Here is a 124527-nt window from a genome sequence, read left to right as displayed (position 1 = left end):
TTAACGTAAAGCAATAAAGGAGGAACCGAGGAACAAACCAACGGGAGGAAAACAGAAAACAAGAAAAATGAAACAGCACATATAAATCCAATGATATCAATACTAACATCGAATGTGGGTAGATTTAACAAGCTGATCGGAAGAAAGCGTGATCCAACCTGAACCCAGCTACAGCAGGTGCGCTTTAGACTCACGAATGGACTAAAGTGGAAAAACATATATTATGCAAAGAACAAGTTCGGGAAGCTGGAACGGCTGTATGAATGTCAGATAAAATAGATTTTAACACACAGAAAATGTCATTAAACAAAGAGGCATGTTTCATAACGATTACAGGGCCCATCCATCAGGAAAACATAAAATTTATAAATATATGTCCATCTAGACATGGAGGCCCAGAATATATGCCGCAGAAGCTGACGGGAGGAAGAGAGAGGCAATGCTGCAGCAATAGTGGGAGATGTCAGGAAGGGCCCCGCCTTCAATCATGAGTGTGGCAACCAGGCAGAAGACCAACCAAGAAACAGAAGACCTGAGCCCAGGGCGGCACACCACCGAGGCCCACCGGACGTCCTTAGGACACGCCACCCAGGCACGGCAGAACACACATTCCCCTCAGAGTCACCTGGGACACTGCCCAGGGAGAATGTTCCCCACTGTCCCAGAGGAGCCGCTGCTGAAGCTCAGGGCAGGCCGCGTGGAAGGCGAAGGGCGGGAGGCACCGTGCTGAGTCTTCGCCGGGATGCTGACCAGCCTTGGCCGTGCTGACACTGACTGGCTGAGGACTGCAGTTTTAGCCCAGTGGTGGGACACCTGGAGTGGGTGGTCCGGAGATGAAGAAGCCCCTGCACTGTCTCAGGGACGAGGGGAGGATTAAAGAGCGACTTCACAGGGAAAATCTCAAAGCAGAACCTCCAAACCGGAAATGCATGGACCTCTAAGGACACCCCTAAGAGAAAAGGGGACTCACAGGTGTGCAGGCCCATCTTTTTCAACTTCAGGCACAACTGGCAGGTGTAATGTCAATGGCTTTTTAAGAGAACCTCAGCTAAGTTTACTTAGAAGCAAACAAACTCTTCCTAATTCTGATTTTTGGGCTTCCCAGGTGGCGCTACTGGTAAAGAACCTGCCTGCCAGTGTAGGTAGACATAGGAGATGTGGGTTTGATTCCTGGCTTGGAAAGATCCCCTAGAGGAGGGCACAGCAACCCTCTCCAGTATTCTTGCCTGGAGAATCCTCATGGACAGAGGAGCCTGGCAGGTGGCAGTCCACAGGGTTGCAGAGTTGGACACAACTAAGGCATCTTAACATGCACGCAATTCTGATTTTTAACTTAACACCTTTCTCTACCCTCTGGCTCGATGCCCATGTAGCCAGGCATGTCTGCCGACACTTGGTTCAGTCTATGAGCCTCTTGCAGTCTGTTCAGAGGTGCTGCAAGAGGAATGCACACCTGCCCTTTAGAGAAGCCGCACGCTCAGAGTGGTTCCAAATGGGAGAACTTTGAAATGGCGCTGCCAGGGCTCGGATGTGGACCTGGCAAGAACAAAAGCACTTACATCAACTCACAGATGTCTGAGGTGAACAAAAGCATTTACATCAACTCACAGATGTCTGAGGTGATTTTCATGAGCAAGAAGTGGCACCTGGGTGTGCGAGAAGGGAACAGGAAGAAAGGGTGGACGGCAGCGCACCTGCCCGGGAGGCCCTGCCAGCTGGGGGTGCAGAAGCTGGAAAGTGGGACCAAGGGGTCCCCAGCCGGGCTTTCAGGGCAGGGACACAGCAGCCCCTTCAGGGCAGCTCCGGCCAGACCAGTGCCTCCCAGGTCCTCCGGAGCCGTCCCCAGGCCGAGGGCGCTGAGGGTGGCATCTCCATAGCAATTGTGCTTGAACGCAAAACCGGGAGCAACAGCGACTGCAAAGTCTCTAGAAAATATTGAGCATGGAGGATGAATACCCATGTGCGCACCAGGAGAAAGGATTTGGCACTAAAGGGACTTTGAAAATGGTAAGCTTCTTTGGGTGTATTTGCCCCAATAATCCACAGAAACAACAGTAATCTAAAAATAGTCTTGTTTTCTGTCCTAAGCTCCTTTTAACTTCGTTAGTCATCACCAATTCTTAAAATAAAACCCGTGTAACGTCTCTCCTAGTAGCAGCTATAAACACACCTCGAGAGGGACCGGAGGACGCAGAAAGGCGGAAGGGGCGCCGGGGGGCCTCGGGCGCGGGGACGAGGCCGGTGGCCCCGCGGTGGCCGCAGGGCCGGCCCGAGGCGGACACGGGGGCGCGCTGGCCGCGGAGCTGCGCCGCCGCCTCCGGGACTCCCTGCGCCCTGGCGCGCGGCCACCGTGGTCTGGGCAACGGCATTAAACAGAGGGAAACAGACGGGACACCGTCACCCGGGCGGGGGAATGAGGGGCGCGTTGAGAGCAGACAGGAAAAGAGCTTTTCTGGATGGAGTGAAAATTATTTATTGGAGGAAGAGGAGGAGGAGGCGGCGGCCAACGGCCCCCAGCTCGGCCCTCCGCACCGAGTGGCACTCCCGGCCCGAGGGGTCCCGCGGGCTCCGGGGCCGCAGGACAGCCCCACGCCCCTGAAAGCCCGAGAGGGGCGGGCGGAGGGGGCGAGAGTCAGCCTTCCTTTTGACACAACTCTCCAAACCTCCCTTCTCTCTGCGCCACGACTCGGCCTCTCCTCCCGGCCCGTTCCTCTAGTGGGGCGGGCACTCGCGCCGACAAACTCTCCAGGCAAAACCCATAGCCTGGGGGGCCGGGGACTCACCAGCTCATCTTTGCTGAGGGGGGCGGGGGCGGGGACGGGGGCGGGGGCAGGGGGGAGGGGGAAGGGGAAAGGGGGAGGGGAAGGGGGAGGGGCGGGGCGCCCCCTGGCGGCTGCCAGCTCCGGACGCACGTCCCGCCCCCCAGTCCCCGCCCCTCCAGTCTCCGCTTCCCTCCCCGCTTTCTCCCCCCGCCCCGCCCCGCCTCCCTCCGTCCCGCGTCCTCGCAACCCTCCCCCCTCGGCAAGCTCGAGGGGTTCCCCCTCTTGGGCCTCCAGCGTCCTCGCGGGGTCTCCCAGCCCCAGCCACTGCGTCCCCGCGGGGTCCCCCCCGCCCTTTGCCTGGGGCTCGAGGCGCCTGGTGGGTCGGCTCCCAGAACGGGCGCTGACCCACAGGTCGTGGCACCAGGAGTGGCCTGACCCCCTCCAGACCCCCAAGGGAGACACCCAGGGGAGACCCCCAGGGGAGGCCTGCGCCCAGTCGGGCCGACTCTACTGGGATGAACCGACAACCGCGGTGGTGACGTGGGCATGCCTCTGCCGGGCGCCTTCCTGTTGTTTAATGTCGCACCGAGGGCAGGGCAACCCCCCCCCCATTGGGTCAAGCGTGGCACCCCCCCTTTCCCCGAGTGCCGGGCGTGGAGTCCTTTGGGAGCACCCCCCCCCCCCCGCGAGCCGCAGGCCTCCTGGTCCCCGCGGCAGACACGTCTTCTGCTTTGGGTTTATTTTAACCCACATAGGGTGTCGTGCAATAGATTTATAATTCTTATACACCAGACATTTTAACTGCCCCAACACTCCGTCCCTTCCAGCCAAGGCCAACACGAAAATACGGTCCCGTTTTGGCCGCCAAGCTGCACCGAGAAAGCAGGAGGGCTTGAAAGAGGAAAGAGTGAAGTGAAGCAGCGGGTTGGAGAGGCCTCCCCCGCGAGGCGAGCGGACCAGCCCCTGTCGGCTGGAAACCCCAGTCGCGCCGGTAAACCGCCCTGGCCCTCGGGGCCGGCCGGGGGCGACGGCTGGGAGCCCGGGGAGGGGCTCGCGGTTCTCCACGGCCCCCCCCCCCCCCGCGCCGCCCCGCGCCAGCCAGCCGTGCAACAGGCAATCTGGGTCGCTCAGATATTTACAGGAGAAAAATGACAGTGACTCCACGTCCCGGGACTGCCGTGCAATCTGTTAGTAATTTAGCGGGATGGGAATTTCCTTTCTCGGGCCTGCCAGTGGAAGCGCTTTTCCAAATTTCCACAGCGGGGGAAGCCTGCGATTTTACATAATGACTTCAGCATGCAGGGCTCTCTCGGCACCCCCGTCGGCCCCCTCCCCGCCCCGCCCCGCCCCCCTCATTAAAGCTCAGTGCGGTTCTCTCAGGACACCCGCGTGGACCCAGGCGTCCGGGCCGGGCCGCGCGCCGGGTGCGCCCCAGCCTCTCCGCGTGCGCCCCTGTCCGCCCCCCTTGCGCCCCACGGGACGGGCGAGCGGCGGCCCGGCGCGGGGAGGGGCGGCCGCTCGGCGGCTGGTCCCCCGGGCCCAGCGCCGGCTCGGGCGGGCGGGGGCGTGATGTCACGGCAGGGAGGGGGCGCAGGAGCGGCCGGGCCGGCGGGGAGGCGGGGGAGGTATTTTCCAGCTTTAAAAAGGCAGGAGGCAGAGCGCGGCCCTGCGTCAGAGCGAGACTCAGAGACTCCGAACTCGCCGGCACAGTCACCGCGCCGGGGAGGGCGGCCGGGCGCGGGGACCGGGGCACGGGCGCACACCTCCGAGCCCCGGCCACCGCCACCCTGCTGGGCTCCCGGGGCCGCAGCCCGGCTCCGCCACGCGCGAACACACCCTCCCACCACATTTCTCTGGGGCGCGCGGGCTGAGCTGAGCCCGGGCCGGAGCGCGTCGGCCGGGGGAAAGGGGGCCTTTCGCGGGAGACCCGACCCCGGGCGGCAGCGCGAGGCGCCCACTTCTCCCGCTCCTCCTCCTGCTTGCCGCCGCCGCCGCCGCCGCCGCGTGGATGCCAAGTACCAGTTTTCCAGTCCCTTCCAAGTTTCCACTCGGCCCTCCGGTTGCAGTCGGCGGGAGCGGAGAAACTTTGGGGCCCTCGGCGCCCGCCGGCGGCACCATGAAGTCGGCAGAGGAAGGTAAGCGGGCGCAGCCGCAGTCCCCCACCGCGGCCCCCGAGGCGTGGGGGCGGCCCAGCACCCTGAGCCCCGCGCCGATCCCGCCTGCGCCCGCGGGGTCCCGGCCTGGGGAGGGGCGAGCAGGCCGCTCTGGTGTCCGCGCGCGGGGAGGGGCGTGGGCAGCCAGGCGCGCAGCGGGCGCGCTGCAAAGATTGGGAAGCGGTGTCCCCCTGGTGTTTCCCCAGAGCGGCCCTGATTTCGAACGCGCCTTCTTGCCAATAGGTGTCTCCTCTTCTCTAGCGCTGAGTTCGCGCACTTGGCCTTCGCTGGTGCAGCCGCTCGGCAGATCCCGCTGTAGAAACTCGGTTCATATGCAGGCGGCTTGGGGACCAGCGAGGTTAGGGCCGACAGAGCCACAAAAGAAGGACATTTTGGAGAGAAGCGAGGCTTCTTTAGGAAAGAGGGATGGCCCGGTTTCTTCCCCAGTGGGGCAGGGCCACCCTGTAGCCTCGAAGACCAGCCGTACAGTGAGGTGGGGATCTCTGCTCCCCTCTCCGAACTTAGCGGGGGCCGGATTCTCTCCAGGCACCGGGCCACGGGAACCGCTCCGTGAGGCGCCGCCACGCCGATGGCTCGACCCGCAGAACTAAAAGTGATGAAAGGCGCGGTGGGGCGCAGCCCCTAATTCAAACCAGTTTGCAATCTTGTGGATTTGAGAGTTCCAACCGTAGATGTTTCAGGACAGTTTGGGAAGGGCCTGCCGAGTTTCAGGCTACTTTTTCAAAGTTACAAGGATGGCATAAGCTTCTGCCCTGAAGCCGGGGATGGCGAGGCCGCGACTGACAGTCTGCTGGCGACCCTCCTGCGTGCAGCTTCGGGTCCACAGCCCCTCACACTCAGCCCTTAGAAACAGCCACCACCACCCCGAACTCCCCCACCACCCTCATTAGCCGGGAGCTAAGGGATGACCAGGGCCAGGGCTCTGGTGGAAGCCGGAGACACCTTTCCAAACGCCTTATCAGCGCTGAAGTACTTTGTCTAAATTATTTTAAGAAAACTGCCAAGGCTGCCAATGTGTAATGAGTACTCATATTTTATAAGGGCAGACATCCTTCTGGGAAGTGCTAGAAACTAAATGCTACTGCCTGCTGTACGATTCTGATAAATATGAGGGACCCGCTTGCATCACAGCTGCAATTTTCAAAGACTGCCTGCTCTGGAGAACTTCCTTATCGTCAGCAAACATGCGCTCAGGACCCTAAACTCAATGTAAGAACGTCACATGAGGGTCAGGGCCTCAATGTTTTATGTTATTTCTATGTGGTTTTAATCAAGGGAAGATATATATTAACATACACCTTATGTTTCTTACCATTTCATGCCAATTTAGAAAATGTTTAAATGTAAGCAGTAGATAATGCTTACAGGATGAGCTGTTACTGTCAGCAAAGTTTTAAAAGTTGTCGAGATTTTGATTTTACATCTTTGGACACTTTACATCAAAGTTTCCCCCACATTATTTCTTACCACTGCTTTTTAAATATGTGGGCCTTTCAAAGTTTAGATCTCTTTACTTGAGCAGTCGGTGGTCTGTCGTCAATAAAGGGTCTTTTTTTTTCTCTCTCTCTTACAAAAAGAAAAGACATCTATGAGGGGGTGATTATTTGTCCTGTTTCCTACGTTAAGAGAATACATTCTAAGGCGCCAGTGCTGAGACAGCTAGCCTGGCGCGGTGATGCCCTTCGACTAAACGAATATCGGTGCATGTATCAGGACTGCAGAATTAGGCCAACCAGAAAGCATGATCTAATCCTTCATACAGACAGGAGCGGGGTGTGAGGGGCAGAGCCCGTCTGCAGGTCCACGCCTGCCTTGCTCAGGGCTGGCGGAAGGATCTGGCCTTCCCCGCAGGCCGGACTGGGCTTTGGTTGCCCATCTGAGAATCTGAGGGAATCCCCAGCCTTCCCCTCCAGTTTAATGAGCATCTGGTCAAAGCTCATTAGGCCTGTTGTTCGGGAAGGCCCTGTGCTTGTTTTTCCGCGTGGGGAAGGCAGAGAAATGCGGGCCTTGTAGGTACGCCCACCACCCATTCAGAAGTTGCACCACACAGAATGCCTGGGGCGCTCCAGGACAGAACAAAGCCCGCCCTGTTCTCCCGCCGACTCGCTCCGCGTCGTCTCCTAATCCAGATTAGAAAGGCCCCGTGGCCGCATCGCTCGAAGGGCTGGAGGCCTGGGCCCCGAGCACACCCGCCGCCGCTGGGAGGAAGCGCCAAGCTAAACATTTCCATCAAGACAGGAGTGTCTGCTGAATTGGCAAATAGCTCCAAACCATTTACAAGTCGCAAGGCACTGGGGGTGCTGGTGAGGGGACCAGTTAGAAAAGGGCCCCCTCTCGGGCGACCTCGGTGAGGGGTCAGCTCCTCCTTGGGACAAAGCAGACCTAAATCCTGACCCTGGGGGACTCGGCCCACCGGGAAGGATAAACCCACTTTCTCCAGGACAGAACAGTCGAGAGAGACGTTTTGGTATAAACAGTGGGTAGAGGCTGTTAGTTTGTGTGTAAGTTTTTGGCGAGGGTGAGAAAGTGGCTGAACTTTTAAAAAAAAAAAAAACGAAAAGAGAGAAAAATGAAATGCTGTGGCTTCTGAACGGAAAACAGAACTTCCATTTGCCTGAAGGTCAGCAAAAAAAGCAAACTAAAACAAAACAGCCCTCCAACATACATCTCAAAGTTAGGACTATTATTAGAAACTAAATCAGGCCAAAGTGAGCTATAGTTTATCACGGGAGAAAACCAGCCGTTTGAAAAGGTCCTGAGAGAGAGGAGGTTTGGGGGGTGTCGGGTGACTCCCAGGTTCTCTGCTTCCGTAAAAAATTGGTCCCCAGAGGCCGAGGGCCTGCAGGGCAGAGGGGAGGACGCGACAGGCTGGATTAGCAGCCGAATCGCAGAAACGGACCATTGAGCACTGCCTCCTTCCCCCGTGGGCGATCCTCTGCCTCTCCGCGCCACCCCCCCTCACCCCGTCCCGCCTTCCTGATCACCTTTCTCGGGCTTTTCCAGATGTTGCTTTCACGGGGCGCCAAGACCCTGGGGAAGTCAGAACGGCTGGGAGAAAGTCCAGTTGGGCCGGGGGCGGGCTGGTCTCAGGCGGGCCTAGCTCTACACGGACTTTGTGCGCACACGCTGCTCTGCGCCCCGGTCTTGGGTGTCACCCCCCGCGGGCTCCCCCTCTTCTCGCTCGGCCTGGCGGAGCTCTGGGGTCATTCAGGGATGGTTGGCAGTCTACTCGTGGGCCCACAGGCGTTTGCACGCGTGTTTCAGGAATTTGAGGGACTAAAGTGAGCGGGGTTACAAAAAGGAAAGGTAGCCAGTTGGGCATCAACCTGCCGGTAGCAGGCCGCGCGGGAAGGCGGCAGCGCGGCCCGGGCGTCCCCACGACCTCCCACCTCCTGACTCTCGGGGAAGGGGTGGGAGGGGGGTGGATCTGAGCTGCACGGGCTGGAGCGCAGTGTCGTGCGTGTGGATTGGGAAGAAGCTGCTCCTCTGAAAGCCGGCCCTGCCATCCAGGGTGTTCTGAGCCGGCCGGGCCTGCGGGGCTTCGTCAGGACGAAGTGGGGGCTCCCTGTCCTAGGGGCGGGTGGCCGCCCGGAGGTCCCTTCGGCCGCTCAGCGGAGCCGCTGTGGTCAGGGCCGCGCGTCCCGGGCTCTGCGCCCCTCCCTTCAGCCCCCTCCCCGGTAGAGCCGCCGATGCCGCTCGCTGCGCCCGCCTCCCCGAGCGAGGCTGCGGGCGGGCGGGGGTCGACCGCCAGGTCCTGTCCGCACCCCCAGCTTCTGCCCACCCGGCTCCCGCCGCAGGGGTTCTCGGGCCGCCGGGCGGACGGAGGTGGCCGGAGACCCCGTGTGCCCCTCTCCGGCACCAGTGCACCCCCCGAGCGCAGACCCGGGAGGCACTCGGGGATCTCCCTCGCGCTGGGGGGCCGACCCCGAGAGCTTCCTAGGGGGCCCCGGGCGCGGGGGGCCGGGACGCCAGTGAAAGGCGTGCGCTCCGGATCGCGGGGAGAGTTTATTTAAAACTCGGAAGCCGGCGGCCGGCAAGCCGCTTGTTTATGTAAACCCGGAAACAGCGGGGGGAGGGGCGCGGCGGGGGAGGGCCGGGGGGAGGGGCGCGGGAGTCACGTTACCGAGGACGCGCGACCGAGCCCGGGCGCAGCCGAGTCCCGGCGGCGCGACCACAGGTGCCCGCGGCCCGCGCCCGGCCGCGGAACCCGGTCCGGGACCCCGACACTAGGCCCCGACCCCGGACCCCGACCCCGGACCCTAGCCTGACCCCGACCCGGGAGCCCGACCCCGCCTCGATCCCAGACCCCATGAGACCCCGAACCCTGAATCTGAGCCCGACCCTGACCTCGGACCCCTGACCTCGGACTCGGAACCCAAGCCCCGGCCCCCACCCTGGACCCCTGACCTCGAACCCCGACTCCAGCCCTGGCCCTCTGACCCCCGACCCCGACCCAACATGACGGGGCTGGAGGAAGACCAGGAGTTCGACTTTGACTTCCTCTTCGAGTTTAACCAGAGCGACGAGGGCGCCGTCGCGGCCCCCGCAGGTGGGTGCGCGGCCGGGCGCGGGGCGGGCGGCGGATCCGGGTCGGGAGGGGCCGGTCTGGAGGCGCGCCCGGCTCCCGCCCCTCTGCCCGGGGCGCCCCCCGGCCTCCGTCCCACCCTCCGCGGCGCCCGGGCAAAAAACAGGTCAAGCTGAGGGGCGAGCGGGTCGGCGGGGGAGCCCTCTGGGGTCGCAGGGTCGCCTTACCAACTGGGCTAGGCTCCGGGCACCGTCCCGCTGGAGGGGCCTCCTCTTTAGGGCGCGGTGGGTGCTGCTCCTGCCAGGGGACAGGGCGCGAGGCCCCCGCGGGGAGGGGGCCAGGAGCCCCTACGTCTGCCCTCCAGGCTCCTTGTGCCCTCAGCGCTAAAACCTCCCGCCCCACCAAGAAAAGTCCCAGGGGAAGCAGCCTTCAGGCCCAGCGACCACCGAGTTCGCCGGCCTTTTCTTTCTTTCATTTTCTCTTCTCTGTCAAAAATAAAGGTTCTACTTAAACAGGCAGCTGATGCAGGAACCCTCCAGCCCAGGGACGGGGTGTGTGCTCTCCAATAGGAATGAGACATTGAGCAGTCACCCAGTTTTGCAGGAAGACTGGGCCTGAGCTGGAGGCTGCCCCAAGTGGACGGAGCCCGGAGCCCCTCCCTGCAGCCTGGCCCCCAACCTGTCTCTTGTGTCCCCTGTCAGCCTCCTTTTTTGTTTGTCTTCAGGACACTCTCTCTGGCCCTGCCCACGTGGCGGGGAAGTGGTGAAGCTGAGCCCAGCAGCTTGGCACCGTTGGGTGCCCAGCTCTGCAATGACTGTATAATATTTTCCGTATCATTCACCACCCCTCTTTTAAAACTGCAGCGTCCTGCTCGTTTTTTAAAAAAACAAATGTTCCAACCAGGCCAGTGTGGCCTGAATCAGTCCTCCCTGGATGGCCTCCCTTTTCCTCTTCCTGGGCTGTGGGTCCCCAGGCCTTTGGGTGGGTGGCAGCCAAGGCAGGCGAGGGTGGGAGAGCGTGGCAGTTTTCTGAACAGATGTGGGGCTCGAGGTGGAGGAGCGGGCCCCGCAGGCCTTCTGGACGCGCTTGGGTTTGGCTGTCTGGACGCAGGTCTTGGCTAGGCTGTCTGGGCTGTTTCCACCAGCATGCATTCTCCCTGGGTATCCAGCCCCCTTTCCAGTCTCCTTAGCAGATGTATCTGATGAGAGGCCTGATGTGTGAACTGCGCCCCTGGCCGCTCCAGGGGGTGAAAGCCGGGTGGGGACAGAGTGCCACGCGCATCCTGTGCCCTCAGGCTGTGCCGCCCCAGAAGGCTAACCTGGTCAGCGCAGAGGCCTGTGCTTGGGAGTCCCCTGGAGTCAGGGGAAGGCCTCGCAGCCCCCTCGCTCTCTGCACATGTCTGCTCCCCTGACAGCAAGCTGAGCAACATTCTCAAGGTGCTCCTTCAGCATGTTGCCAAGTGGATACCCCTACCCACCCCAGCCTCCAGGGACCACAGTCCCAGGAAAGCCTCCTGCAGGAATGCCTCCGGGATACCGGCACCTGGGGCCCAGCATTCACCGGGCCTTGGTGGAGGGGCATCAGGCAGCTGGAGAGAGCTCTGGGCAGAGACGAGGTGGTGCCTTCACCTTGTCATGGCATTAGAAGAAAGCATCCCTTTTATCTATTTATGTGAGAGACACTCATACTTTTTATTACGACTGTTTCAGAGCAGGTTTAGGTTTACAGCAGAACTGAGAGGAAGGTATGGAGATTTCCTGTGTGCCCCCTGCACCCACAGGCACAGCCCCCCAACTATGGACATCTCCCCTAGATGGGACGCTTGTACAGTCGATGAGCCTACATGGACACATCATCACCCAAAGTCTGTAGTTTACATAATGTTCCCTCTGGGTGTTTAATCCTGTGGGTTTGGATGAATGTGTCACGACACGTGTCCACCATAGTGGGGTCATTCAGAGCGCTTTCGCTGCCCCGCCCGTTCATCCCGCCTCCCCGGCCCCCGACCACTGACCTGGTCACTGTGTCCCTAGTTTTCCCAGAGTGTCCTACAGTTGGGACGCTGGACGCAGAGGGTGCGGCCTTTTCAGATTGCCTCCTTTCACTCAGTGACACTCAACGTGGGTCTCCTCCAGGCCTCTTCCTGACTTGATGGCTCTAGTGCTGAATAATATCTCGTCTGGATTGGATCACAGTTTATCCATTCACTTAACCCAAGGACATCTTGGTTGCTTCTAAGTTTCAGAAGCTATCAATAAAGTACAGTCTTCTTGTTCTTATTAAATACTAACATTAAATTGTAATTATTAAGTTAGTGGTTACATTGTTATATTAAATTGTTCAGCTCTGAATGGGTGACAGAAATGACTTCACATTATTTCTGGGATGAACTTGGACAGAAATAAGTGAATGACTGACCAACTCTGAGGTTGATTGTGAAGTGAGGTGACAGAGCTTGGGAGGGGATTTATACTCAGCCCAAAATGGGCACTTTCTCAAAAGGACTCAGCCTTCCCTGACCAGAGGGCCCCTCACCCTCACCATTCTGCGTGAGAGTGGCATCTTCTCACCTGTCACCTGTCGCTCATGCCACCTCTTGCTCTAGAGTGAGTGACACCCCCGCGTTCGAGGAGGCCTGGGTGCTGGGGTTCCTTATGTGCAGCGAGCTTGGCAGGTGCCGATAGTCAGTCACCATTTGTTGGAAGAAAGCAAGCAGAGTTTTAAAAATAACCCGCCCTGGTCTGGGCAGGGTGTTGTTTGCCCAACAGGGGCTGCCCTGGCCCCACTGGGGAGGAGGCTGGCGGGGGGCTTCCCTCCTGGGGAGGCTTGCTGCTGCTGCTTCCCTCTGGGTCTCAGGAAATAGCTGCTCTGCTGCGGGCCGGGCGGGCGTGGCCCCGCTTCCCGCCCCGGGCTCCTGTTTTCTAAGTTATTTTGGCCGCCCAGCTGGGGCTGTCACCGTGGCAACGCAGGAGGAAATGGGCGGGGCCTCCTGGCGGCCTGGGGGCGGGTCCCTCGCCCGAGCCGGGTGGGGGCTCAGGGTTGTTGCGTGAAAGGGGACGTTTCCTGAGAAAAGGAAGACTTGGGGGTTTTTGTTCTCAGTGCCCTCTCAGTGCTGGTGGTGGCCTCGAGACCCCAGAGGCCCGCGTGTCCTGCTCGCTCGCAGCCCTCCGGGCCTCGGGCCCAGAACCCAGCGTGCCGGCCGACCCGGGGCCACGCAGGCCGAGCGCCGCACCTGCGCCTCCAGCCGGCGGGCCCGCGCCCTCGGCTCGCTCAGACCTCCAGAGACGCTCCGCTGGCGTCTTCGTCCAGAGGACGTGTTAGTCCTCCGTGGAGTTTGTCGGAGGAAGCGGCTGGGGCGAGTCGGCCCGGGGATGTCTTGGACCCTTAGACGAGGGGCCTGGAGGGGGAAGACCTGAGGCGCGAGGCTGGGCTTCGGAGCCGCGGGCCTCGGGAGGCTGAGACGGCCGGCTGCTCTGCCTCTGGAAACGTCTGCCTTGCAGGTGGCTGCCTGGCCCTCAAAGACGTGTCTGTCCGTCACCCGCGGGCCAGGCCGCCCCTGCTCAGTCAGCGGCTTTCCACAGAAAGGTCCTGGCGAGGAGTGGCTTTGTTTTGCTTTGTTTTGTCTCCACTGCCTTATAGCGAAGCTATAATCTAGCCTGTGGGGCCGCGCCTGCCACGGGGAGAGGAGGCCTGGCGAGGCGTCGGGAGGCCTGGCCTGGCTGCCAGGCTGCTTCCAGTTCTATTTCTAGCTTCGTGTCCTGCGGTTCAACCCCAGCAAATGCTGAAGGGGATGTTCCTTAAAATGAAAAACAAAAGTCGCGTGTCGCGTTCCCTCTCAGGGTCTGTGACCGACGGGGAGCGAGGTGCTGTGACGATGCAGCCACGGTGGGTGTCGGGGAGCGGCGTCCGGCGGTGCATCCGCGTCCCTGCCGCTCCCCGGGAAGGGCGAGGGGTCCTGACCTCACTGGCAGGGAGGGCCTGAGCAGTCAGGAGCCTGCCAGGACGCAGTTGGCCGTAGTGGAGGTACACCAGGCAACTTTTTTGTTTATCGTTCAGTGAAGTGTTAGTGGCTCAAACGTGTGTGTTCTTTGCGACCGGGAGGATAGTAGCTGGCCAGGCTCCTCCGTCCATGGGATTCTCCGGGCAAGAATACTGGCGTGGGTTGCTGTTCTCTCTCCATGGGATGTTTCCGACCCAGGGATCGAACCAGGGTCTCCGGCACTGCAGGCAGGGTACCGGTTGTTCAGATCTAGCACAACTGAGTGGTTCTGGAATCAGTGGTTTTTCAGAATGAGAGGAAACACTCCTGCCCTTGTTGGCCTGTTGGGCCTGCTGCGGGTGGAGCTCGCCGTGGGCACTGGACAGGCCGGGAGCTACGCTTCGTCCCCTGGCTCCACGCTGGCCTCCAGCTCTGTGTCCACCAAGAGGTCGGGGTCGGCCCTGGAGGTGAGGCCGTGTCTGTCTTCAGAGATGAGGCACGGTTTTATGAATGTCCATTACGTTAAGGCTTCTTGAATAGGCTCTTCCTGGTATTTGCCTAGACTTCTGCGCTGTGAGTTAATGACCCTCCTTGGTGGGCAGCCAGGCTCCAGAGGCAGTGGCAGAGTCGTGGGTGCCGAGCCCTTTGGTGCTCCCTGACGTGACGTGAATCAGCCTGGGCATCTCAGGATTTTAAGAAAGTCGCTGAAAATATTTCCATCCCATGTAAATATAATCCCTTTGAATAGTTAAAGAACTCAGATTTGAATACGGTTCAGGTGGGAAATAAGCCCAAATTGGGTGGGAATGGGGTGGGGGGAGCAGGGAGATGCCCTCAGGGTGGGCAGGCCCCGGGGGGCTGGCAGCAACCTGTGGGCGTTTGGTCCTGCAAGGGAGGTCTTCGTCTCAGGCTCCGGCTGAGCTCAGAACAAAGTTCAGGCACTTAGGAGTTTCGCCTCATAGTTTATTTAAGGAAAACTCGCGCATAGGGGGTCCTGTTTGTGTTCCAATAAAGGCTCATGCCTTTCTTTTCCTCGTTGAGCCGTGGTTCTCCACAGACCTGGGTTAAACAGTGGCCCCCCGGGAGGCTCTGGGGGTCTGACGCTTGCACCGGTCTTCCCATCGGGCCACAGGCCGTGGCGAGGCCTGTGGGCAGGTGGTGGTGGGGCCGGGGCTCGCTCTGCTAACTGCAGGATTTTTCTTCGAATTCTTGGAATTGCCTTCCTGCCAACAAATGGCAGTTCAGGGGTCGGATCAGCCGTAAGTCCTGAAATAAATGGCAGGTTTGCATCATACTGTTTGGCGGAGCGGGCAGCATGGGATCTGTTCCCTAGACCCCGTCAAGGCCCCGCAGGCTCTGGGAGCTGGAAGTGGCCTGCCAGCCCTCCGCGCCTGGTTTGCGTGCTGTGTGCGCTTCCTGTCAGCCTCCTGCTAGGGCTCCCCTCCTGGAGTTGGCAACTTGTCTTTAAAATGAAGTCCCCTCTTCGCTGAGTGCTGCAGTCTGGGAGCCACGGTGGCCCCAGAGCGAGGCATGCGGTGTGGGGCATGGTCTCGCCTCCCGAGGCAGCCAGGCCTAGGGGCCACGCCCACGGGGGGCCTGCGTGGTGTCCTGGCCACCCGGGTGGGGCCACGTCCAGGACAGACGTCATGGAGGCGCTGGAGTGCGCTCGCCTAGCAGCTGCTGCCCCTGGGGAGGGGCCCCCGAGGTGCTGGGCCAGGCTGGCCTGTCCCTCTGCTTCAGGGCAACGTGTGACCAGCACGCTGGCAGAGGGGCCCGTGTGTGGGCGGGGGGCAGGGGCCAGGGTGGGTGACCCCACTCCCCGAGATGGAGCCAGGTGCTGCGCCAGCGGTCGAGAGGACCCACCTGAGAGGAGGCCGGTCCTCACTGACCCCCGCGACGCCTTTGTGACTCACCCGTGGTCTGGGGACACACCGAACACGGCACAGCCACATGTTGAGAAATCCCTGCCATGTGCGCGGGTAACACAATTTGTTGATATTCCGCTCGCCGATCATGGTCCTCATCGCATCTCACTGTCCAGGTGGTACTGCTGGGCACTCCAGCCTGGCTGGCCGGCCTGCTTTTAGTTGGGCTGGTTGACGACTGACTTCTTGCCTGAAGCCTCACCAGCACTGGGAACAGTTGTTTGTTTTCTGAACGAGCAGCTCTGGTCCGAATGGTCTGGAGAGTTGGGCCATGGTGAAGGGGACCCTCCGAGTCAGAGGTCTGTGTACAAGGCTGGGACGTCCACGTGGTGTGCACCGCTCTGTGCCCAGAAGGGGTCCTTGGTCCTGCTGGGTGCGCCTGCCTTTGGGAAGCAGCACAGAGCCGTGCTTAGGCTCCCGTAGTAACGAGGATTCCGGCTGACGCCACTGTCTGGTCGGTCCTGCCCTGGGGGTCAGACCCTCAAAGGGGCCCCGGGGCCTCCTGTGGGAGGCGCCCCTGCCTGCTGCCACGGCCCCTCTGTGTCCAGGGCCTCCGCCAGCCCAGGTAGAGGTGGGTGTGTCCACACCTGTCCTGAGGGCTCCCTGCAGGGTGGGTGGGTCTTCCAGGGCCTCAGCGGCCTGACCTGTAGCCCCCGGGCCAGCTGCTTCTCAGAAGTCCCGACCGCCTCTTCTGGACATGCCTTTGCAGGGTTAACTTCCTGGAGATTTTTACAGAGATGGTAATCTGACTCTCACCGTGGTTTTTGTGTTGAAGTGTCGGTGAGACTGCGGGTGTTGGTGTGAGGAGGTTGAGGGCAGCTTTGCCTGGCAGCCCCAGGACAGTCCCTCCATCCCCCTTGGGAGCATGGGGGTGGGGACGGCAGGGCTGGTGGAGTGGGGGGTGTCTGCATTACCCCCCCCCGCCCCCGCCTCCTCCCCGCACCCTGGAGCTTCGATTCCCTCAGCTGCAGTTTCCCGCTCTCGTCCCGCTCAGCCTCGCTCCGGGGCCGTTTAGATTCCAGCAGCGACTCTGAGCATCTGGACGCCTTCTCCCCGAAAGATAGGCTGCCTGCGAGACCTGGGGGAAGGGCAGGCCTGCCCTGTTAGGGGGCAGCTGAGAACAGTGTTTTATGGGACGGTACTTCAGAGTGTAAAAGCCAGAGCTCCTCACTAGCAAGGGTGGTCGCAGGCTCCTTCTGAAATAAGCGAGAATGGAGCTAGATCTCCTCTGATGTGGGAAGCTGGACCCGTTGTCGTTGGTAAATCCGTGGTGTTTGAACCTGCAGTTCGAGGCCCCTGAGCTCTGGGGTCTGTCCAGGTAGGTTCAGAAGCCTGGAGGCTGGATGAAGCGTCTCCGGGCTGGTGCGCTGGGCCGGGGAGGTGGTGTAGGGTTTCCTCAAGTGGCTCCATTATTCAGAGACCTTGGGAGACTCGGCTCCAGGCTGCGGTCACGAGGAACCAGCAGTTTTGAACCGTCTGTTCAAATCGGAAATCCAGGCGTGTGGTTTGCTGCTAAAAATGACTAATTACGCTAGTAATGATTTCTTACACGTATTTTACTGAGGGTATAATTAACATGTAAAGAGCTAAATTATGGCTGTACATCAATACCCTCTGCTTCGCTTTTCTGCTGAAAGGATTCTTGGGCCCCAAGTCACTGTCAGAGGTTGGGTGAGAGGCCCGGAAGACTGTGCTCACCTCATGCTTTCTTTGTCTCTGGTGATCAGTCTGTTACAACGTCCTTAAACGTCCCGGTCCCAGGATCTGACACCCTGGGTCTAAACCCTGTCCATCTGTTCATTGAACAAATCAGCACCGTTTGGACTGGAAACAGGAGTGGACCACAGGGCGCACTGGGGTGGCTCTGACACCCCCACCCTGAAACCCGTGGTTCCCTCTGGTGGAAGACATGATGGATGATCAACGTTACGGGGGGGGAAATAAAGTGGGAGAGGGTGACATGCGTGCCGGGCTGGGGGGTTGGGATTGGGATAGGGTGGTTGGGGGAGGCAGTGTTTGAGTAGAAGCAGAAAAAAGGGGCCCCGCGTGCGGCTCTTCAGGAAGGACGTGTGGGCAGACGGAAGCCCCAGTGGACGCGTGACTGAGCGTAAGGCCACAGCTGGAGTGGAGGGAGGAGGGCCAGAGGGGCGGGGGCCCTGAGGGCGAGGCCAGGGCGGGCGAGCAGTGGGGTCATCTCAGTGGCCTGCGGGGTCGGGAGGGGGGCCCTGTCCCAGTGCCCTGCGAGGTCGGGGTTGCAGGTAGGGGGGCCCGTCTCAGTGGCCTGAGGGGTCGGGGTCAGAGGTGGGGGGCCCCACACCCCTGGTCCAGGCCCTCACCATCTCCCTCTTCCTTCACAGAGCACTACGGCTACGCCACGCCCGGCCTGGGTGCAGGCCTGCCCCTCTCTGCGGCACATCCCTCGCTGCCTGCTCCATGCCACGACCTGCAGAGCTCGGCCGCGGGCGTCTCCACTGTGGGGTACGGCGGGGCAGTGGACAGCGGGCCCTCCGGCTACTTCCTGTCATCGGGCGGCATCCGGCCCAATGGGGCACCGGCCTTGGAGAGCCCGCGCATCGAGATCACCTCCTACCTGGGGCTGCACCACAGCAGCAGCCAGTTCCTGCACGAGGTGGACGTGGAGGACGTCCTCCCCAAGCGGTCCCCGTCCACGGCCACGCTGAACCTGCCCAGCCTGGAGGCCTACCGTGACCCCTCCTGCCTGAGCCCCGCCAGCAGCCTGTCCTCCCGAAGCTGCAACTCTGAGGCCTCGTCCTACGAGTCCAGCTTCTCGTACCCGTACGCGTCCCCGCAGACATCCCCCTGGCAGTCCCCCTGCGTGTCTCCCAAGACCACAGACCCCGAGGAGGGCTTCCCCCGCGGCCTGGGGGCCTGCGGCCTGCTCGGGTCCCCGCGGCACTCGCCCTCCACCTCCCCCCGCACCAGCGTCACCGAGGAGAGCTGGCTGGGGGCCCGCACGTCCAGGCCCTCATCCCCCTGCAACAAGCGCAAATACGGGCTCAACGGCCGGCAGCTGTCCTGCTCCCCGCACCCCTCGCCCACGCCGTCCCCGCAGGGCTCGCCGCGGGTCAGCGTCACCGACGACACCTGGCTGGGCAACACCACGCAGTACACCAGCTCGGCCATCGTGGCCGCCATCAACGCCCTGAGCACCGACAGCAGCCTGGACCTGGGCGACGGCGTCCCGGTCAAGGCCCGCAAGACCACGCTGGACCACTCGCCCGCGGTGGCGCTCAAGGTGGAGCCGGCGGGCGAGGACCTGGGGACCACGCCGCCCACGCCCGACTTCCAGCCGGAGGAGTTCGCGGCCTTCCAGCACATCCGCAAGGGCGCCTTCTGCGACCAGTACCTGTCGGTGCCGCAGCACCCGTACCCGTGGGCCCGGCCACGGTCCCCCACGTCCTACACCAGGTGAGCGACGGGCGGGCGGGGCCGCAGCCTCCTGGCATCCCTCTGCCTTCTCTAGCCTGTGTCTGTGTCCGAATCTCCCTTCCTCCGGACTTGGTCACGTTGGCTGAGGGCCAGAGATCTCGTCTTCACACGTTCTGTCCTTCCTAAAGGCCGGTGCCCAGACGAGGCTGTGTTCTCCGGTGCTGGAGGGACTTTCGGGCACATTCTCTGCCGTCTTGGGGCTTACGAACACGTGGGCTGGGTTTTTGTTTTGCTCCCTGTAAAGCCAGGCGCGGCTCCTGTCTGTGTTTTCGCCTCCCCTGCTCACACCTAATTGCTGTCACTGCACAGTCGGCGCAGATGGGGCCCTGCTCACAATTCCCCAGAGCAGCCTGCCCGCCTGCACCAGCCCCGCCAGCTTGGGAGCTACTCGGTGCCCCTCCCCGGAGACCGCCGCCTGGCGGGAGCCCCAGCTCCTCCAAGCTGCAAGCTGCCTCTTGGGCTGTTGATTTTTCTTTTTAACGGTGTTGGGGCTGCTGCTGCTGCTCCATTGGGTCCCCTCACCCAGCCTGGGGTTTTTATTTTTAACTAAACAGCTTTCCCAGCAGGTGGACCACTAATGACCCCTAGCAGAGTGCTTTCTGCCCCAGGACTCCAGTCAGGTGTCGGCCACGCGCACAGGCCCTCCCTGGAGGCCCATGCTCTACCACGGGCTGTGGCTGCCTCCCAGGAAGAGGCTCCTGCCTGTGGTTTCAGTGTTCGAGGCTTGTTGCTGCTCCTGTTTGCTTCTGGAGGCAGGGCTGCGCGTTGGCCTCGTGGCTTCCAGCCGTCCTGTCCAGACCTTGAGGAGAGTGAATCGGTGTTACTTGTTACAGAGCTTTCTGTGTTCTCTTCAGAACCCCCCCTTTCTCTAAACTAAAGCTGTAGTGAGAGCTGTAAGTGGGCAGTATAGTTCTCGGTGCCAAACCTGTACAGAAGCCTGTGGCAAAAAAGCAGTGTGAGGGGTGAGTTTCTAAAGCTGAACGCTTCCTTTCCGCCAGCATGGGTAGCAGTCGAGAGCCAGGGGGCAAGGGGCCACGACGGGTCTTGACCAGCTTCAGAGTGCGTCCACATAAAGTTCAAAAACCTGGCGTTTCCAAAGTTACTGTCAAAACATGTATCTTGGAACGTTCATTCATGAATGTGGGGGTTTAAAAAAATCCATTTGGAGGCATTTTAAGAATTTTTATTCACGCTCTCTTTATAATTATTATTTAAATAAAAAAAGAATACGTCAAAGCACTCTTCTCCAGTTTAGAACAAGGCTTCAGTGAACTCGCATGGTGACGTTGGTGTGAAGGCCCTAAGGGCTTGCATGGAGACCCTGAGCCCGTATCTCCAGGAGCCGCTGGGACCCAGCCCCACTGACAGGGTGGCTGAAACCGTGGATGTTCCTCGAGGTCTGGGGCTTGGAGCCCACGGTCCAGGCGTTTGGCCCCTCCTGCGGTCATTGGACGGGGCCGCTTCAGGGACTCGCCCCAACTTAACGGCCCCTATAAAGACTGAGCCTGCAGGCACGGGGGTCTGCTGCCGTCCTGGGGTTAGGACTCCACCTTGGAGCCTCTGGAGGAGCAGCTCAGCCGGTGACCCCAGGTGGACGGGGCGGCTTTCTCGAGCCCTGGGGGTGGAGTGCCCGTCGGAATGCGAGTGGTTCTGGGGGTTGTCGGTGATGGAAAGCACCAGTGCTGCCCCATCTCTGCTCAGGGGTCTTGGTGACAGCTCCGCGGGCTGAGTGCCCCACTCTGTCACCCAGTCCAGGCCCCCTTGGGTGGGGTCCCCCAGCGCTCCTGTGAGCTCACGCCAACAAGCCCCACACTTCCTCCCGGACTTGAAGTCAGCTTTTCCCACTGTTTTGGTTCCACATCAAAATATGTTTCCTGGTCCCTGGCAGTGTTTTCCGTGTGATCCTGTCCACGGGTGCCAGGGGCCAGCTGGAGAAGGGAGAGGTCAGGCCGTTGCCCTGAGGGGCGGTGACCACACTTCCTGCCCTCGGACACTGCCGCGCGTGCCCGGGGGACCAGTGCAGGGAGAGGGCTGGCACCAGGTGTCCGCAGGTCTTGGGCTGCACGGCCGGGCACCCAGTGCTGACAGGCTCCGAGGTCTGGGATGGACAGTTTATCAGGACAGATCCATCGCCACCCCCGTGGGAGCAGGCAGCCCCTCTGGGCACGTCCACATCTATCCTGCCTGCGAGGGGAACTTTTTAACGAGATGTGTGCGGTGTGGGCCTCTTCCCGAGGCATGTGGGGTCCATGGGATCACTGCCCCCAGCACACGCGGCCCTCTGTTCTGCGTGGAACCTCCTGACAGTCTCATGGGGTCAAAGATATTCCTGGTTCCTGCCACAGAAGGGGTTGTGTTTGTGAAATCAACAGCGTTGTTGGACAGAAGTTTGTAGCTTTTAAAGAAGAGTTTTGATGTAGAGCCTCGGAGAATCGTGCTCTTCTCCTGAAGCTTGAGAGACGCAGGGGGGTCACAGGTGACCCGCCTGAAGGCTGTCTGCCTGATGGCTTTAGCCAGGCCGCAGGGCCCTCTCCAGGGAAGACTCCCCACTCCTGGCACTGGATGAGAATAAGCGGGGCCGCCCGCAGCACTGACAGCGGCGCTGCCCCTGGCCGTGCCGGAGAGGGCAGAGATGGCCGTGGATTGACTCCTGCTGGCGGCTTCCAGGGGCTGCTGTCCCGGAGGTGCTCAAGCATAAGCCGGTGTTGGTTAAAGCAAATGCACTGGAGCTCCTGCCCCGGCAAGGGTGTCCTCCTTACCCAGGGCCCGCTGCGTGCATTCAGGGAGCTCGTCCTCCCTTTGGAATGGGCTCGCGGAGAGTCCTGACTTCCTACATCTCCGTGCTGTCTCTGTGCCTGGCAGAATCTCTCGATGTGCCTTCAAGGGGCAGGATTACATGAGGAAAGGACTGGAAGGAGCTGGTCTGGGGAGGCAGAGCGTTTTGAGACACGCCGTTTCTGACAGCAGCAGCGTCGAATTAAATCACTGCAGACGAAACTTTGCTTTGTGATCTGAGCATTACTGACTTATTTCTTTGTTAGCAACGTCCCGAGGCTTGGGGCCTCTTAGTTCCTGGACCAACCCCGCACCCCTGGCTGTGGAAGTGCAGTCATAACCACTGGGTCCAGGAGAGCCCCCAGTGCGGGGTCAACTTCCTGAGGGGCGCGGGCATGTGATAACCCCACTGCTTGTTGTGGGTTCAGCGACCCAAGGGGCTGCGCCTCCCAGTCAGTGTGTTTCAGACACAGTTTCTTCTAGGTTTGGGTACAGTTGATGACTTTAATGATATCCGTGACCTTTGTGCTGTGCCCAGGTCTTAGCTCCCAACCTGATGAAGCTACAGCTGATTGACTGCATCTTTAAGTTAAATGAATATTTCAGAGTTTACCCTAATTTGGAATAAGATTAAATAAAGCTGTATGCTGGTAACAAATCTAATCACACATCATTCTGCCGGAATGACTGCTCTGGCCCCAGCTGTCTGCACTCAGGCAGTTTGCATTGGGTCAGCCCACTCAAGGTCTTGGACGCATCGCTTCTGGGTTATTTTCCCTTTTCTGACCTGGCTGAGGAGCTCGTCATCTGGAGGTCACAAAAGGAAGCTCAGCGGGGACACCCCTCGCAGTCCTGTGGTTAAGACTTGGTACGTCCACTGCAGGGGCCGCAGGTTCAATCCCTGGTCCAGGAACTAAGATCCCACATGAGGCAGGGACCAAAAAAAATTTACACCCTTCCAATAAAAGGAAGCCGCTGACAGTAAGCTTTAGGAAGAAGCCAGTGAGTGGAGTGGTCTCCATACGTCCCCCCAGCGCTTACAGGACTGGGGGCCCAGTGCCCGCGCCACTGTTCAGGCCCCGCTGGTAGCAGGTAGGGCTGGACTCAGGGCATGATTGGCAGCCCCCTGGCTGGACCCCCTGGGAGCCCCTGCTCCCAGGAGTCGTGATGCGTTTGCTTGCTAGGTGGGGGGCTGTGGCAGTGTCGAGGGCTGGGATCTCTCTACAAAGCCCATGTCCTGCTCCCAGGGTGTTGGTGGCTGCTCTGGGAGGTGGGAGGCCGGCAGACCGAGGCCTCAGGAGGCAAGAGGCTGACCGTGGCCTCAGCTGTGCAAAGGCGTCTGCAGGTGAACTCGGTGGCCAGAGTCGGGCCTGAGCTGCGAGTTTCTGCAGGTCACGCTTGCTCGCTGCAGGAGAGATGGTCTCAGAGGCCCAGCCCCTGGCGCCCCATGGAGCAGGCTCTCCTGGCTCCTCAGAGTCCACCGTGGACCCTGGACACAGCGCCCTAAGCGCTGACTTCCGGTGGGAAGGCGTAGCCTGGAGGGTTCAGCCGAGATCTGCAGGTTTGCGGCAGAGGCTTCTCTCTGTCTTTTGGTCTTTCCTCGAGATGCAGGTGGAGGATGCGGGCCTGATTGGTCTTTTTTTTCAAAGATTCATTTATTTGTGTTGGGCCGTGGGGGCCTTCTCTAGCTGTGGCGAGCGGCGTCTCCTGTCTCTGGGCTCTCGGGCTTCTCGTTGCACCGGCTTCTCTTGTTGCAGAGCAAGGCTCCAGGCGCAGTAGTTGCAGTGTGCGGGCTTAGCTGCTCCGTGGCACGTGGGATCTTCTTGGACCAGGGATCGAACCTATGTGTCCTGCGTTTCACGGTGAATTCTGTACCACTGGACCGCCAGGGAAGCCGATTGCTTTATTTGATGTTATCCTGTGAATGTCTGGTAGTATTAGCTGTGCAAAGGAGAACAAGGATCTCAAGGACTTTTGCATTCCTGGAGAGGATCAGTTTGAGTCTTTGTGGCTTTATACACTGATTTTCGGGAGAAGGCAATGGCACCCCACTCCAGTCCTCTTGCCTGGAAAATCCCATGGACGGAGGAGCCCAGTGGGCTGTAGTCCATGGGGTCACTAGGAGTCGGACATGACTGAGCAACTTCACTTTCACTTTTCGCTTTCATGCACTGGAGAAGGAAATGGCAACCCACTCCAGTGTTCTTGCCTGGAGAATCCCAGGGGCAGGGGAGCCTGGTGGGCTGCCGTCTCTGGGGTCGCACAGAGTCGGACATGACTGAAGCGACTTAGCAGCAGCAGCACACTGATTTTTCAAGTCGAGCCTTAAGATCCGTGCTGGTTGATTTTGTGGATAATCCAAGTGCTCAAAGAGTTTTGCTTTTGAGACTGGACAGCTCCTGGCCTGTTCTTGTTCTGACCCAGCTGGCCGTGGCATGCGTGTGGGGCTGGGCTGCACTCGGGGGTCTCCAGTCTTGAGTTTCCCAAACTGGTAGGAGCCTGACCAGGAGGAAGTGTCCAGTGACAGCATGCACCAGTGACCACAGACAAAACAGAACTCTTTCTGTCCAGACGTTTTCCTCTGAAGAGAGGGCGGGGCACTCGTTGGGGCCCCAGGCACCTGCAGTGCACCTGGGTTAGGCGGCCAGGGAGACATGGGGCTCATCCCGCAGAGGGTGAAACTTAGTCACATTTAAGATGAGGCCTTCTGTGGACATTAATGGGCCTTCATTGACAACTGTTTCTTGGGTTCATGGGCAAAAATGTATGTGTCGTGATAGGGTTTGCTTTTTGAATAAATGCTTCTAAAATAACCTTCTGGAAGCTGGGGCTTCACGCCCAGCCTCGAGCTGGTTTTTGGTGAAGAAAGTAACTGCCCAGAGGCTTTGCGTCCAGGTCAGTTAGCGGGCTGGGCTGGGCACCCCACCCCGCCACGGGCACACGAAACGCTGGTTAGTGCTGCGCCTTGCCCCAGTGCACTCAGCCACGGTGCGCCTGTCACTCCGGCCACACCACTTCCATGGCCTGTCCAGGTGGACGGCCCTGCTCAGGCTGTGCGAAGGTTTAAGCAGCCGTTCACGGGGCAGCCAGAAGCATCGGGATGCGAGCCTGTGGGGCAGGGCCTGAGAGGCCTACGTGAGCTAGGCCTGGATTTTTTGGGGGTGGGCGAGGGTGCGATGCAGAATAAGGATGACGGGGTTTTCCAGAAAGCTGGAAGAAAGTGCCTGCAACTCAGAATTGTCCACACCCTGGTTGGTGGAGCCCCTGAAAGCAACAGAGTTTTGTGAAACTCCTGAATCCGAGGTGGTGGCCTCACTGTTCATGCTCTGAAAGTTCCAGGTCTGTGACTGGACTCAGGTTTCTGAGCAGGCCTGGGCCTTGCAGACAGAGCCCCTGAGGGTGTGAGAGGACAAGTAGGTGGCCTCCGCCCGCCAGCACCCCCCAGAGGCTCGACCCCATCTGAGCCCCCCTCCCAAGGGCACAGGGACACGTCGGGGACTCTGGGGACTGAGCTGGCACTCAGAAGGGGTCCAGGCAGTGTAACCTGGGCAGAGCCTCCTGGGGGAGCCTGGGCCTTAGGACAGGTGTCTGGCCACAGTCTCAGGGTTGGGGTGCTCTGTGTGTGGCACCCTGAGGACAGGCAGGGGATACGTGGGTCATTGGCCCCCTTGTACGTTACTGCCCAGCTCTGCCTCTCGCCTCCCATCCACCCACCGATACCCTGGTAAAAGCACTTCTCCAGCCTCCTCCAGGCCGCCAGCCCCCTCGGCTGGTCCTGTCCCTAAGTCCTCTCAGTGCAGAGAGGGCTGTCCCGAGTCGGGGGTGACAGCCCACAGTGTCCTGAGACCTGGGTGAGAGCTCCTGTCTGAACAGCCCCTGTTGCATCCCTTCCAGGCCCATCAGAAGAGCCCGGCCAGCTTTAGACTCGGGCCTTCCCGTGGTTGACCCCCAGCCCCTCCCTGAGGGCGGTTCCCTGGGCCCCAAGAACCAGCGAGGGTCACCACGGAGAGATCAGCCATGCCCGGCAGCCCTCCAGGAAGGTGACCTCTCAGTGGGAGCAGCTTTCTTGCCTGGACTCTGCCTGTGGGCGGAGGGTGGGTTGGGCCTCCGGCGAGGTGTGTGGTCCCGGCCCAGCCTCGGCTCAGAGCGCTCTGGGAGCCCAAAGACTCTGCTTCATTAAATAGCTGGGAACTGAGCCCGTGACCTTTTTTAAAATTAAAGGGAAAAAGTCAAATCAAAGTGAGTAAGTCAAGCAGCCCTTCCCTTGGCTGCGACCCTGGGAAAGCGAGTTTCTTTCAAGCTTGGGGTGATGGCCTTCCCCTCTAGGTCTGGTCCCCTTCGGGTAGATTTGAGCCCTGCCCAAGTTCAGAGTTTGTATCTTCAGGTCTTTTAGAAACAGCTGAATTCTAAAACCTTTGCAGTTTTCTTCTAAGTGATAGGTCCATATGGGCTTTAGCTCTCAAAAATTCAACATTGAAAGGACTCTACGTAAACCGTCTGCTTGGAAGAGCAGCACCCCCCCTCGCCCGACCCCAGGTGTCTACACGGAAGGAGAACTTCACGGCACAGGGCTCCCTGAGGCTCATCTGTGGCCCCTGGCCTGGGGCGTGTGGGCAGCCGTTCGGTGGGAGCTGTTCTTAGTCGTGAGTGGACATGGCCTTTCTGTGGGAGAAGGCTCTGGGGGCCCAGGCTCAGGTGAAGCCAGACGAGGGAATAGTCGCCGAGCTCACAGGCTGAGAGCAGGAAGGTGGAAAAGCGGGTGGCTTGGGGGGATTACAGCTAATAGTGTTCCCTGTGGCATATTTTTTAATGTCGGTAAACCAAAAGGAACTTGAGTGCCTGCCGGGTCCGGCCTGGAAGATCACTGTGGAAACTCAAGTGTGTGTTTGTTAGATATGCTCTTTCAGTTTGTGTCACAGAAAAACAGCCTTGTGCAGCATCGGAGACTAGTCACGGTGCCCACGCCCACCTGCCTGCGCCCACCCACACCTGTTCCCAGACCTTGTGTGGCCTTTCCAGTGACACTCAGTGTGCGTCTGCCAGAGACCGGGGCTCAGGTTTAGACGCGAGCTGTGGCACCAGCAGACATCACACTAGACACTAACGTGGGATTTAAATAATCCCCTGGTGTCACCCGTGGTTTCCCCGAGGCTGTCGGAGTCCGGCTCCGCGCCTCCCGGTCTGCTCAGGCGTATGAACCATTGTTTCCCCCGAGCTCAGCTGGAGGGGCTTGGCAGGTCCCAGTCCTGGGCCTGGAGTCCCTCGTTGCCTGTAGGCAGACGCATATGAGATGTCAGGGGACGCTTGGAAGCCTGGACACTGTGGTGGATGTTGCCACTGGGGGTGCAGGTGTTTATGTGTATGTCACCACCTCTGGAGTGCCCGTTAGTGTTGCAAGAAGGTGCTACCTCGAGTGCCCTTCCCTATGAGGCTTGGCCCAGGTTACAGCCAGCAGGCCCCATGCAGGGGGCCAGACCCCCAGGAGGCATCAGGAGCCCCTGTGATGGAGGCTGTGGTTCTGTGCCAGGGGCGTGACCAGCAGGCCGCCAGGGTCTCACGCTGGATGTTCACCTCTCCGGTATCGATGGTGGTGGTGGTTTGGTCACTCAATCCTGTCTGACTCTTGTGACCCCATGGACTGTAGCCCGCCAGGCTCCTCTGCCCATGGGATTCTCCAGGCAAGAATACCGGAGTGGGTTGCCATGCCCTCCTCCAGGGGATCTTCCTGAACCAGGGATGGAACCTGGGTCTCCTGCAACACAGGTGGAATCTTTACCATCTGAGCCACCTGGGAAGCCCTTTTTATACTTGTATAAAAAGGCAAAAAGATATAAAAGGGATATATCAACAAAATAAAACAGATGTGATACCCTGGCTTTTCTTGAAGAGGATAAGGTGGTTGGATGGCATCACTGATTCAGTGGACATGAACTTGGGCAGAATCTGGGAGACAGTGAGGGACAGGGAGGCCTGGCGTGCTGCAGTCCATGGGGTCTCAGTCAAGACACAACTTGGCAACTGAACAAAACATCATCTCTTTTATACGGAAGTACTTAGAGACGCACAGCCAGTGGTGGAGGTAGTTTCTCTGGTTGACTGTAAGACACATGCGTCTGTGTGTGTGGAGAATGTGAGACAGCTCCTGTTTGCACGGGTCAGCTGGGCGTCAGATGTGGATTTAAGCGTTTCTTCGTTGCACCGAGTGTAATCTTTTAAGAAATCAGATCAGGCTGGAGGTGAGTTTGACGTCATCCGTTGTGCTCAGCAGGTGGGGCTGAGGCACGAGACAAGCTCTAGGCGTGCGGGGTCCCGTGGGGGCTCCACTCCAGGTCGGGGGTACCCAAGGAAGGTGCTGCAGCGGCAGGGCCGCGAGGCGTTAGGGTGGCGCAGCGGGCGCGTCTCGGAATGTTTCTTCCAGGCTGAGGCCTTTTCCCTGAATCAGAGGTACATTTACATTTTTGTGGAGCTGCCAGATTCATGCTGAAAATTTCCAGCCTCAAACAATAATTTTAATTGTCTGTGTGTGACCATATTTACTTTGTGAGCCATTCCGACTTTAAACTGCGTGCAGCCGTGTTGCTGGCCCTGTCAGTGACTCAGGAGCAAGTCACTCCCCGAGTCTGTCTTCGGCCGTGCTCGAGCGCCGAGCGGCTCTGAGGCCTGGCCTTCTGTGGACGGTGAGGAGTGGACCCTTCAGTCCTCCTCCACGTCTCTGTCTGTCGCTCAGTCTGTTTCTGTTCTGGTTTCCTGGGAGTCAAATGAACCCGCCTTCTACTTGTTTTCCTCTGTTTCTCTTCTGTTTACAGCAGAGGACAGCCTTTTCACCTAGACGGACAGTATGTATAAGGGAACAGATCAGTACGCTGGATGTTCTGAACGGAGACATGGCCGCCTCCCGTGGGCCTGGTACCACTGCCCCGGGGGACCGGAGGTTCTGTGGCCCGATCTCTCCCCACTCCTTTCGCAAACCTGCCTGCTGCTCCCTTGGATCTCGGGTCTTGCTTGTTGTGGATCGTGGACGCGGGGCTGGGCGAGGTTGCTGTAAACCCATTGCCTTATCAGGAGCCCCCCCCCCCCCCCCCGCCTCCATGTGTCAGGTCTGCTCACAGCTGGTTTGTGGGCAGAGGAAATGGGAACCAGCCTGCCCACTTCTCAGGTCAGGCTGATAGAGCTGTGATTTTTAAAAGATCTATCTTATTGGGGAGGTTAAATAATTTTTAGGCCTTTCATGAAGGAAGGAAAATATTTAGGGTCAAGTGTGGAAGAGGTTTCCATTGCATTCAGGAACCTCGTTGTGAAGAGCTGAGAGGATGTAGGTGTCCGTCACAACTAGCTGGCCATCAGCTCTGCAGTTTTAACTGCTGCTCGTGTGAGGACAGTGACCTCACCGACGGGAGTTTCAGACCCAGCCGGAAGGACACGCCGCCCGTCTGTCTCAGGCCGGGTCTGTGGGCGCGGGAAGCCGTCCATGCCTCTAACACTCCGTGTGTCCGTTTCAGCCCGTCCCTGCCGGCTCTGGACTGGCAGCTGCCGTCACACTCAGGACCCTACGAGCTGAGGATCGAGGTGCAGCCCAAGTCCCACCACCGTGCCCACTACGAGACGGAGGGCAGCCGCGGGGCTGTGAAGGCGTCAGCCGGGGGCCATCCCAGCGTGCAGGTACCGCTCCGCTCCGACCAAGCCTGGCCCTGCTCAGGGAGGTGCCAGTTCAGCCCAGAGGCTGCTCTGTGGCGACCGCCAACAGCTCTTTCTGTGTTCTTAAAAAACTCTTCACCTCCCAGCCAGTTTAGCTGAATATTCTATACCCAGTCGAGGCCCAGTCTGCTTGGTACAGGTAGGCAGATCGAGGGTGCACAGCCTGCAGCCCCTGTATGGCTGTAATGCTGGGGAGGAGGCTTCCCTTCAGCGAGGGGCAGGGCGCAGGGCGATACCCCGGAGACCGTGGGGTGACCACTGTAGTCCTGGGGGCGTTGGGAGGGCTTCCTGGATAGTGGTGTTGGGGTGACCAGCCTGGACCTGGGGGAGCTAGGAGGACCCGCTGGATGGTGTTGCTGGCAAGTGTTTTTTCACCAAGGAGGGCAAATGGCTCTAGCTTTTGCTTGTGACTCCTGGTGGGGGCTACAGTGACCCGGGCACAGCCAGGCAGCTGCTTTGTCCAGAGGGACGCTGCCCCATACCCCCGTGGGTCCCTGAGCGTGCCTGACTCAGAAAGGACGGGCGGGAGAAGCCAAGGAGAGACAGCGTGCCCAAGGAGGTGCCCTGTGGCCAGTGGGCAGCGTGGGCTGGGGCTGCCACCTAGACTAGGCTCTTAACAGACTTGACCCTGGTGCTCTGTTACTTCAAGGTGTCCTGGAGTAGGAAAATCTTAAAGAGAATAAAAATAGCTTTGAAATAAGAGTGCTCCACTTCCCAGGACCTTTCTATAACAATCTGTAAGAATGAATGTCCGGGGCTGGTTGAGCCACGGAGAAGCTTCTGCTCAGAATCCCCCTCACTCTTTTGTCCAGCTCTGTGGCCCTTCGTCCCTGATTCCTGCCCTGGGCACTGCACAGCCAGACCACATGCCGGGCACCTTGCACCCTGCGTGAGGACAGGCGGAGGCCTTCCGCCCTGGGGAGAGTCAGAGCCCAGTCTGAGGGCCCTCCGCCTGCCCCCAGCCTCACGAGAACAGAGCCCCTCTGCCCGACCCCTGCTCGGAACCGTCCCCCAGCCCCCAGGTGTCCCTTCCCTGCCCACGTTCCCACCTCCCAGGGCTGTTCCCCGGACGTGGCCACGGTCCCTGTTCCCGAGCAGCCGTCAGGAGAGCCTTGGCCGAGGTCACCTCGGGCCACATTCAGATTCGTCCCAAGCTAGGTCTGTCTGGACAGGTTCCGCTCTGGTTTGGAGTTTTCAGAGGCTGATTCTAAAGACTCTGCTTTCCTCTCTGAAGCCTGGGACCCTTGGAGGCAGTGGCTCCCAAAGTGTGGTCCCCGACCTGCCGGGTCGTCCTCACTGTGCCCCTTCAAGATGCGAGTTCTCTGGCCTGCCCACCCCCCTGGGCCCAGAGCTGGGCCCTGGGTCTGACGTTGGGGCGCTGGCTGGGACCCACCACCTGTCAGCTGGGAAGGAAGGAGCAGGCACCTGCCACAGGATGTCAGGGCCAGGGCAGCATGGGGGAGGAGGCTTGGAGTGGGGTGGGCTCTGGGCACTGCTCCCCTGCACACACCCTGGGGGGCCAGCTTGCATGGCTGCAGGCCAGCGTGCTGAGCTGGTGCTCAGGCCTCACCGCCTTGCCACCGTTCTCCAGCCCCGGAGATAAACCTGAGCTCCCAGGTGAGCTGTCCTTGTGGACGGCAGCATTCAGTCACACGTGTGACACCACCCGCCGGGCCCTGTGCTGTGACCTGTGACAGTCCTACCGGACACACATTGGCCATCTTGTCCCCAAGAGCGGCAGGCCTCGAAGTCCCCCACTCCTGTCTATGCCCCCACCGTGACCTGAGCTCCCAGCCCTGTCATTTAGGGAATGGTGCAGGCCGGAAGGGGAGGCAGCAGGCCCTCCTTGTTTGTATTCTACTCCATTTAGAGAAATAACAATAAAGCTGGTGAGGGCAGGAGGGTGCAGGGACAAGTGGCCGTCCACCAACGCAGCAATCAGGGCCTGGAGTCTGCGGGACGACGTTGGGGCGATGTTCGCAGCCACGCGCTCGTTGCCAATCAGTACTCGCTTGGTTGGTGGCTTGACTTAGAAGCACAGCAGGGGCCCCATCAGTGCCCAGGCTGTGGCCCTTCAGGTCTTCCCGGGTGGAGACAGGTCGGCGGTGCCTGCACTTAGCCCAGTGGCTTAAACATGGTGTTTACGGCCCCTCCTGCTATGGCTTCCACTGGAAGAAAGTGCACTGCCGAATGGAAAAGACGCTACATTACAGAGGCGAGGAAATAGCTGTTAAGTACAGAGAAATGAAAATAAAGCAGCAGAGAAATAACAGCCAAATGCCCCCTCCCTTGTATGTTCTGTCGGCCAGGGGTGCTGTCCTGTAGGGCAGGGAGCCTCGTGCGGACTGGGCGCTGCAGAGATGCTAGGTGCTTGGCCGTGGCCCCGAGCGAGGGTGTCCGCGTCCTCGGTCTGCTGGCCACGGTCCTGGGGATGTGCCCCCCCACCCCCGGCCAGGGCCCCAGGCTCGCATCCCCACCAGGCAAGTGTCTGAGGCACGAGATGCTATTACCCTCTCAGTGTAGAACAGAGAGAGAGAGCTGAGATGTTCTGGAGGAATTCTGGAACTTGAAACAGTGTTTGAAGTATCTTAAGCATGAAAGTGTTAGTCGCTCAGTCATGCCTGACTCTTTGTGACCCCATGGACTGTAGCCCACCAGCCTCCTCCATCCATGGGATTCTCCAGGCAAGAGTACTGGAGTGGGTAACCATTACCTTCTCCAGGGGATCTTCCCGACCCAGGGATCCAACCCGGGTCTCCTGCATTTAAGGTGAATTCTTTACTGTCTGAGCCACCAGGGAAGCCCCACCCAAGCATGAATACCCCAAAATGACTCGAGTTCAGTGTGGGCGGAATGGGGGTGGCTGGTTCTGGGTGTAAGCGGTGAGGCCCCCCCACACTGTGCAGCCGAGAGAGAGGAAAGCTGGCCCCCAGAAATGTCAGCCTCAGCCGGTGTCTCCCGCGAGGGCGGGTCTTCTGATCTCGAGGCAAAGAGGAGCTGCGTGCAGGGCTGAGGCAGCAGGTAGGAAGAGGGGCTTTTAGGGTTTGTTTTCTTTTTCAGTTAGTGGACCACAAATTGGGTAAAAATAGAATTTGCAGATAATAATAAAACAAATGAAAATAGAAAACTCTCTCCGTTGCTGTGAAAGCCGGGTAACCACAAAGTCTTATTCTGCGCTGAGTTATTTTAGCACATCCTCCGACACAGCGGCTCCTCCCACCAGGGCGTCGCAGCCTTGGCCAGGCCGATCCACACGTCGGGGAACCGGCTGCTCCCCTGGGCCCTTTTGCGGTCAGCTGGTCAGAGGGAAGCCAGGCTTCTTTCCCAGAGCATCCAGGCTGTCAGTCAGAGCTACTGTCACGTGGAGCGGGGGGGGAGGCCAGCGCACGTATGGGCTGGACAGGGGCTTTCCTGCCCGCCTAGGACACCTAGCTCATCGGGTCTGAGTCTGCGTCCCCATGCTTGTTGTGAAGTCAGAGGCCGGGACCATGTGCAGGACGCAGGCCCCTCTGTGCCCAGACGTGGGGCGAGCTGCCCCCCGGGGACCCTCCCCTGAATCTAGATGACAGCAAAACACAGAACCTTCTTTCTAGGCAGAATCAGATTGTAATCTTAGATTAGGAAAGGACTTCGTGTTTAGGGGCCCTTGCCCCCCATTTTCATTTGGGGACACGGATGCATGTGGGGCTCGGCCAGCATCGCTTGGAGACTGGGGGGAGTGTTTCAGACTGTCCACCGCCCCAACTCTCCAGAGGACCCCCAGCCCTGGTGGGCGTGTCCGGCTGCTCTGGCAGCCCCTTTGGGTGCTGGCCCCTCAGGCAGGACACCTGGCCACCAGCTGGGAGGCCCCTTTGGGTGCTGGCTCCTCTTCCCCGGGGGCTGGAGCTGGGTGGGCTCCAGCCAGCCTTAGCGAGGCCCGCCGGCAGGCTCGGTATGACGACGCGGCCAGGGAGACAGGGCCCCGGGTCTGGGCGGCCTTTGTTGTGATGGGAACAGCGAGCAAGGGGCTGTGGACTTCCCTGAACTTTATACAGTCTTGCCTTTTTTTCTGTCAACAGTTTAGACACACACACGCACAGAGTGCTCCCTACCTCCAGCCTCTCGGCCGACGTCCAGGCCAGGGCGTCCGTCTTGCCCGCCCTCTGCACTGCTTCCCTGACACCCCGGCCCAGTCCTGAGAGCAGGTGGCCCTGCCGGAAAGGTCCCCAGTTCCAGCTGCCCCACGGGGCAGAGGACCTGGGGAGAGACCTGGGGCGTCACCACTGACCTCTGACCCAGGGGTCAGAGGATGACGCTTCGTTTACCCAGTTACGAAAATAGCCCAAGGGATAGCATCTAGCCCCGCAGACGGCCAGGCCTCAGTGAATAATTAATAGGTCGTGGAAACGTGAGACTCGGTGGGGCCTGTCTATTCCTGAACAGCACTTCAGTTGTGACTTGTGTCCTTGTCCCTGGGAATGACCCGTGTAGCGCCTGTGTGGCCAGGTGAGCAGACGGGAGGCTCAGGCCCAGACGGCGGGGGCTGGGAGGCTGGGCTGCCCGGGGGGAGGGTCCTGGCCCCGCCTCATGCCCCGAGCGGCCCTCATGCTCCTTAGAGTGGCCGGCTCCTGGGCTCAAGTTTGCCCCTGAAGACCGTGACAGCTGACACCAAGGAAGGAGCCCGCCAGGCACAGTCATTTTTTCCCAGATCATTAAAGTCAGCGTGTCATGTGGTCATCACTGTTCATCTCACGTGGCATCCCTCCCCGCCACCACCCCCTGCCCCAGGTACTAAAGCACCAGTATTTCAAGAAATGAGCTTCCCGGGAGTGTCTCAGTACTGTAGCTAGACAGCAATGCTTCCTTCATCTGATGTTCTGGCGTGTTTTGCTTTATTCTGAGCTTCACATCGTTGTTTCCTTACTTGATTGGTTCTAAGTAGGCGTCTCTCTCTGCTCTGGAGATAGGGTCATTTAACCTGAAACCAGAGTTTTCACAAAGCGAGAGGCACAGACACCAGTGGAAGAAATCCCGTTTGACAGCAAACCTCCTCGGGCCCACCGGGGAACAGCGGGTCGGACCACCCGGTGCAGCAGCCCTACTCCCCTCCGCCCTGGGGGCCCAGACGCCACTCGGACACGGGTCTGACCCAGCCTCCCCACAGCGAAACCCACCGAGCTGCCCTTGCAGTGAATCAGTCTTTCACGGGGCCGCGGGGCAGGGGCACCTCCCTCCACTCTTCCTGCAGCTCCCAGGCAGGTGGCGTTTCCCTCCTGGCCTCCTTTCTCGGCCACACGCACAGACCTGAACGGGCTCCCTCTTCGCAGATAACAGTGACGCCCCGGGGCCCCTAGGCCGGCCCCCGCACCAGGTCCTCCCAGCACTACCCCTTCTCCTGCTGTGCTGTGCGCACGGTCCTGTCTTTCTGGGGGGCTCCGGGTAGGAAGGCGCTCGCCCCTGAGTGCTGCCCCCACCCAGCGTGCAGCCGGGAAGTCGGGAGCACCCCGTCCACACACTCTGGGCGGGGCAGCATAGTCTTTGGTGAGCTGGGCCCTCCGTCTCCTCTCCTTCGAGAGCCACTGGGCTCTGGGCTGCGGGACAGCCGTCTACTCTGTGTCGGCTCAGGTGGCCAGCCCTGCCCTGTGTAGGCCAGGCCTCACCCAGCAGGACCCGCGGCCCTGCCCTGGCTGCTGTGCGGTAGCCACCCCTCCACGGTACCCGGTGGCAGGGCTGGGGCTGGCCTGGCGGCAGGCCGATGATAGGCGTGCGGGCGTCTGGCAGGCTGTGCCCTTGGCCTCTGGGCGCCTCCGTCGGCCCTCTTGCCTGGCCCAACCCACGGCGCCTCTGGGTCACTGGTGGCAGACCCACAGTCCAGGCTCGGCCTCCAGAGTCACACCTCTGCTCACCCGAACCCCTGGGGAGTGGCCACTGCCCCCACCCATCGCGTGGTGTTTATGGTGAGTTCAGAGAGGTTGTCCTGAGGGTCGAGGGCTCGGGCCGCAGCCTCGGCCCTGCCTGCCCAAGCTCTGGTCTGCAGGGAGCTAACCTCCTGCCGGAGGCCCTCCTTCCTCCCAGGCCGTGGAGGACACGAGATGCCCTGGGGGGAAGCCCTCTTGCGGGTTTGGAGGCCGAAGGCTCACACAGCAGTCTCTCAACTAAATCCAGAACTGGGAAGATTTCGGTTAAAAAAAAGTAGAACCAGCTTGTGAACTGGAGTTTTTCTTCCTGCAGAGCTCCTTTGGGTATTGCGTGAAGATGCAAATTTTACATCTGGGTTAAACGCATAATTTCCCTTTAAATTGCCTGCTTGACTGTGTACAAGGATCCCTGCTCGGTGTATGTTCGTACCAACTGGAAACTTGGTTGAAAGTAATTTCACTCAGTTAACTAGTCCTTTGTTTGACGACCCTGCTGCCACTGTGTGTGCTGTGGGAATTTCAGCGTCCGGTAAACTTGGCCTCAATCATTCCTCACCTGTCATCCTGCCGTGTAAGTGCTGAGCTGAGCGCAGTAGCTAAAAACAAACATCTCTGTGTGTAGAAAACTCATTAGCTCCCGTACCTTGCAAATGGAATAATACATCCAGTTTAGTTTAGGTTGAAGCAAAGAGAGATCATTGCTATGACAGGTAATTTTATAAATATTATTTTGACAGATACTATAAGGTGGCCAGGGGCAGAAAACTCATGCAGTGGAACATGTGAAGTATTTAAATGACTTCTCTTAAAATGAACTTCATGTTTTAAATAATAGATGTTTACCTCCCAGGTTAAGCCTTAAATATTCCCATTTTCACTGAAATGGCATGTTTTTAAAAAGGCAGCGTTGTACCCACAATGCACTGCCTGCCGGCAGAGCCAGGCCCCAGAGTGAGTCCTGTGGGATTCGAAGTTGTCGTTGTCAGACCATCTGACCCCGGCCAGACCACGTGCCGCCCTGGGGGCCCCTCCTGACGCAAGGAACAGGCCGTGGCCACGCGTGAGCAAGTCTTGGTCAAGTATATTCTTGTATTAAATGTCACAGAATATAATACTGAGAGGCAGGATTCATCTCTTCCTCAGTCTCAGATTTTATTTTCACGTTTCCTGTTGTGAAAACCTAGGTCGAGTCCAGCACAGGTTCCTCAGGAAGCTCGTTAGTTTGGCAGAAGACTGGACTTGGGCTCCCCAGCAAGGAAGAGAGCAGCTAGGCGGGCCGGGGGGTCGGTGCTGGTTCCCAGAACCCTCCCCGACTCAGCACTGTGCTCAGATGCTCATGGATCCACCTAGGAGAGTGCGTGTCCACCCTGGTGGGCAGAGCGTGCGGTTCCTGCAGAATTAACCTTGTCAGCAGGACCCACCGTCAGGAGTGGGCAGCCCCAGCAGGTTCTCTGTGTTGATGGCCTCAGAGAGGCCATCATGTCAGCCCCATGTCAGCCTCCGTCCACACAGCAGGCGGGAGGACAGCGAGTGGACGTTAGGTCTCTCTCAGCAAACTCAGGCTCTTGCCAGCTCTCTGCTTGCTGTGGGCACTCGGAAATCAGCCGCAGGCCTGAGACCAGCTCACTGCCTCTGCTCACCGCCCGTCGGGCATGCACCTGGTCCCTACGGGTCAGACCCTGTGGGTCGGGGTGAACACAAGATTGTTCCAACAGGAAAGACCCACTTTGAAGACGAGCACACCCATGGGTGCCTGGGGCCGTGTCACAGACAAAGACGGTTAAAACAGGGAGCCTGACGCCTGAAACTGCTGCTACTGCCAGGAAATAAGATCTTTAAGCAACTCCAGGGTCCCAGAGAGAGTCTGGAGAGCACGTGTGCACGTCAGCCTGTGAGCATTCACGTGCGGCATGGGCACCTGTGCACGCCCGACCTGTGTGCACGCCTGACCTGCATCCTCCTCGTCTCCGCAAGATCTCACAGTGATGCTCGGATGCCCTGGGAGCCATTCTGCAGCCCGTGACATTTAACAAACATGGGCTGTTAAATGTTACTTGGGTGCTACAGACCGTTCCCCAGAGACGTCCGCAGACGCCAGTGCCCGGCGCTGGAGTCTCAGCTGCCGGACGCTCACCTGAAGCTGTAAACTCATTCACTGGGGCTGCAATCCAGCCACAGTCAGAGCTGGGCTCGGCGGCCTGTGGTCTCGTGTTATCTGTTGTAACGCCGGGCAGACCGTGTCTGCTGGGAGACAGGGCTGGATGGACGGAGTCATGAGGCTACGCGAGCCGCGCCCTGATGAGGTACCGTGCGGATCCCTCTCTCGCCCGGCTCTTGGCCTGATGCCCAGCTCATCCTCCCACGTCGGGGGTGGGCAGCCCCGGCGCTCTGCTTGATGAGTGTGCGTGACTCTCACGAGCGGCCTGTCATTGTTTGGATTCTCTTCTGAGGCCTCAGAATTTACAAGTGACTTCATCTCTTAATTAAGTGAAGTCAGTGCAGTAGCTGGGTCTTTGTCAGCGCGTCTTGATGGACGGTTTGCTGCTGGTTTTAAACACTGGAAGCAGCGCGCGCTTGCTTCCCTGGGCTGAAGAGAGACTCATTTCTCACTGTGGGGTCAGAGGAGAGCTGGGGAGGCGGCAGCTGAGGGCGGGATCGAGGTGGACGCTGCTAACTGGGTGTCGCGGAAAGAAGTGGAAACCAGCCAGGGAAGCGAGCAGTGGGATCTCTGCAAGGAGGAGTGAGACACGGGGCAGAGAAAGTGCCGGAGCCCGGCGCCAGACCTGCCAGTTAAGTTCCGGCTCGTTAGTCTCTGGACCCTCAGCTTCCATTCTGACATCCCAGCTTGGAAAAAGTGAGCCCTAGAAACAGCAAGCAGGGTCTTGGACATGGAGGTCAGCTGTGGCTGGACCTGGAGGTGTCCCGTTTGTGTGGGTCACTGATCCCGTCCTCCTGTGTGTCTGAGAACTGTCTGCATTTAGTCTGCCTCAAAAGAGTCCCAAGTCCCAAGCCGGCACTGCCTGAAAGTTCTTGGTCGTCCAGCCTGGCCTCCTGCTCTGTGGCTGTGAAGTGACTGTCCAGACTTCCCACAGGACAGAGGCGGAACCTGGATGGCGGGGTGGGGACTAATCCCCCTGAAGCCTCATCTAAGCAAGGGCTTTGGGGCTCATGTATCGGCCGGACCTGAGAACAACCCCACTGCAGGGCCAGTTCTCCCGTGTTTCCACCCGGGGAGCAGGGTCGGGCAGAGGGTGGGTGGCTGTGCCCTCACCCACAGGGACGCAGGGACCGACAGCCTTCTCGGCTGCACTGGTCTGGCTCATTTAGCTGCCTGGTGTCCGAACTGCTAACGTGAATCTGAGGAGCAGCGATGACAACCCGCAAAGGGGAGAGCAGCCCACTGTGCCCCCTGAGCCTGTCTGTGTCGGCAGCTGCCCTCCTGGGGTCCTGTGTCGGGACCCTGGCAGGTCCCGGCTTCTGTGGGAGGGGGATCAGCACGGGGGCTGGCTCTGCGCTGGCTGCTTGCTTTGGGTTTGCCTCTTGAGGACGGCCTGCCATAAACAGGATGGAAGGCAAATCCAGTGCCGTTCCGAGAGGGACTCTCACTGAGGGGTACAGGGGGAAGCGAGGCGGGAACCCCACCCGAGGTCCACCAGGGGCAGCCGGTGAAGGTCCCGGGAGCGGCGCTTACCCCCAGAGTGCAGAGTCAGCCTGCCGTGTATCTGGGGCCCGAGGCTGACGGGTTTTGTGCCCATACAAGACCATGTGCCCAGCACACAATTGAAATGGCCATGTACAGCCCCCACGCACACCCCTCCCATGTGGGGTGTGAAGCTGGCAGAAGACGGGCCATGGCCTGGGGCACATGGGACAGGCCCCAGGGCCCCACGCACCCACGGCCTGCCGGGCGGATGTCAGTTGTGTCTGGTTTGGAGCATCCTGTTCCTGGTTAGAACAGGACTGAGTGAGAGAAAGTGGGTCGAGTCCTGCTGGGTGCATGTCTGAGTTGATCAGGGGCAGGCTTGTGTGGAGGGGCTTGGCCTCATGAGACGCTTGTGTCCACACGCGTGGGCAGAGGAGTGTCTGTGGGCGAGGCCATGGCCCGGAGACCCCGGCTCCCCTCCCCACCTGCCCCTCCTGAGGCCCCTGTTGCCGTCCTGAGGCGCAAGCAGGCGCGTGCAGGTGTGTGTGGTCCTCGTGTGTGCTCGTGTCCCAGCACGGGCAGCCGGGTGTTCCACGCTGACTCACGAGGCGTCCAGCCCGGTGGGGGGTGGGGGCCGGCCCCAGGCCGCGGGTTTCCCCTGCGCCCGCGTCTGTGGGGAGCGAGGCGGGTGCGATGTGGGTGCTCACGGCCCCCTCTTCTGCCCATAGCTGCATGGCTACGTGGAGAGCGAGCCGCTGACCCTGCAGCTCTTCATTGGCACGGCGGACGACCGGCTGCTGAGGCCACACGCGTTCTACCAGGTGCATCGGATCACGGGCAAGACCGTGTCCACCGCCAGCCACGAGGCCGTCATCTGCAGCACCAAGGTCCTGGAGATCCCGCTGCTGCCGGAGAACAGCATGCGCGCCACGTAAGCTGGGGACTGGGCCGGCCCTCAGAGGGAGGGGGAGTCCTCCTCACGCCTCCACTTTGCTTAACACTTGAGGAAACTTTACAAACATTTACGACGGCAGACTTGTTTCCTTCTAGGGTTTTCAGGTTGCCACTCAGTTCATAGCTGCGTGTGCCCCCTCCGTGTGCACACGTGGCACATACTTTTTTCTTTTTCTTTTTTTTAAACTTTTCATTTTGTATTGGGGTATAGCCGATTAACAATGTTGTGATAGTCTCAGGTGAACGGCAAAGGGACTCAGCCATGCACATATGTGAAGTCATTCTCACCTAACTCCCCCACCCCCGCATGGCACCCTTTTCTTTCTGAAAGCTCTGTGAAAGCCAGAGGCGTGGTCAAAATGCTGCTAATGTTGAGGCACTATGGAGACCAGTGCGTCTGGGCTGTGTTTTCAGTGAGGGTTTCTGCTGATGTGACCAGCTGGAATGTGCAGGTCAGGCCTGGCTCTTTGGCGTAGAGGTGACTTGATTAGCAAGCTACAGAGTCATCTTCTCGGGTCCAAGTGGGGTCCCTGTTTGTGGCCTCATTAACCGAGTGACCACAGTGTGCCCTTCCCTTCACTCCCGAGCTGCAAACGCGGCAGAGAAAGGGGACAGCGTTGTCCCTCTGGACTCACCTTCTCCTGGGGGCCTCTGTGGGCGCAGGATGGAGCCTCAACACCCTGTGTGTCTAGATAAACACATAAGGCAGCAGTTCATTAACACGGGGTTCTCTGGGGGTGTCCGTGGGGGCAGCCTCAAAGCTGACTTTGCAGGGAGACAGCAGGTGGGAAGGCCCTGCGCCCAGGTGGGTTTGGGGCGTCCTCAGGGGAGAAGGAGCCCAGGGCCATGGTTGGGGAGGGAGGGTATGGGAAGCAACAGTGTGGGCTTGTGTGGGGTGTTGATCAGTTATTTGTAAGTAGCTCCTAAACCCTCTACGTTGTAAACAAAGGGAAAGCCTTCTCTCTGTGTTGGCTTTTCAGGGATTTGAGGGGATTCATTCTAAGTTTCCCAAGGACCAGGAGCGGGGCTGACAGCTGGGAGACCCTGCTGGCCCCTCCAGCAGCTGCAGCTCTGACTCCAGTGGCTGCGTTTACTCCATGAAATACCCTTCAGCCCGGGGCAGCACGGTCACCACGGGCCAGGCTTCCCACCTCTCTGGGCCCGGCTGTGGTCCTGACTTCAGGCCTCATGCCGCCTTGTCTGTGAGCTTCTGACAGAGGGAAGGGCTGGTTTCCATCTGACAAGCTGCCTGTGGATTGTTGTGCTGGAGGCTGGTGCTGGATGGAATCATAAAGTTAAATGAAACTAGAGGAAATCACATGCTGCTGCTGCTGCTGCTAAGTCGCTTCAGTCGTGTCCGACCCTGTGCAACCCCATAGACGGCAGCCCACCAGGCTTCCCTGTCCCTGGGATTCTCCAGACAGGAACACTGGAGTGGGTGCATGAAAGTGAACAGTGAAAATGAAGTCGCTCAGTCGTGTCCAACTCTAGCGACCCTATGGACTACAGCCTACCAGGCTCCTCCGTCCACGGGATTTTCCAGGCAAAAGTACTGGAATGGGGCGCCATTGCCTTCTCTGGAAATCACACGAGGCCCTAGCAAATCCAGGATCCTGAGCTGAGGGAAGACACTCCCAGAATCTTGGGGAAGGAGGTTTTCAGAGCCCGCCCTGGGTGCCTTCTTCTGGGGCATCCACACCTGCCCACTGCGGCGGGCCCTGAGCGAGTGGGGCTCTGCCTGCTTGAGACCCGGGTGCGTGAGGGGCTGGCTTGTCCTGCTCCTTTGCCGTCCCACACTTGATGGGTGGACGTGGGGCCGTCCTGACAGGTGAGTGGATGTCGGGCAGGGCTGGGGACTGAGGCAGGCACGCTTGTCTCACAGCATCGACTGTGCCGGGATCCTGAAGCTCAGGAACTCCGACATCGAGCTGCGCAAGGGGGAGACGGACATCGGGAGAAAGAACACGCGGGTGCGGCTGGTCTTCCGCGTCCACATCCCGCAGCCCAACGGCCGGACGCTGTCGCTGCAGGTGGCCTCCAACCCCATCGAGTGCTGTGAGTGCCCCGTCCCCTGCCGCCCCGTGTCCAGGCCGAGGGCCAGTCCCGCCGGACCCTTCCCTTCCCACAGCCCACAGCATTCCACCCCGCCCCAGGGGGTGTGCTATGTGGTGACCCCCATCCTCACGGCTCGCCTGCCCACCGCCTCGGGGAGCATCCTGGCTTGTTCCTTTGTCTCTGACCTGAACATCAGTCAGGTATCTTTGACAGCCCCTCCCTCACGGCCCCCCGTGGCCCCTCCCTCACGGCCCCCCTCTGCCCCGAGGCCCCTCCCTCACAGCCCCTCTCTGCCGCATGGTCCACTCTCGCTGGACCCTCCTGTCCAGTCTCCAGATGGCCATCCCCAGGCCGTGGGCTCTGCTGCAGGTGGCTCCAGCTTTCTGACCTATGGTCTCTCCCCGTGAGAAGGAGCAGGCCCCTCATCTCAGGTCTTCTGGTCACTGGGGAGGGCCGTGTGAGGACCCTGGTCACTGGGGGCCGCAGAGTGTATCTTCACTGTTGCTGCTACACAGACCTCTGCCCCATTTCCCAAGCTTGGCCGCCTGTGCCCTCAGCCCTTGAGAGCCCACCACATTCAACTTTAGCCTGGGGTGCCTTGCTTTGTGGGCCCCCCGCCTGGTTAGACCTGGGGATCGCCCTGTTGCTGCTGGTGGGCAGGCTGTGTCCCCCCTAACCTATAGGACTCCCCACGGCTTCCCCAGGCCCTTCAGGGGTGATCACTGGAGCAGAACGCGTTCACTTCCACAGAGTCACACACAGACACGCCCGTGTGTACACACTCACGCACGTACGCACACACATCTCCACGTGGACCAGCCAGAGGCGTGCTGCCTTCCCTTTGCCAACGGGTCGTGGGTGGACCGGCTGCCCAGGAGGGGCTGCGGGGCTGTGGGTGGACCAGCCCTCCCAGGAGGGGTCTCACTGGCTCACTTCTCGCCCCACCCCCCACAGCCCAGCGCTCGGCCCAGGAGCTGCCCCTCGTGGAGAAGCAGAGTGCGGCCAGCGGCCCCGTCCTCGGAGGGAAGAGGATGGTCCTCTCCGGCCACAACTTTCTTCAGGACTCCAAGGTCATTTTTGTGGAGAAAGCACCAGGTATTTCCTCTTAAAACCAGCATCGAGTGCTTGCTGTTTGGGTGCTGGCAGAGGTTGGCTGGCGGGAGAGGGTGCCATGCACGGTCCCAGGGCCTCCCCACATGGCTTCGAGGGGCTGTGGGTGTGGGGTCTGCTTCTGCCCGGCTAGCAGGTGCCTCTTCAGGGGCTCCAACCAGCTCTTGCTGGTCTTTGCCTTTCTTCGAACCGCAGACCATCCTAGGCAGGTATCCAGTTGTGCAGTGGGCACGGAAGCCACAGGGGACCCCACTGGGCCCAGAGACCTTTCTGTGCCATTCGCTCCGGTGGCACAGCGCCCCGCAGTGCAGAAAGAGACACTGGTTGCTTTCAATGACGGTGGACCCTGGGGCCACAGCCACCCATGTGTGTGTGTGTGTGCATGTGTGTGTGAGTGTGTGTGTGTGAGTGTGTGCGCGTGTGTGCGTGTGTGTGCGCGTGCGCGTGTGCGTGCGTGTGTGTGTGCGTGCGCGTGTGTGCGCGTGTGTGCACATGCGCATGAACCTGTCTGTGCATGCAGGTGTGTGCTTGCACGTGGACCTGTGTGTGTGCACGTGGACCTGTGTCTGTATGCTCCTCTGCAGGTCTGAAGGGAAAGGATCTCTACTCTCTGGTGTCTGGGGAACCAGGTGACCAGCCTGTCATTGAGCTGCGGGATGGATGCAGGGGGTTAGGGGTAGGGGTGGGAGTAGGGCTGGGGGAAAGCACGGCTCCTGCCCCAGGGCTGCCCAGCCCTGCCCAGCCCACGTGGTCGTAAGGGTGAGCATGTGGCCTCGCCTCTCTCACACCCTGGGGTGTGTGTGTAGAGCACGTTCCTTGTGGGGGGCTGGCCTGAGGGGATGCCGCTGCCCACAGGCTGGAAGGGAGTGTCTGCAGGCCGGGTTCTGGGGCCAGTTGCCCAGCTGCTCCTCTGAGCCCCAGTCCAGCTCTTGAGCCCAGGACAGGGCCCCTGCTGCTCACTGCACACCGCGGAGGCTCTCAGCCTCCGTAATGGGGCTGACTTTGTACAGTCTGCAGGAAACTTAAGTGCTTCAGTCAAAACGGACCTGAGAGTCTTTCCCATTGGCCTCGTTCTGCCTGCACTATTGTGCCTGTGATTGGAAATTGTTTTACAGGAGGGAGAAGACCCGCCTGAGTACAGTGGTGGGGGAAGAATTCACACTACCAGAATGCCCCTCCTTGGAGGAGGTGAATTTTGAAATAATTTCAGCGTTTGTGTTCTAAATGTGGGCGTGGGCACCCCCTCCCAGCCTGTGGGCGGCAAGGGTCCTCACCGCACTCGGAGATGTATGTGGTGGGAGCCGGCCGGCGCCCCAGGCTGTTTCCTCCAGGGCTGTTTCCAGTCAGCCCTGACCTCAACCTGGGTGCCGTGATGGGGCCGTGATGGGGCCGTGAGGCGTCTCCCAATCTCCTCAGCTTGTCGTGGACGGGGGCGGGCTCCTCGGTCACGGTGGCCTGGTCACAGGTCTGCACGGTGACCGTCGCCTGCGGCTGGAAGCCGAGTTCCCGGGCGTCTGGCTGTTCGCTGGGCTCCCCGGCTCCCCGGCCCCCAGCGGGCTCAGTGCTGCTGCCGCTCACTGCCACGCTGGCCTGCCCCCAGCCTGCTGTCTCCTGCAGCATTCCACGTCTGGTGGGCAGAGGGCAGGAAACCAGGAAGTGGGTGGAGACCAGACGCCCCGCACACGCATGGTGCGTCATGACGAGGGCAGTGTGAACACGCAGCGCAGCCGTGTGCCGTGCCGCGCTGTGTCTGTGTCTAAGCACAGTTGCCGGCACGCTTGCACACGTGTCCACGCCAGTCCCGTGTGTCCAGCGTGCATTCCTGGCCTAGCACACATGCTTCCTGATGGGCCTCAACAGTTACTGGGCTTTTCCTGGTTGATTTTGGGGCAAGAAACCTCTAAAGTCAATTTAGAGTGAAAGCCTGGTCATCCTCTAGGCTCCTGAGGAGGTGCCATGTGCTGGAAAATTCTGTCTTTAGTCCTTACTTGGAGGCAGCAAGGCTGGCATGCGAGCGGTGAGGCTGGTCCAGGAGCTGCTGGCCGTGGGCAGGAGCAGGACTGTGGCTGGCCTGTCGCACGTCAGACGCTGGGTGAGGTGGGTGTCTAGTCACCATGTCGCCTCAGCTGCTCTGAGCAGTGCTTGGAGTTTCTTAAGTGTCTCAAGAGTCCTCCTGGCCAGGGCTGGCTGTCACCTGTGCCCGCCTTGTGTGGCCAAGCAGGGTCGCGGAGGAGGGTGGCCCTCAGGACGTGGGAGCGAGGCTTCTCCCGTGGTCAGAGGACCCCTCAAAAAGAGCCATGAAGCAGCTGCGCTCGCCTCGGAGATGTTCGTGTTCTCAGCTGCATTCGTGGCGGGACTCTCCAGGACCACCCTGTAATTCTGCTCAGGGTCCAGTGTCCAGTAAGAAGCCACAGGGCCTTCCCTTCAAGGACAGCTGTGGCCTCTGAGCCAGATGCCACCTCCAGTGGGCGTCCCTGCGCGTGGGGCCTGGGACAGACTCACTGGGAGGCCTGGCAGGAGCCGGACGCTGAGATGCCCCCCACCCCTCTCTCTCCTGCTGGAGGTCAGGGGACTCTGTTACGGCTTGTGCGTGAGGGATGTACTTGTACACACGTGTGCAGATACTAAAAACATATAAAAACATTTGAATATGAGAACACGGAGAGAGTGCCCACGTGGAGGGGGATCAGGAGAGACTAGGGATTTGGAGCTTGCACCGCGTGTCACCAGGTTCTCGATTGTGATGCTTAAAGTCAGCGATGTGCAGCCCAGCCTTTCCACGCGGCTCCTAGAAACTGCGTGAAGCTCAGCAGAACTCACCAGAGCCGGCGGCTTCGGCAGGCTACATGGTTTGCTGCAGCTTGTGTGTGGCTGAACACAGGCGTGGCCCCCAGGGCATCCTTAGTGGACTCTGTACCTCCTCAAGGCCCAGACTCGAGGGGGACCCCTTGGCACTGAGGCTCAAACAGGTCCCGTCTGCCCAGACTCAGGGCTAAACCACCCAGGGTGTAGACTTGGAGGATCATTGGGTTCATCATGACTGCCAGCCACATGACCAGACCACCTCCCTGTCAGACCTGTTCAGACCTATTACTGAGGTCCCAAACCCCATGTGGTCACAGACCCAGAAGAGAACATCACGTCCTCAGTCCTAAGTCTTTGCAACAGAAGCAGGGCTTGTTTCCTGCAGGGAAGGCCTGCCACTGCCCAGGACTGACCATTGGGAAACAGCGCTGACCCTCAGTGAGTGGAAAAGAGCAGCAGCCAGGCCCCTCTGGTCCTTAGGAGGCTTTTTCTCACTTTGGGCTTCGGAGCCAAGTGGTCCTCCCACGACCCTGAACTGAATGTTTTCAGCCGTCTTGGGGGGTTGTGTTTCCCCAGTGCCTTCAATGGGGCCCTGCTGGGGTTGGGGGCCATGGCATCCTATTCCCGGCTCTGCCACCCAGCAAGGTCCTCCAGGAATGTCCCGTGAGGGCATCAGAACATCACCCTCTGAAGGCCAGAGGGTGCCCATCCTACTTGTCACTCGCTGTGGTCGGCTGTTGGTGTCACGCATGATGCGCAGTGGGTCTGTGTGGGCTCACGTGAGCGCACGCGTGTTCCTCCCCTGGGTGAGGGAGTGACCTTGCTTCACTCTGGAGGCACGTCTGCTTGTCCCTGCGGGCATTAGAGGCAGCACCCCCACCCTGGCCCTGCGGAGGGCTGGAAACCAGCGAGTTTGAGGCAGGGGCTGCGTCCAGCAGGCCTGCTCTGTCCCCACCCTGTGGAGCAGGCAGCAGGCCGTGCGGCGGGGCTGCCCCTCCCAGGCCTAGCTCCTCCGCCGGGTGTGGCGGGGAAGCCTTTCCGATGACTCAGGCTGCAGGGAATTCCCTAATGACTCGGAATAGTTTTACTCCTGGGCTTGCACACAATTTCCTACTGAGGAGGCCAGCGAGCTCCTGATAAGGCTGGAGCACAAAGGCCCGTTCAGGCCCGTGGCCTCCCTTCCCGTAGGGGCTGCGGCTGCGTTCCACACCCGGTGGCCTCCCAGCAGCTTTGCAGAAACAAGGACGCCAGAGGCTGGGGGCACGAGCCCCAGGCTGGGGCAGTGGAAGGAGTCAGCAGTCAGCGGGGTGGGGGCACTGGGGAGTGTCCCGCGCGGGGGTCCCACAGGGCAGGCACCGGCCACCCTGGCTGCTGCTCCGGCCTCCTCCTGGAGCAGGATTGCGTGTGCACTTCTGACCACAGATCAGACTGGGCCAGAGCCCCCAGGCCATGGTGAGGGGCGTGGGAACCGTGGGCCTGTGAGCCGGACCTCAGTGGCCCATCTGCCTCTGCCCTTTGCTCTGTGCTCGTCTCTCTGTGCGCCAGGGATCTGTGCTTTCAGACGCTGTGACAGGGCTGTGAGCCTGTGCGGGTGGCCAGGCTGGTCAGCTTGTGCATCTGCTTGCTCGGTGGGACCGCTGGACCCCAGGCCAGCACTGGACGGGATGGTGTCGCACAGCCCACGAGGGCCTGGAGGGGAAGGCCCCTCCCGCCGTGCTTGTCCTCGGTGCGCACGCCCACCGCCCACTCCACACCCGTGTTTCCCGTGATGGCTGTCCCACCGGTGGACCTACAGCCCATTCCCAGGAGGCTGGTCTGGTCTATGGACCCTCCTGGAGGGTGGGCGTTGGACGCTGGGTGAAGGGCTCTGTCAACCTCTATGGACCAGAAGTAAAGCAGTTGCAAGGCTTTGCCACAGCTGTTCAGGTTTTAACATTTCATGGCTGTTTTGGGGCAACGATGGGTTTTGTCATAAGAAAAATTGTTGTTTTTAAAAGGCACCAAGGACGTGGGAGGCTTGGTTACAGGAAGAGTCATTTTGGTTTCCTCAAACCGGTGGGGGTGGGTGGGGCCCAGTGGCGCATCCACAGCAGGTGTGGGCCATACCGAGGGAGCTGTGTCCACGGTGCTTTCCACGTGTCCCGGGGACCCTCTGCCGTTTATCGCCCAAGTTGGGGGTCGCTCCTTCCCTGAGCCCTGCCCTCACGGGAGCTGTCTGCTGCTTGCGGAATGCCGGCGCTTTTAAGGGTGGGGGTGTTCTTTCCGTCTCCTGTTGGTTTTTCCTAGAGGAGAGACGGATGCGGGTCCCCAGCTCCAGCAGTGTTTGAGGCCCTAGTGGGTCATCTGCTGAATGCTCCGCGGGGGCACTCGGTGTCCCGAGGGGCTGGTGTGGCCTGGCACGTCCAGGCCTCTTTGTGACTCACATTTCCTCTCTGCTCCGCCCTCCGCCCCTGCCCAGCCAGCACTGTGAGGGACAAAAAGGCGATGCTGTCTAACTTATTTATAATTTAGTATTTGTAACACATACATTTCTTCTTGGAAAACAGTGAGAAAGCAAAAATTAGGCCCAGAACTATTACTAGATGTAACGTTTTATTTGGCAGGCAACTTTATAAAAAAGTGCAAAGAGGTCCGTGTAAGAGATTGGCATCTGTTACTTCCAAATAACGACTAGGCCTTGCAGGCAAAGCATGCCTGCCAGAGGGGCTTCCTAGCACCGGGAACGCGGCTCTGTCACCCCAGCCAGCAGGTCCTAGGCCTCGCCTCCCTCCAGGGCCTGGCCCAGGGACAATAAGTCCTTTCTTTCACAGGCACTAGAGCCTTTTCATTTTTTCAAACATGCAAACGGCCACGGGGTAAGGTTAAAAATACCTTGTGTTTTGCATTTCTGTGTCCTGATGTGGCAAGGAGTAGTCTCAGAGAGGATTTTCTTATTCAGCCCCCAGTTCCCCTAAGCAGGGCAGGACCCGTGGCTCTAGGGCCACATTTATTAGAATAACCCTGCTCCCAAGACCCATGAGGGCTCTTCATGCCCAGGTAATGAGGCCCCAGCTTTCACTGTGTGCACTGCACTCAGGCTCACATCCCAGACGATGGCCTTCCTACCTGGGTTGCCTGCGTTCTTCCTGGGTTACCTCCAAGGGTCCCCTTGGAGCATAGACCCTTTCTACGGCTGGCGCTAGGGATGCTCAAGGCCCTAGCTAGGGACGCTCAAGAGCTCCCTCCTGCAGAGTGAGGGTCTCCAGCCCCCAGCTCCAGACCTACAGTCAGGTCTGTTTGAGCTCCTCCCCTGGGAGCCTGGCATCCACTCTCTGGTTGATCAGTCACGCAGGGACCCACTCCCGTCAGCTGCTGCTGAGCCGGCCAGGCAAGGGTGGGTCCTCTCATTGCAGGACTCCCATCTGCCTGCGTCCAGTTGTGATTTGGAGGCCGCCCCTTTGAGACAGAATAACAGACTTCCCGAATCCTTTCTTGCAGATGGTCACCACATCTGGGAGATGGAGGCAAAAACTGAAGGAGACCTGTGCAAGCCGGTGAGTATGGGCCAGACGGGTAGTGGTGGGGGCAGGGGGAGTGGACGGACGGCCTAGGGGGGCCACGTGCTCTCTGGAGAGGCTCTTGACTACAGAGGGGCTCCTGGCCCAAGGCACATTGCTTCTGATTTGTTGCAATGAACCACGGATGAGCACACAGAGAGAGAGAGAGAGAGCAAGGAGTGGAAATGGTTGTGAAGTGCTTCCTGACTCAAGTGCTCTCGGCATGCGCAGCGCAGGGAGCAGACAACGCGGACGTGGGGTGACCGCAGAGAGCCAGGCAGCTCCTGGGCTACAGGCCCCCACCAGGTAGACCAGGTGCACACACATGCCCAGAGCCTGTGGTCTCCACTCGCCATTGTCACCAGGGAGCCCAGACTCGCTGCCCTCCGAGAGGACCCCCCCTCTCCAGAGCCTGAGCCCCACCCCTCACTGCCTGGCCATTCGGGCCCAGGGTTTCCGCCAGCGTCCTTGGCTCCTCACGCCCTGTCCTCCCACCAGGACATAAGCTCAAGGTCAGATCTGAGTGCTGCCCCACCTGCTTGTCGTGCTGGCCAGCAGCCAGGGGATCTGCAGACCCGCAGTCCACTGTGCACACTCATCGTCTGCAGGGCCCAAGGCCTGCCGGTGCCCATCTGTACACTTGGCTTCCGTGGTGTTTGTGGCTGCTTACACTCAAGGAAGAACCAGGAGTGAGGCCTGAGAGAGAACCAGGAGGGGGGCCTGAGAGAGAACCAGGAGGGGGCCCTGAGAGAGAACCAGGAGTGAGGCCTGAGAGAGAACCAGGAGTGAGGCCTGAGGGAGAACCACGAGGGGGCCTGAGGGAGAACCAGGAGTGAGGCCTGAGAGAGAACCAGGAGGGGGACCTGAGAGAGAACCAGGAGTGAGGCCTGAGGGAGAACCAGGAGTGAGGCCTGAGGGAGAACCAGGAGTGAGGCCTGAGGGAGAACCAGGAGTGAGGCCTGAGGGAGAACCAGGGTGGGGGGCCTGAGAGAGAACCAGGGGGGCCTGAGAGAGAACCAGGAGTGAGGCCTGAGGGAGAACCAGGGTGGGGGGCCTGAGGGAGAACCAGGGTAGGGGGCCTGAGGGAGAAACAGAAGGGGGCCTGAGAGAGAACCAGGAGGGGGCCTGAGAGAGAACCAGGAGGGACCCTGAGGGAGAACCAGGAGGGGGCCTGAGAGAGAACCAGGAGGGGCCCTGAGGGAGAACCAGGAGTGAGGCCTGAGGGAGAACCAGGGGGGCCTGAGAGAGAAACAGGGGCCTGAGGAAGAAACAGGGTCCTGAGGGAGAAACAGGGCGTCCTGAGGGAGAAACGGGGTCCTGAGGGAGAAGCAGGAGGGGGCCTGAGGGAGAACCAGGGGGGCCTGAGGGAGAACCAGGAGGGGACCTGAGGGAGAACCAGGAGTGAGGCCTGAGAGAGAAACGGGGTCCTGAGGGAGAAGCAGGAAGGGGTCTGAGGGAGAACCAAGAGGGGGCCTGAGGGAGAAACAGGGTGTCCTAAGGGAGAAGCAGGAGGGGGCCTGAGGGAGAAGCAGTAGTGAGGCCTGAGAGAGAACCAGGGGGCCTGAGGGAGAACCAGGAGGCGGCCTGAGGGAGAACCAGGAGGGGGCCTGAGGGAGAACCAGGAGGCGGCCTGAGGGAGAACCAGGAGGGGGCCCGAGGGAGAACCAAGGAGGGGGAGCGAAGGACAACCAAGGGGGGTCCTGAGGGAGAACCAGGAGGCGGCCTGAGGGAGAACCAGGAGGGGGCCCGAGGGAGAACCAAGGAGGGGGAGCGAAGGACAACCAAGGGGGGTCCTGAGGGAGAACCAGGAGGCGGCCTGAGGGAGAACCAGGAGGGGGCCCGAGGGAGAACCAAGGAGGGGGAGCGAAGGACAACCAAGGGGGGTCCTGAGGGAGAACCAGGAGGTGGCCTGAGGGAGAAGCAGGAGGGGGCTTGAGGGAGAAGCAGGAGGGGGCCCGAGGGAGAACCAAGGAGGGGGAGCGAAGGACAACCAAGGGGGGTCCTGAGGGAGAACCAGGAGGCGGCCTGAGGGAGAAGCAGGAGGGGGCCTGAGGGAGAACCAGGGGAGGATCTGAGGAAGACTGGTGCCTTCTTGCTGTGTTTCTGTCTGAAGGCGGCAAAGGCTTCTCCTTCCTCTGCATGAGCGCTGACCGGTGCGCCTTTCGGGCTGCGTCTTTATTTTGTAAGAATGTCCAGCAGAGCGGCCCTGTGCTCTCACCCACACTCCCAGTCCCTGCCTTCTGGTTGAGGTGTGGAGACCTTGTGTCTGAAGCATTTATTGACGGGTTGAATTACTGTCCACCTCCTTTGTCTTCTCAGAGCAGGAGGAACCTTCAGGTAACAATGCACAGGCCGGCAGGTGATTTTTTTTCTTTTAAAAATCCTTTACTTTTAAAAATTTAAACTTATTTATATTAAATGAAAAAGATGAGTTTTTTTAATGATAAAAGGAACAATTTACAAAGAAAATAGATATTATAAACCGTTAGACACCTAACAGCAAAGAAACAAAGATACATAAAGCAAAAATCAGAAGAAATATAAGGGAAAAGAAAAAATATATAATTGCCATAAGACATATCAACATTTCTCTGAGAATGTTTTATCAAGTGCAGAAGAAATAATAATATGAACATCTTGAATGAGGTAATAATTTAAATGTAATAAATTTATATTTAATTATTTTATATTACTCTTACATCCTACGGTGATTTTTTGAAGTTCAAAGTTCCTCCACTCTCTCTCTCCCTCGTCCCACTGGCCCCTCTTGATGGTGGCATGTGGACAGTCCATTCCTGAGAACACAGGCAGTGGGAGTCATTGTTCAAAGTCTCATTCACGATAAGGACTGAATTTTCTCCGTTGGCCGCGAGATTTGCAGACGTGATTGCGGTACCCTCTGCCCTGTGTCTGGAATCCCCTCCCTCCACACAGGTGGCTTCATCAGGAAGAAGCACGTTGTTGTTCAGCTGCTAAGTTGTGTCCAACTCTTTGCAACTCTATGGACTGCAGCATACCAGGCTTCCCTGTCCTTCACCAACTCCCAGAGCTTGCTCAAACTCAGGTCCATTGAGTCGATGATGCCGTCCAGCCATCTCATTCTCTGTCGCCTCCTCCTCTTTCTGCCTTCAATCTTTCGCAGCATCAGGGTCTTTTCCAGTGAGTCAGCTTTTTGCGTCAGGTGGCCAAAGTACTGGAGCTTCAGCATCAGCCCTTCCAATGAACACCCAGGACTGATCTCCTTTAGGATGGACTTGTTGGATCTCCTTGCTGTCCAAGGGACTCTCAAGAGTCTTCCCCAGCACCATAATTTGAAAACATCATTTCTTCGGCACTGAGCCTTCTTTATGGTCCAGCTCTCACATCCATAACTACCGCAAGCATCTTTACCTGTGACTTTAGCTTCTTCTTCCAAGCACTGATCCATTTACAGAAACCTTTCCAAATGGTTTCAAGGTAAACCTTTCCTCCCAGGCCCAGGGAGGACACCTGTGTCCCACTGTCACCACCCCCCAGGGTGTCCAGGCCTCTAACCTCACACGCTGCCTCACGGCTCCTCCTGGTTCCCTTGGGGAAGTGCTGCTGGCTTAGGAACTCCATTTCTGGACAAGGACTCCAGGCCCCACAGTTACAGAGGTGGGCCTCAGGTTTGCTGTGACCAACACCAGCCACTGGCGGTCACCCCGAAACAGAGGCCCTTGGCTCCAGGTTCCAGCCCCCCTGTAGGCCCAAGTCCTCTGCCCCCAGGCTACCCACCCCTTCTCCCTGGGCAGGAAGGAGAGGCCAGCAGAAACTGTGCATTTTTGGCATTGAAATAATTCCGCCAAGTTTGCATGTTCAGATTTTCCGTTGTTGGGTTTCCTTTTCCACTGTGAACAGTGCATATTTTAAAGAAAACTTAACCATTATCAGTCGTGTGTTCTGAGAGAAAAGCATGTGAACAGCAGTGTGCTTCAGGTTTATGGTTTCACCTTTCTTATCTCTTAAATGAAGTTTACTTTCATATATTTCTTCTAATTATGAAAGAGTGCCATATTCATTGTGGAAACTTGGAAGATATTAACAAAGTTTAAAAAGGAAAACGCCTAGTGAAATTTCAGTGGGATGTGGCCACCATTAACATGTGGGCGTATTTCCTTCCACCCTTTTCCTGTCATGGGCGTGTATCTACACGCACACACACATACATACACATTATACATTTCAACAAGGCTGGGTGGCACTGCGTGTGTGGTTTATGTGTGATCTTAAGCAGTGTATACAGTTGGTATGTATCTACACACACACACACACACTATACATTTCAACAAGGTCGGGTGGCACTGTGTGTGTGGTTTATGTACAACCATGAGAAGTGTAGACGGTGGGTGTGTATCTACACACACACACGTGCATACACATCCATTTCAACAAGGTCGGGTGGCACTGCGTGTGTGATTTATATATGACCATGAGAAGTGTAGATGGTGGGTTTTCTCAAAATAAGTGGCATGAATGTGCTGAGTGCCGTTTGGACCTCTCGCCCTGGTGCTGGAGAGACAGGTTTCCCTTCTGACCTCTACCCTCACTGCACATTTAGTGGTTCATCATGATTTAATAACCTGTCCAGCATATCAGTCTGTGCCCATATCTAAACACAGTCCTCCAGTCACCTGGCCCCCCGACGTGGAACCTGCTCAAGGTTCCTTGCCCCACCGGGCATGTCCCGGTGCGTCCCTGCAGCCACTCCTGCGTCCCAGCTCTGGTTCTGGTCTCATACTCGAGCAAGCCCTCTGCCTTTCTGTCTCTTGTCCTCGTTTCTGCTGTTGACTCCGGTGTCTGCCGTTACTGAGCACCAGCTGTGTTCCCGGTGCCAGCATTACCTGCAGTCCCCTCCTCAGACCACTGCCCCGAGGTGTGTCTTCCTCGCCCTCTCCCCTGTGCCAGTGATGGAGCGAATACTTGGAGATGTCAGAGCCCGGGCTGAAGTGCAGGCCTGTCCAGCCCGAGCCAGGCGCCCGGACACAGGCTGCGGGGCTGGGGCGCAGACGTGGCAGAGGTGCGGCCCCAGCAGGGCTCTGACTGAGCACACGTGCCCTTGCCGGGTCACCCACCCTTGACTCCACTGACTCCGTCTTGTTCCAAATGGGATGAAGTTATTAAAACAGTAGAAATGCACTTTCTGGCCCACATGTGGTCCCAGGAGACGGAGCCCAGAGCAGGCTGCAGGCCTGGTCCTGCCCGCCCCCCTCCACCAGATGCCCTTAGCAGCAGACTGTGCCTCATGTTTTCACCTGTAAAGGGAAGAGTTGCCCTGAAGTTCTCCTCACTTTTCTGTTTAAACATTCTTAAGATTTCATTATTAACCGGATTCAATCAATTTTGCTGTTAATTGGCTACAACTCTTAAAAGTGATGCCACGGATTTTTCTTACACATTTTCCTCTTGTTAACTGAAATCGTATGATAAAAATCATTGAAGAAACCTTTTAGGATGTGAAATCTTGCCCTACCCCACTCCCAAAATCAGGGCCTCTCTTTGGTGCTGAGGCTGGGCCCTCGTGTGGAAGGCCGGGCACCTGAGCACGCAGACCCTCCCTGCTTCCTTCCCCCACAACACACACTGGCCCTGCCCCAGTGACTCCTCTGCGTATCTGTACTTGAAAGGGGACAGTTTGGTGCAGATGTTGCTGATGTTTCATTTAAAACCTGGAAGAGTAACAACAGCCTCCGTAAACCCCTGGTCCATTGTGCCTGCCTGTCTACCTTCCCATCCCCATCCATTCTCGGGGTCATGGCTTGGGCTTTGGGCCATTGGCGTAGAGTGTCTCCAGGGGGCACTTGCCCTGGGTCTCTGCTGCCAGTTACCTGGACAGGTGCTCCTGGCTCCACTGCAAGTCGGTGCCTGGGGGCTTATTAGTTTCCTGCAGGTCATGCTTGGGTTTGGGGAAAGAGAGGTGTGGGGTCCTGCCCAGTGGCTGGTCCCCTCTTGGTACCTGTGCTCACGACTTCTCTCCTGACTCAGTCGACAGCGTCTTGGATGAAGCCCATGCCTCCTCCCCGCACGCCCCCCTCAGCCCCCTCTGGGCTCTGGCCACGCAGGAGCCATGGGCCTCTGGCGCTCGGCCGGCCTCTCCAGGGAGAGACCTGCGCATCTCACTCTCGGCGGGGTGAGGGGAGGTGGTATGGGTGGGTGTGTCCCTGGCTTGTGAGTCGCTCACCGCCCTCGCCCACCTCTTTCTCTCCAGAACTCGCTGGTGGTGGAGATCCCACCTTTCCGCAACCAGAGGATAACCAGCCCTGTGCAGGTCAACTTCTATGTCTGCAACGGGAAGAGGAAGCGGAGCCAGTACCAGCACTTCACCTACCTGCCCGCCAACGGTAACGCTCTCTTTCTAACCATAAATGCCGCCAACGAACCCACGGGGTGCTTTTCCTAAAAGAAAATCAGGGACCCTGACGTTTCAGTCGCTTCAAACCGTGTGGTCGCACTGTGGGCCCGGCCGTCGTGTCCTGTTAGCAAGATCTCATCGCCGGTTCCTTCCACACAGAAGTGGAGCTTTTGGTGTGCTTTCCTTCATACTCTGGGGGTGGGGCTGCATTTGGGAGTGACTGCTGATCCTTTGGAGGCTGCTTGCCGATGTGAAACCGCCAAGGGGGCGAGAAGGTGCAGCTGTTTTGTTCTCAGAAGCTGATGAGGTGGCCTCGGCATGAGTTTAAATTCTCGAGATGCTTAAGGTGGAAATGCAAATAGTTGTCATGATTTTGCAGGTGCTTGAGAAATAAACCTGAGGCCTGAGGCTGGTGACTGGTGTGGTCATTCACTAACATGATGGTTCTGTCCCCAAGCTGACGTCCCACATAAAACTCTCGGCTGGAAAATTGCCTCTCCCCTCGACCGGGAGGCTCTCGCCCCCAAACACCCTTCGTTGTTGTTGTTCAGCCGCTCAGTCATGTCCGACTCTTTGCGACCGCATGGACTGCAGCATGCCAGGCCTCCCTGTTCTCCGCTGTCACCCGCAGTTTGCTCAAGTTCATGTCCATTGAGTCGGTGATGCTATTTCACCAAACACCCTTTGCTTGAGCAAAAACACCTTGTTCACATGGTCCATTCACACACTTTAAGGGTGGTTTCTCGTTCTAAAAAGGCCTGTTTGCGCCTGTTCCACGTTCCAGGCTATTTTCTTAAGGAGAGCAGCACTGTTGCTTCTCCTCTGAACTCGTAGGCAGTTGTTTCCCAGCAGAGCTCAGCCCTGCAGCCTGGTGCCCCGGCGCCCACCACCTCCTCCAGGCAGGCAGGTCTGTGTCCAGAGAGGACCGAGTCCTGATTCCGTTGTGTGATGTAAGTGCAGCTGTTATCCTGTGGCTTTTGTTCTGAAGACTTGAGAGATCCCTGTTATCTAAGAGGTAAATCACATACTTAGAACTAACTGCAAAAGCAGCTATGTCCTTATGAAGATGTTTTTGGAGGCTTCAGTTTTCTCTAAATGTGAAACCCTCTGTGTCACAATAGACTAGGTGACAGAAAGCCCTGGAAAACCTGTGGCCATCAGACAGTAGAATTAACTGTTTTCCAGGAAAACAGTAGCCCAGGCTCTCCAGGTTTGAATAACGTGGTTGTGCTGTAAAGTCGCCGCGTCACGAGCGTGCACGTGGACAGAGCCGCAGTAGTGCGTGCTGCCGTGGGCCCGCGCACGAGGAGAATGTCTGCCCTCCTGCCCTGGGCCCATCTGCACCTCTGTGGTCGGTGCTGGGTGCACCTCTCAAGGCCTGCCTGCTGTTGGACACAGTACTGCAGCCCTGGTGGCAGAAATATTCAGTGTTGACTTGAAAATGTAGCAGTCAGGTACTAATTAAAATTCAAGTGTGGTTGACTAAAAACCGAATGTTACGAAGAAAAAAATCGCCTTCTGAAGCAGTTTAGAAACTAGTTCGAACGTCGTTTCCTATGTTTCACTCCAGATTCACCTCCCCCTAACACAGATGCCCCAGTGTTCGGGGGGCCTTTCAGATGGGGGTACTGAGGCCCCCAAAGAGACGTTGCTGAGGTCGTGGGCCGGGCTGTCTTGGGGCCCTCATCTCCCCTTCCTGCAGCTGTCTTTCAGTCCTGCAGGCCCCTCCACCAGCAGTGACCTGCCCCAGCTCCACACCCTATCGCCCCTGTGTCTGCCCAGAATGCCCCTTCCAGCTGGTGACCCTGCTCCACCCGCAAATCCTCTGTCCATCTCTCTGTCCGTCCAGAGCATGGCTGTGTGGCCTGGTTTCCCTTCACATCTCTCCTGGACATTTGCTTCATCCCCAGAGGCCAAGGGGGCCATGCCACCTGCTCCTGGAGCCCAGCCCTGCCCACCTTCCTGAGTGGTCTCTGTGCCCCAAGGGGCTGTGATCACAGACACTCCACTGGACTACAGGTTCCCTGTGAGCAGCCCCTAGGCAGCCCTGACCCCTTACCAAATCACAGGGGCCATCCCTATATGTGTGGGTGTTTTTCTTTTCGAAAAAATAAATGCATGAATGAAAAAACAGAATTCAAGTTTCCGGTTTTGGGTTTCATGTTCTTGCCACTGTCACCGCCTCCTTCAGCTTCAGGCTGAGTCTTCACAGCAGTGGTGGTGCTGGGGCGGTGGGCGGGCAGAGCCCCACATCCCCAACCCCGCCCCACATCTTGTCTCAACCCTGCCCTCACCCCCGGAAGCCTCGACCACAGGGAAACCCACCGCAGCCCCCCGTCCCCTGCCGTCCACCACATCACGTTAGCATCAGCTGTTCAGCCTGGAAGGGAGTCCTGGCTGCTGGCCTACATGGGGCCCAGGCAGTTTGGGTCCCTTCCCTGGTGGCTCAGACGGTAAAGAGTCCACCTGCAATGCTGGAGACCTGGGTTCAATCCCTGGGTCAGAAAGATCCCTGGAGGAGGACATGGCAACCACTCCAGTATTCTGGCCTGGAGGGCTACAGTCCATGGGGTCGCAAAGAGTCAGACACGCCTGAGTGACTTTCACTTTCATTTTCTTTCCCTCGTGGGGAGAAGTCTCCAGCTGCGGTGGGACACCCAGGGCGAGCCGAGCTGGCAGGGTCGGGCTCCTCGCAGTGTCTCTGGGTGAAGGTCGAGGGCAGAGCAGAGGAGAGCAGACATCCAGGCGCTTGTGCTGCAGACACACCGCATGTGGCCGGGGCATTTCCCTCGGTGTCTGGTTGGTCACCGTCCGGGTTTAACTCACAGTCTTCTGAAAGGAAGCGTGCAGTCTCTGGGGTAGCTGAGCTGAGGGCCCTGGTCCTGTCGTGGGACTGAGACCCTCCGGGGAGCAGTGACGGTCCTTAAGTTCCCACATACCAGCTGTGTTAAAGATGCAAAGCAGCCTGCCTGTGGGGAGCAGCCCCTGAGTCTGGGGGACGGCGGTCTCCACTTTAGCTGTGTCCCTGGAGCTCGCGTTCTTGGCAGTGCCCGGTGCCCCTGGGACAGGCAGCCTGCACGCAGGGAAGAAGCCCAGCTAATGACCGCAGGGTCACAGAGGGAAGTCTGCATGCTGCTGAGTTGAGAGTCCAGCAGAGCCTGGGGTCTGGAGAGCCTGTCTCTGGTCTGAGATGCTTCTAGCTGTTCCCCAGACTGCCAGCTGTGGCGCCTGGCCCCCTGCCTACCTGTTGCTCAGGCCTCAAGGGTCCCAGAGCTTTGCCGGGATCATGAGAAAGCCCTCGGGACACTCAGGCGCCCACGTGGCCTCCGCCAACAGAGAAGCCGTCTCCAGGGGTCTGAGGCCGAGGGTCGCACACTTGCTGGGTCCAGGTCAGCCGGGTGGCCGGGGCTGGTGGCCGGAGTCACAGGCAGGCAGCTGTCCCGCCCGGGCCGTTAGCCCTGTGACCTTGCCTCACAGCCAGCTCTGGGCTGACCTTTCTGCTGGGCGCCTGGCTCTTCTTTCCGAGTTCGTGGCGCTCACATTCCATCCCGAGTCTTGACCTCCCAGAAGCCAGTGTGCACACCCGGCAGTGACTGAGGAAGGCGCCCGGCTCCCGAGCTTCAGGGGCCGCCCCCAGGCCGCCCTCTGACCACTCCTCTGAGCCAGGCCTCACGGGTGCCCACTCTTTAGCGTCCCCTCACGTCGCAGATCCGAATGGGCCCCCACGCCCCCTCCCCACCCCATGTCACAGCTGCATCTTTGTGGCCTTGACCGCAGGGAGCCACGCCTCTGATCCTGAGATACACGTGCGTGTGTGTGCGCACAGCCTGTGTCCCTTGCTTGGAGCAGCCGTGTCCAGAGCCCACTGAAGCTGGGGCTTCAGTCTGTCCCCACCCTTCACCCCGAGCCCCCGGGCTGAGCTTTTTCACCTCGTCTCCCGGTGGGAACGGGGGGCCGAGGAGAGGGTTGCAGATGGACTTCCGTCCGCACCAGGGTCCGGCTGGCCTCGCCTCATCTCAGAGGACCCGTCGGCCCCCTGGCTGGGCAGGTGCTAGTGTTCCCCCAACGTGGGCGGAGGGCTAGGGGTGTCCTTCCTGGGCCTACAGCCCCTAAACTTCTCCCCAAAGGCTGAGTGGGGCCGGGTGCAGGCGGGAGGGCGGTGGGGGGAGAGCCGCTGTGGTTGGTGGCCTGGCCAGTGTCCCTGGGTGTTCTGGAACCTTGCAAGTCAGCTCAGCTGTGTGGCCGGGGGGCCGGGCAGGGTGGGGGCTCATGCGGGCACCTGGCTAGGCTTCTCCTGCTGTTATGAAACCCCAGCTTTGTGGGCTCCCTCACAGCTCCAGCCGGGCACGAGGGAGCCGTGTTTCCAGCTCTTTCCATGTTAAACCTGCCACACAGGGGAGCTGGGAGCTGGTCGCCCGTGTGTCCAGGGCCCTGCTGCCAGCCCCGGAGGGACAAGTTGGGGGAGGGGGCTTGGACACTCTTTGCTGTGGGTCTCAGCTCCTTGCTGTGGGTCTGGCCTGCCTGCCGCTGGCTTTGGTGTCTGAACCTGGTGGTGGAGAGTCCAGGCATTGGAGGGGACTGGAGACTGTTTATCTCTGAAGGCCTCCATGGGGTCAGCCCCGTCGGCTGTCTTGACCAGCGACTGCTTCAGGCTGCTGCCTGGCCTCGACTCTGCAGGGAGTGGTCTGAGCTTGGAAGAGAAGAATGGTGGGGGCGGGTGAATTGGGGGCCTGAACTGGTGGGAAAGAGCGTGGGCGCCCTTTCCGTGGGGGTCTGAGCCAGGAGCCCAGCACAGACACACCAGGCCTCCCCTGCAGAGACCGTCACTCACAGCGGAACGAGGAGGGTGGAGGGTGGACACCGAGGGCTACTGAAACCCAGGGCAGTCTCAGTCAGGCGTGAGGCCAGGCCCCCAGGCACAACCTCGCAGAGCGACTTGGCGACTCCTGGTCCCCACGAGGCACTCATACAGAGGTCACCCCAGGCCGGCCCCTGGGCCCCCAACGAGTCACAGCCCTGGACGTGCAGCTGCCTGGACCAAACGCGCAGGAGGGTGAGCCACGGTCCTTCTGATGCAGCTTTCGCGGCACCGGGTGAAACCCGAAAGCAGCCCACTTGTTGGTTCATTTGGTCTGTTCTGCCCGCCATCCATCATCAGCCTAACCAGGGGAGTTGGATTCCCAGGCGGGGCCGACCCAGCGGTGCCATTGCCATGGACGGCCAGGCCGCCTCGCCAGCTCACACCCCACGTCTGCCTTAGAGCCATGAAGCCGGTCCATCGCAGTGTGCCCGAGCCTGCAGTCGCGCCATCTCTCGGGGTCCCCTTGACGCTCCTGTAGAGCTGCTGGGCGGCACCCCCAGGATGCCTGGGGGGTCCCGGAGAGGATGGGCCTCCTGCCCCATTGGGCTTGGCCGGAGCTCCCACAGCACAGACCTGAGGTCTCAGTGCCTGCCACAGTCATGAGGTTCCCTCCCCGAGCCGGGAGCTTGTCCTCTGGGACCCAGGACCTGATGCAAGTCCGTAGAGAGGCCGGAGCTTGTCCGCAGAGGAGGAGACGTCACTCTTGCTGGCGTGCGCTTGAGACCCCTCATCCTCTGGTCCGGCTGCCCGCCCCCAGGACTTGCATAGAGGTGCCCGCTCACTGGGGCTGGCAGCTCAGGCAGCTCCCATGCCCACGATTCCTGCCTCAGAAACCATGCCCTGAAGTTATGTTGTGGGTGTCTGTGTTCATGGCTCGAATGTCACGTAACAAACAGAAGACAGTTTGGGCTTTGCTCTCTGAGGACAGCCTCTCCGGTGCCGGCGGGGCCAGGCGGGCTCACAGAGTCCTCGTGGGGCGCTGTCCTCAGGTGGCTCTAAAGGCGCCGGGCGGCGTCTCCACAGAGGTCCCAGCCCGCCTGGGAGGCTGAGGTCAGCTCAGGTGCTGGGGGTGCCGGGGAGGGGACCTGGCCCATCTGGCTCGCAGATGCCCCCCCATTGTGTCCCCTCCATGTCCCCGTGCCCCCCTCAGTGTCCCCCCATGTGTCCCCTGTGCCCCCTCACTGTGTCCATGTCCCCCTCCGTGTCCCATGTGTCCCCCTCCGTGTCCCCCATGCCCCCCTCAGTGTCCATGTCCCCCTCAGTGTCCCATGTGTCCCCCTCCGTGTCCCCCGTGCCCCCCTCAGTGTCCATGTCCCCTTCAGTGTCCCCCCATGTCCCCCTCACTGTGTCCCATGTCCCCCCGTGTCCCCCTCCCTGTGTCCCCCTGTGTCCCATGTCCCCCCATGTGTCCCCCTCCCTGTGTCCCCCCATGTCCCGTGTCCCCCTCACTGTGTCCATGTCCCCCTCAGTGTCCCATGTGTCCCCCTCCGTGTCCCCCGTGCCCCTCAGTGTCCCCCCATGTGTCCCCTGTGTCCCCTCACTGTGTCCATGTCCCCCTCAGTGTCCCATGTGTCCCCCTCCGTGTCCCCCGTGCCCCTCAGTGTCCCCCCATGTGTCCCCTGTGTCCCCTCACTGTGTCCATGTCCCCCTCAGTGTCCCATGTGTCCCCCTCCGTGTCCCCCGTGCCACTCAGTGTCCCCCCATGTGTCCCCTGTGTCCCCTCACTGTGTCCATGTCCCCCTCAGTGTCCCATGTGTCCCCCTCCGTGTCCCCCGTGCCCCCCTCAGTGTCCATGTCCCCTTCAGTGTCCCCCCATGTCCCCCTCACTGTGTCCCATGTCCCCCCGTGTCCCCCTCCCTGTGTCCCCGTGTCCCATGTCCCCCCATGTGTCCCCCTCCCTGTGTCCCCCCATGTCCCGTGTCCCCCTCACTGTGTCCATGTCCCCCTCAGTGTCCCATGTGTCCCCTCCGTGTCCCCTGTGCCCCCTCAGTGTCCATGTCCCCCTCAGTGTCCCATGTGTCCCCCTCCGTGTCCCCCGTGTCCCCTCCGTGTCCCCTGTGCCCCCTCAGTGTCCATGTCCCCTTCAGTGTCCCCCCGTGTCCCCTCCGTGTCCCCCATGCCCCCCTCAGTGTCCCCTCCCTGTGTCCCCTGTGCCCCCTCAATGTCCATGTCCCCTTCAGTGTCCCCCCCATGTCCCCCTCACTGTGTCCCATGTCCCCCCCATGTGTCCCCCTCTGTGTCCCCCCATGTCCCGTGTCCCCCTCACTGTGCCCCTTCATGCCCCCGTCTCCCCCTCCCTGTGTCCCCTCACTGTGTCCCCTGTGCCCCCTCAGTGTCCATGTCCCCTTCAGTGTCCCCCCGTGTCCCCCGTGTGTCCCCCTCCCTGTGTCCCCCGTCTCCCCCTCCCTGTGTCCCCTCACTGTGCCCCTCCATGTCCCCCGCATCCCCCATGTCAATGGACAGTGAGAGCCTCTCTCTGTACCACGGCCCGAGGTGTCGGCCCTCTCCCCTCCATGACCCGCCTCCTCCCTGCTGTCTGCCTCCAGATGCCAGCACCCGTGTGGGGCAGGTCCGTTGGCAGCAGCCCCTTGGGTTGTGGGCTCAGCCCAACCCTGGCTCCTCCTGCGGCAGCGGAAACCGTGCTCATCGGGCCCTCGGTCCCCTCCTGACTGGACGTCACCTGACTGGGGGCCGTGGGGCAGCCCCGAGGCCACACAGCCTGTAGGTGCTTCCAGGGCCCAAGTCCCCCCACCCACATGCGGTGTGGACGCAGGCCCTTGTCCCGGGTGTGGCCATGTCCGTCCATCCGTCAGGAGAGTGCCTCTTCTCGGCGTCTGTCACTGTTTCTTGTCCAGTCGTCTCCATCTGTATGCCGTGCCAGGTGTCCTGAGGAGAGCGGGCAGGTGTGCCAGGACCCCGTGTCTGCTGCACGCTGCCTGGAAGTGCCCCCGGCCGGGCTGACTCGCTGGGGTCTCCCTCAGTCACCGTCCTGGCACCGTGTGGAGCCCCCAGGGTGGGCGGGCGGTCGTCTCCTTAAGAGCACGAGTTTCTTCCCAAAGGGAGCCGTCAAGATGGCCTCGTGCTGTGCTGGGGCTTAAGGGTGGGGGTGAGCGCGGGATGCAGACACGGGAAGACGTCTGAGTGAGGAGGCCCCGCTCGGCCGGGTCACCGAGGAGCCGGAGCTGTGCCGGGGGCTGCAGGCGGGGGGACGCAACCTGGGTCACGTCCACCCTCTGTGGTGGGGACTCGGGGTCCGCAAGGGCTCACGAGCTGACGCCAGTGCCCGCGGCCGCACAGGCGCCCTCCTGCTCCCGCCCTCCGCCAGCCCCGGGGGTGCGGGTGCTGCGAGGCAGGCAGACCAGCCCCGGCGTTTCCCCACAGCACCTCCAGAGCAGGCGAGGCGGGCGGGGGGCTGGTTAAAGCGCTGGAGGGACACCTGAGGAAGGAGGTGAGCCTGCCTTGGCACCAAGCTGAGGACCCGGCGTGGGAGAGGAGCCCCGAGGGCAATGGCTTAACTTGCAGGACGTGCCGCCCCGAGGCCCCGGGCCCTGCACGTGGGCTCCGACGCAGAGCGTAACTGGCGCCGTCCGGGCCGCGCGTGCGCAGGAGCGGCCGCGGGCCTGTCGGGTGACTTCAGCGCCGGGGCTGCCGGGTCGGAAGGCCCCGCCCCAGCGCGCCCCCTGCCGCTTCCTATGGTCCTGGCTGGAAGCCGTCCCCGCTCGGCAGCGCGGTCCGTGGAGTCGCGGCCTGGAGCTCGGACCACCCCAGGCGGGCGGCCGGCTCCTGGAGAGGCCACCTCGCCCGCGCGGGAGCCGCCTCACACCGGGCTTCTCAGCGGGCAGCAGGCGAGCGCATCGCGGGGTCTGTGACCCGTGGGACTGGCGTCTCTGTCAAGGCCCCCGGGCCGCTCTCCCCGCCGCCTCGCTGGGATGTGGGGCTCAGGGCTGGAGCCCCAGTCAGGGGGCACGCAGGGCTCAGACCCAGTCGAGGCGTCTCCTGAAGTGGCTTCCACGTGGGGCCCCAGGCTAGGGGGACGGTGCTTACTGCAGAAGCCCCAGGCTGTGGCCGCCGCTGACCACGGGTGTGCAGATTGGAGGGGAGGGGTCGCATCTGAAAGTGGTTCTGCGCACAGCCTCAGACGTGGGGCCCACAGGCACACCGAACCTTGGGGACCCAGCCTGGACTCAGAACAGCCTTGGGCCCAGCGCGCGCCCTCCCCTGCAGGGCAACGTCCATGTGGGGAAGTAGCGCACCCACGGGGCTGCTGGAAACCCGCAGGAAGGGAGACACAGAGTCAAGGAGACCCGCCCCCATGGGCCGCGGGAGACCCGCAAGAAGGGGGACACGGAGTCAAGGAGACCTGCCCCCACGGGCCGCGGGAGACCTGCAAGAAGGGGGACACGGAGTCACGGGAGACCCGCAAGAAGAGGGACAAGGAGTCAAGGAGACCTGCCCCCACGGGCGGCGGGAGACATGCAAGAAGGGGGACACGGAGTCACGGGAGACCCGCAAGAAGAGGGACAAGGAGTCAAAGAGACCCGCCCCCACGGGCCACGGGAGACCCACAAGAAGGGGGACACAGAGTCAAGGAGACCCGCCCCCACGGGCCGCGGGAGACCCGCAAGAAGGGGGACACGGAGTCAAGGAGACCTGCCCCCACGGGCCGCGGGAGACCTGCAAGAAGGGGGACACGGAGTCACGGGAGACCCGCAAGAAGAGGGACAAGGAGTCAAGGAGACCTGCCCCCACGGGCCGCGGGAGACCTGCAAGAAGGGGGACACGGAGTCACGGGAGACCCGCAAGAAGAGGGACAAGGAGTCAAAGAGACCCGCCCCCACGGGCCACGGGAGACCCACAAGAAGGGGGACACAGAGTCAAGGAGACCCGCCCCCACGGGCCGCGGGAGACCCGCAAGAAGGGGGACATGGAGTCTCAGGAGACCCGCCCCCACAGGCCACGGGAGACCCGCAGGAAGGGAGACACAGAGTCAGACCCTCCCCCACGGGCGTGGGAGACCCGCAAGAAAGGGGACATGGAGTCACGGGAGACCCGCAAGAAGAGGGACAAGGAGTCAAGGAGACCCGCCCCCACGGGCCCTGGGAGACCCGCAAGAAGGGGGACACGGAGTCGAGACCCGCCCCCACGGGCCACGGGAGACCCGCAAGAAGGGGGACACGGAGTCAAGGAGACCCGCCCCCACGGGCCCTGGGAGACCTGCAAGAAGGGGGACACGGAGTCAAGGAGACCCGCCCCCACGGGCCGCGGGAGACCCGCAAGAAGGGGGACATGGAGTCACGGGAGACCCGCAAGAAGGGGGACACGGAGTCAAGGAGACCCGCCCCCACGGGCCCTGGGAGACCCGCAAGAAGGGGGACACGGAGTCAAGGAGACCCGCCCCCACGGGCCGCGGGAGACCCGCAAGAAGGGGGACATGGAGTCACGGGAGACCCGCAAGAAGGGGGACACGGAGTCGAGACCCGCCCCCACGGGCCGCGGGAGACCCGCAAGAAGGGGGACATGGAGTCACGGGAGACCCGCAAGAAAGGGGACATGGAGTCACGGGAGACCCGCAAGAAGAGGGACAAGGAGTCAAGGAGACCCGCCCCCACGGGCCCTGGGAGACCCGCAAGAAGGGGGACACGGAGTCGAGACCCGCCCCCACGGGCCGCGGGAGACCCGCAAGAAGGGGGACACGGAGTCAAGGAGACCCGCCCCCACGGGCCGTGGGAGATCCGAAGGAGGGAGACATGGAGTCACAGGAAACGCACCCACAGGCCGCAGGAGATCCTCAAGAAGAGGGACAAGGAGTTGGGAGACCCACCCCCACGGGCCGTGGGAGACCCGCAAGAAGAGGGACATTGAGTCTTGGGAGACCCACACCCACGGGCCGCGGGAGGCCCACATGAAGGGGGACTTAGAGTCACGGAAAACCCGCACGCATAGAACCGCAGGAGACACATACCCATGGGAGACCCACAGGGCTACTGCAGGAACCAGGACCTGCGGGTGTTTCCCGACATGTGATCCACCCAGGACAGCTGGTCCTTCTTCGCATCCGCCGGCAGCCTGTGAGGCGTCCCTGAATCCTTCCCCGTGGCATCTGGAGCCCCTCAAAGCCCTGACCAGCTATGCGCTCGAGAGAGAAGTCTCTCGCCCAGTAAAGGACCACCAGTGCCGCTTGGGCACTGCGGGAGTTGGCCTGGCTGATGGAGACTGACCAGCACCGGGAGTGAGGATGCCTGCTGTGCCCACACCTGCCATGCTGGACACATCCTGTCCAAGGATGCCAGGGACACCCCAGCTTTCCACCCGACGTGACTTTGGGGACATGAGTGATGACCCTGGCTCTGCCTACAGGAGGCCGCACGGTGGCCATCACCCGCTCTGCTCCTCCCCAGCCTTCCAGCTGCAGCACTGCCTGGGGACCTGGTGCCTCCCTGCCCACAGAGGCAGGAAGAACAGGAACAGGGCTGGGGAGGGGGCACAGGGAGGGCAAGACCGAAGGGAATGACTCCGCTGGGCATCCTGGCTACAAGCCAGGACCTGGCGATGCTGAGCAGGGCCACGTGCCCTCACGCCAGTGTCCCCAGGTCCCAGCTACGCAGCCACGGTGCTGCCCAGGCGCCCTGTGGACAGGCTTTGGGAAAGCCAGTCCTAGTCCTCCAGGCTGCTGTGGGTTGCAAGCACCAGCCATAACAGAGAACAGATGTGCACCCTCACTGGCTCGAGACCGTGTTACATCGAAGCTGCGTCTGAGAGAGGAGCTTTATTTACTTAAGGCGGAGGCTGGGTGCGCAGAGGCCCGCGGGCTGGGAGGAAGAGGGGCGTTCCCTCTGCGCCGCCCACCCCAACGCCAGGAGGCCGGCCTCACACAAACGAAGAGGCGAAGACGTGATCAGGAGGGTCTGGTGACAGCGCTTTGTCCTTCCTCCGTCTGCACATGGCAGCGCCGGGCGTCTGTTGTGAAATCAACGGTGCTCTCGCCAGTCGCTCTCCAGGGAACGCAACCATCAGGGTGTCCCTTGTGAGCATGTGCATACGAGGCAGCCAAGGAGAAATGAGACACAGGGAGTGAGCCGGCAGGCGGGGTGGGCACGGTGGAGCCCGGCCCACCGCAGACCCCAGGGCGCGGGGTCAGCGCCCTCAGGGCCTGGTCAGGCCCACAGCCTGGAGGGGAGGAAGGGACCGTCCAGCGCCTGTGGTGCCACTTCCAGCCCAGCCTTCCGCACCCTGGGGGTACCCAGAGGCACTGCGCAGGACCCTGTGACCGCAGTCGTGCATTTTCCCCTGGGAACGAACCCGTGCGCGGGAAGGAGGACTGGCATTCTTGCTGGTGTAAAAGGGTTTCCTTGTCTAACGACTGAAGTCTTCTCTCCTGCAGCAAATGGACACTCGCCTTTTCTGTTGGATTTTTACTGATCTCTGAGCGCCATCTTACTCTCTGCTCAAGTTCACCCCATGTCAGACACTTATCAGATAGTATGTCGGTAGCAGCAGAAACGCAGTAGTACATCCAAGTTAAAATTTTCACTTTGATTGCTACAAATCCACAGGCCCTTGGGTCCAGGCTTCTGCTACAGCTCGCAGATGGGTTTTTATAGCACATTAGTGCCGCAGGAGAGTCCAAGGAAAACAGTGCTCTCGGCCTGAGAACCAGCTGCAGCTCTCCCGAGCCGATGACTCACGCTCTCGTTTTAATTGGGTGGGAGAACCAGGCAGGAGACACACAGGGACTCAGTCAAAGCGCTGTTTGTTTTCGGAGGGTATCCTAGCCACAAGCCCGCCCCGGTGCTCCCATCTGCAGCTCATGTTTATTTAATTTTTTTTTCCTCCTCGCAGTTCCAATCATAAAAACGGAGCCCAGCGATGATTACGAGCCTGCCCTCACCTGTGGACCAATGAGCCAGGGCTTGAGCCCGCTCCCCAAGCCTTGCTACGGCCAGCCGCTCGCCCTGCCGCCCGACCCGGGTGCCTGCCTCATGCCCGGCTTCCCATCCCGTCCGCAGGGCAGTGCCAGCCCCGAGCTCCACGACCTCTCCTGTGCCCCTTATGGCTCGGCCACGGCTGGCCCGGGCCACAGCCCCCTCGGACTTCCGCGGCCAGTCGGCGGGGTCCTCACCAGCCAGGAGGCGCCGAGACCCTCGGGCGTGCCTCCTGGGCCCCCCCAGCCGCCGCCCCCCACTCTGCTGCAGCCACAGGTGAGTCCGACGTCGAGCGGTAGCTGCTCCCCGGGGCGCCGGCCAGCGCTCTGTCCCCACAGCCCCTCCTCTCCGCTGCCGCCCGGGACCCGAGAGCCGACCCACCTGCAGCCCTGTGGCCCAGCGCACCCCTGCGGGACGGGCCACCAGCAGCACCAGCCACTCGAGGTTCCGAGCAGCGAGCCTGCCGCCGCCCGGCCCCTGCCGCCGCCCGAGGTGCGTGAGGACAGTAATCGTAGTCTGGCCCCCATTTCCGTAACGGTCAAGCGAGAGCCTCAGGAGCTGGACCCGCTCGACCTGGATGACGGTAAGTGCCCGCCGCAGCAGGAGCACGCCCAGCCCTGGGCCGAGGGGCCCCGGCCCAGAGCGTGCTCACTGCCCCAGGAGTGTGCCCGGCCTGTGTCACTCCAGAAAGTCCCAGCGGTCAGCAGTGCCACCGTCAGCCAGTGGGGGACGCCATCCCCGCCGAGTGGGTGCCTATGCTGTGCATCCTGGGGGCACGTGGTCCCTGTGGCAGTGCCAGGCGTGGTGACCACGGTCCCTGGAACAGGCCCCCACCAGCTGAGATGTCCCATGAGGACAAGAGGCCTCCTGGGACTCGGCTGTGGGCCCAGCTTGTTGCTTAGCGTCTGAAGTGCCTCTCTAGTTGTGTGAACCGTCATTAAGTGGTCAAATAGCTAAAAGTGAGTGGCTTTCACCCTGTTCAGCTTGTGAAACCATGTGTTCTGTGCGTGTTTGCCGTTGCGTCCAGCCCTTTGCAACCCTCGACTGTAACCCTCCTGGCTCCTCTGTCCATGGGATTCTCCAGCAAGAACACTGGAGTGGGTTGCCCAGATCCGAGGGTTCTTCCTGATACAGGGATCAGGCCCGTGTGTCTCCTGCACCGGCCGGCGGGCTCTTCACCACTGTGCCACCTGGGAGCCCAGTGATCAGATCAGGGGGCGGCGCAGCACTCCAGCGCACCCACCCAGCACAGCACCTGCTCCGCTGGGATGAGTTTGGGTGGATGTAAAGCGTGCTTTTGGGATGCCTGCAGTTAGGTTGATGATGCAGACTTTCTGATATGAGGTCTTCCTATGAAATGATGGCAGATGGCACCTGATCGAGAGATTTCTTTTCTTGCTTTGGGACAAAAGGCCAGGGCCCCAGGTGTTGTCACAGGTGACTTGGTGCTTGTGTGGGCCCCGCGTGGCGCATCTGTGTGGGCGTCTGGCCTCTGTCAGCCAGCAGCCCATCTCCCCGGTGTGCGTCACTCCCTGAGCAGGGTATGACCCAGTGCCTACCTGCCGCCCAGCTCCCCAGCTGCAGGACTCAGGGAGCCCAGGAACCGCAGGACAGTCCTCGGCACAGCCCCACACCCCCACCCCGTCAGCCACCTTGGCCTTTCTGCCTCCGCTGTTGCGGCTCCTGGCCTTCTCCCTGAAATCAGAGCCAGACACGTGGGTGTCTTCCTTCCATGACTGCCGTCTCCCCCACACCTGTGTTCTGCGCCAGGGACCCTCCAGGGAGAGTCGCTGGGCGTGCGGTCCCAGGCGTGGGCACAGGGCCCCCAGCACCCACCCTCACCTTCGGTGCCCATTCACACCTGAAGTGTGGGTACAGCCGGACTCGGGACACATGGGCCTTCCTGTGGGGACACCTGGTCACAGCCCCCAGCCCAGTGACCAGGAGGGCCCTGGGCGTGGCAGGTCCCCGTTCGCTCTGGTGGACCCCGGGCCTGGGCGGTCTCCCTCCGATCGGGTGGCCTGGCGCCCTTCCAGTGCCCCTCCTGCTCCTTCCTCAGGCGAGCTCACCAGCTCGTGAGTGTTCTTGTTCCTAAATGCTCGCTTCTCAGGAGGCGCCCCCTTTGCAGGTTGTGCTTGTGGGCTCCTGGAGAGGCCATCTCTGCTCACCATGGTCCAAGCCCAGAACCTACTCGCTCACCGGAGCTACCATGTGAGTGCGAGTCAGCCCCCTGTCAGTGACCGTCTGGTGCAGAATAAAGGCATCGTGAGCTTGGGGACCTGAGTCCCCAGCCTGGATACCAAGGGGGTTGGGGCGGATCTCACTGGTCCTTTCTGACTGGGTGGGGAGGGTACGCAGGTGTCATGGGGCAACTGGGGGCCTCGAGAGGTTTCTGTAATGCTTGGATGACTTAAGAGGGCACCAGTAATCTAATCCCTCACCGGCCTCGCCTTTACACGTCATATGTGGTCGAGGTGTCTGAAAATTAATTTGTGAAGAGAGTTGGTGTCCAGGGGTATGCGCACTGCGGCCCCAAGGCCTGATCCAGGGGTGTGTGGTGCAGTCCTGAGCCCTGCGGGGAGAGAGAATCCATCGGCTGGGGCCGATCCCTGATTTAGAAACAGGCCCCTGTGAAAGGTCTGGAGGAGATGGGGGGATCGTTGGAATTCACTCCAGGCCATGTGAGTCTCTACTTGTGTCTGGGTTTGAATTTGCAGCCCAGCTCAGGAAGGTGTAGACAGAGAAGATGGAAACAAGAGTGAAAAACTAAATCAGAAAATTAGAAGCCACTGGTTTCAAGTGGCCTTGACATTACCAAGCAGACACTCCATCCTTGCCGTTTGAGCCCAGGAAGAGGCGAGGTACAGACCAGGGAACCAGGACTGGGCGGAGGGTGCAGGGGAGTCTCCTCCCCACAGGACAGGGGGCTAGCTCTGGTGGCACTGGGGGGCCTGCCCTGCCCTCTCCTGGGCTTTGTCCTGCAAGCCCTGGCTCCACCCCCAGGGCGGGAGGGCCCGGCATTTGCTGCGGCTCTCGTGGGGAACTCAGCCTCACACAGGCTCAGGAACAGAGCTACTGCGAGTCTGACCCCATGGTGACAGTTCAGGGCACTTCTGCCGGGCTGGCCCCATGGTGATGGTTAGGGTGACTCCTGCCAGGCTGTGTGCCCTCCCCACTGGGCTCTCAGAGGTGCTGTGTTGGCCAGTAGGAGTCGGGGGGGGGCTCCTCGGGCTTGCTTATGATGCTCGTGGTGCCAGGCCTGTGAACAATAAGAGCTCATTTCATGTGTGTTCTGGTGTTTTCTTTGAAGTTTTTGTTTTCCAGAAATGTAGAGTGAAAAGGGCAATAGGAGGATAGTATGTCCAGTTCCAGGGAGCCAGGGCGTTGGGAGCACATAAGTGAGTCTTTCAGAGACAGGAAAGGTGCCGCGCCTTAAGCAGGACGCCCCTGCTCCCTGCACAGTGAAGCCCTACGCACAGCAGGCCAGTGCTCGTGCCAAATCTCCGTTTGCTTCAAGGACACGCCTCAAGTGGACCCCATTTCTTTGTTTTTCAGACGTTTCTGCTGTTGTATCAGTAGTATCTGGCCCATAAGTAACTTTGGTTATAATTCATTCTTTGGTTCAACAACATTCATGGAATTTAAACTTTCATTTTGGATTTCTCAATCATGGCAGTATCACTAGATACCTTTTTTTAGAAAAATTAGCTTTGTGGTCTTCTCTTATTTTAAATGTGGATTGAATGTGTCCTAAAAGCTACAACGTTTCCTTGGTGATTTCCATGACCTGGGCCTTGCTGGGCTGAGCCACACAACTGCCCAGCAGCTCCTCCTCTGGGTGTATACATGGCAGTTCACACACACGTGCACAGAGGTCTGTGTGTCCTGTACTCACTCCCCGGGTGTGCACATTGTGGCTCACACTCACACGCACAGCAGTCTCTGTCTTGGCTCCACACGTGGGCAGTTCACACACGTGCACAGCGGTCTCTGTCTTGGCTCCACACGTGGGCAGTTCACACACGTGCAAGTGGTCTCTGTGTCTTGGCCTCGCTCCTTGGGTGTACGCATGGTGGTTCCCACACGTGTGCACAGCAGTCTGTGCCTGAGCTCGCTCCTCAGACGTGCGTGTGGGTGTCCTGGACTTGCTCCCATTGATGCAGATCTGCTGGCAGTATTGTGAACGTCTCTGAAGCTCCAGGGCCTGTCCCGTCTTTTCATGGGGGCCCCTGTGTTGCTGACTTGAGGACCTGCTTTGTGAGCCAGCAACTGTCTCGGGGTGTCGCTTGTTTGCTGCTGCCGACCCCGCCCATGTGTCCCCCCAGCCCACTCCACGGCCTCAGCCACAATCGGCCCTTTCAGGCCCCTCCAGGGGTCTCAGGTTTCCAGAAGTCTCGATGTCATTAAAACAACAAGCAGGTGGAGCAGGCGGCCAGGCTGTGTCTGCCTGAGTCTGCCTGCGCCCCCACCCCCCCCGCACCCCCCTTCCTTCCTGAGCTGGGGCTGCTCTGGGACCGAACGCAGACTTTCCTCATGGAAAGTTTTACTAACCTGGCCCGGGGCCCAGCTCTGAGGCCTCCCCGTTCCTAGTGATGATTGAAAGAGTCTGGATCAAACACGCTGGGTCGTTAGACGGTGGGCTCTACCCGCTGGGCGGAGGTTGCACTCGGCCATGCACGGGTCCTGAGGGTCAGTCCTTATGGCACGGCATCCGGAGGTGGCTGGGGTGGGGACTACTGTCAGTCTGGTGACCCGCAGGCCTCATCTCTCAGGACAGGAGTCCCAGGAGCAGAGCCCCCACTCACACCTCCCAGAGCCGAGAGTCTGGAAGGGCGCAGAGCCCTTTCCACACTCGGCCCTGGGAGCCTCATGGGGACGTGAGTCTGTCTGCACAGGGACCCCACGCCAGGCTGCCAGGGACGCCATGCCTCCAAGTGTCAGACGGTGTGAGACTCTGGAGTAAATACCCTCCTCCCTGTCTAGATGGGCCTGAGTGACAGGCAGTGATGGCAGGAGCCCTGGACGCTGCCACCCCACCCTGGGCGGCGGTCAGGCCTTGTGCGTCTGTGGTCCTGGCCGGCGTGTGCGTTGCTGCTGCGCCCGCACTGCCGGGATCTGCCCCTCGAGAAAGGGGGGAGGCAGGGGCCGCTCTGAGTGTCCGCTGAGTAAGGGCCTTTATAAATAGGCGCTGTGCCTGGCCCCTGGGACACAGCCTGCTGGGCCGTGATGGCGAGCGTCTCCTGGCCTCCTGCAGCTCGGGTGACCCCACGGCTTCAGCGTCCGCCACTTGGGGCACCCCTTGGATGCTGGATGCCGCCATGAGCAGCACGCGCAGGCCGCCCGACTCTCATCCAGGGTTCTTCCGCCCAGTTGCTTTCTGGGCACTTGAGGGGCATCTGGTGGTTTGCTTTCAGCTAATGTTAACCTTCTGCCTTAATCCTAGGTTTTAGCTTACTTCCTTCTCTAAGTGGAGAATTGTTTGACGTTACTAATTTGAGGGAAAGAAAGAGGAATCTGATGTGGGGGGAGGAAGCGGAGGGAAGAGCTTGGAAGGTTTCATGGAGCCAGAGCCACTTAGCTCTGCTTGGGCCAGAGGCTGGTGCTGGCCTGCCGTGCTGGGGCCCCGTGGGCGTGTCGCGGTTCACGGTCCCTGTAGGCTGGCCCCGAGGGGCAGAGTGTTGGCGAGTGAGTGCGTCAGGACCAGAACACGGTCTTCCTGGTAGATATGCCTGTGCGGAGAGGTGGGCGCCTTCCCAGGGGGCTTAGTCAGTGCCACCCCCGTTCCAGGCCTGCTCTCCACGGCTTTGCTGTCCGATGCCACACGTTTCAAAGCTCTTCCGCACTGAGGAACGAGCAGGCCTGGTAGCTCCTCTCAGACACTCGAGCCCACGCCTGGCCCACGGCTGTGCTCTGTCCCCAGAGCGTGACACCAGGGGAAGGGTACTCAGAAGCCCCGCTGCTGACGGGCCGTCAGGCCTGGGGTCTCTGAGGAGTGCTGACTGGGGCGGAGGGCCCTGTCTAAATCTGCTGGATGCCTGTCTTTTCGAGAGCAGTGGGCATGTGGCTGCCCTGCCCTAGAGGGCCAGGCAGAGGGCCAGCAGTGTGTGGCACTTCTGAGCGACCTTTCTGATACAGGAGTGTCCCTTCCATGTGGATTCCTGAAGGACAGTGACTGCCTGGCATAGCCGTCCACCGGGTCCAGGCGAGAAGAACCCGGGTGGTTGGTGTTCGAGAAACTGTGTTCCCATCAAAGCTGTGTGTGTCCTACCTGACACACTATCACCAGCACACAGAAAACCCGGACAACAAGAATAGTGCCAGCACACGGGCTGGGCTCCTTCCAGAGTGACTGTACATGGTGTCTCTGTTGACTAATTCAGCCTCACAGCAGCCCTGAGCGGGCAGAACCGCCGATTCAGCCCATGCTGTCAGAGAGGGAGGCTGAAGCTCGGAGAGAGGTGTCACTGGAGCTGCTTGGAGCGCGGCGGGGACAAAGCTGGGGCTCGCCGTGACCCGCCCGCCAGCCCCGATGTCAGCGCTGGCTCTGGGCCCCCGAGGTCGAGCTGTGTCATTGAGATGCAGTGAGCAAAGACTCCTGCTCAGGAGTCTAGCTTTCATGTGTGGACTCGCCTCGAAAGCCAAAGAGAAGTGTGGAGTGCGCTATGTGTTTCCTTCAGCAGAGAATCCCTTTTACTAGTGGAGGCACTTTTGATGGCCCGGGGAGAACTAGGGGAGAGGCAGGGCTTCCAGAGTGATGCAGAGATATCAGTCCCCAAAAGCAGCGAAAACACCGACACAACTTTCAGATCGATTATTCCAGAACCTGACACCTACCCAGAGGCAGAGCAAACTGGGAAGCATTTATTCAGGGCAAAGTGGACCCTGGGAGACGATCTGTGGTGCCGTACCTCTGGGCTGTTCCCCTCCCCCCGCCCCGCGGCGTGTAGCCACATAACCTGGTTCAGTCCGTGATCGGGGGCCCATGATCGTGCAAGCCGTGTGGCGTGGCCAAGAAAACAGACGAGCAGCATGCAAGATGGGTGTATTCACAAAAGCAGTGTCTGACAAAGGACTTAGACTTGGCACATGTGAAAGCTGCATGTCTCAGTAATAAGACGGCCTAGTCAAAAACTGGGTAAGAGATTTACGTAGACATTTCTCCAAAGAAGATACGTGAATGGCTAATAAATACATGAAAAGATACTCAACATTGTTAGTCTTGGGGAATGCCAGGACGACGCCTTTTCACACCCATGAGAGATGCTGTGAAAAATCAGAGACAGTAGCAACTTATGGAGAGCATGTGGAGAAACAGAACTCTGGCAGGTTACCGGTGGGGATATAAGGAGTGCAGTCGCTTAGGCCGTGCCTTTGCCAGAAGACCCGACAGTCCCACGCTCAGACGTCAACCCAGAGAAATGAACACGTATGTACACATAAAGCCTTGCACACAAATGCACTTAGCGGCGTTGTGTGTGATATCCAAACATGTGAAACAGCCTGAACGTCCATGGGACAGATTTTAAACAGTGTGCTATATCCATACCCACAAGGAGGAATGCAGTACCAATTCGCGGTAGGACATGGTTGAACCTTGAAAACACGTGGAGTGAAAAAGCCAGACACAAAGGACCACATTTTATGTGGGCCCGTTTATATGAAGGTGTCCAGAGAGGCAGCCTGGCCTGGGGATGTTTCTAGGCCTGGCCTCTTGCGCGGTTTCATTGGTCTTACATATGGTTTTGCGAAAACACTCGATGCCAAAGGAGAGAAGTGCTTTGGAAGCGAAGGCATGTGTGTGTCGTGTGTTTGCTCCTGTTTGTGGAGCATACAGAGCCCTTTTTCAGGTGCGATGGGAGAAAACTCACAAATTCTATATTCATATGACACAAAATAATGCTGATAGCAGAGTTTCTCTTGGGGAATAAAAATATGTGTCCTTCTCCATCACTTACTGTTGAGCTAAATAAAGGATTCTCTTTAAAGCGTGAGCCATGTGGGTCCTCACGTTGGCTGGGCACAAAGCCTAAAACCCCTTTACCCTTTTCAGTCTGAATTTTGACACCAGGTTCTTCCTTCCTTACAGATTACAAAGTGGACACTTCCACACAGTTAAGAATAAAGACGATCCATCCCCCGACTCAAACATCCGCCCTTATCAGGCCCAGGGGACCCCGACTAATCACAGCCTGGTCCTGAGACAATGGGCCGTGCTGGCCTCCGGAGGACGTGGACAGTTATCGCCCAGAACCTGGGGCTGGCTCTCTTCTGCTCTGAAGCAGAGCACACAGTGCTGGATGTGTCCTCAGTGGAGCAGGGGGCCTTATCAGCCCCAGCCCACCCTCCCTTCCCAGGGAAGGCTTCCCCACTCGCCATATCAGGCCGCACAGCTGCCGCTCTCCAGATACGGCCTGGGAGCGCCCTGGGCGGCATGGGGAGACCGCGGTGATGCCCCGGCTCCGGCTGCTGGGTCTGGTAGGAGGAAGCAGGGAGGTGTGGCCGGGTAGGCCTGGAGTCCAGACGTGAACCAGGCCCCGCCGGCTCCCTCTGCTGCCCCCGGAGCTCCAGGGACAGCCCGTCTCAGGCATCCCCATCCTCTCTCCATGTGCCGAGCTGGGTTGGTTTGCAGGCCGCTCCGTGTCTCTGCCGAGACTCTCCGTGTCTCTCGGATGTTTCAGCCGAGACTGGGCAGGGCCCCAGCAGCGGCCTTGGGAGATAACTTCTCACCTGTGAGTGTGAGTGAGGTCGGAGCATTCTGTACAGACAGGAAACTCACAGACCAAAATCGGTGAATGAGAATGTCACTGGGGTGGGGACACCCGGGGGGGCACCCAAGAGGTGGGGACACTGGGGGAACACGCAGGGGGGACCCCCTGGGGCCTGACACCCAGTAGGGTGGGGTCACCTGGGGGTGGGGACACGGGGACACCCAGGATGGACCCCCTGGGGGGGTGACACCAGCATGGTGGGGACACCCAGAGGGGGATACCCGGAATTGGGGTACCTGGGGGGACACCCGAGGAGGACACCCAGGGTGTGGGGACAGCCGGTGGGGAGACACTTGGAAGGGGGAGGTACATGGGGGGACACCGTGGGGGGGGCGACACTCCTTCCTCTCAAGGGTTTTCTCTGGGATCGTCTTTAGGATGGCGCCCAGACAAGGCAGCAGCACCAAGGTGACCTGACTGCATTTGATGAGAGAAACCACACTTTGGGCATTTCCTCATAACTGCTGTCCCCAGACTGAGACTGGCCGGGAGGGGGCAGACCGTGTCACGTGTCGGGGCCCCGTCCTGGCTGCGGGAGAGCCTGCTGTCTGCTGCTCTTGGCCGGGCTCCTGGCTTTCACAGCGTCAGACGCAGAATCGCCTTTCTGTGCACTTTCCTTTTTTTTTGTCCACAGTAGCTATTGCCAGCAAGCTGTAAACTACTGTATATCACTCAGGCTTAAGATCCTAAACTTTAAAACAAATTAAACTCTTGTTGACATTGTAATAAAAATCAGAATGGAACGGGCGGCTCAGTAGAAGTGAAGTTCAATTATTTTTGTGGATTTAAGATTGTTTTCTGGGATTCGCAGGCTCATAGGGCAGCAAGCGATTTCCTCTTGGCAGACGGTCGGTCAGAGGAAAAGCAGTGGTGGCTGCAGAGGTGGCCGCCGCGGGCCGTCACCTGAGTGTTTGCTCTGGCGGCGCAGGGCCGTCCGCAGCCATGCTGGAAACGCAGCGTCCCAGCCGTGTTGGAGGGGAGATGTGCAGGCAGCTTTAAGGCATTTTAGTTTAAGAAAGGAGCTGAAATCATGTCTGTTGGAGACTGCCTGTCACCTCGGTGTTCTGCTGGATGGAAGACGGCCCTGGAAGCACAGGCCATCGTCCTCCAGCTCCCGTCCACTGTCCAGGCAGCAAAGCGCAGCACCCTCTGCCCCGCCTGGCAGCCCCCAGGCCTGTCACCCCCATACACACCTGTCACCCACCACCAGACCCATCACCCCACACACACCCGTCACCCACCACCACTCCCGTCACCCACACACACCCGTCACCCCACACACACCCGTCACCCACCACCACTCCCGTCACCCCACACACACCCGTCACCTACCACCACTCCCGTCACCCCACACACACCCGTCACCCACCACCACTCCCGTCACCCCACACACACCCGTCACCCACCACCACTCCCGTCACCCCACACACCCGTCACCCACACACACCCGTCACCCACCACCACTCCCGTCACCCCACACACACCCGTCACCCACCACCACTCCCGTCACCCCACACACACCCGTCACCCACCACCACTCCCGTCACCCCACACCCACCCGTCACCCCACCACCACTCCCGTCACCCCCCACCACTCCCGTCACCCACCACCACTCCCGTCACCCCACACACACCCGTCACCCACCACCACTCCCGTCACCCCACACACACCCGTCACCCACACACACCCGTCACCCACCACCACTCCCGTCACCCCCCACCACTCCCGTCACCCCACCACCACTCCCGTCACCCACCACCACTCCCGTCACCCACCACCACTCCCGTCACCCCCCACCACTCCCGTCACCCACCACCACTCCCGTCACCCACCACCACTCCCGTCACCCCACACACACCCGTCACCCCACCACCACTCCCGTCACCCCACACACACCCGTCACCCAGCACCACTCCCGTCACCCCACACACACCCGTCACCCCACCACCACTCCCGTCACCCCCCACCACTCCCGTCACCCACCACCACTCCCGTCACCCCACACACACCCATCACCCACCACCACTCCCGTCACCCCACACACACCCGTCACCCACCACCACTCCCGTCACCCCACACCCACCCGTCACCCCACCACCACTCCCGTCACCCCCCACCACTCCTGTCACCCACCACCACTCCCGTCACCCCCCACCACTCCCGTCACCCACCACCACTCCCGTCACCCCACACACACCCGTCACCCACCACCACTCCCGTCACCCCACACACACCCGTCACCCACACACACCCGTCACCCACCACCACTCCCGTCACCCACCACCACTCCCGTCACCCACCACCACTCCCGTCACCCCACACACACCCGTCACCCCACCACCACTCCCGTCACCCCACACACACCCGTCACCCCACACACACCCGTCACCCCACACACACCCGTCACCCACACACACCCGTCACCCACACACACCCGTCACCCCACATACACCCGTCACCCCACACACACCCGTCACCCACCACCACTCCCGTCACCCCACACACACCCCTCACCCTCACACACACCTGTCACACCCACACACACGTCACCCACCCACACACGCATCACACCCACACACACCTGTCAATTCCACATACCTGTCACACACCCGTCACCCCCACACATACCTGTCACCCACACACACACCCGTCACTTCCACATACCTGTCACCCACACCCACACCCCTCACCCTCACACATACCCATCACTTCCACACACACACCCGTCGCTTCCACATACGTGTCACCAACACACACACCCGTCACTTGCACACACACCCATCACTTCCACATACCTGTCACCGCCATACACCCATCACCCACCACCACACCCATCACCCACCCATACACCCGTCACCCCACACGCACACCCATCACCCCACACACACACTGGTCACCCTCACACAAACCATCAACACCCCCACACCCGTCACATCCCACATGCCTGTCACCCCTACACATTCCCGTCACACCCCACCACGCCCATCATCCCCCACACCTGCACCTGTAACCCCCAAGCTATGACACCTCCTTCGCCCACCAAGGTGGAGAGCGTCATTCGCGTGAGGCCCGCACCAGCTCTCTGCCCTTCTGCCCTGTGCCTGGCTCCCCACCACGATGCTGCAGAGCCGCGAGCTGCAGAGGAGCGTGCAGATGGAAACTCGGTGGCAGGCTGACCCGACGAGCCAGGTGCGCTCCTGCAAGTGGGCTGTGACCTGGGCTCTCCAGCAGCCTCTCACAGCATCACGCCCCTGCCCTCGCCGGCCTTGCTCTCTTCCACACCGCGTCCTGTTTCTCTCTGCGCAAGCCCAGGTTGGCTGTGAAGTCGTGATTTGCGAGCCATAAGCATGCTGATGTCCTCTGGCCACCATTGGTCGGCTCAAGGTGTCCAGTCACCACCATCACTGTCTTCAGAGCCGGCGCTGGGGTCACCTAGGCTGCCTGGGGTGGTGAGGTCCTCAGTGGGTTCCTGCCTGCCCCCCACCCCAGACCCGGCAACACAGAGGGCAGGAAGGGGGCCGTGGGCTGCGAGCCTCACTCTGCAGATGGCGCCCAGCACTTCCTGACTGGTGGAGTAAGGAGGAGACTTAGAAACTCAGGACCCTTGGAGGAGGTTGCCTCACGGAGCCCTCCCTGTCCCTGGCTGCTTAGAGGACCCGTGGATTCAGAAACATGCCCTTGGATCCCAGCAGTTTGTAGCCCTGCTCACCACAAGGCTTTGCAGAAACTTGTGGGATTCCTGACCCAGGGCTTGCTGAATCTATAGAGTATTTGGATAAGATCACGCTCTTGGGCAGTGAGCTTGTCTGACGATTTGTGGACCAGGGGCCGTAACCAGCAGGAAGGTGCTGAGCTCGGAGCCCCACTCCTGGCTCAAGAACTCCTGTCACTTCATCTCAGGTCTCTTCACGCCTTGTGATGGAAATAGGCCCCTGATTTATCCTGAAGCTCAGTCTGAATCCCACATGAAGGGCCAGCACAGCTCGGGTATAGAGACGACCCATCCAGAAGCCACTGGAAGGCCTCAGTGATCGTCAGTGTGAGCTGACGCTAACTGTGAACAAATATCCTACCTAGCTTGTTCTCCACATGCTGGTTCTTTGGTTTTGTTTTTTTTGTTTTTGAAGAGCTGTATCAAGGCTTCTTCAGAAATCAGATTTAGATGGAACATCTCTGGTGGGAGAGTGGATTAAGAGTCTGCCTGCCAGTGCAGGGGCACAGGTTGGACGCCTGAGCCAGGAAGGTTTCACAGGTCTCCGGCAGCTGCAGCACGCGTGCTGTGACTGCGGGAGCCCGTGCGCCTAGGGCTCGCGCTCCGGGACGAGAAGCACCACCGTTAGAGTGCGCCACAGCCCAGACACCACAGTGAAGAGCAGCCCCCATCTCTGCGACTAGAGAAAGCCTGCCTGCAGCAACAAGACCCAGCGTGGCCAAAAATTAATTAATTAATGTTTAAAAGTGTTCTTCTGAAAGAAAAATCTAATTTAGATAAACAGAGAAGGAATTAATGCTAAGTTTCCAAGCTCTGCCCCAGAAGGAAGATCCTGTGAAGTTACTGTGGCCATGACTTCGCAGCTGGAGAACAAGAGCTCTGAGGCCTGCGGGGCCCCGACTCCGCCTTGGTGAGGCTCCTGAAAGAGAGTAATCCAACTTTCAAAGAGGACAGAAATCAGCCGGTGTCTGCAGACTGCTGGCTCTGCTTGGGCATTGCAGGGTAGTCAAGGCACCTGACCGGATCAGACACCTCACGCCAGGGAAGTTAGAGTGCAGTCAGGGAGAGCAGGTTAAACAGTGTTTAAAACATAAGTAGCAATTCTGGGAGACAGAGCCGCGCTCTAGACGGCCACCTAGCAGCTGCCCGTGAGTCACAGAGGCCGGTAAATCCGGGTTTAGGTTTGGGACACTTAGAGGCCATTTCAGTAGAAGCAGAGATGGAGCAAAGCCTCAGGGGCTGTTGCTTCTCTGCCTCAAGTGGCATCTCTGGGTCACACAGGAAGTGCAGTGTCGTCAGCGTGGGGGACACATTTCCAGCCTTGGTTCCACGTCTGTCAAATGCAGGCAAGGTCAGCTGATGGAACCTCCTCCCGAAACCAGCCTGTGAGGCCCTCCGCGGGGAGGGTCCCTGGCCCCCCGTGCTGCCAGTCCTCAGTCTGGGCGACCTTTCCAGGTGCCGGAAGGGGATCCCTGCCTGCTTCCCCAAGGGGTATGGGACCTGGCCACGCCCCTCCGCGGGCTGCGACCTGAGACCTGAGACAGGGTCCGCGGGGCCGGGGTCGTGCGGCGAGGCCGCTCGTTTTTGTGGCCACCAGGGGCATGGCGTCATTACAGAGTCAATTAGAGTGCGTGTGTGCCGGTCCTGTTGATTTGATTTAGAGCGAGGAAAGCTCCAGTAATGTGCAATTACAAGAAACTTAATGGCCCTTTATACTGAAGGCAACTTCCATGGCACCTAATATACTTTGATGAATTACTCATTATGTGCGGTGTTGGAATAGCTTCTATAAAGATTAATAATTGGATAATCAATACAAAAATTCAATCTTGGGTTTTGCTTTTTTCCTACTCCAGGGTCAATATGTCCTGAAGATTATGGGACCTGTCTCATTTGCCCGAATTTTCTGCCTCCCTGCTTCCCTCTCTTTCCGATGTTTTCCAAATTAGGAGTTTAAGCATCGATTACCAAGTTGGTGTTGCGCTTTTTCCTTCATGCCTTCCGTGGTTTTTTTGTGTTTTGTTTGGTCCAAATCTTTATGGATCTGATTTTTTTGGAATGAGCAGACACGTTGTGCTGTCAGTGGGTTTTGTCGGCACTCATGTGCTGTTGACCCTCCAGGTGGGCTCAGTGCCTTGAGGAGGTCGGGGGTTAGTGGGTGAGGCTGGCTGCGGGACTGAGTGTCCGGGTCACCCTGTGCAAGCTGGGCCTGAGCCAGGGTGGGGACGCAGGCAAACGTGATGGCTGTGGTATTCAGGACCTGCCTGGGGCCGGTGAGATTCTGGAGGGACTCTGGAGCCAGGAGGTTGGGCCTGCTGCCATGTAGCGGCTGTGCCTGCGCCCTCGGAGACAAGGACATCCACCTCTCCATGCCCAGCGTGGGGGGCTCAGGGCTCCAAGACCGTTAGTTGACACTGAACTAGGGGCCCTGCCCAGTGAGCAGGTGAGAGGTCCATCCCAGGACCCTGTCGCCAGCCTCGCCCCACAGTGAGCAGCCGGAACTTCTTAGCTATCTGTCCACGGACTGCCCAGGGCCTGCGGCACAAAAACCTCTTCTCAGAGATTTGAACGATAGTTCAGAATATTCTGAAGGTGAGGAAAGCGTGCTTTTCTGTCCACAGGGATGTGGGCGTGGACTTCAGCACAGCAGCTCTAGAGACTTCTCTTCAGTGGCACCCAAAAGGTTTCCTGTCTGCCCCTCTTCCTGCCCCCTGGCCAGCCCAGGGCTCCCCGGACGTTCGTGGGTGCGAACTGAGTCCCTGGGGTCTGCTTAGCATGTCTGGTCCCTGGGATCTTGTTAGAGTGTTCGGTGGGCCTGGGTGGGGCTCGGGGTCAGCCCCTCTGAGCTCAGGTGGCACAGCGTCCCCGGGTGGCAGGAGCACCGGGCCTGGGCCGGGTGGGGCAGGCGGCCTGTCTGAGCAGGGTGGTGGGGTGATGGCCCGGCAGGGTGCAGGCCCTCGTGCTGCTGGTTGTCGTGGGGTGGTGGATGCTGGGTCTGCCTGTCCCCGGCTTCCTTCTGATCCTGGTGCTTGATCATGATATGGCACAGAAGGAGCAGGAGGCGGGTCCCTGGCCCCTCAGCAGGCTCCCCGCTGTGGGGGAGCAGAGAGCAGCAGCCACCCCCCTGCCCCGTGTTGCCGCTGGATGCGGTCGTCCTCTCCTCCGCCGTGTGTGGACGCAGTCACACCTAACAGGCCTGCTGATTCTCGGGGGACTGACAGCTTAGTTCAAGGTCATGGTTAGCTTTGAGGTGGGGTTTCTCTTCCTGCGAACCCAGGTCCCCCGAGCTTCCTTCATGGGCAGCGTCTTCTGACCAAACCTGGTGCCAGCTGGGAGGTTATGGATCCTCCCAGACTCAGTGTGAACCCGGGCGGTCCCAAGAGCCCCAGACTCGGAGCGGGCACCTCTGACCTCACTGACCACCCCCCCTGCCCCACAGAGAAGGACCGGCCCCATGCTGGTTGTCGTGGGTCCAGGGGTGCCTGCAGCTGGGGAGGGGGCCTGAGCTCCTGAAGCCAGGGACGGGGCACGCCTGCCAAACCCACAGCGGCTCCTTGTCCAGGCCCATTTATTCAATTTTACTTTTTAATTAAACGAGTCTCTTAATTTTTTTTATTTTTCCAACTGTTAATTGTTGGAATAGGAACTTCATCACTGGGGGAATGTGTCCCCCGGCGGCACAGAGCAGGCCCTGGAAAAGTGCTTGTCGGTGGTTTAATGACCCCAGTGAGCAACGCGGCGCGAGCTTGGCACGGGTGGAATAATGGCCTGGGTCACATGGAAGGCGTCCGCCGCACACACCAGCAGGAGGCCGGGGCGAGCAGGGACCCCCCTGTCACGTGGCCCCCCCTCCCCACGGCCGCTGCAGTTTCCACACGGGCCGCTTGCGTTATTTGGAGTAGTCAGGCTAAATGAGGAGGCAACCGTGGAGGCAGGGGAATTATTCTGTTTTAATGGCTGGCAGCCCCGCATAACAGAGGTGCCTGTCAGGGCCAACCCACATCCAGCTGGGAGGGTCATGTTTTATTAAAACCGTGACTGTTGTCATCCAGCCCCTCCGCTGTCCCATTCTCTCCTTCCAAAAATAGCAGGCCCCGTGGCAGTGGCTTATTATGATTAAAAAGATAAAAATAAGTGAAGGCTGAAATAGGTCCAGGACACCCGAGGTAACACGAGAACTTACTTTTTAATGAAACTTGAGAAACTGTTTTATTTTCCACTGCCTCACAAAGCATCTCTGGAAAAAAAGAAAAAGTGAAGAATGATTTTAGTGCTGCTGCAACTCTGCATTTTCAGAATTACGACGGTCGTGATGCGCATGTGGCAAGATCACCACTTTCAGCCCGGAGTCTGGCAGAGCGGCACCTCCTCAGGGAGGAACAGGGTCTACGGGTAGACCGGACACGGTCACGCTGGACACAGAGGCCGCCGGACCTGGGAGACTGACCAGTGCCCACCTGTGAGGGAGGTGGACTTGCCACGAGGTCGCCTCTTCTCAGGAAACTGAACACCCACACGCAGCCACACCTCACGCTTCCTGCACGGGGCACGCACTCCCCTGGCGCCTCTGCTCTCTGAACAGTGGCCTTAACCATGTTGAATCACGGCTTAGGTCAAGTCCACAGAGATGCCCTTAATGACAGCCGAGTGTGCCTGCCTGTGTCCAGTACAAGCGGGGACACACCCATCCCATCGGTGACGGAATCACAGCAGTGAACGTCCTTACATCTGCGAGGACGCACAGCCACCAGCAAGGGCTTCCTAACCCAAGAACCACTAGGTTTGCAGACAAGCACAGCAAACATGATCCGGAGACTTCCTAGAAGTTGGTTCCTTAAGAATAGATTTGGCTGAGACACTTCTGCTTCCGTCCACCTAAATTATCATCCTCTTAGGTTACATGCTAACTTTAGCCAAAGGTGCGTTTTCTGGGGAAGTTAGCAAGTACTTTTAAAAATTTCTTTTAGTTATAGGAGTGGGAAAGAATATCCTTCCTGTTTTGTTTTGCTCTTCAGAAAGCTATTTTGGTTTTCTCTTAAAAATAAAAATGATTTTTGATGACTTGTCCTCCAGAAGGATGTGCGTTTTCCCGCCCCTTGGAGGAAGATGGAGGGAAGAAGACATAGCTGCTCTTGTGCCATGCATTTATTTATGTGCCATATTTAATTTGATCATGAGCTTTGATGGAAAGTCATGACCTTCTTTGTTTTTTATATTGCTCTTGTCCAAAGGACAGTGATGCTCTAAAGAACTAGTTCTCTTCATTAAAAAAGCAACATCACAGCTTGTTGTAAAACCAGAAACGGAAAAAATGACAGTGTCCCTGCCGGGCTGACTGGTTTGCCAAGTAGCAGTAGATAAATATTGTTAGTTTTTAAAAATCCGTTTGATTCCTTATTGGAACTAACGTAACTATCAAAAAAGAGACGTTTTAAAGTGTATTGTATGTAGTTAGGTATGTAATTTGGAGAAGGAAATAGCAATCCACTCCAGTATTCTTGCCTGGAGAATCCCATGGACAGAGGGGTCTGGCAGGCTATAGTCCATGGGGTCACAAAAGGTCGGACACGACTAAGTAACTAACACACACACAGGTATGTAATCAGGCATTATATCAACAAATATGTTTTTTTTTAATTGACACAAAAGTATTACTTGTAAGGTATGGTCCTTCTCTGAGTAAGTTAACTTGATTTGAAGGCAAGGAGTAAACTGTGTGGTAAGGTTAATGTTGCTAAGCTAGATTCTTACTCTCTGAGCCTAAACCCAGGCCTGAGAAACCAGGGTGACAGCTGTGTGAAGACAACCGGAAGCTTCTGACACCTGCTTCTCCTGGCCCTTCCCACCCTGTGCCCGCCGGGGCCCCTGCAGCAGGAGGGCAGAGCCTGCCGCCCGCGTGAACAGGCCGCTGTCCCGCATGTCACTGCGGCCACGTCCAGCGAGAGGCCAGCGACAGTGCTGGTGTCTGTGACCCACTCAGGGACGTGGCGATGTCCTCGTTAACCTGAGACCTCCACGGGCACTGTTCTGACAGGACAGGGATCCACGCGGGACCTCAGGAATGTGGAAACTGAGCAGAGGGGGCCGGTCCCGCAGCCCGTTTTGTGTCTCGTGGTTGAACCCAGACTTCGCAGTGGTTTTAGAGCAGGGCGGCCGCCCCTCACACAGCCGGTCGGTTCTCTCTTACCGGCTGGCAGTCGGTAACTAAGTTCCCTGGAAGGCGCTAGCGCAGCTCTGCTCCCTCTGTGGAGGCCGGAGTTGAGGCTGATGGGGCCTCCTGAGCCACCGTCCCGCTGCGCGGACACAGACCAGACCCCAGGGCTGCCCTGCCGCCGGCCTCCCGGCGCAGGCTGCGGTGAGCTGGCCTGCGCGGCGAGGCGACCAGCGCGTCGCCTGCACCCCTGGTCCCGTCCACGGTGATCCGAACAGTAACCCCCCGGGGGCTGGGAGACGCTGCGTCACGCCTCGCCTGGCCCCCACACTCAGAACTCGAGTCCACGAGGGGTCTGTTTCTCCATCTGACCAGACTGAGGAGTCGGCGATTCACGGGGCAGAAAGAGCCTCAGGCACGCCCGCGTCTTCACCGCGGGACCTTCAGGCCCCAGCGGCAGGCCGCTCCCTCGGGAAGCTGGGGGCCGGGTGCGGACGCCCAGCAGCCTGTGCAGCCCTGGCCCCACCGCACTGTGTGTTCTGACTCTGACCACGTGTCGTCCTGTATCTCCCGGGGTCTCGGGGACCTGCTGGTGTCAGGACCCTGGGTTTTCCATCGTACTCATTCTTTCCTCTCTCAGAGCAAAGTGATACTACTATCACCGTGTTCAAAGTCCCGATATTTAGAGTCAAACCCAGAAGCACACATATCGCGCCTTCACTTAGGGTAGGAAGTGGGGCACTTGGTGATAAAGTCTCGGGCAGATAAGGTGCGGATGCTGGCGAGGAGGAGCCACCGCGGGGCGGTGGGAGTGAGAGGTGACCATAAGCAGGAGGACGTGTGATGGTGGGCAGCTGCCACCTGGATGTCAGACCTTAAAACCGGGTAGAGCCTGCTGGAGCCGCGCGAGCCCGTCAGGCCTGGAGCAGCTCTCAGAGCCGCCTGCCTGTCGGCGCCATTGCAGGCACTGCTGCAGGGGTGTGGTGCTGTTTCTGAGGCCACGCCGGCGGGCCCCTCCTGGCATTGGACCCGCACCCACAGCGCCCCTTTGAAGGCACCAGGGTCAGCTGCCCGCAGTGTGGGACCCAGGGCTGACTGCCCACGTGCGGCTCCTCCAGATCAGAGGAAATGGTCACCACAGAGACCCTGTGGATTCCTTGGTCGCCTGCAACGTCTTTCTGTTAAAAAAAAAGTTTCTAAAGCACAGAAAAGCAATACAGGAAAAACGAAAGATAAAGTCTTTCTGGCTCAAACAGTGCACTGTGTGTGTATGTGTGGTGGTGGGTGGGTGTGGATTTTTTGTTTTGAAAACATGCCGCGGAAAAGGAGACAAGAGACTATGGCCTCAGCCTCTCTGGCCTCTGTGTTCTGAGCACCTCGCGGGTGAGGACGGTGAGGGTCGGGGCAGAGAGGGCCTGGCGGGGGCCGACCCTGCAGGGGGGCGGCGAGCAGCAATCCGCTGGTCTGGCTGCCAAGGTCCCTGCCCCTGTGTGCATCTCCCCGGCCTTTCCTACTTTCATAGTCAGTACTGAGAAAGAGCAGGTCGCACGGCCCGTGGAGCCCGAGGGAGCAGTCTCAAAGCTTCCAGACCCGTAGTGTGTGCAGGTGGCGAGGGGCGGCCCCAGGCTGAGGTCACCAGGTCAGGGTCTCAGCTTCTCGCCTTCTCTCAAGGGCCGGAATGGCTGGGCCTCCCCACCTTTACCTGAGTAGGATTGCTGCAGGGTCAAGAGTAATACGCATGCAAGGGCTTAGCAGCTAACTGTAGGAGTTGGGTAAATAGTTTGTTCACTCCTTATGATCTGTCTTGAGATCTGTAGTTGCATTCAGAAACCAAGAATCCAGAAACGTGGGAACATTTACTTAAAGGTCAGACGTTGAAAGGAGAGAAATATACAGAAACTACTCAGACTCACGATTCCTTTTGGGTTTGCTCTGTTCTCAAGATAGTCACCCAGAGCCCACGGGGGAAACCACAGGGATGAGCCACGGTGTTTCAGCACAACAGGAGGCCCTGATGCCAGCTACTCTCAAAGCAGTGTCAAAAGAAAGCCAAATAGTTTACTTTAAAAGGACTTTTCACCTTATTAGTGAATTTGCACACTCACTTAGGAATAGCAGAGACATCTTTCTATGGTTTCAGGAAGGATATAGTTAACATTTACCAATGTCAGTCAAGTACAGGTGAAAACTACGCCTGTGCTTTGTACATGTTAGTTTTGGTATTTTAAAGAAAATGCTAACTTCCTTTTCACTCAATCCCATATTTTACAGAGAGGTGGATTTGTGTGTGGGCATCAGATATACACATCCTGCGTCTATATCCCAGATTAAAACAACAATTCAAACGGCCACGTTAAGTTTTAGAAAAAAAACAATTGTTTCCACCTCAGGAGCATTTTAGAGAAAAATTAAATATAAGGGAAAAAACCCTTCTTATTAAATTGTGGTATAACAGCTCACCACATCCTGTTGCAGGGACAATCTGACGTGAAGCACAGCAAAGGTTCCTCTTTCAGTCCCCTCACGATCCGGGAGGGTCACATGTTACCTGCAGTTCAAAATACTTCTGTAAAGAAGAAAAAAACCTCTGTGTCGGTGGAAAAGCTGAATAAGAAGATGGAAATTATCAGTAGAGAGAAGACATTGTGGGAAACCGTAGGTGTCTTCGGCACAACCATATCAAAGAGAGAAAGCCACCCCCAAAATAACCCACACAGAGCCCCAGGGCCTGGCCTGATGCGGGCTCGGACCCATGACCTCACGGAGGGAAGATAGGAAGTCGTGGCTGGGAGGACCGGGGCCGGGACCCTATGCCCCGCTTCCCGCCCTCCGTCAGGGCCTCTCTACCTCAGCCCTACCCTGACCTGGTCTGTCTGTATCCATCTGTGAAATGGGGCCATCGTGGCTTCCCTGCAGGGCTCCTACCCAGACTGTGTCTGTGGAAGGGAGTGAGGTCTGAGCGCCCACCCTCAGCCCCGGGGACCCTTGTGGGAAGCGTCATCCACCGTGGATTGCTAGTCTTCCACCTTTACTTTGGGCAGCTTCCTGGCTCAGGCCGCAGTGCTCAGGGAAGGTGCAGGAGGGTGTGTGGGGGTGGGCGGTGGTTCTTGAGTCTGTTCCTAAGAGGAGTGACCCACTGTGACCCCAGCCTGCCCTTGCCAATCATGGGCAGCGCCGGGTCCAGCCAGTGACTTGACAGGAAGCTCATCAGAGGCCCCAGCCGATGGCAATGGGCAGGAGCTCTGCTCCCACCCTGGCCCTTGAGCCTCTCCTGGGGGCTCCCCATGGGACCATTCCTCGCTCATAGCAGAGCCCTGCACTGGCGTCCTCTCTGGGCCCAGAATGTCTGGGCTATGCCTCTTCACTACACCCCCACCCCCACCACGGGTGCCCCCTTAAAGGTTCAGGTGCCCCAGTAGGCAAAAGGGGAAGCCCACCGCTTAGGTTTCTTCCCCTTTTATCTTGTCAAACAGATGTTATTTTTCCTGTGGTCTCTCTAACCCTGAGTAAAGATTCTCAGCTACTCCGCTGGCTGCCTTACTAACCCTCAGAGCTCCCTCCCAACCCCTTCACTTTTACCCTCAGATGGGGAAAAAATGGAAACAGTGACAGGTTTTCTTGGGCTCCAGAATCACTGTGGACAGTGACTGAAGTCATGAAAGTAATAGATGCTTACTCCTTGGAAGAAAAGCTTTGATAAACCTTGACAGCATTAGAAAGCAGAGACATCACTTTTCAGACAAAAGTCCATATAATCAAAGCTATGGTTTTTCCAATAATCAGGTACTAATGTGAGAACTGGATCATAAAGACAGCTGAGTACCAAAGAATTGATGCTTTTGAATTGTGGTGTTAGAGAAGACTCTTAAGAGTCTTTGGACAGCGAGGAAATCAAACCAGGCAATCCTAAAAGAAATCAACCCTGAATATTCATTGGAAGGACTAATGCTGAAGCTGAAACTCCAATACTTTGGCCACCTGATGCAAAGAGCCAACTCATTGGAGAAAACCTTGATGCTGGGAAAGATTGAAGGCAGGAGGAGAAGGGGACGCGGAGGATGAGAGGGTTGGATGGCATCAGCGACTGGATGGACAGGAGTTTGAGCAAGCTCCAGGAGTTGGTGAAGGACAGGGAAGCCTGGCCTGCTGCAGTCCATGGGCTGCAAAGAGTCGGACACGACTTAGCGACTGAACAACAACAATATTACCTCTCAGCTCTCCCTCCCAGTTCCAGTCAGTATTTTTCAGCGATCTATTCCTGATCTCACTAGACTGCTCTGAGATTTCCATTTTCCTAAAACTGGGAAGGCAGAGCCGGACTCTGGGTAGTGTGACTGACCTCCACCCCCACCCCTCTTTAGGTGGGGTCGAGCACTGTTCCCACTGTGAAATCTTTGCCTTGAGGCGTGACAGCTGATTTCTGTTCTGGGATGGAGCTGGGCCCACTGCCTCCGTTACCCTTTTCAGTAGTAGCTGTCACCCAGTGGGAGAGACTCTGACCTGCGTGGCCCCAAACCTGCTTCTTTTCTCAGAAAAGTTTAGGCAGCCCCACCAGGCCCCTGGCCTTGGGTTGCTTTAGGACAAAATGAGGTGACGGTCAGGAAGGCGCCCCGTAAGCCTTCTGGTGACCAATGAGGACAGTGTGAACGGCTCCTCCGTGCCCGTGCTGCCACAGGGCACCCGCTGGCCCCCGCACGTACGTGCTGTACCAGGTCCATGCCGCCCCATCCCCGCCCCGCACCGCACGTTCGCTCTCTGCGCCCCTTGCGTCCGCGCCCCCCTCCACTCCCCATGTAAGCTCTCTGTATGCTCTCTCTCATATGTTCCACGTTGCCCTGGGGCAGAGACACCCTGCGTGCAGTTGAGGCCCATCCTGACCCTGACCAAACCTCAGAGAGACTCAGGTCCTGTGGCTGTCTTTTGTCAGAAGGACCTTGCAGGGCAGCGCTCGGGAGAGGTGGATTAGACTTAGTAGACTTAGGAGCACAGAGGCCGAACCTGGAGGAAGCGGAGGAGCTGCTGGCGTGGCACGCCCTCCCTGCCCCAGGCCCTCGGGGACCCATGAGCCAAGGCAGGGGCATGTGGCCTCGCCCACCAAGGGTTCACTGGCCGAGGGTCATGGAGGCAGCTGCCGCCTGTCCAGCGTTTCCCGCACGAGGCCAGGGCCATCGGCAGAGGACATGTGACCGCCTGTCGGACAGCCGTGTCAGTCCGGGCGTGTCCCTATGGGCCACTGCCTGGCACCCCCAACCCTCACGTGCCCCTCCTTGGGAGGAGCCCGGCCCCGGGGTCCACAGGGCCAGCAAGTTCTGTTGTCGGTTCCCGTGACACAATTCCTGGTTCCCCACTGTGCTTTATTATTGTTATTCTTAAAAATACTTGGCGGGTAGGGGGGTGTTGAAAAGCAGTTTAGGGAAGGGAGTGGGCTCGGAAACGCGCCCCACTGATTGCTCCGGGAAGCCGCCCTCGGCCTGCCGGGGCCTCGGCAGAAACACACGGTTTATCTGGCGGCAGAGGGGAGCCCAGGCAGTTCCGTGACGCGAGCACGTCCCCACCTCTGAGCCCTGCGAGCGGTGCCGACAGCCTCCTGGTGACATTTCCCATCTGTGCCGTCGGGGGTGGGGGTGGACGGAGGGAGGTTGCCGGTCCCTCCCGAGGCCTCTGCCAGCTCCGCTCACTTCCTCCCTGGCTGCCAAAAATCACAGGCGATGGTGGACCCGGACAAGGGAACAGAGGTGAAGGAAGAGCCCCGAACAAAGGGAGGCTCAGGCCGGGCAGTTAGCCCTCCTTCCCGAACTGCCCTGAGCCAACTGACCACGAGGCTGCTGCGAGGGGCCCATGGGGCAGGGACTTCAGGTGGTGCTTCCACGGCCGTGGTTTATCTGTTGGTTTTGCAAACCTGCGTGAGCACGGATGGCTCCCTGCCCCGGGTCAGCCATCAGAACCTGACGCAGGCCCCTGGTCTCGGCCCAAGTACTGGCCCTGCGGTCACAGCCCCGGGTCTGGGGCAGCTGTGTCCTGCTGGCTCAGGACTCATTCTCAGGGGACAACTTTTCACAGGCTGAACATAACTGACTGATGAGATTTCAGTCAGTTTCACGAATTTATGTGGACTTGTGTGTGGAGTCCTGTCTCTCTGACGCTGTCTCTACTTTTGTTTTCTTTCAGTAAATGAGATAATCCGGAATGACCTCTCCAGCACCAACATCCACTCGTAGTTGGCAGCGTGGACTCTCAGAGGCTGCGTGGTGTCTATCTGTTCCACGGTGATGACTCTGAGTCAACAAACTAAATCCATACCTGGTACCACTGGGAGCTTCCACCGCAGTAAAGGCTCAGGTCACTTGTGCAAAGAAGTAGCCCAAGGAAGGAAGAACCGATCCCTCATCTGAAGGAAAGTCACCTCAAGAAGGAAACGAAAGTGGGTGGGTGGGGGGAGCACGGAAGACAGACCTCGTGACATTGCCCTCGTGGCCTCCACCCGGCATGGCGGCCTGACCCCGAGCCGCGCCCTTCAGGAACCCGGGATGTTTCAGTGGAAGTGCCTCGTTTCGGCCGACCGCAGCGGCTGGGCACTGTGGACTCAAGCGCTGACCCGGCCACCAGGAGTGCGTTTGCAGGAGCAGAAGCTATAGGCCGTTTCGTCACGAGGCTTTATCCTTTGTGTCAATTACGAGAATACTGGAGGACTGGGCATTGCAAGGAAAACCTGCCACGTCCCTGCCTTCTCACCTCCTCCTGGGCTGTAACATGCAATTCTGTTGCCTTACTCGCGTGCTTCAGAACTGCTCCAGAGTGTCATCTCAGATCTCCTGACTGCCTTCCCTCCCCTGTGTTACTCAGACCACAGGGTTGTTCATTGTAGCATGTTAGGATTTTGTTTTTAATCTGGCTTCAGACATAGCACAGGTAAGTTGAATAGCACAAGATAGGTTACTGGGCAAAAAGAGAAATCTCTCTGTCTTGGGATAGGTCTCGCATTTGCATGTGTGTGCATATATAGGCGTATATTTATGGTGAACATAACCGACGTGGCGACATTCAGTCTCCACCCAGCAAGGGCGTCCGCGTCAGCAATAACCAGTATCCGTTTTGGAAAATACACCCGAGGCTCAAAATCCAGCTCCCCACAGCCACGTCCGTGGGGGCGCCCCCGGCCCCGGGAGGTCTGCGTCGCGGGTCTCCTGCAGTTAACCAAGCACTTTAGAACCAGGAGAGGTGCATCCATGACATCGGCTGTTACCAAATGGCAGAATTGGAAAGAAACTGTAAATAGTGTTACAGAAGGCATGTAATATATTTGTTCGGCTGTAAGATCGTTCTTTCACAAAAGCCTTGTGACTGCTTCATCTGAGGAAACCATTACCAAAAACAGCGTTTTCCTATGTGGTGACTGTAGTGTTTCCAGACTAGTTGCTGTTAACATAGGTTAGTGTGAGCTTTACTACTGCATTTTGTACCCATAACAGCTTATTGCGCTTCATTGCTAGCTGTGACCTGTTGTTTCACATAACCAAAAAGCATGGTTTCATGAAAACACCTTTAACCTGATAACTGTGCCTTAGGAACTCACGCCCCCTGCTGGAACGTGGCCGAATCGCACCCTCGGGGGAGGTGACGCATCCTGTCCCCAAACTCAAGCGTTTCCGTGGGGAAGGCGTTCTCCCACGGAATTATTTTTAAAATGTTGTTCTGTACAACTATGTCTTACTTGTTTTTTAAGTCACAGAAACGAAATCCTGAAAGCCATATTTGTAACATTTGCACATTACTGTGAAGAGCTGACGGTATATGGCTTCCTGTACATAGAACCCCGCCACCGCCCCGCACCCCTCATCCCGCCTGGAGCCCCTTCCTGCATTTAGCCTCCTAGGAATTGCATGAGACGTTTCTCGGGAGACCGTCCTACAGAAAGGAGATGTTTGATACTGTGTTAGCTCTCTTTGTGGGTAGAAAATAGATCCAATAAAGCAATATTTTTCTTTTTTTTTTTTTTGCTGGACCATCTTAGTCAGACTGTGATTCATTCCACGCATGGAAAAATCCTCTTTGTCCTTAAGCGTGTTTTCTGCTGTAGGTCCGTGTTTGTAGAAGGGCTTCCCGTCGTCCAGCTGCGCGTGTGAGGTGTTTCCTCACCTCCTTACGCATCAGGAAGGCCACCCTGGGAGGCGTGGATGTGAGCGGCCTCCCCACCGCTTGGATGGCATGTCAGAAATGCTTCTCCAGGCCCCGTGGAGAGGACCTCCACTTCTGGCAACGTTTCTATCTGGAGGCAGAGCCGGGTGAGGCCTCCCACACTCACCCGTGACCTGCCGTCACCTTCACGACGAGGCCCGTGGCTGCCTGGCTTGGCTGTCTCCTCCCCTCCCCCACACACATCCCCTGCTTCGGGCTTGGGTGGGGACTGTCAGCAAGTTGTTCTAAGACAAGGGTGACACCGGGAGCTTCCAGGGGGCACTCCAGGGCTCAGTGCACTGAACTGCGGAAATACTGTTTTGCGTTCAGGTCTTTCAAACTCAAGAATTCCTGTTTCTCTGGCCAGAAGGTTTACAGTCCGCAGTGTGCGTGTGTTAGTCACTCAGTCGTGTCCAGCTGTGCAACCCCATGGACTGCAGCCCGCCAGGCTCCTCTGTCCATGGGATTCTCCAGGCAAGAAGACTGCAGTGGGTAGCCATTCCCTTCTCCAGGGGATCTTCTAAAATCCTAGAAAAATCTCATGAACGCGGTTAGCAAGAGTCTGTCCCACCCAGTTGCTGTGCTGTCTGAAGGGAGCCCAATGGTAATGTCCACAGGAGCTCAGGGAATCGAAGATGCATGGGTAGGCTGAGGTGGGGGAGGATCGTGGGAGGTGGCAGTCGCCTGGCGGTCAGCAAGTGGTGGCCTTGAGCCCGGGACTCAGCTGGAGAGCTGGATCCCAAAGTGCATCCCAGAGGCCACAGGGCACACAGGAGGTCACAGCTCATGTCCACGTCTCTGAACGATGCACTGGAGACCGGTAGTTTCGAAGTGAGTCTCTGTAAGCCCACCCCAACTCCCAGTAATGGCATACTATATTCCAGAAATCAAAACCTTCATAACAATGGTTTCTGCAAAAGAGGCTGAAACAGTGAAAGTGAAGTTGCTCGGTCGTGTCAGACTCTGCAACCCCGCGGACTGTAGCCTGCCAGGCTCCTCTGTCCATGGGATTCTCCAGGCAAGAATATTTGAGTGGGTAGCCATTCCCTTCTCCAGAGGATCTTCCCAATCCAGGGATCGAACCCGAGTCTCCGACAGTGCAGGTGGATTCTTTACCATCTGAGCCACCAGGGAATCCCTCAAAGGAGGCTGGGCCTCTGCAAATACCCGTGTACTTAGTTTTCACCCCTTTCATGTTGCTTTTGAATAAGAGGGAAAGATCCCACCACTTGTTTCCGGCAGCCAGCTACCGTGCTTTGCTCAGGCATGTAGACCCAGGGGCCAGGTTACCTCCCAGACGCTCCCTCACTGTCCTAGATGACCTTGGCCCTTCAGGAACCTGGGCAGGTGCAGCCTGGGAGCCACTGATGGGACACGGGGGGCAGCCTAATGGGGGTGTCTGCTGACTTCCCCCTCCTCCCCTTGGGCTTCCCACAGCTCCAGCCTTGCCCCAGCCTGAGCTGATGTGAAAAAACCTGATAGACATCCAGTTTCTCCTTGTACCCAGTGCAACCCGGGCAGAAGTCACCACGGGAGACCCCTCTCTGTCCGAACGTGTCCCCTGATCCCTGCAGCCTCCACCCTGTTACACAGACTGCCCACCCCACCCCGGGACAGGTGGGCCCCACCCCAGTTTCAAGGAGGGGCCGTGGGGTAGCCGCTTCTGCCAGTCGCCAGGGTGCAGGGCCCTGGCTGACTACAAGGAGGGGCCTCCGCACCCCCTCATGACATATTCCTTCAGAAACAGGTTCCGCATTGCTATAAGTAAGTTGCATTTGGGCTGTTTGGAAAGAAGAGAGAGAAAACAGGAGCGGATGAAGCTGAGGGAAACAGGGCCAGATGTAGGGAGTCCACAGAAGATGAGACGAGCTGCTTTCAAACGTACAGCCGGGGTTTAGTGCATTCGCAGGGCTGAGTCACCTCAACTTCCTTCACCCCAAAGGAAACCCTGTGCCCGTGAGCAGTCACTCCCCACCCCCTCCTCCGGCCCCTGGGGACCACGATAATTCTGCTGTGTGAATCTGTGTTCTGGACACTTCTTGTAAACCAACTCGAACAACATGGCCTCTTTCACGGGGCGCAGTGGCTTCAAGTTCATCCGCATAACGGCCTTTATCAGAGCTTCATCCCTTGTGGCCTAATACTGTCCACTCTGTGAATAGGCCACACCATGTGTCCATCAGGCAGCAGACATCTGGGCTGTTCCCACCTTTTGGTGCCTGTGAGTGACACTGCTGTGAACACTCACATATGAATTTTTGCTCCAGTCCCTGTTTTCAGTTCTCCAGGGGAACGCCTAGGAATGGAATTCCTGGTAAATTGGCAATTGTGTGTTTTACTCTTTGAAGAACTGCTTTCCCTTGCTCAATTTTTAGATTATCCATCCCTGAGACAGACTGTGGATCACTAACCTAATTTGGAATCACATATGTGAAGCACATCGTATTTATACTTCTTTATGCCAAAAAAATTAAGTTAGCGCTAAGATGACTAAGTGCTCGTTTATGCCCCAGCAGAAGGCAGCTCCTGCATGTCTGCCTCCAGCCTCCTGGGTGGAGTCAACCCGCTCTGGTCCTGCCAGCGAACTGGGGCCTCGCTGTGCGTCTGAGTCATTGAGGCGGTGCCAGCCAGGCCCCAGATCACACGTGTCTGTACTTCACACGTACAGACGACAAGAGCGAGAAGAGAGCCTTGTGGAGGCCACGCCGCCGCACCCTGTTTCTGAACCAAGCTGCTGCAGGCGTCTCGCACGACGCACCTCCCTGCTGATGTGCACCAGCCTGCCTGCAGAGCTGCACACGCACACTCTCACACACACTCACACGTACACATACACTCACACACGCACATATACTCCCACAGAGACATGCACACACACCCAGACACACTCATTCACTCACACACACTCCCAGACACACACGCACACATATACTCATACCCAGACACACATACACCCAGACACACACATACACACATATATACACACACTCACATATACCCACACACTCGCACACATACACACCACGCAGACATACTCAAACACACTCATATCCACATCCACATACCACACGCACATTCACACACACCCCACAGAGTCTGCCGTCTCTAGCAGCTGCCGTCTATTGGAGGCTGTGACCACGGGTTTTAAAGCGTCACGGCCTCCACGCTGCTGCAGGGCTGCAGCTCATGGTCAAGACTTGATAACCAGGGCGTTTGTCCTCAGCAGCCATCCCTCCTGTTTTTCCAGGGGAAAAGCACTGATGAGCATCCGCTCAGGGGAAGATTAAGCCCCACGTGGGAGGCAGGAGCTGGGGCCTCCACACCCCTGCCCTCACACGTGTGTTGGGTCTCCTGTGCCTGGGGTCAGCTGGGCTTCAGGGTCTGCGGATTCACAGTTCTCACCCAAGTGGAGCAGTTCAGCCACAGCCTCTTCCAGTGTCCCTGCCCCTCCGGCCACAGCTCTGCTCACACACCCGAGGCTGCGCAGAGTCATCCACAGTTCACAGCTCTCACTCCTGCAGACTTTTCCCGCTTCACGGTCCGTAGTTTTCTGTGCTTCGTCCTCTTCCGCAGCATCTAATTGCTGTGACTCAGGGTGTCTTCTGCCCGACACTAGAGCTTTCAATGCAGGTTTTCTTTGGGTAAGTCACTCTGCCCTCTGACTCCTTGCGTGTTTGGGAGACAGTTATTAAAACTGCTTTTATATCCTTGTCTGATAACTCCATGATGGGTGTAATTTTTAGTTGATTTTCATTGATCAATTTTGATCTCATCTGGGTTACATCTTCTACCGGCTCTCTCCAGGGTCAGAGATCAAACATGAGTTTTTGCGTCACTGAGCATGGATCATGTTCTGTTTCTTACGAATGCTTGCTCTGGGGAGCAGTTAAGTCCCTTGGAAAGATTTGATCCTTTTGGGTCTTCCCAGCTTATAAATGTTTGATGGAACCAGGGCAACACATGGTCTGTGGCTAATTTTTCCCACTCTCAGAGCAAAGCCCTCTGAGGATACTCCCTAGCGTCCTGCAGAGTATGGGGGTGTATACACACCGTGCATCAGCCTGGCGTGGGCGCCAAGTGTTTCTCCCTGTAATCCTTCACGGCTCTGCTCTTCACCAGACCCGAGGGGACTCCCTCCTGCGCTTGTGTGCATGAGGCCACAGCCGTGCGGGTCTCTGAGCCCCGCCTCTGGACAGCTCGCTCCTCAGGGTAATGCCACGACTCTTCCAGCAGCTGTGGTGGTCCCTCCAGCCCCAGCTCCTCACCCCGCGAGGCTCTGCTGGGGTCGCCTCCTCACACACAGCCTGGAAGCCCCCTGCAGGCCACAGGCTGGGCCATCACAGGGTCCCCCATCAGGGTCACTATTCTTCGCTGCCTGATGGCTAACGTTTAATACGTACGTCTCATATATTTTTTCCATTTTTCACTCTTGTCAGTGGAGGGTAAATTTGGTCCCTGTTAGCCCATCTTGGCTGAAAGTAGATGTTCTGACGCTTGATTTTTCAAAGCCTCTTTGGTAGGCCAAATTTTAGTCAGAGAAGTAGTCAATCTTCCATTTTCCCCGTGTTTTATATCATATAACAATAATGCTATTCACGTAAAAGCTGCATGTCTAGCCAAGAGTGACTTGCGATCACCAGATATGCCTTGGGGCCCCATATAATTTTAATCGGAAGGGAAAGCGTCAAACAGAGGCTGAAAAACGGCTTTCGCTGCCAAATATGCTTTTTACCTGGAAGAAGAACAAAGGAATCCCAGGGAAGAGACAGAGGTTTTCATGGAACAGAGGTTCTCAAGCAACAGAGAAGAACGAGCGTGTCTGTGTTCAGGTGGTGACGTGGGCCCCGCCACGCGTGGCCCCCCGCCCCGCTGTCCCTGGGACAGGAAGACAGGAGCTCGCAGCCACGGCCTCACCCAGGTCAGAGCCGCTGTCGGGCTCGTCCCAAACAACACACACCCAAGACTGACGGGGCTGTCAGAGTACCCATCCAGCATCACACCCAGAAGCCAAGGTTGCTGAACTTCACGGACAGAGCCACCTTCTGTGTTTTCATGTTCTGTACCTGGACACATATCAGCTGAGGCTACCTTAATGTGGGATCTGGAGCAATTAGACATTAATGATATTTGAGTGGTTCAAGTTCACTTCTAGACTGTCTAGTGGGAAAGGGGTTTGTGAGCAATTTAATCTCTGAAAATAAGAATGAATGCAAGCAATGTTAAGGTCTTTGGGAACATTTGTTGTTTGCATGCAAATAAGGCTGCTAATTATGAGATTTTTTTCCTGTTCATTGTAGTAGGCCCAGCAGGACTTAGACTTGAAAATATACTATTAGCAATCAGCCCTGTAACTACATATACTTGAAAAGAATAAGGTAAAAAAATTTTGACGTATACCCTCTAATCCAAATTTCTCACTAACTTCTATGCACTCTATTTAATTTTGGTAATAAGCGTACATGGAAATTCCCTGGCTGTCCAGTGGCTAAGGCCCTGCAATTCCACCTCAGGGGGCGTGGGTTCAATCCCTGATCAGGGAACTAGGGCCCCACAAGCCTCACAGTGTGGCCAAGATAAAGGAAAAAACAATAAAAAGAAACTGCATGGACTCATATGCAATTCAGACACTTTCCCAAGTGGTTTTTAAATGTACTCTGTCATTTGCTCCTCAAAGCCATCCTGTGAGGGAGGGGGCAAGACAAATCAAACCCCCAGTCAACAAGTAAAGTTCCTGAGGCCCCAGGGGAAAGTGCTTCTGTTACTGTGGGGCAACAGGGCTTTCTCCTTGTGCTCCTGCTTCAGGGGTAAAGAACCTGGCATCCGTCCACCACCCCACCCGCCCATTCATCTATTGCCATCCACCCACCAGCCTATCCGCTGACCCACCCTCCCACCCACCCAGCCACTGACCCATCTACCCACCCAGCTATCCACACACCCACCCACCCACCCAACCACTGACCCATATACCCACCCATCTATCCACTGACCCACCCATCTATCCATACACCCACCCATCTACCCACTGACCCATCTACCCATCCAACTGTCCACTGACCCATCCATCACTCACCCAATCACTGACCCATCCACCCACCCACCCACCCGCTGACCCATCCACCCACCCACCCACCCGCTGACCCATCCACCCACCCACCCACCCGCTGACCCATCCACCTACCCACCCACCCACTGACCAATCCACCTACCTACCCACCCACTGACCAATCCACCTACCTACCCACCCACTGACCAATCCACCCATCCATCTATCCACTGACCCACCCATCTATCCACACACACACCCACCCACCCACCCACCGACCCACCCACCCACTGACCCATCTACCCACCCATCTATCCATGCACCCACCCATCCACCCACTGACCCATCTACCTGTCCATCTGTCCACTGACCCATCTACCTGTCCATCTGTCCACTGACCCATCCACCCATCCATCTACCCACTGACCCACCCATCTACCCACTGACCCACCCATCTATCCACACACCCACCCATCCACCCACCCACCGACCCATCCACCCACCCACCCACCCACCCATCCATCTATCCACAGACCCACCGATCCACTCACACAAGCATCCATCCATCCATCCATCCACTGAGCAATGCCCTGTTCGCCACCCACCCTGTGTTTGGTGACCCTCCTCTGCTGGGGTCAGGAACCATGCCTGCTGCCCCCCTCACTGTGCCTAGATTCAGGTTCCTTTGCATCTGTTGATTGCAGTTTCCCAGCAGACCTGCATCCGGCTGGGACGGTGGCCCGGCAGTCAGTTTCCTCCAGCCATGCTCCTGTCACCAGCCCCCTGCTCCCCCCATCCTGGATGCCACTGACAGATGGCCTGGTATTCCCCTCACATGGGTTTCCTGGTTATTCTTGGAGTCAGAGCAAAGCAGGAGATGAAGGCCAGGCCTGTGGGTCCCGCTGACCTCTCCGCCCCTGCCTGGACCTTCTGGATGGCCGACCCTGGGGGAGAGGCCCCGGGGGGGGGGGTGCTGGTACCCAGGGACTCCATCAGCGGCACACGCAGGGTGCGCACATGCAGGGTGCGTGCGTAGAACACGTGTGCGGCTGTGATGGGGACGCAGGTGCCAGGCTGAGGGGACCATGTTGCTGGGGCTTGAGAAGGGAGGGACCGGGTCAGAGCCCGGTATTCACAGCCCCAGGGCTTTGAGTTGCCCAGCTGAGCGACTGAACACACGCACACAGCCGCGACGGCACTTTAACTGCCTTCTAGGTTTCTGTGTTGTAGCACTGGACAGTCACAGTGACCCGGAAGCTGTTTGCAGGCCTCCGAAGCCTGCCCTGCGAAGGGGAGGCGTGTTCAGAGCTGGCTCTGGAGAGACCCGTGGGGGTCCTGCATGGGCTGAAGCTGTTTGCAGGCGTCCGAAGCCTGCCCTGCAAAGGGGAGGCATGTTCAGAGCTGGCTCTGGAGAGACCCGTGGGGGTCCTGCATGGGCTGAAGCTGTTTGCAGGCGTCCGAAGCCTGCCCTGCGAAGGGGAGGCGTGTTCAGAGCTGGCTCTGGAGAGACCCGTGGGGGTCCTGCATGGGCTGAAGCTGTTTGCAGGCCTCCGAAGCCTGCCCTGCGAAGGGGAGGCGTGTTCAGAGCTGGCTCTGGAGAGGCCCGTGTGGGTCCTGCATGGGTCCAGGGACGAGTCCACGTGTGCTAGCCGCTCTGCCAGCCTCTGTCGTGTTCTGGTCACTTCTCAGGCCCGAGCCCTGGCTGCAGGCTTCCCATCCGCTCCGGGGCCCCCATCCCCAGGACGGGAGTCAGGGCAGGCGGGCAGATCCAGCTTCTCCTTGCCCGGCTAGCCAGGCCCGCAGGAGGCAGTGTCCAGTAGCTGCGGCACCCACACGGGTTCTGAGTCGAGCAGATCCAACCCAAGCCTTGTCCCGCAGCATCGGCCGATGCAGCCCACCTTCCGGTGAGTGCTGGCTGTGTGGACCCTGGGTGGGCACCCGGGGGCACCGCTTCCACCCACAGAACACCCCCAGTGGCTGAGCGGAGCCACCACCCCCAGCCCACAGGGTGGGAGCGAGGCTGCAAGCAGCAGGCTGCTCCAGAAAATGAAAGCACCACGTCTGGTGGCAGAGCCGTGAGAGTCAGGCCTTTGTCCGCAGGTCTGATAGGAGCTGGGGGTTGAAGAAAATCCTGTGGTGGCAGGCACTGGGGGTGGTGTCTACAGAGACATCTGAGGAAAACCTCCAACAGAAGAGTTTTAAACCCCATTAACCGGGAAACCCATTGACCAGATCATTTATTTCCTGATTATTTCATTAAGCAAAAATTTCTGGATTATGTTTTGATGGGCTGTGATGAAATCCCAGGCGGTGTTTCTTTAATGAGGGGGGGGCTCTCCCTGGAGAATGGGGGAGCCACCTGCCTCAGGACTGGACTGGGAGGGTCAGGGAGGCCCCCACCAGGGTGGTGGGGGTGAAGCCGGATGGTGAACACAGAGCCAACTAGGCCCCGGCGGGAGTTTGGCCTCGGAGTGTGAGCAGCGGTGGGCGTGCTGAGCTGGGAGCCCGCTCGGCTCCAGGGTGGGCGGGAGGTACCCCAGCTGCAGGCGGCGTCGGCACAGGTCTGGTGTCTCTTGGGTCCAAGGGCGTCTCATCCCGGCTGCATCGTGAGACGCATTCACGTTTGTGCCCGGGCCCCTCTGGGCTCCAAGGAAGAGTCTGGTCTTGTTCAGCCCGTGGGACCCCCCCTCCCGGCAGGTGAAGGGTCCCCTGGCCGGCCCTTGGCGACTGCACACGGGGCTGGAAGGGGTCCCGGGGGCCTAGGCTCAGTGGACAGTCATCCTACGTGTCGTTGCCGCACAGACAGCAGATCTGAGTGGCCGCCGGGGGCCGGGGTGGGGAGGCGCTATCACAGAAGAAAATGTACCCGGCTCACTGAGCAGGGGAGGCGAGAGGGGCACCCAAGGGAACAGGGGACCCTCGCTCCTGGCACAACCTGACGGCTGAGGGGGTGGGAGGGTGGGATCACCAGCCTCGCCCCCCAAGGCTCAGTGACTGGCCATCACCCACTGGGCAATGCGGGTGTCTCCACAACGGGGCTCCCGCTCTGCTCTGGAAGCTTCTGTGCCAAGGCCCCAGTCCCCACCATGCATGCAACTATGATGTGGAAGATGGGGGCACGTGGCCTGACTGAGTTCACTGCCCTGGAATGAGGTGTCAGGAGCCTCAAGCTCCATATACCATCAGTCAAGGCAGCTGGAGGTGGAGGACAATGGCCCCCAAGGCAGCCAGCTTGACCCCACGCTCTTGAGGCTGATGAAACATATGTCTGTGCTGACCCACCTAGGCATCTACACCTCCTCCTCTGTACTTGAGAAGACAGGCGCAAGCCTCAAGGTCACGCAGACCATGCTCTGGCTTACAGGGACCTGGGGTGCCGGGGTCTGGCCTGCCGCTCGGGGAGCCCTCTCACGTGGCTAAGGGCAGAGCTGATGCCATGCTCTCTGGGCTCTGTCCTCTGCAGGAAAGAGCAGCCCTGCAGGCAGGTGGCCCTGGGCCAGGAAGTGTCCAAGGCCACCATGTCCTGTCTTCCTCTTCTGGAGAAGAAGCTGCTGTCCTGGGGCTGCGCCCATACCCTGCGCCCCCCGAGGTGGTCCTGGGGTTGCGCCCACACCCTGCGCCCCCCGAGGCGGCCAGCTGCCTGTCCTCAGTCAGCAGAACCCGCTCTGCAGCCCCAGCACTGCCATAGGGGCCCACACCCTGCTGAGGCTGCTGCCTAGAGGCCCCGGGGGTAAGAAAGGGGTGTTACTGATGACCAGGGGAAAGGGGAGGTCAGGCACCAGGGGGGGTGAGACAGGACAGAGGCCACCAGCAGGGATGGTTCTGGAGGCTGAGTCGGGTGAGGAGCCACGGGTGCCGGGGTGGGAGGGAAACGAAGGAGAAACCGGGGTCCCTACACAAGCTCAGCCCCAGGACCCCAGCACATCCACCAGGGCTGAGTTCCCAGGGCCCCTCGGCCCTAATGGAGCAGCTCCGGCCTCCTGTTCCTCCAGCCTCGGCCTCGAAACCGCCCGCGGGCCCCTCATGGGCAGGCACCTGTCTCCACCTGAGTCCTCCACCAGCCTTGGCCCGGCCTGTCCTTCCAGCTGCTGACCGGAGTCCCCGAGCCAGCCACCCACCTGGGTGTTTTTTCCCTCGAGAGGCATTGTTTATTTCATCTACTTTTGGTTCTGCTTTGCCTGTTCCTTGTCACCCGAATATCCTGCCAACCCTTTCAGTATCTCCTGTTGGGACCTGCCCAGTAACTCTGGCAAATTGGTCCCAATTAGTACGATTGTAAACCCGTGGGCACCAGGCCCCAGCCCAGGTGCCGGGCCAGGGGGAGGGGAAGTAGGAACACGGCTCAAAGCACTGGCACAGGCTGTTAGCTCCCCGGGCCGCCCTCACCCGTCCCTGAGCCGGGCAGCTTTAGCCACGCAGATCCCGCCTCACGGGTCGGCGCCGGGTGGCCTGGGCCCCGCCACGCTGGGAGGGGGCCTCTCGTCCTGGCCTCTCCCCGAGCTCCTGGTGGCCACCTGAAACCCAGGGCATCCCTGCTCTCTGTCTCCGTGGTCATTCGGCCTCTTCCTGGGTGTGTCCATGTCCAAATGTGCCCTTTCCTCAAGGGCAGCCCTCATGCTGGGTTCAGGCCACCCTGCTCCAGCACAAACTCATCTCAGTCACGTGTGCAGAAGGGCCCGTTTGGGGACCCCAGGGCTGGACTTGAGTGTGTGTCTGGGAGACACCCTGACCCCTCAGGGTGCCTAACGCCGCTGCCGGGCCTGCCCACATGCTGCCCAGTCAGTCAGCCTGACCACGGGCCTCCATGCTGCTCCTTGCCCCTACCCCACCCCACCCCACCCCTCCACCTGGGCCAGGCCTCTACCCCTCCTCTGAAAATGAATATATTTGCGCCTTTCTTGGTAACAGGACAGGTCACCACCGCTGGAACCACTCCGGTTACAGAGGAGAACGGAGCGTGAGTGTGCTCTGCCATCTTTCTTTCAAGCCTTCATTTAACCTCCCGAGAAAGTAAACGGCCAGGCAGGACCTCTCTAGGAAATTACAGAAATGAAGGCCAGCCTCGCTGACGGGCTCAGGCACGTCCCCGCGCTGGGCCTAGGCCCCAGCCTCCCGCACCCCTCGCGGACGGAGCCATGCGGAATGACGGCGCACCGGGAGGAACAGGGACTTTCTCTGACGTTCTCATCGCCTAGCTCTGCTCTCTGGCTCCACAGCTGGCAGCCAGTCGTCCCCAGTCACCTGAGGCTGGACCCTGCCCTGTTGCTCTTGTGCTAAATCCCTCTCGCGTGTCATCCCCTGGAAGATGCAGTCTGCGTGTCCACCAGGTCCGGAGCAGGTCTGCCTGCCCTCGCCCAGAGACGTGCAGCTCCAGGGGGCCCACAAGTCCCAGGGGAGGGGAGCCGGTCCGCACGGCTCACTGAGCACGTAGAGAAGCTCGAGTGCCCACGTCTGAGACCCCAAGGACCGCACACCGGCACCCGGGGAAGTTCTGGGCCACAGCTGCCCTGAGGGCCCCTGCATCTCCCCGTCAGGCCCACTGCGGGGCCGCTGCCCCAGAGCTCACTGAGCCCCTGCTGCCGCGCGTGGGGCTCGACCAGCCGTGACTCAGCCCAGCAGGAATGTATTCTTTGGCACTGGCCCCGAGGAGCCGGCGCTGGCATCGCCTCTGCACACGTGTGAGTCCCGACCGGGCAGCTCTGCTCTGCCACCTCCTGGGGGTGGGGCGGGGGCCTCGGGCGCCGTGGGGGCCCAGGTGGGCCTGGCCGGGACGGTCCTCCAGGGCCGGAGGAGCCGCTTTTATAGGATTAACAGCGACACCTGCGAAGTGGAGTGAGCAGAGAAACTCACGTCGACTTTGCCAAAGGCCGTCCAGGCTTTTGTCTGGTGACTTCAAAGTTGGGCAAACGAAGTGCTAGATGAACCTGCGGTGTTTGGTGGGGCCAGTTTCAACGGTCACACCCAGGCGGATACCTGCAGCGCCCGGCTGGGCGGCGGCTCTGTGACTCATGTGACCGGGAGCCACCCACTGAGTCACCGTGTCTGAGCCCCGCGCCGGCCGGGCCGTGGGAACCAGCTTCTCCCAGGTGGACCGGCCCGGCCCGCCTCCCCATGGACACAGACGCCACGGCCGCTGCCTGCGCCGCCCCGGCCGAACCAGGTAAGGCCTTGACGTCTGCTTAAACAGCCGATCCCACGTTGCTGACCTCTGAGCGAATGTGTGGATGAGTAAACCCACAGGGGCGTGAACGAACACGAGGAGCCGTGTCAGGAGCGGCCCAAGACGAGGCGCGTCAGGAGGCCCCGCTCCCGCCCCTCCCGCTCTGCAGGGCCACATCCTCCGTGCTAACTGCGGGGAAGGCTCGCTCCTGTAACTCCCCACTGTGAGGTGAGGCCCTGGACGGTGGCAGATCGAGGCCCTGCACCAGGAAGTGAGTCCGGCTCACTCCCCAAGCCACCTTGGGTCCCTTCTGCCCCTCGGTGCCCCAGCCTCGGGCACTGTCCCTGTCCCACCTGTCAACCCTCCCAGCAGCTGACGACTCCACAGCTGGGTCTCCAGGGCCTGTGTCCTCCCACCCCCTCCTCCCTCCATGGGGGACACCACTGCCTGATCCCGGTGGCCTTCTTCACTGAGCCCCGTGCCCCAGGAACCACTGCCCACCCACCGCATTCGCACTCTGAGATGGGGCCTCTGTCTTCCCAACTGGAGCTAATGGCTGGAAGGTGCTGGTGGGGTTTCAAGCCTTGCTGGAGGATTGTCCATGCCAGCCTCCTTGAAACCACGCCACCCAAGAGCTGGCTTCGCCTCTGAGGAAACTTAGAAATTCCAGCATCGTCTAATGTGCCAATTCTCACAGAGGACTCTCCTGGTGACAATCAATCTTGTTCGACAGCTGCCCCTGGCTTCCAAGGAAGGTGGCCCTGTGCGTGCGGCAGCCGCCCACCGTCGGCAGAGGCCGCTCCTGCCCCAGGGTCCCTCATCAGTTTCGTGTGCTCGTGCAGAAGCTTCTCTCCGCTCGAGAAACCAAGTGAGGAATGAGCCCCAGTCCAGTGCGGCCACGGCCACGTCTAACTGCAGATCCCAGGCTGGCCAGGAAGATGCTCACTTCCATGGCCCTTCAGTGGATGGTGCTAACCTCAGAAGGCTGGCCAGCGATCCCAGGGCTAAGACCCACCCCTGAACGTCCCTGCCCAGCAGCCTGACCCCAGCCCTTGGTGAGACTCTGTGCAATGTCCCGAGTATGAACTGATGCTTAAACTGCATCTTGCTTATCTCCCTAAATGCTAGCGGCAGATGGAAAGCACCTCTCAGGACACTGGGAGTCCTGCAAACATTGAGACGAGACGTTTCTTGATTTATTCCCAGCTCTTGAGTCCACAGCTGTTTGAAGCTTCCATGAGGTGGGGTCACGGGGGCTTCCACGGGGAGCCTGCTCTGTGAGAGGGTGACTTCTTCCCCTCCTCCTTCCTCTCTCTCCCTCCCTCCCCCTCCCTCCTTCCTTTCTTCTCTAACCCTTCTTTGCTGCAAAAAGATGGCGCATCTCTGGGAGATGTTCTGTGACCAGGACGTGGGGAGACTGGCCACTCCCTGCAGGGCCTGGAAAGAGGGGGCCAGGAGGATCCTTCTTGGGGGTCTGGGGGCCCATGGTAGTGACAGCTAGCAGCTGACCATGATAAGGGTGTCACACAGCCCTAGAAGGACAGCCCAGAGCTGCATCTGCAGGGGAGCTGAGCATGGCCTCCAGAGACAGGTGAGACCGCTGGGCGCAGGCCACTGACTCCAGGAACCACCACTGTTCCCTGGGCACAGGGCAGATCCGACACCTGGCTAACGCTCAGAAGGTGGGGTCGGCCCATGCTGGCTGACGCTGCTGGGAAATGAGACCCGGCTTGAGAAGAGTGGGGCAGGGGCCTAGAGAGGTGGGTTCGGTTCCTGCCACCACAACATGGGCTCTGTTGGGCCGCTGTCCCCGGGGCCCAGAGGGCAGCCCGGTGCACCCCACCAGAGACCAGGCACCTGCCGTTTGAGATGAGGCCAGGAGAGGACAGAAGAGCAGCCTGCAGCTCAGGGGCGAGGCCCCGAAAGGCTTAATGGCCTCAACAGGACATTCCTAATTGTCTGTGAAATTGAGGATCTATTTTCAGATACGACTTCAAGAAGTGATTCCTCCAGGAGCTGAAGGGGCCTCTGCTCCTCCACCCTCGGGCGGGGCGGGGCTGCTCATACCGACCCCTGCCCCAGCCAGGGCACCCGCCCCACCTTCTCCTGCGCCAGCCAGGGGCCTGGGGTTGGTGTCAGCACACAGGCCCCTGGGTGGGGGACCTCCCGGGGCTGAGAGCGAGGAGGGGGCAGCACAGAACAAGGCACATCACACAGCTGCTCGGGAGGCAAACTTGGCTTCACAGAAAAGCGAAGCAGAGGCGCTGCCGCCCTCCTCCCCCTCCCAGGGGCTGAGCACGCGGCCCCCGGTAGTCAGATCCTGCTCCGGGTCCTCAGGTTCCAGCCTCTGACTTCCACGTGGGCGGTGGCCATTCAGCCTCAAACGGTTCGGTGATGTTCCTTGGAGGGCACGCTGCTCTGGTGGGGGTGGGGGCCGGTGAGGACGCAGCACACGTGGTCCCCATTGGACCCCACAGGTTGGCACCAAGGAGAAGGGGATGCACGCTGGGCCGCATGGACAGGACGATGACCATTAGGACAAGACGTGGGGAACGAAGCGGCCACCGTAAACCTCCTCAAAGAATCCCGCACTGCAGACCACAGCCTCCCCGAGCCCCCGGGGAAGCCCCGAGGGTTCTCTCGTGAGTCCTGGATGGGCCAGGAAACCCTGTGGGCCATGCTGCTCTGGGGTGGAGCCAGGCCTGCCAGGAGCCTGCAGGGAGGTGACAGCCCCTCGAGGGCAGCAGACAGATGACCAGGCTCTGCCCACCGGGGCACCCCCAACTTCACCCAGATCCAAAGCAAGAGGGCAGTTTCGGGGCCGACCGCACATAGAGAAAGCACAGCAGAGCCTCTGCCGGCTGTTATGGACAACTCTGAGAATTTTTTCTTAAACTACATTTTCCAAGTTGTCTCCAACAGATCATGTTCCATTTAAAACCAGAGAGAAAATGAAGGTTAGGGTGAAAGCAGAATAAAGTGGGGCCACTGTGGAGCCCGCCCACATCTGCTGAGCACGCAGAGCTCTGCACCCTTGAACTGGGCCCCCGACGCACACCCCACGGGATGGGCACAGGTCCACAGGGACGCCGGCGCCCATGTTTGTAGAGTCTTCGTATCACCTGGGCAGTGGGGCGGCAGCAGCGTCCAGCCCTGGTGCTGTTGCGAGGATAACACAGGCCAAACTTGGAGGCCTGGGTGCCCCGGGAGCTCAGGGAGCACTGCTGCTTCAACTGCTCAATTTTTCATTCTCTGCAGGCGTCAGACTTGCTGCCACGGGTTGGCATTTCACGTTCTTCCCTGTCATATGACCTCATGACCTCCTGTTTCACTCACATGCCCAAAACCAGGTCTTAAGAAATAACCCATCTGAGAGCTTTCTTCTCTGTGCAGACTCCAGTGGCTGCCATGTATGGAGCATAAACGTTGCTTAAAACCTAATACCAGATACAGCTGTGCTTCCACAGGCTAACAGATCAAGTTGATCAAACAGTCCCAGCAAATATTAGAAAGTGTACACACAGCCGAGTTAAAGGATGAGATTTTAATTTACAGTTTATTGTTATGCTAATAACTTTCTTCAGTACAGCCCTGAGAAGTATTCTAAATCTGCAAAATCAAATTGTGCCCTTCTCCAAATAACCCCAAATGAATACTTCCTCAGTAATTAACAAACCGAGATTCAAGCCAACACATCTCCAAGGTTCAGTCCAACTCCAAAGTTAATCAAGCCAAACAGAATGACAGAAACCACGTGATGAGGGACCTAGAAGCCCTGCAGAGTCGAGGCTCCTAACTGGGTGTCCTCACGTCCCCTGACTCTGCTCCACGCCTGCATGGGGGTGCATCCAGCTCACGGGGCCACACCATCCCCGCATGGTGTTTGTGGAATCTGCTGAGAACCTTGTGGTGTATCTTCAGGTGTGTTTTGACCAAATGGCACCAACAGGCTGGATAAGAAGCTCACCGTATTTCTGACCCAGGAATCCCTGCAACTCTGAATTCCTTGGGGAAGGAGGCAGTTACTCCGAGTCTGCTGAGGCAAACAATATTTGTGTCTTCTGCGTAGGCGCACACATGTTGTAGGGGGGCATCTACAATGTCCCTGTGTTGGAGGCCAGGGGTAAACAGATGTGAACAAGCAGTGGGCATCTTTGAGCCCCATTCAGCATCTTGATGATGTGACTTCCAGCTTTTCATCTCGTGGCTCCTAGGTGGCTGTCCAGGAACCACTGCCAACTCTCTTAGTGGGACACCTGGGAGGGCTCTGGGCCAGGCCACTGAGACAAGGGGACTGGGCTCGACCAAACCAGAACCAGACTCACCGAAGACACAGCAGCCCCAGCCCTCAGCAGGGACCCCGGAGGAGGGTTAGGGTTAGGGTGGCGAGCGCCAGGCAAGATCTTCACACCAGATGCTGGAGGTTAGAAAGAGCACCTGCCATCCACCAGTCTTTACAACAGCTTCTGGAAGCCACAGCTCGTGTGAACATCACACGTTCTGTGCAGATTATGGAGGGGAGCAGTCAGAGTTGTCGCAGAATGACACTGCAGCCCTAAATAGCAACACGGAACCCAGGAGATGGTGAGCAATGCTTGACTGTTTCTCTAGGAAAATCATCTCCTACCTTTTTAGGAACTGCTTTATCAACAGAGCACAAAGGACAAGCTACTTTCAGATGTGTGTGGAAGCATGAACCTGAGAGCCTGGGCCATGGAAGAGGAAGCCTGGGGCCAGAAACCGGGCACCCAGCACAGGAGGCCGAGGGCTCCGAGGTCCATGGGAGAGGGTGTCCTGGGTAATGGATTTCCAGTGGCCATGTTCATGTGTGAGAGCAGAGTGCTCAGCTGGACATCCCCCAGGAAAACCTGGAACCAGCAGAGGGTGGTGCGTCTTGCTGTCTGGGGACCCAGGCCCATCCCCTGTGGTTTCACTGTCCTAAGCACTTGGGCCTCCTTTGTGGTCTGAAATGGTTGCTTCAGCCCCTGCTGCCAAGCCCACTGCCCTCCCCGCCCACTCAGCAGTACACTCGGTGCCAGGGGACCCTGGAGATTTACCCACATGCCCAGTGACTGCTGCAAAAAGTGTCTTGAGAAAAATGGAGGAAGTGGGCAGTTGAGGGTGACGGTTATCTCAGGTGGGTATGAAAGTGATGTTGGGTGATGTTGTGAGAAAGCCCACGTCTCTAAGAGGCAGGAACTCAAGTACTGATGTATGAGACAACGCGATGACTGAGATTTGTTTCAGACTCCAAGTGTGTTTATTTGTATTATGTAAGCTTGTTCAGTTTAAAAGTCTTAAAAAGTCCAAGAATGTCTCTTGTCTAGAAGAGGATGGCAATGCCAGGGGGTGACAACCGTGCTGCCCAGCCAGGGTTCCCCGGCCAGGTGTCCCCGGTGGCATCCGTGTGGACGTAACAGGGCTACACCCATGATGAGTCACTACTCGCAACGTGGGGAACTGAGGGTTCAGAACCCTGAGCCTTCACCTTCGATAGTAGGACATCAGCAGATTGCTAAGAATCTTAAAAATTAAATCTTAAAAATCTTAAATTGACAGTGAATTGACAAAAAATTGACATGTCTTTTTTTAAACTGCAGGTAAAATGAAAAGGAAGTTGCAGAAACGAAACGGGTTTTTAGTGAGCAAGAGTGAGGGGAGTGGCTGTTGCAGTGCTTTGCTGGGGCTATCGTCGCTCTAAGTATAAAATGCCTCCAAATGTAAAAGAATGGGTCACTTTAATTAAAAAGCAAAGAAAACAACGCACGGATTTTTGAAGAATAGTCTAAAGCAAGGGGACCTTACTGTGTGCATGAGGAAGAGAAATGAAGAAAACACAGGGCTGCACATAAACGCCCCAACACCAGCACCCAGTCCTTCCCCCCGGCTCAGGCTCCCCAGAGTGACCCACTCTCCCTGAGCCCTCGCTGACCTTGAGGCCGGGGGAGCAGGGTGCCCTCGAGCAGGGTCCCGGACTTCCGGGCCTGCCCTTTAGCACCTGCCCAGCATCCCTGCCTCAAGAGGGGCCTGTGCCTGCTTCTCCATACAGACCCGCCTGCTGGGCAATCTCCAGCCACCCGTACTGAGCAGTCCCCACCACGTGGAAGGAAAAAGAAGGATGAATGTTTTAACCCCTAAATGGTTAGGATCTGAAAAATAGGATCTGAAAAATAGGATCTGGTGAAAGATTAACCTAAATTGCAGACCTAATTGCCTTCACTTAAAATAATATTAAAGCAAACGCGATGCTCTGTTTACCTTGGAGGCTCAGCACCTCCGGCAGCATAGTTCTGTCTGGCTTCTCACGGCGGGAGGAGGTGGGTCTGCCCTACAGATTGCTTGTGCAAAATACGTGAAATGGAGCTCTCGATGTCTGTCAGGCTAAAGAAGTAGTCTTAAATGAAGAAAACAGCCACTGTGGGGAATTCTTCACCCCCAAACAAACAACCCCTGCCAGTGAGAGAAGAGCCTCAGGGCTGGGGGGCGCAAAAGTCATGTGGGCCCCAAAGCCTGCTGCCGCCGCGGGGCCCAGAAGCCTGGGTGTGAGGGCGGGAAACATGACTCAAGGCCTCCGGCTCCCGGGCCCCGTCCAGGGGCACAGGCCCATGGGGGCCGAGGTGGGCCGCGGGGGCCATGGGCACTGTGCTGACTGTGAAGGCCAGAGCCTCCCTCTGGGCATGGGGCTCAGAGGCTGAGCCAGGGACGCCTTCTGGAAGAATCCAAAGGGCCACAGAGCAGTTGCCACGGCCAAGCAGGCTTTGGAAGGAGCTGTGTGCAAAGGTGCGAAAACAGGGAGGAGACTGGTTCTCAAGCGCCTTCCCCCGCAGTCTGCAGTGTCTGAGCTCACTCCCAAAGTGACCTCCCTCAGCGCTGCAGAGACAGCTGTTCACAGGGAGAGGGCGGACCCCCGCCCAGCCCTGCCTGCCTCCCACAGCAAGGCCGAGGGGTCTCCCGGGGCTGCCTAGAGGGGGCGGGGGCTGGACCAAGGGGCACCACGTAGGTACCCGGCCCGCCAGGCAGAAGCCGCTCATTTTCAGTCATCCCAAGTCAACTGGAAGAAAGAAAACCGAGAGACAGACAGAGAGGGAGGCCGGGGGAGAAGGTGAAAAAACATGTTCATAAATCTGGGATCTGGTTTTGTTTTTATTGGTGCTTCTACTTCAGATTTTCAGTTTGGAAAAATACTCTCTTACACATTCCAGGCACCTCAGTGCTGGCTGAGAGATGATGATAAATGCAAAAAGCTTTTAAAAAAGGAAAGTCCTGCTCAGATCCTGGAGAACAAATCCCAGTCAACTTGCCTCGGGCACTTCGTCACATTGACACTGAAAGGTTTACTTGAGCGTCTCCACTGTCTCATCCTGCTCTTCTTCGGTGGCTAAGACCCGCCAAGGGAAGCCGCCCTGCACTGCTGGTCTCCGCGACGTGTCCGGGGCGGGTCCCCGTGGGGGAGCTCTTGGCCGAGGCTCCGGTGGGGAGCTTCCCCCATGTGGAACAACTCAGGGCAAAGGTTTCAAATGAGCAGGAGTGAAACAGCACATGGCTATGGCAGACTGGGGCTGGCCCCGGCAGGTGGGGGGAGCAGGGAGGGAGGGAGGTCCCAGGAACACAGAGCTCCTTGTTCGGGGCTGATCTGAGGATCGGGCCTGGACTGGGAGGCCTTTCACACGCGGCTGTGGTTTGCCATGAAAAGGCTCTTTTGGCTGTGCTGTGTGAGTCTGTGTGTATGGTGGGTATGCGTGGCTCACGGATGCCAAGCCTGAATAGGTGGGTTTTAATTGGCTCCAGCTGTGCTGGCCAGCCGGCTCCCGCACCAGCACGGACGGTGAATAAAGTGATGGGGGGGTGGAATCCCTTTGAAGCAGCTGAAAGTCATTCGCTCACATAAACTGAAATGAGAAGAGGGTGAAAAACCCAAGCTTGCAATTCTGCCTTCTCCCCCATCTGTGCTCAACGACTCAGGGAGACAGCCGCCCAAACAGAGCTGCTCCAGGGGCCGGCCGCTGCCGGGAGGGAAAAAAGGCGATCGCTCTAAGCCCAGGTATTTGGTGAGCCGGAGCCGGCCTGGGGGACGTGGGCGCCAGCGACACCTCCAGCTGGCGGCCGCTCTTGGCAGCCATGTCCCCACGAGCACATCCTGGTGCGTCGTCAGGCCTGGACGCCAGGGAGGGGGTTGGGTCACCGAGGGGCCCAGCCCCCAAGGCCAGCAGGATGGGAATCCCCACATGGACTACCGGGCACCCTGCCCGCCCACGTGATTGCCCAGGGAAGGTCCTCCCAGGACTGCCAGGCGGCCAACAGAGAGCGGGGGCAGGCGGGGCCCAGAACGTCCAGAGAAAGTGACCGCCCAGGGCTCTCAGGCCAGCCCGTGGCAAAGGGGTTGGCACCCCTGCACCCAGCCTGGGTGGAACCCCTCCTGCCCACCCCATCCACATCCCAAGTCTGGCCAACTCCAGCATCTGCAGGACCGCCAGAAGGCCCAGGGCTGAGGGCACTGGTCTACACATCTGGCCACATGATCTCCTACTGGCCTGAGTGCTCACTCCGGGGGTAGTGAGGCCCACTCTTGCAGGACAGGGCTTTGAAGGATGTTGAGGGGTTTTCCATGGGAGAAGCATTCCCCAACGTGACGTGAGCACCAGGTCAAGCATCTGACTTCTAAAAATCACGAGACTCCCCACGGCTGAAGAGCAGGTGTGTGAAGACAGGCAAGAGCGGGGTGGGAACGCAGCCTGGGTCCAGCCTCTTGCCCGGCCCGTGCACACCTGGGCCACGCTGCGGTCGGTCTCTGGAGGCTGGGAGAGCAGTCTGAGGGCAGGAGTGTGGGGCACTTCCTGGGTCTGGCAAGGCTGCCGACATCTGCTCATAGGGTCTCGGGGTTTATAGCTCTGGGTGAGGGTTCTGGCTGCTCAGTGCCTGGGGGGCAGCCCTGGAACTTGGCGTAGAGTCGCCCTCGAGACCGTCTGGTGACTGTCTTTAATCTCTTCCTGCTGAAAACTGTTAAAGTGATTTAGCTTCCAAGACTTAGCCATGGGCCGCTGGGGAGGAGCTCGCCAGGGGAGGAGCAGGATGGGCTCAGGGGCTGCAGTCACTCCGCTCACGGACGTGGACTGAGGACGCGGCCGGCACAGCAGGTGCTCAAGGCACGCTGGCCGAAAGGGAAAGACGGACACGCGCACGTTGCCACAGCTGGGGGTGGACTGGAGCTGAGGGCCAGGGATGGGAGGACCAGGGAGGAAACTGAGGACCAGCAGAATGGGGCGGAGGGCCCCTCTAGCTTGGGATGGACGTGTGCTGACTGGTGGGCTGGGACACGAGAGGGGTCGGCGTGCGCAGGTAAGGCAGTCACACGTCTGCAGCAGAGGGCACAGGACAGACCCCGCACCCGGGGGACACGCTTTCAGGTGGGGGTTCCTGGGAGGGAGGCCTGGAGGTGGCGGGGGGGGGGGGCGTCGGGATGAGCGAGGCCCTGGCTCCAAGGCCTCGGCTCCCCAGATGGCTGCTCCCTGAGCTGCTCAGCGCTAAACTCCCTGCTCCAACAGCCCTCAAGAGCCCTCTGCAGTTCCTGCCACCTTCTCTCGGGTGTGCAGGGGGCAGGTGAGGGTCAGAGCTAGGCTACCGCAAGGGCGGATGGAGGCTGACTCCATCCCTCTTCCAGGGCCTGCCCCCTCAAGTTTTCATGTAAGGCCCCAGGAATGCAGCCAATTAGAGACCTATTTGGGTAAATACTATTCTATTCTAAAAATGCAAATTGTGCGGACTATTAAAAAGCCATCAGTCATTCACACATTGGTATGAATAAGGCCAGGGAGTTACAATGCTGTTCTGAGCTCTTGGAGTGGGCTCTGCTGAAGAGGTCAGGCTTGGGGTTGAGAGCTGGACCCCCTCCCACCCCCTGCCTCCTGCTTCAGGTGGGCACCCAAGTGGCCGTGGGTGCAGCCCGAGAAGGGGCAACAAGGGAAGTTTGGAACCAAGAAGCTTTAGTTGGAGAACTTCCTGTCCACTTTTACAAAGCATTCCCCGGCCACAGTCCTAGCTACTCCGCAGAAACAGCTTTGTACACAAATCAGACGGATGGAGTCGAAAGCCTAGGAGTCCCAGCTCTGGGGGCTCCCCCAGCCCCAGCTCCAGCCCCCTACTAGCCCAGCCCTCCTGGTCAGAGCAAGGACCAGCGCAAAAAAGATGATCCCTTTGCAGTCCAAGTCCTGCCTCAAAGTTTCCAAAAAAGTGAAAGTGAAGTCGCTCAGTCGTGTCCGATTCTTTGCGACCCCGTGGACTGTAGCGGACAATGTCAGTTCCTCTCAAATAACTCATAATACACACAATGATATTGCTGGAAAAGGCAAGCAGAACTATGAAACTTCAACACGTGCGAAAACTTGCAAAACATTTATGTCTTCTCAAGACTGTAAATATGTCAACAACAACAACAAAGTCAAGAGCAACTGCTTTTTTCACACAGGTTATTTCCCCTCATCTAAATATTTGTTTTAAAAGACACATGAAATCTACCACCACCTCCATTTTTGGAGCACATTCAGTGGAATTAAGTACTTTCACGTTCTGTGCAGCCAGCACTGCCTTTTGTCCCCACGACTCTTCTCATCTCATAAACCTGAAACTCTGCACCCGCCACGCACTCGCTCCCACCCCAGCCCTGTGTCTACTTTCCGTCTACAGACTGGGCGACTCTAGTCGCAGCACCTGGGATCTAGTTTCCTGACCAGGGATTGAACCCAGGCTCTGCATTGGGGAGTCTCAGCACCTGGTCCACCAAGAAAGTCCCTTTCCTCTTCCTTTTAGGCTGAATAATATTCCACTGTGTCTGTTACCATATCTTGTTTATCCGTTCACCTGTTGATGGACACTTGGTTTGCTTCCACAAGTGAGTAATGCTGTTGTGAGTAATGCTGCTCTGAACACAGGTATACAATATGTGCGCAAGACCCTGCTTTCAATTCTTCTGAGCATAACCCAGAAGTGGGATTTCCGGGTCATATGGAAATTCTACGTTTAATTTTTTGAGGAACTGCCGTCTGTCTGCACAGCAGCCACACCATTTTACACTTCCGCCAACAGCACACAGGTTCCATCTCTCCACACCCGGGCCAGCACTGGTTTCTGGCTCTAGGATAATAGCCATTTTAACGGGTGTGAAGTAGTGTCTCATCCTGATGAGAGATGTTGAGCATCTTTTCATGTGCTTATTGCCAGCTGTATGACTTCTTTGGAGAAGAATCTATTCAGGTCCTTTTCCCCTTTTGAATCCAGTTGCTTGTTTTTGGTGGTGAGTTTTAGGAGTTGTCTCTATGTCCTGGATACTAATTCTTTTTCAGATGTATGATATTCAAATGTTTTCTCCCATTCAGTGGATTGTCTTTTTATTCTGTTAATATTCTTTTAATGCACTTTTAAAAAAATTTTCTTGCTCAATTTATCCATTTTCTTCGTTGCCTATGCCTTTGGTGTCATATCCAAGAATTACAGCCAAACCCAATGTCATGAAGTTTTTGTATTGTTTTCTTCCAAGTTTTTTGTGATTTTAGGTCTGATTGTTTTGTGTTAATTTCTGCATATGGTGTGAGGTAGGGGTTCAACTTTGTTCTTTTCCATATGGACGTCGTTTTCCCAGCACCATTTGTTGCAAAGACTGTCCTCCCCATGGAATGGCCTCAGTTTCCTTGTTGAGAATCATATGACCTCACACATGAGGGTTTATTTCTGGGCTCTCAGTTCTGTCCTTAGGTCGTCATGGCTGGCTTTGTGCCAGGACCACTCTGTTTTGACAACTGTAGCTTCAGGATGCATTTGGGAAACAGGATGGTACATAGTCATTTGTAAAGCCACGGTGGGACTATTGTCTCAGAAACTGAGATGTGACCTTGGCGTGCCGGCTAAGTCCATCTCCTGAGGGCACAGAGCTGGGGAGCATATTGAGCGCAGTGTCCAGGGTTGGGCAGTCCTCCGGGTAGGCTGGGAAAGGCATGTGGAGAAGCTGACTCCAGGGCAGTGTGGTGACGGGGCTGCAGGGGTCACTGGGCCTCTGGTCTGCTGGTGACAGGAGCCCCCCAGCAGCTCCGACCAGAGCCCCTCAGCCAGGCTCCAGGGGCCAGCACTGCCCCCGCGGCTCTGATTTTCCTGAGCCGTGGGAGAGCAGGCAGGCAGGTGGGCCCCTGCCAAGGTCTTTGACCACCCCTACGGGTGGCCCATCACCAGGCTCCCGTTCCCCTCCCTCAGGGCCTCCGGGCCTCACCCCAGCAGCCTGCGAGAAGGTCAGGGTTGTTCCCACTTCTCTGTTGTCAGGGTCAGACTTCTTGACAGGCTCCCACCACGGCGCTCATGAAGCTTACTTTGCTCCGAGATGCCATGAAATTTCCCTTTCCTGCATCTGTAGAAAATGAATGTAAAGATCACATGTGTTCAGGACATGCTTTGGCCATAAAACACCCGCAGCTGAGATCGCACCGCCCTGGAGCTGAGGCGTAGGGCAGAAAGGCTCAGGAGTGCTGCCTCCGCCCTCTGCACGCACGCCGCCATCTGTGCCAGTGGCTCTTCCCTTCTGGACGGTCCACAGAGTCTGGCCAGTCAGTGCCACTGCCAGGAGGAGGCTGCCCCACGCACACTTCACGCACCAGCTTTGTTCTAGTGAAGCGGCACCTTTTCCAGCAAAACAAGGCCAGTCTTTCTGCAGTTTCCACTTTTAAAGGCAGAGGCCAGGCCCAGTGGAAACACCGGAGTGTCTGCAGGGCACGTGCGTCCACCTGAATGGCCAGATGGTCCGAGGGGTGGCCAGACTACGTGTCCATGGGAGGCTTGCGGCTGTCTTCCCGAAGCTTCGTCCTCTGCCATCCACGTTGCCAGCCCCAGGGAATCCTGGGGCGAATGCCCACCAGCCCCAGTCCGAAAAGCCCTGACCCTTGAGCCTCAGGTTCAGGAAGCATCAGTCAGGCTCCAGTTCCGCCAAGGCTAGCGTTTGCCTGCGGAGCTGATTCTCCTCTGGCCTCGGAGCTCCGGAAGCGGCTGCTCTCGAAGGCCTGGGAGGGAAAGAGCATTCCAGGCTGGTGTGCAGAGGCCCGGATCCCACACCCCAGCAGCCCCTCCCCAACCCAGGACAGGCCTGGCGGCCACCCGACCTTCTCTCCATCTCCCTGGCCTGCCTGCCTCCCTCTTCCCGTCTCAGGTACACTCAGGGGTCCTGCTGGCGGGAGGCGAGCTCTGGCTTTCGGCCGCCCTGTGGCTTTTGGATGCAGCGGGCTTGAAATTAGTTCATGACAATCCAGACACACATGGCAGCTCGGAAACCGCACAGCAGCCCCGCCGGTGGGGGAGCCCCGTCGCCAGGCAGCTAGACTGAAATTTACGACAGTGACCTGGGCCTCGTCAGGCCGGTGACAGGGCGTCCGCAGAACCGCTGCTTAGTCACCCATTCGCTTGGCAAGACAGGCAGATGAGGAAACACGGGAAAGGTCAGACAGTAGGAGTTTGTCTAGACGCTCTATTTTGGATTCTCCGCTCCGTGTGTCCTGTAGCAACCTCTGCAAACACCGTCTTTCAGCGACATCTTGAAGGCATTGTTCTCCTGCGACTGGGCCCCTCTGTCTGTGCGCCAACCTGCCCGCCCCGCGCTCAACCGCAGGCTGCCTGGGCTTCAGTTTAGAAGCTGGAGGGAGACCCTTGGGAGGCCCCGCTCCCGCCCGGAAAGGACGCACCACTTGGGAGGAGGCCAGGCCCTCCAGAAGCGCGTCCAAGGCTCCGAGGCAAACGTGCCAAGAAGCAGGAGCGGCTGTTCTCCCTCCAGGCCTAATGGGAAGGCTGTTTCTGGCCCCTCCTTAGTCATCTCTCAGACTCGGAGCTGAACTTCTGAGAGCTGAGGACAAGAAACCTCACATGGGACCCGGCCTCTAACTGCCCGAGTCCCGTCCTGAGCTGAGGACAGTGGGAGAATGAAGAGGAGTCCAGGAAAATGGGCAGGCGTGGGCTGCACTGCCCGCCCCGTCCCCAGCCCACACTCTGGGAGGCCTGACCACACCCTGCCCCGTGGCCCCCAACCCCTCGGACCCAGCACCTCTGCAGGCCAGTGTCTAGAGGGTGCCGGCCAGCACGCTCGAGGGCACGGATGCACACTGCAGAGTCATCAGCCCGAGGGCCGTGGAGCGAGGGTCAGAGGCGCTGCTCTGGAGCGTCAGGCCAGGCGATGAGAGAGAACCGTCCTGCAAGCTGCCGCTGTCGCCGCCTCATCCCTGTCTCTCTTCTGCCCCTGGAAGCCTTCCTCAGGGCAGCAAGGAGGCCTGGCACGGCCACACCCGCCCACTGACAGCTGAGGGCAGGCTGGCGGGCACTGGACTGTGGTCAAGGCGCGAGCAAGCCGGGCGCCAGCGCCTGTGCTCCACGCCTCCCTGGGCTTCCTCTCCAGGCTCCTCCCGCTGGCCCCGCGGGGCTGGTACAAGCCGGTTGCTTTCGTTCCTTGGAGTCCGGCTTTCTGACTTCATGGACCAGGCTGCTCTCTGGAGGTTCCCCAAGTGGCCGGGCCGCACTCTTTCTTCCAGACAGCTCCCCAGACATCTCCAGGTGGGGCTGCACGCATCCTTCTTACTCTGGAGACCTCAGAGCAGGGCCCCAGTCCACCTGGCCGCTGACTCTCCCGGCCACCATGCCTCCTTCTCACCGCCTGTGCGTCCAACGTCACAGGGCTACGGGGCCTGGAATTCGGGTTCTGAACAACTTCTCATATCACTTGAGGCCGCCAAACAGGTCAACACCGAGCTCATCCCCCTGTACCTGGCGGGGATCTGTCCACCTCAGAAGGAACAAACCCACAAAAGGCCTATGATCTGGACCCCACAGACTGGACCGTGAGACCAAGTTCGAACCGAAGTGGATTTGGGAGACCACCCCGCAGAGCATGGGAAGGGTGAGGAACTGAGCAGAGAGTGCACGTTTGTTGAGTCAGCCACCACCACGGGAAGCGGAACTTGACCCAAACGGCAGCTCAGGGAAACGATGCAGAAATACCACAAACTCAGAGTCCCTGACGGAGGCACTGGGGTGTGCGCACTGCCCCGTGCACTGGGCACGTCAGAGCCCCCCAGTGTCCACTCTTCTGCCCAAACAGGTTTCTCTCATTTGAGCATTCTGTACAGACCATGCAGATTCTGTTGACATGGATTTCATGTCATAGACTGAATTAGACATAAATTGGTAACTGCTGAAAAAATGTTAGGTACTGACTTTCAGCTTAAAACAGACAGTAGAAGGTCTCAGTTGTTTGTCCTCACTGAAATTACTTGGAAACAAGGAAAACAAGGACAAAATACAAACGCTGTGTTTGACCAAACTGCAGGCACTGGGAATCTTAAACCTTTCGCATGGGGAGGCACCACCATAGAGACTGTACCAGGATTGCAAACAGGCTCAGAAGAGACCTGGGTTGCTCAGGCAGAGAATGCAGGACACTGAATTCCGCACGTAGGCAGATACCCTGACACCAAAGCTCATGATCCTGGGATGGAAAATGGAACCAGGGCCATGGGCTGGCTAAGGGACCATCCCAGACCGTATTTAATGCCAGGGGACGGGGATGTGGGGCTGACAAGGAAACCCGTGCAGGGGCCTGTTGGTGAGGTGAGCAGGGAAGAGCTCGCACACTGATTCCCTTGCAGGACTAAGCTCTGCTGCCGGTGGGCAGAAGTCCAGGTAAAGCCAGGCGAGCGGTCCTGCCAGGTGCACAGACATGAGGCTCTGCTGAGAATCAGGCCATGCCCATCAGGCCTAGGACACTGCTTTGACCACCTCCCGCCTCGACCTCTTGCAAACTGACAGTCTGCAGAGAACTCACCATGCTCAGTGAGGACTAATGATCCGAATGGATCCACTCAAAGATACTGCAGAAAGCAAGGAAAAAGGGATTAAAAAAAAAAAAAGGCAAGGAACACATACCATCAAAGAATACCCAGGGTGGGTGAAATCATGTTGACTTAGTGACATAAATGCAAAGAAATGAGGGCTACACTCAACTTTAAATAAGAGCTCAAGCAGAGATACAAGAGCTCGTGGAGAACTGCTGAGACGCTGAAGGAAAGGAAAAATTAAGTAGCAGAATTTAGGAAAGACATGCAAAAGAAAAATAAAACTGTCGCAGGGTTAGAACCCAAAGAAGCTGAAAATAGGAAACTAGGCTGATGAAAACATGGAAAAGTCAGCAAAACAAACCCGCCATGAAAAGAGGAGATGAAAAGATCAGAGAGAAAATAAGAAAGTAGAAGGCAAACCCTGCAGAACAGTGAACAGAGCCTGTCTTGCCTGTGACGTCCAGGCTCTCTGAGGCGCCCATGACCCCGACCCCCCACCAAGGGTTCCGCTGCTTGCCTCCCGGGTCCGTGGCCTGGCTCAGGAAGGAGCCGGAAGGGGGCTCAGCCACCTGCTCAGGGTGGGAATGAGACCCACTTCCAACTGTGTTTGCAGTGAGGCAGAGCACCTGCGAACCAGCCACGGAGGGACAGAGAAGCTCCGTGGGGACGCCCCAGATACCGCACTGACCCCCACTGTGCCCCAGTACCCCAGTGCCCACTACACCCTGCACTCCGATGCACCTCACTGGACCCAACTATACCCACAGCACCCTGTCCCCCACTGCACTCCCACTGAACCCGACTGGACCCCCTCTTCGGGAGGGCACAGCCAGGACCCCATGGGACTCTGGCATCCTCCTGCCTTTGACGGACGAGCACCCCCGGAACCGGCTTCACCGCGCCCGCCTGCCCTGTGATGCCCGTGTCCATCCCATCCTGGCGAATCCGAGACTAAAGCCTGTCTCCACACTCACTTGTTGAAGGCCCTGGACTAAAGCAGTTCTGAAATTTGTTTGCTGAAGGTCAGGTCGGAGGGAGACGGTCCGACTTTATGACGCCACAGCCCGGGGTTGGGGGTGGGCGCGGGGCCGCAGTCTGGGGGCGGGGCCGCAGCTTGGGGGCGGGGCCACAGTCTGGGGGCAGGCTTGCTGCCCAAGGCAGTTGGGGTGCTGTCCTGAGCAGACCTGTGCTGACAGGTCCAAGGGCCACTCCGGGCGGCCAGGCTCCG

General features: G+C 58.8%; 1 protein-coding gene across 7 annotated transcripts; it reads left to right on the top strand.

Moving 5' to 3' along the window:
- The first annotated feature begins 4429 nt into the window (after positions 1-4429).
- NFATC1 (nuclear factor of activated T cells 1) lies at positions 4430-95076 on the top strand. 7 transcript variants are annotated; one of them, XM_069569269.1, is made up of 10 exons: positions 4431-4897; positions 17723-18794; positions 29090-29249; positions 39554-39756; positions 41662-41834; positions 42789-42929; positions 49227-49282; positions 55512-55644; positions 68356-68714; positions 93239-95076. In XM_069569269.1, exons 1-10 carry the CDS (start codon positions 4771-4773, stop codon positions 93239-93241), a joined length of 2427 nt encoding a protein of 808 aa, XP_069425370.1. In that variant the 5' UTR covers positions 4431-4770; the 3' UTR covers positions 93242-95076. The 7 variants fall into 7 exon arrangements, with proteins under 7 accessions (XP_069425372.1, XP_069425370.1, XP_069425368.1 ...); XM_069569267.1 differs by having other exon boundaries at positions 68356-69021; XM_069569265.1 differs by lacking the exon at positions 93239-95076 and adding an exon at positions 76525-77953 and having other exon boundaries at positions 68356-69021.
- The last annotated feature ends 29451 nt before the right edge of the window (positions 95077-124527 follow it).

This window comes from Ovis canadensis, chromosome 23, assembly GCF_042477335.2.
Source record: "Ovis canadensis isolate MfBH-ARS-UI-01 breed Bighorn chromosome 23, ARS-UI_OviCan_v2, whole genome shotgun sequence".
Classification (NCBI taxonomy): Eukaryota; Metazoa; Chordata; class Mammalia; order Artiodactyla; family Bovidae; genus Ovis; species Ovis canadensis.
This window is presented reverse-complemented; position numbering and strand designations above follow the sequence as displayed.

Excerpts from the sequence above, each read along its gene's own strand:
- NFATC1 (XM_069569265.1), top strand. The coding sequence starts at position 4,771 with ATGCCAAGTACCAGTTTTCCAGTCCCTTCCAAGTTTCCACTCGGCCCT. Across the intron at positions 4,898-17,722 it reads CATGAAGTCGGCAGAGGAAG|AGCACTACGGCTACGCCACG; the intron begins GTAAGCGGGCGC and ends CTTCCTTCACAG. Across the intron at positions 41,835-42,788 it reads CTCCAACCCCATCGAGTGCT|CCCAGCGCTCGGCCCAGGAG; the intron begins GTGAGTGCCCCG and ends CACCCCCCACAG.